General features: G+C 53.0%; 2 protein-coding genes across 11 annotated transcripts; both read right to left on the bottom strand.

Annotated features, from left to right (window-relative positions):
* Positions 1 to 20,894: 20,894 nt before the first annotated feature.
* Ahdc1 (AT-hook DNA binding motif containing 1) lies at positions 20,895 to 91,263 on the bottom strand. 5 transcript variants are annotated; one of them, XM_070037524.1, is made up of 7 exons: positions 91,225 to 91,263; positions 90,435 to 90,532; positions 45,813 to 45,988; positions 38,891 to 39,107; positions 38,710 to 38,747; positions 33,488 to 38,404; positions 20,895 to 21,107 (listed from the first exon to the last, which is right to left on the bottom strand). In XM_070037524.1, the coding sequence occupies exon 6, from the start codon at positions 38,328 to 38,330 to the stop codon at positions 33,531 to 33,533; it is 4,800 nt and encodes a 1,599-aa protein (XP_069893625.1). In that variant the 5' UTR covers positions 38,331 to 38,404; positions 38,710 to 38,747; positions 38,891 to 39,107; positions 45,813 to 45,988; positions 90,435 to 90,532; positions 91,225 to 91,263; the 3' UTR covers positions 20,895 to 21,107; positions 33,488 to 33,530. The 5 variants fall into 5 exon arrangements, with proteins under 5 accessions (XP_069893625.1, XP_069893621.1, XP_069893626.1 ...); XM_070037520.1 differs by having other exon boundaries at positions 38,891 to 39,002; XM_070037525.1 differs by having other exon boundaries at positions 90,435 to 90,529.
* Positions 91,264 to 98,688: 7,425 nt separating this feature from the next.
* On the bottom strand, positions 98,689 to 122,264 carry Fgr (FGR proto-oncogene, Src family tyrosine kinase). Of its 6 annotated transcripts, none has more exons than XM_070037515.1 (13): positions 122,165 to 122,264; positions 113,253 to 113,316; positions 111,595 to 111,827; positions 110,994 to 111,096; positions 109,987 to 110,085; positions 105,578 to 105,681; positions 105,204 to 105,353; positions 102,761 to 102,916; positions 102,504 to 102,683; positions 101,814 to 101,890; positions 101,412 to 101,565; positions 99,661 to 99,792; positions 98,689 to 99,571 (listed from the first exon to the last, which is right to left on the bottom strand). In XM_070037515.1, exons 3-13 carry the CDS (start codon positions 111,812 to 111,814, stop codon positions 99,363 to 99,365), a joined length of 1,584 nt encoding a protein of 527 aa, XP_069893616.1. In that variant the 5' UTR covers positions 111,815 to 111,827; positions 113,253 to 113,316; positions 122,165 to 122,264; the 3' UTR covers positions 98,689 to 99,362. The 6 variants fall into 6 exon arrangements, with proteins under 6 accessions (XP_069893616.1, XP_069893618.1, XP_069893617.1 ...); XM_070037517.1 differs by having other exon boundaries at positions 111,595 to 111,824; XM_070037516.1 differs by lacking the exon at positions 122,165 to 122,264 and adding an exon at positions 114,579 to 114,678.
* Between the last annotated feature and the right edge of the window lie 18,003 nt (positions 122,265 to 140,267).

Below are 140,267 nucleotides of genomic sequence, written 5' to 3'. Positions count from 1 at the left end.
TGGAGTGCTAGCCTTGGGCTGAAGAGCTCAGGTAGAGCGCCCAGGCCCAGAGTTCAAGTCCCATGACTGACAAAAAAAAAAAATACATAAATAAAAGTCTTCCAGATTTTCCTACCTGGGCTGACTTCACACCTTGATCCTCAGATATCAGCCTCCTGAGTAACTAGGATTACAGGCATAAGTCACTGGGGCCTGGCTCAGAGGTTTTTATTTCTTTACCCCTTTTGCTAGCTGGGTTCCTCCTCCTCCACAGTACCCAGAATGATCCCACAGATTCTCTACTCTTCCTCTATTTGTCCCCTGTTTGCCTTTTTCACAGCCTAGGGCTGATAGGGCTGGGTAGTGAGCAGCAGGAGGAGGCCATGAAGTAAAGACAACCCTTGACCTTTGGTGCACCTTCCTCTCCTTCCCATTCTCTAAGCCCCTGAGCAGTGGTCCACAGCTTCTCTGCCCTGTTCTCCTTTATACCTTTGTAGTCCATCGGTCTGTTCATCCATCCTCTGGCAACCACTCCCGAGTCCCTCCCTTCCGTGGGCCCTCAGCGGAGGCAGACAGCTTGCAGGTGAGGCAGGGCCAGCTTCCCAGCCTCCAGACACCTGAGGCACACCATGGCTGCTCAGGACCTGAGATCCAGCCAGCACCTCCCACTACATTTTCCCTTGGTCACTCCAAGCGGAAAGGGTCCTTGGAAATCATCTAGTCCAACTGCAGACAGACAGCCAGAGGACGATACCGAGGCCTGCGCAGCCCAAGATCCCACAGCAGCTCTGTTTTTGAGCTGACAATGTACGGATTGTGTGAGCTTGCTGGAGAGGCGGAGTTTGGCTCTCTGAACCCTGCTGACAGCTGTGCTTCTAGTGGCAGCTGGAATGCCAGTGGGAGGCCTGTCTGGCCTTTGCACCCTGACTTCCGGGGGCAGAATCAGGTGACTCTGGTATGGCCACTGAGGCAGTGACTCTGATTCTGAGGGGCCACTTGGGTCTTTGGATGATTGGAAGATGTGACAGAAGTGTTGATTTTATTTTACCCCTTTTTTCCCCTTGTGCTAGTACTCAGATTTGAACTCAGGGCCTGGGTGCTGTCCCTGAGCTCTTTTGCTCAAGGCTAACAGCTACAGTACCACTTCTGGTTTTCTGGTGGTTAATTAGAAATAAGAGGCTCTTGGATTTTCCTGCCCCAGATGGCTTTGAACTGTGGTCCTCAGATCTCAGCCTCCTAAGTAAGTAGGATTATAGGGGTGAGCCAGCGCCAGTGACAATGTTGATTTTTTTTTTTTGGTCGGTTGTGGGGCCTGAACTCGGCCTGGGTACTGTCCCTTAGCTCTTCAGCTCAAGGCTAGCACTCTACCACTTGAGCCACAGTGCCACTTCTGGCTTTTTCAGTTTCTGTGGTGCTCAGGAATCGAACCCAGGGCCTCATGCATGCAAGGCAAGGCAAGCACTCTACCACTGAGCCACCTTCCCAGCCCAACAATGTTGATTTTATTTTATTTTATTTTTTTTGGTCCAGTTGTGGGGCCTGAACTCTGGGCCTGGGCGCTATCCCTCAGCTCTTCAGCTCAAGGCTAGCGCTCTACCACTTGAGCCACAGCGCCACTTCCAGCTTTTTTCTTTTTGCTTATGTGGTGCTGAGGAATTGAACCCAGGACCTCATGCATGCAAGGCAAGCGCTCTACCACTGAGCCACCTTTCCAGCCCAACAATGTTGATTTTAGAGCGCATATCAGAAGTTCTATTGTCCTGTCCCATCTCTGTCATTCACTTGCTGGGTAGTTTGGGGTGCATCACTTGAAAACCAAGCCTCAGGGTTGGGAATGTGGCTTAGTGGTAGATTGCTTCCCTGGCCTGAAGCCCTGGATTCAATTCCTCAGTACCACATACACAGAAAAAGCCTGAAGTGGCACTGTGGCTCAAGTGACAGAGTGCTAGCTTTGAGCAAAAGAAGTTGAGGGACAGTGTCCAGGCTCTGAGTTCAAGCCCCAGGACTGGCAAAAATAAATATAGAAAAGAAAGAAACTGGAAGTTTTCTTGTCTATAAAATAGTCCAACCTCGGCTGGGAAGGTGGCTCATGGTAGAGTGCTTGCCTTGCATGCATGAGGCCCTGGGTTCGATTCCTCAGCACCACATAAGCAGAAAAAGCCGGAAGTGGGGCTGAGGCTCAAGTGGTAGAGCACTCACCTTGAGCTGAAGAGCTGAGGGACAGCGCCCAGGCACAGAGTTTAAGCCCCACGACTGACCCAAAAAAAAAAAAAAAAAACAGACTTTAAAAAAAAAACTATTTAAAAAATAACAAAATTAGCTAGGTGCTGGTGGCTGATGCCTGTAATCCTAGCTATTCAGGAGACTGAAAGGTAAGACTCACAGTTCAAAGCCCAGTCCAGGCAGGAAAGTCCATGAGACTCAACTCCAATTAGCCACCAGAAAACTGGAAGTGGAGCTGTGGCTTAAAGTGGTAGAATACTAGCCTTGAGCAAAACAGCTCAGAGCTAGGACTGGGGATGTGGCTTAGTGGTAGAGTGCTTACCTAACATGCATGAAGTTCTGGGTTCGATTCCTTAGTACCACATAAACAGAAAAAGCCAGAAGTGGTGCTGTGATTCAAGTGGTAAGTGCTAGCCTTCAGCAAAAGAAGCTCCAAGACAGTTTTCAGGCCCTGAGTTCAAGCCCCAGGACTGGCAAAAAAAAAAAAAAAGGTCAAAGACAGCACTCAGGCCTTGAGTTCAAGCCCTATAACTGACAAAAAAGCAGAGGAAAAGAGGCTGGAAACATGGCTCAGGTGGTAGAGCACCTGTCTAGTTAAGCATAAGGTTAATTTGAACACTAGTAGTACTGCCAAAAAAATAAAAATAATAAAATGGTAGCCATGTACTGGTGGCCAACTTCTATAATCCTACTCTTTTTTTTTTTCTTTTCTTTTTTTTTTGTAGGTATTAGGGCCTGAACTCTGGGCCTGGGTGCTGTCACTTCCAGCATTTTCTGCTTATGTGGTGCTGAGGAATGGAACCCAGGGCCTCATGCATGCAAGGCAAGCACTCTACCACTGAGCCACCTTCCCAGCCCCAAACCTAGTTACTCTTGAAGCTGTCAATTTGAAGCCAGCCAGGGTAGGAAAGTCTCTAGAATCTTTTTTCCAATTAACCCCCCAAAATTGACAATGGAGCTGTGGCTCAAGTGGTACAGCACCAGCTATGAGTGACAAAGGTAAGGGTTAGTGCTCAGGTCCTGAGTTCAAATTCCAGTGCCAGCAAACAAACAAACAAACCCTCAGAGTTGTTGCTGGGTGCTGGTGGCTCATGCCTGTAATCCTAGCTACTCAGGAGGCTGAGATCTGAGGATTGCAGTTCAAAGCCTGCCCAGACAGGAAATGTGGTTGTTAATCTCCAATTAACCACCAGAAAACTGGAAGTGGTGATGTGACTCATGTGGTAGAGCACTAGCCCAGGCCCTGAGTTCAAGCCTCATGACCACCACCAACAACAACAAAAAAGCAGAGTGGTACTACCTTTGTAGAAAGACAACATTTTGGCCACAATGGTGACAGTACAAAGGGGACCAAGTGGAGGCCACAGAGCGAGTCTATGTCTGTGTGCTGAGTGTCCTGAGCTGAAAGGAGAAGCAACCAGTCCAGACTGTTCCCTTGCCGACAGAGGAAACAGGATCAGAGATGGGGAACAAATTGCTCAAGGTCACCCTTGTGAGTCTGGGGCCAATGTGGGCCCATGGCCCAGGCTGGGCACGAGGTCCCCCTGCCCAGCTGCCCTTGATTCTGTCTCCCCTAGTGAGTGGGCGCACAATGGGCTCCGCTTCCTTCCTGCTGCCCTGCTCGCCGTCTGCCACGTTGGCAGCCGCCTGCAGCCTTTTCACCCCTGCTGCTGCTGCTGCTGCTGCTGCTGCTGCCGCATCAGCAAACACCGACCCTCAGAGAGGAGGGTTTTTGCCCAGAGTAGTCAAGGCTGCCCGTACCAGGCTGGGCTGGCTGACTCCATCAGACAGGAGGGAGCAAGCCAGCCCCCGGCCTTCCCAGACTTCCCTTCGCCCAGAGGAGCAGGGCAGGAGACTGGGTTGGGGGCCAGGGAGTCTGCGGAGTCTGGTAGTGAGGTTCCATCCCTTGCAGGCGTGTGTATACATATGTGTGCATGGAAGAACATATATGTTCTATGGATAGATGCTGCCGAGTGTGTCTGGACCAATACAGAGCCACTGCACTCTGTGTGTGTGTGTGTGTGTGTGTGTGTGTGTGTGTGTGTGTGTGTGTAAATACAAGGGAAAGCTCTGTGTGTATGTGTGTGTGTCCTGAGTTTGAACACCAGCTCTGGACAAAGAAATGCCGTATCTAGCAGTGTGTGTCCACAGAAGTGGATGTGTACCACGTGGGTGACAAGGACTCTGTGTATGTCCCCAGAGTGGGTACACGTGCCTCCTCTGCATTTGTTATGGCGTACAAGAGGAGAGTGACACACAGCACACGAGGACTAGCAATTGTGTATGCACAGGGACTGCTGGGTGGGCCTGTGAGTTTGTGCACATCTCCACAGCCCGGAAGACAATGCGTAGCCATGTGGGTCAGCCCGAAAGTCCAGGAATGCCAAAGCATCTGGATTCTAAGAGAGTGTCTCTTTTCTTTTGTTTGTTTATCTGTCCGAGACAGGATCTTGCTATCTAGCTAAAGCTGGCCTGGAACTCAGGATCCTCCTGCCTCAGCCTCCCAAGTGCTGAGATTACAGCAGTGGGCTACCTCCCTGGGCTCTGAGTGGGTTATCCGTGGCACAGGGGGAGACACAGTGTAGCTGCGGCTGCATTTCTGCAGGCTGGCATGGGTTGTGGGGGGGGTAGCGATGGCATTGTGTAGGGTGACACTGCGCACTAGGGCTGCCCTTGTTTCTCTGTGCGCCACAGCCGGTGTGTGACTGTGTGTGTGCATGTCTGTGCGAGCCGCGTGCTGTGGAGTGTGTGCTGAGCTGAGTGTAGAGGGGAGGGGCGGGGGGAGGGAGGAGGCTGGGTTTGTACTTGTCTGGGAGCCTGGGGTCAGATGCACTCTGTGGGTGCCCAGGTGGCCACCGTGTCCAACTGCGTCTTTGTGTGTCTCAGGTCGCTTGAATGTACGCGGGAGGGAGGCGTGGGGGGACGCGAGTGCGTGCCTGTGCAGGCCCCTTTAACGTGGCAAGTCTAAGAAATGTCGGCCTTCTTGGCAGCAAATCTGGGCTTGGCTCCACTGGGGGTGTCTGCAGAGAGGGGCTCTTAGAAGGGACGTGCTTGAGCGAGAGAGACAGGAAGGGAAGGGGGGGGCAGCCCCAGCTCGGGGTTTCCAGGAGGGAAAGGCAGACATTGGAACTTGTCAATGCCGCTACCTCCTTCCCTACCCCCACCTCTCTGCTGCCGCCTCTTCTCCTGGCGCCTGAAGGCTGTTGGCAGACGGACAGACAGACAGACAGTGCACACACAGACTGGCTCCGTGGCACAGAGCCCAAACCCAGGACCCTAAATACACAAGGGCCTGGACACAGAGGTCCAGGGAGAGCAGAGGAAATGGCCGCCTGTTGGAAGAGCACATGTGTTTATGTCTTTTAGGACCGGGAGGTGCTGCTGGTCTCTAGTGCTCTAAGCAGACTAGCAGGCCCTGGAGGGAGGAGGAGGCTGGGGGGGAGCCCCTGGGGAAGGGGCTTTTGTGGCTCTCACCAGGCTCTCAAAGCGCCCAGCTCCATTCCCTGTTTAGACAACTGCAGCAGTGTCTGACATTTCTGTTGCCTCCAGAATCACCCGCTGCAACTCCCTCTTTGGACCTAGGCAGAGGAGGCTCAGAGAGGGACAGCAACTGAGCCAAGGTCACGCTGTAGAACCAGGACTGAAACTCATGAGTCCTCCCCATCATCACTGCAGTCAGTGTGAGTCTATGGGCCAGATAATCCTTCCTGTTGTTCATGTTCATGTAGTTCTTTCTTCTTTGCAGGTCTGCAGGGGATGATGATAACCCCTCCCTCTCTCCCCACACCTCAAGTGATAGCCCTGTTTGATTGTTAGCCCACCTATTGGTCACAAGAAGAGGAAGAGAAGACATTAACCAAGAGGAACAAAGAGGGAGAAGAGGGGCAGATCAGAACAGCACAGACCATCAAGGTATACTCAGGAGTTCAGAGTAGCTGAGTGTTGGGGCTTACGCCTGTAATCCTAGCTACTCAGGAGGCTGAGATCTGAGGATCACGGTTCAAAGCCAGCTGAGGAACAGGAAAGTCCCTGAGACTCTTATCTCCAATAAACCACTCAGAAAACAGGAAGTGGCGCTGTGGCTCAAGTGGTAGCGCGCTGGCCTTGAGCTAAAGAGCTGAGGGACAGCTCCCAGGCCCAGAGTTCAAGTCCCACGAGCAACAAAAAAAAAAAAAAAAAAAAAAAAAAAAAAGTTCAGAGTCCTACCTGCCTTAGGAGCTGGAATTGGGACTTTTGGTTTCCTGGACTCAACCCTTAAACTCTAGGGCTAGAGGGTAACAAACTTAGTGTGGCACCTGCAAGTACACACTGGCCCAGAGTCCAGGATGACCACACTTAGCTCCTGAGAAAGGGGCTGGGACTGGGGACAGAGCCTACATGCCTGGGTTCACACCCACTAGGGCGTGCAAGTGTAAGTGTAAGCTTGCTCAGACGTCCACTTTCCACCCATGACTGTGAGGAAGCAGGATGGGAGGTCACGGGGAGGGAGGAGAAAGAGGAGGATTAGGGGAACATGTGTGTATGCATGTGTGTGCATGCATGTGCATGTGATAGGCAGGGAATGGTTGTGCACAGGATACTTGTATGAGTGATTATGTGTGTAGTTTTATTGTATCACTATGTATAGCAATGTGGGTGTGTGCCTGGATTTACCTGTCTTGTGTGCAGCTGTGTATGTGTGTGGTTGTGTGTATACATGATGTCTGTGTTTTGAGGTACACATGCATTGTATGTCTTGACCATAAGCAGTTGTATATATTTCAGGGCCAGTGACTATAAGAGTTCACACATGTATATTTTGGCGGATTGGATCCTATGTGTGGTTTTTTTGCATGTGGGTGTTGGTACTAGGGCTTGAGCTTAGGGCCTTGTGCTCTTACTTTTCACTTAAGGCTGGGGCTCTACCACTTGAACCAAACCTCCACTTCTGAGTTTTTGCTGGCTCTTGGAGGTAAGAGTTTCATAGACTTTGCCATCTGGACTGGCTCCAAATCATGATCCTTATATCTCAGCCTTATATCTCAGCTAGGATTACAGGTATTAGCATTTGGCACCACTTGGAAAGATTTTTGTTGTTTTTGCTAGTCCTGGGGCTTGAATTCAGGGCCTGGGTGCTGTCCCTTCACTTCTTTTGCTCAAGACTAGCACTCTACCATTTGAGCCTCAGCTCCATTTCTGGCTTTAAAAAAAATTAGTTTACTGGAGATAAAAGTGTCTGGGCTGGCTTTGAACCATCATCCTCTGATCCCAGCTGCCTGAGTAGCAATGATTACAGGCATGAGTTGCCAGTCAAGTTCTTATCTCTTTTGTTCACAGTCCTTAGTGGCTAGAAGAGTGCCCAGTATGTAGTAGGTGCTCACTAAATATTTTGTTGTTGTTGTTCTGGTAGTGGGGCCTGAATTCAGGGCCTTACATCTGACTCAACTTTTTCCATTCACTGCTGGACTGGGACTTGAACTCTGGATCTGACATTTTCCCTCAAAGACAAACACCTGAACCATGCTTCTAGCCCCCAGTCAGCTTTTTTTTGCTAGGTCACTAAAGACAGAGTCTTGAGGCCTTCCCCTCACCCCAGTCCTGGGGCTTGAACTCAGGGTACTGTCCCTGAGACCCTTTTGCGCAAGGCTAGAGTGCTACCACTTGAGCAACACTTCCACTTCAAGAATGTTGGTGATTCATTAGAGCCAAGAGTCTCACAGACCTTCCTGCCTGAGCTGGCTTCAAACCACAATCCTCAGATCTCAGCTTCCTGAGTAGTGAGGATTAGAGGCGTGCACCATCAGCACTTGGTCTACATACTTCTTGAATGAATGATGAGCAAGTGAACGTACGCAGGGCCACGTATAGGAACTGTGCTGTGTGTATGATTTGTGTGAATGTGTGTCTGAACAGACACATGTTTTGGTGTGTCCAGGTGTGTGTGAAGTTTCTGGCATATGTGGCATGCGAGCCAAGTGTGAGTGCACAGGTATGCACGTGTGGTTAGGTATGTGACCTTCTACCTGCGGCTGTGTGCGCACTGCGAGGGCTGGGGCTGGGGCTGCGTGTGCACACGCAGTTGTGTGTGCGTGTACACGGGGGTGGGAAGGCGCTGTCGGCTTCTCCCAGCCTTCAGCACTCACTCAGCTTCACCCCAGGTCGCCTGCTGCGAAATGTCAGTGGCAGAGAAGCTAAAAATATCCACTCTCCTCCTTCTGCTCACTGCTTGAGCTGATGGGACTGTGGGGCCCCAGCCGGCCCCTTGGGCCCTGGGGGAGGAGAAACTGCTGGATGAGGGGGGCGGGGGTGGGGGGGTGGAAGGAAAGGAGGCCCTTCTGGGTACATACCCTTGCTGCTGCTTCCTGGCTCCAAAGCCAGGCCCCAGGCTCGCTTCTTTCAGGAAGCCCTTTGAGAAGCCCCTGGAGCTGCCACAAGCACTGTTCCCGTGTCCCCTCCTGTGTCATCCATCTGCAGTCACAGCGCCCTTACTATGGCCTCCATCAGAGAGGGCTCCTGAGGCAGGATCGTGCCAGAGCTGTGTTTCCACTGGGATAGGGAATTCCCATAGAAATGGCTGGGGCTGGGGCTGGGAAGATGGCTCAGTGGTAGAGTGCTTGCCGCCCATGCATGAGGCCCTGAGTTCGATTTCCTCAGCACCACATACACAGAAAAAAAGCCAGAAGTAGCGCTGTGGCTCAAGTGGTAGAGTGCCCAGGCCCAGAGTTCAAGATTCACGACCAAGCCAGGCGCCAGTGGCTCACGTGTGTAATCCTAGCTACTCAGGAGGCTGAGATCTGAGAATCGCAGTTCAAAGCCAGCCCGGGCAGGAAAGACCGTGAGACTCCTATCTCCAATAAACCACTAGAAAACTGGAAGTGGCGCTGTAGCTCAAGTGGTAGAGAGCTCGCCTTGAGCTGAAGAGCTGAGGGACAGCGCCCAGGCCCAGAGTTCAAGCCCCATGACCGACAAAAAAAAAAAAAAAAAAAAAAGATTCACGACCAACAGAAAGAAGGAAAGAAAGAAAGAAAAGAAAGAAAGACAGACAGAAAGAAAGAAAGAAAGAAAGAAAGAAAAGAAAGAAAGAAAGAAAGAAAGAAAGAAAGAAAGTAAGTGCTGGTGCTGTCTCCTTTGGGCTGAGGCTTGGGAGGAGGGTGCAGGCCAAACTAGTTCTTGGGCTCATGTGGCCCTGCTCCTCTGACCCCAAGGCGGATCTGCTGCTACTCAGAACTTGTACACAAGAGGAATCTCAGCTCTTGCCCACACCACACCCTAGCTGGCACATGTGAGGAAGCGACATGTCAGGGCCCGTGGTCCTGCAGAGAAGGCCATACTTCTTCCCATGTTAGGCTCCTGGGTGTGACTGCCCTGTGCCAGTAGCGTCTGCCATAGCCTGCCCTGGGCACTGTGGATGATCGGCAAAAGTCAGTTGGGTCTAGCGTGCACATGGATGTAGGAGGGGGATGCTAAGGATTTCTGCTTCTTGTCATTCAGACCTGAAAACACTAGCAGAAATGAGGGGTGTGCATGTGAGAGGAGCTGAGATTAATGTAGGGAGCTCTTGTTGATGCCCGTGTGTTTATGCTGGTCAGTGCCCGTTTATTCTGTATATTGTATCTGTGGCTCTATTTGTGTGTTGGTGTTTTAATCATCTGATGACTCTTTCTGTGCATTTGTATGTCTGTCTGCTTGAATGTCATTCTGCCTATACCCGGGGTCTGTGATCCACGTTAGTATTCTCCGTGTGTGTTGGCATCCGGGTCCCGCTCTCTCTTTCTTAGTCTCTCACCATTCTGTTGCAGGCCTCGGGCACATGTGCGCATGTGCAGACATGTACACGTGCCTATCAACTTTCTAGGGCCCCAAAGCCTCCAGTCCTGAGATCTCTCCCACCCTCTTCCTCTCGGTTGGACTTGAGGTGGGGGCAGAATCAAAGAGGGCAGGCAAGCATGGAGCCCAAGACAAGCAGGGCCAGGACCAGGCCGCCATGAAGGCCCTGCCTCAGCTTTCCTCCAAGCAAGCACTAAGCCAGAGCCTCGGTTACATGTAAACACCAGCTGTGTCAAGACAGCGCAGCTTCTTCTAGGTCAACAGACAGCTGTGGGGTTGCTAGGCAACCGCCTGGCTCCCCCCTACTCAGCCCCCCTCCCACTGTTTCTACCTGCAAACCTTCTGCTGGCTGCCCCCACCCCACAGGGCCTCCCCCTCCATGCCAGTTAACACAGCAGGGGCTGAGGGGGCAAGGAGGGGGGTGGTTAGGGCAGCTCTGGGACTGGGGATCCAGGTAGGGGAGCATTAACCCTGCCTGTGCCACTACCTCCTCTCCCAGTTCTCAACGTCCTCGGTGTGCCCACCTCAGCCTGCCCAATTAGGACTGGACTGCAGGGCTGCCTAGCAGGTCCTGAGAGGAGGGGGACCCACCAAGGTGCGGGGGGGGGGTGTCTGCAGAGCAGCTGGGAGCAGGGGAGGTGTGCGATCACACCAGCACATGGTCAGGGTAAGGAGGGGGGTGTAGGTGGGGGTGCTGGGGGGTTCCTGTGGCCACGCAGGGCTAAGTCCCCTTTGATTTCCCCTGTCCCGCCCTCTCCCAGGATGGCCGTCCCACTTCCAAGAGAGCACCTGCGCTGCCAGCTGCCGGGCCCTCCCGGTGCCAGCGCCCAGGCCCGCAGCCCCCCCCCCCCCCCCAGCCCTGCAGATCAGATCCGGGAGGACTGAGGCTCCAGGCCCACTCGAGGGCTCAGGCTCTGCGTGGGCCGCGTGGGCCGGGCTGGGCACCGGCGGGAGCCGCAGGAAGGAGTGGGAGGAGAGCGGCCGACGGGGGGCAGCTGTGGGGGCAGCGCGAGGCCGCCCATTAGTATTCGGGCCCGCGCCGCGTGCCATGGCAACCGTCCCCCCCCTCCGCCGGCCGGGCCGCCCCGGGCGCAGTGCGCACCTCGCCTCCCACAGGTGGCGGCGCGCACCGGCGGCCACGCGCACGCGCACGCACGGGGCACGCGCGCCGCAGTCCGGGGGCGCGCGCCCGGGGCACCAGGTGCTCCGGAGTCCTCGGGCCCGCCCCCGCGTCCTGACACCGATGGGCGTGTCCCCAGGTGCTCCAGAGGCGCCCCGAGGGAGGGGGGCGCAGTGTGACCCTCGGGCCTCGGTCTCTGATCGCCCTTGAGGGCTTATGCCTGCCTGGCCTGAGCTCACTTGCCTCTATCCCCCAGAGCATGTGGTTCTGAGTGCCATTGCCCAGAGGTGCCAGTGTCCCTACCTGTCTGTGCCTTTGTGTGTCGGTGTTCCAGGCTGTGCTTGCATCTGCTCTTTGTTTCTTGTGTCTGGATGTGCCTGGCGTGTGTGTGTGTGTGTGTGTGTGTGTGTGTGTGTGTGTGTGCACACGCCTTCGGCCCTCAGTGTGTTTGGGGCTCTGAGTTTTCCTCTAGAGAAATAACCTGGGTGTGTCTGGATGAGTGTGCACGTGCCTCAGTACTGAGCATGCCTGCGAGTGTATGCTCTGTGGGTAGCTACTTGTGACACACACACACACACACACATACACAATCTGGCATCCTTAGGTACTTTTGGATGGGGCTGTGCGTGTAGTTTTGTGCTTGTGTGTTGGGTCTCTGTGTTTGTGTCATTGTGCCCTTAAGTGTGTCTGTGTCCAGGGACTGCTGGCTCTTTGCCCTCCTGGGCTTCACTCCCTGCTGCCTGAGTGAGCCCACACCTGCTCCCTGAGCATGGGCCCCTCCCCCCACCTGGCAAGGACAAGGAAGGACAGAGGCAGACAGACATGGAGGAAGAGACAGAGACATAGAGGGGGATACAGAGCCAAGGAGAATGAAGAGGTGGAGACCCAGAGTCATGTGATCAGCTTCATAGCCCAAGACCCAGAAGAGAAACAGATGCCAAGATCCGGACATTACAGAGAGGGACACCCAGAGCCACACAGAAACCCAGAGTCCGGAACTGCTGAAACAGAACAGAGATCAAGGATGTGGCTCCCCGGCTTCCCTCCCCCTCTCCCCTTCCCCCCTCCCCCTCTCCCCTTCCCCAGCTTTCCAGCCCCAGCTGGCCTCCCCCACAAACCCAAAGCAGAGCTGTTCTGGCTATGTGAGTGGACCCCAGCTTCCTCCTCACAGCTGCTCTGTGTGTGTGTGTGTGTGTGTGTGTGTGTGTGTGTGTGTGTGTGTGTGTGTGTGTTTTCTCGGCTGATGCCTACCTTGCACACCGCCTTCCACCTCTCCCTTGCTGTCCACATTTTCACAGGCCTGGGTCATGGCCATCCTTACACCCAGGCCAGTCGGGTCACACTTGTCTCACCCCAGACACACATCCTGAGCCTCTGTCTCTCAATCACACACTCACATGGCGCCAGAATACCCAGCACAGGGCTGCAACCCGGGTAAGCCACTTATGTCCTAAGCTCTGCCAGTCAGCCGCTCACCCCTCAGCAACTCTCCAAGGGCTCCAAACTCCGACCAGAGAGAAACATACTACCAACTGTGTCCGTTCTAGCAGACTGGATGCTGAAAGGCAGGGAGGGCCCTGTGTCTGTTCGCTATTTGACATAGTGCTTGGGCCAGTGTCTGGAAACTCGCAGGGGAACAGGCAGTATGGCTGGAATGGAGGTTTAATGGAGATTTACCCAGCATCTGCAGCAGCCATTCCAAGAAGCCATAATAACTTGCAGGCCCTGAGTGAAAGATACTCCTGGATACTCCAGTGTTCAGACACATTAAATATGGGTGTGTGCACACAGGTGGCTGCTTGTGTGTGAATACTCAGCACAATGGCTAGATTAGAGGCTCAACTTTGGCTGCCCATTTAGAACCATGTGAGAGCTTTGAAAATTCCCAATGCCCAGGCCCCACCCCAGACTGAGAAAAGCAGAAGTTCCTGGGGCAGGGCATGGGCACCAGCAATGGGAGTCTATTAACTACCGCTCTTGTTGAATAGACTGGAAAACTCTGACATGGGCTATTGGTTGGGGAGGTTGATAGAGTTTTCAGTTTCTCTTTCCTGGTAGGGATTGAACCCAGGGCCTTGTTCAAGACTGGCAGATTACTCTACCAGCGAGCTGTTACATCTCAGTCCTTAAATTTTCGTTTCAACAGTAAGCCCGGGGGCCTGGGGCTCATACCTGTCATCCTAGCAACTAAGGAGGCTGAGATCTGATAATCACAGTAGGAAACCAGCCAGAACAAGAAAGTCTGAGACTCGTACATTGGATACCACCAAAAAGCTGGAAGTAGAAGTGTGGCTCAAGTGGTAGAGTGCCAGTCTTGAATGAAAAAGCTCAGGAACAGTATCCAGGCCTTGGTTTCAAGCCCCAGTACCACACAAAAACAAAACAAAATAAAAAAGTGGTACAGTGAAACACAGATCCTGAACCTAACTGCTTGAAATCTGGTGTCAGCATAAGATGTCTTTGCAAAGTAACTTCTATGCATTTGAACTTCCTGTCTGCAAAAAAGGAATAATAATGGGTAACAATGAAGCTCTGGGCATTGTTGTAGACACAGAATCAGTGGTTTAGTATGTATGGAAATTGTTAAAAACACCTAATGTGAAAAAAATACAGTATAATTGTTTTACTATTACTATATTTACTATTATTGTATGTCTACCATTATAATGATAGTACTGAGGCTTGAACTCAGGGTTTGGGTAGTGTCCTTTAGTATTTTTGCTCAAGGCAGACACTCTTAAACCACTGATCCACTTGCAGCTTTTAGATAATTAGAGATGCATCTCACCAGCCAAGAGCTGGTGGCTTACCCCTGTAATTCCAGCTACTCAGGAGACTGAGATCTGAGGATTTCAGCTCAAAGCCAGTCCTAGCAGGAAAGTCCCTGAGACTCTATCTACAATTAACTACTAGAAAAACTGAAATGGTACTAAGCTTCAAAGTGGTAGTGTGCTAACCTTGAGCAAAAGACCTCAGGACTCGGGGCTGGGAAGGTGGCTCAGTGGTAGAGCACTTGCCTTACATGCTCAAGGCCCTGGGTTCGATTCCTCAGCACCACGTAAGAAAAAAGCCGGAAGTGGCGCTGTGGCTCAAGTGGTAGAGTGCTAGCCTTGAGCTGAAGAGCTGAGGGAAAGCACCCAGGCCCAGAGTTCAGGCCCTATGACCGGACCCCAAAAAAGAAAAAAAGAAAAAAAAGACCTCAGGACTGCACTCAGGCCCTGAGTTCAAGCCTCATGACTTGACAAAAAAAAAAAAAAAAAGTACTCTTTACCTGACTTATGTAACTGTAACCCTTCCCTTCTGTACATCACTTTTTTTTTTTTTTTGTGGGAGTGGGGGTGTTGGGGGAGGGGGAGTGTCAGTTGTGGGGTTTGAACTCTGGGCCTGGGCGCTGTCCCTCAGCTCTTCAGCTCAAGGCTAGTGCTCTACCACTTGAGCCACAGCGCCACTTCTGGCTTTTTTCTGCTTATGTGGTGCTGAGGAATCGAACAGGGCCTCATGCATGCAAGGCAAGCACTCTACCACTGAGCCACCTTCCCAGCCCGGTAATATTTTTTTGTTTTTTGTTTTTTGGTCTCACGGACTTTCTGGCCTTTCCAGGCTTGTTTCAACCTCAGATCTCAGCCTCCTGAGTAGCTAGGATTACAGGGATTACAACACTGAGTCATCTGTGCCCAGCAACATTCTTTTTTTTTTTTTGGTGGTACTGAGGATGGAACCCAGAGCCTCCAGCATGCTAGGCAAATGCTCTATTATGACTACTGATCTACATACCAACCCTGCATTTTTTTTTTTTTTGTCGGTCGTGGGGCTTGAACTCTGGGCCTGGGTGCTGTCCCTCAGCTCTTCAGCTCAAGGCGAGCGCTCTACCACTTGAGCTACAGCGCCACTTCCGGTTTTCTGGTGGTTTATTGGAGATAGGAGTCTCACGGTCTCTCCTGCCCGGGCTGGCTTTGAACCGCGATTCTCAGATCTCAGCCTCCTGAGTAGCTAGGATTACAGGCGTGAGCCACCAGCACCCGGCTCAACCCTGCATTTTTTATTAATAAGTTTTTTATTGTGAAAATTCTATACAGAGGGTTGTAGTTACATGAGCAAGCACATTTCCTATCCCCTGATTATTTTTACTACAGAATGTATTAACTTGTTTTTATTTTTTGACAGTATTTTTTTTTTTTTTTTTTTTTGCCAGTCCTGGGGCTTGAAATCGACCTATGCACTGTCCCTGGGCTGTTTTTTTTTTTTTTAAATTGTTGTTGTTTTTTGCTCAAGGGTAGCACTCTACCACTTGAGGCACAGCGCCACTTCCAGCTTTTTGTGTTTATGTGGTACTGAGGAATCGAACCCAGGGCTTCATGAATGCTAGGCAAACACTCTACCACTGAGCCACATTCTCAGCCTTTGTGACAGTATTGTAGCTTGAACTCAGGGCCTAATGCCCTCCCTTCCTCCCTTCCTTCCCCTCTTTCCTTCTTGTGCCAGTCCTGGGGCTTGAACTCAGGGCCTGAGCACTGTCCTTGAGCTTCTTCTTCTTTTTTTTTTTTTTTTGGGTCCGGTCGTGGGGCTTGAACTCTGGGCCTGGGAGCTGTCCCTCAGCTCTTCAGCTCAAGGCTAACGCTCTACCACTTGAGCCACAGTGCCACTTCCGGCTTTTTTCTTTTTTCTTATGTGGTGCTGAGGAATTGAATTCAGGGCCTCATGCATGCAAGGCAAGCACTCTACCACTGAGCCACCTTCCCAGCCCCCCCCCCCCTTTTTTTTTAATGTTAGGAAGAAGTGAAAGCTTGGAGTAAATCTTTGGGCCAATCTACTTCTGCCACTTTCCATGTGATACTAGACAAGTCTCTCTGAGATCACAATTATTCCAAGTCTATGATGCTGTTATGTAAGTAATTATTATGAATAAAACATCCCAAGAAGTATTTAATAGTAGAAAACCCTAGATAATCTAGAAGCCACCTAGCTTTGACACAATCTGAAAACAGGGGTTGCACCCTGGCTATAGTGGGACCCTGCCCTCTGAACTGAGCTAATTAGAGCAGCATAGTGACCCTTGTCCCTGTCCCACCCACCTGAGAGCTTTGCTACCTTTTCTCAAAGGTCTCAGAGCCTAAGGGCACAATGACCTTCTACCCCCAATCAGGAGGCCAGATGTGGTCTCTAAGACATCTGAACTATCCTTGCCGCATCCTCAGCGAAGACTCCTCCCCTCTTATGGAGGGGGTGTCACGTGACCTCCCATTCTCCTGTTGACCCTGCTCTTCTCTCAGGGAGCTCCGTTTCCCCCAAGACTCTTTCATTACCTTTCCACATCCTTCCTTTTTATTTATTTCTTGGTGCCGGTCCTGGGGCTTGAACTTGGGGTCTGGGTGCTGTCCCTGAGCTTTTTTAAATTTTTATTTAAGGCTAGTACTCTTACCACTTGAGTCACAGCTCTACTTCCAGCTTTTTGGTGTTCATTGGAGATGGGTCTCACAGACTTTTCCTGCCTAGGCTGGCTTTGAACCTGTAGCTAGGATTACAGGTATGAGCCATCAGTGTCCAGTCCATATTTTGATTTGTCAGTCATGGGGCTTGAACTAAGGGCCTGGGCACCACCCCTTTGCTTTTTTGCTCAAATCTAGTGTTCTACAACTTTGAGCCACAGCTTGTTTTGGTTTTCTGGGTTTTTGTTATTGTTGTTGGCTGAGAGCCTGAACTCTGGGCCTGGGTGCTGTCCCTCAGCTCTTCAGCTCAAGGCTAGCGCTCTACCACTTGAGCCACAGCACCACTTTGGGCTTTTTCTGCTTATGTGGTGCTGAGGAATCGAACCTAAGGCCTCATGCATGCAAGGCAAGCACTCTACCACTGAGCCACCTTCCCAGCCCCGGTTTTCAGGTACTTAATTGGAGATAAAAGTAAGTCTCATGGACTTTCTTACCCAGGCTGACTTCAAACCATGATCCTCAGATTTCAGCTTCCTGAGTAGCTAGAATCCTAGCTACAGGTGTTCAGCACATCCTTTTTTTAAAAATTTTTTTTTTTTGGTCTGGTCGTGGGGCCTGAACTCTGGGCCTGTGCGCTGTCCCTCAGCTCTTCAGCTCAAGGCTAGTGCTCTACCACTTGAGCCACAGCGCCACTTCCGGCTTTTTTCTTTTTGCTTATGTGGTGCTGAGGAATCGAACCCAGGGACTCAGGCATGCAAGGCAAGCGCTCTACCACTGAGCCACCTTCCCAGCCCTCAGCACATCCTTTTGTTTTGTTTTTTTTGGTCAGTCGTGGGGCTTGAACTCTGGGCTTGGGCGCTGTCCTTGCACTCTTCAGCTCAAGGTGAGCGCTATACTGCTTGAGCCACAGCACCACTTCCAGTTTTCTAGTGTTTTATTGGAGGTAAGAGTGTCACGGACTTTCTTGCCTGGGCTGGCTTTGAACCGCAATGCTCAGATCTCAGCCTCCTGAGTAGCTAGGATTACAAGTGTGAGCCATGGGTACCTGGCCATCCTTTGTTTTAAGGACCCTTCCTGCTGAGCTGCACTTACCTCCCTGAACTCCTACTTTCTTCCTGAGTCCTCTTCCATACAACTCCTGAGCTCTAGCACACAAGGCCCTCCCCCTTTATTCCCCTTCTTTTAGACCCATCTCAGATTGAGCCACAATCTTTTCCACCACCTCATCTCCTCAGCCCCCAGGAAGCCTCACCTTTAGACTGAACCCTCATTTCCTTGGAAGCCAGTTCAGCTCCGCACCCCACCCCCAGCCTACCCAGGTCCTTCTGCCTCCTCAGCAATTGCTGAACACATTCATTTTTCTCCCTGCAGGCAATTCTTGGGGCTGCAAACCAGCTTCTCTTGGGTTGGCCCATCCCAGCTTCCTCTGATGGGTTCTCTGAACCCCCTCCTCGCTCAACGGGCCTTGCCAAAAGCCCTTCCCCCTCCAGGAACACCAGCAGTGTTGATTTCAGACAGACCCAACTGTGGCTTCCACCTCCCGGCCACCCTCTCCCATCTCTGGGCCTTGGCATTTTTTTTCCCCTCCTTTTGTTTTTCTGCCTAGCGCCCTAGGCTTGGCTTTTTTTTTTTTTTTTTTTTTTTTTAGCTTTCTCTTCTGTGGAGCCCCTGGCTCTGGCCCTCAGGGGGGTTTTACTGCTTCCTACTCCCACTTCCGGCTGGGCATGGATTGTCAGTGCTGCAGGCTGTCTGTAGAGAGGAAGGATAGGCCAACGTCTTCATCCTGGGGACGTCTTCATCCTGGGGACGTCTTCATCCTGGGGACCTGTGGAAGGGCCTGAGCAGGTGGATGAGTCTTCCCATCGTCACAAAGGCTGCAGTATTAGGGGCTGTGATATACTATCCTCCAGCTTCTCCCAAGCAGAAAGGTCCAGAAGATAGGAGCCCCCTTAGATCAGGGTTCTTTTGTCTACCCCAAGGCCTGGGCCTAGCTGGGGATAGGGGGGTATCAGGGATGCTAGGCCACATGAAGCTGTCTTTTGGTGTCTTCATGGGCAACACTGAAGGATCGGGAGAAATCACATGAGCAGAGGTTTAACATACAATGGGTCATGGGAAAACGCTAAAGATCATGAGACCAAAGTGGCCATTGTTTGAGTAAGGGCAACCAAGAGCTCCCCTAAAGTCAGGGAGAGGAAAGCAGTTCAGTTTTTCTAGACCTAGCATTTGGGGTTCAGAATGGAAAGAGAAAGGTGAAGAGATAATGGGCTGACTGGCACGGTCATTCCCTGGGTTGTGTTGACACACGCGAGCTTTCTGTGTGTGTTAAGTTAGGGGCTTTGGGGGCAGAGGAGGCCCAGGATCTGAGGCAAATGTGAGACATGTAGCAGTCCCAGGGGAAAAGAGTATGAAAAATGTTCTTGACTCAGAATGGAGTGTTTTACAGGTAGGTATACCTGAGCAAGGAAAGGAATGTGGAGGGCCTGGTCCCGTACTGGAGTTCATATCTGTAAATCTAGCTGCTCCAGGAGGCTGAGCTCTAGAGGATCACAGTTCAAAGCCAGCCTGCTAGGAAAATCTACAAGACTCCATCTCCAGCCACAATAACTAGCAAAGCTGGTGCTCCCACCTCTAATCCTAAATCCTAACTACTCAGAAGGCTGAGATCTAAGGATCAAAGTTTGAGGGCTGGGAAGGAAGGTGGCTCAGTGGTAGAGTGCTTGCCTTGCATGCATGAGGCCCTGGGTTCCATTCCTCAGCACCACATAAGAAAAAAGAAAAAAGCCAGAAGTAGCGCTGTAGCTCAAGTGGTAGAGTGCTGGCCTTGAGCTGAAGAGCTGAGGGACAGCGCCCAGGCCCAGAGTTCAAGCCCCACGACCGGAACCCCCCCCCCCAAAAAAAAAAAAAAAAAAAAAAAGGATCAAAGTTTGAAGCTAACTTGGGCAGGAGTATCTGTGAGACTCTTATCTCCAATTAACCACCAAATAGAAAAAAAAAAAAAAAAAGCCAGAGTAGAGCTATGGCTCAAATGATAGAGCACTAGCCTTGAACAAAAAAAGCTCAGGGACAGGGTCTGGGACTTGAGTTCAAGCTCTAGGATCAGTCCAAACAAACAACAACAAAGAGCAAAAAAAGCTATTAGTGTGGCTCAAGTGGTAAAGTACCAGCTGAGCAAATACAGAGGTCTTGAGTTCAAGCTCCCCCACCCTGGGGGCGGGGGGAAGGAAACAAAGAGACATTGGGCTAAAAGGCCAGAGACACAGAACAAATGAAGGCAGAGTCCTGAGACCAGGGCTGGAATGAGGGGGGTCTAGAAGAAGAAACTCAAGACCAGGCACATGAAGGAGGCTCCTTAGGGAGAATCCAACCCCCACTCCTTAAGTCCTAGGGCAAAATAACGATCAAGAGGTAGAATTTTCTGGGGCTGGGAAGGTGGCTCAGTGGTAGAGTGCTTGCGTTGCATCCATGAAGCCCTGGGTTCGATTCCTCAGCACCACAGAAACAGAAAAAGCCAGATGTGGCACTGTGCCTCAAGTGGTAGAGCGCTAGCCTTGAGCTGAAGAGCTGAGGGACAGCGCCCAGGCCCAGAGTTCAGGCCCCACGACCAACAAAAAAGAGACAGAATTTTTTTCACATTTAGGGCAGAATACATGGACCAGGGGTCAGGGAAATCCTGGGGACCAAACCAGTCTGCAGGGGTGTGGGGGGGTGGTAATGAGGGGGAGGGTGTCAAAGGCAGGAAAAGTCTGTAGCTTACAGTGGAATGGGGGAGAAGGGGAACCCCAGATTTCAAGCAGATGTCAGATGTAGCAGGGAACACATGTAGGTATTTCAATTCCTCTGGGGAACCGGTGGCTGGTGACAAAACCCAGCTGTGTCCCTCCTACTCCACCCCCCTCCCCCCTTCACAAGACACAAGTGGTTTTTTTTTTTTTTTTTTTTGCTTTTTTTCATTTCTTTTTAATACAAACTTGGATCTTTGGGTGTGTCCTGCCAACAGAAAGCAACAACAACAACAGAAGAGAAAACCCAAGAGTGAAAAATAAGAAAGAAAAGGGGGAAAAAAAAAAAAAAAAAGCTCCCGTAAGAGGTTCTTTTCCCTTCCCCCCACCATGCGAATTTGCACACCACGGGACCACAGCAGGTTTACAGAATGCAATATACAATCCACGATTTATAATAAAACAGTATATACAATAAATAGGATATTGTTCATTTTTGTCAAACGACCTGTAGATAAATTTCTCAGTGCATACTTGCAGGGGCTCTGGACACTTTGAGGCCCCCTCGCAATCTCTTGCACACGCACTCTCTCTCGCTCTCTCTCTTTTTTTTTTGTCTTTTTCTAAAACTGTGTTTTTGTCTTTAAGTTTTGTACATTTTTAAAAAGTATTTACAATTGCTGGTTTTGTGCAGAAAGGGCTCACCTTCGGCTTCTGCGTGGAGGAGATGGGCAGGGAGGGTTAGGGTTGGGGTGGGGAGCAAAGGGCAGGCTTTCCTGCCAGAGGACAATGTGGACACGAGGAGGGGTCTTGGCGTTGGTTTTCTGAAAGCTGTAAAGAAACACAAGAGAAGAGGCAGAAGTCAGCAGCAGGCAGACACTGAACATTGAGACCAGGAAGACTAAGAGTCCCCCTCCCTCCCGTGTGCTCCATTCCCACCAAGATGCTGGGAGAAGCTAATCACATTGTTTCTTCCCCCAGATCTAGCTCCCACATGACTTTGGGACTACATGTGGCCTTCTCTGAGCTCAATTTCTCTCTGTAAAACAAGCATGCGAATCAAGCGCCAGTGGGTCACATCTGTTACCCTAGCTACTCAGGAGGCTGAGATCTGAGGATCACTGTTCAAAGCCAGCATGGGGAGGAAAGTCCCTGAGACTCTTATCTCCAATACACCATCAAAAAACCGGAAGTAGCAATGTGGCTCAAGTGGTAGAGCGCGCACCTTGAGCTGAAGAGCTCAGGGACAGTGCCCAGGCCTAGAAATCAAGCCCCATCACCAACAAAACAAAAACAAACAACCAAGCATGCATAAGCCTGCACTAAGAAGTGATGGCTGGGCTGAGTGAGGTGTCAGGGTCCCAAGCAGCAGGCTTGTAAAGAGCTCTGGCTCTTGGAGTTAGGCATGACTGAGTTCGAATGCAAACACCACCATTTAAGGAAGCTCTGGGACAGCAGGGTGGCTTAGGCTTCTGTGAGCCTCAGTTTACTGATCAGTAAACTGATTCAGGAGAGTGAGGCAGAAGAACTTTCAGTGTTAGGCCAGCCTGGACTACACAGCAAGACCTTGTCTCAACACAACAAGTCCAAACAAAAACAAAACACTAGGGGGTGGGGGGATGGGCATTACAACTACCCCCAGAGGTTTGTTGGCAGGATTCAGTGTCTTAAGGCAGACAAGGCTGAACACAAATGCACAATAAATGTATTACCACTTGCTATTATTTTTCCTGGAGCCAGTCGGGTTCTCCCAACCTCAGATTCCTAATGTCACAATGAGTTCATTTACTAATTCTTTTCCCCACCTAGGCTGTTGTGAGGAACACAGCAAGGAGGAGGACAGAGTCGGCACAGCACAGCTGTGAGCCACTGCTTCAATTTTCTCTAAATCCAACCTTTTCCTAGCCTACCCATGCCGTTCTGTTCCTTAGAGAGTGAGGTGATGAGGAAGTCTGTCTGAATGAAGAAAGAACTGCCCAGCAGGCTGCCACCTGTGTTTGGAGGAACGCTGCCTTCCCGAAGCTCCCAAGTCCCCCACGAGCAGTAGACTGGGGTATCGTCCCCTTCCTAGGCAGCCCCAATCACCTTTGGGAGACCTGATTTCCCTATCCAGAACCCCCGTCACACTAGACCCTCTGGATTCACAGCTTTACGCCGTGAGGACTGAGCTGCCCAGAACAGGGTCGGCTTGGTTAATGCCCTGGTCTGCCTGCCACTTCCTCAAGATTAGGGGCAGGGGTGGGGGTGCGGGGTGCTAAAAGTGCCTCCTGAGCCTCCTCTGCCAGCCAGCCAGCCACCGAGCCATCCATCCTCCCGCCGGCCACAGGAGCCAGGAGGCGACAGGAGGCGACGGAAAGCTCTCCTCGCTTGTACTTTCTTGGCTTCCCTTCCAACAGGCCACATTGACATTCTGCTCAGCCTCAGCTGCTGTCTGCTGGGCAGTCAGCCTGGGGACGACTTTTGTCCCAGGGCTGGACTTGCCAGGACACCCCCAAGAGCTAGGGGATGGGGTGGGCTCTTGAAGGGCAAGGGCAGCAGCCAATCCTGCTGACGGGAGCAGGCAGTGGCAGGCACTGCGACACTGGCAGGGTCCATGGTGAGCGAGGGGAAGGGTATCTATGAGGTGGCCCTTGGGGTGGGAAGCAAAAACGTAGCTCTTGGTCTCTGCAATGAGGGTGAGAAGCAGGACCAGCTGCAGAGATTAGGGGGCAGGAGGACGCTCTCTGGGGTGCCAGGCTGGGGGTGGGGCTGAGGGCCTCTATTCAGAAGCTGGCCTCATTGCAGGTGAAGGACAGTGGCCAAGCTGGGTAACTAGCGAGGGGAGATTTACGGTGGGCCGTTCCAAACACTCTGCACATCAACAGTGATGAGCCTCAGCTTTTCCCCCAAGGGCCTGGGGCAGGAAGAGAGGCTCTGCACAAATCCCTGCCTCTCCCACCCCCACCAGCCCTCAGCCACTGCCAGTGACCCTCTCCAAGCCAGGTCTCCATGGTGATCTCAGCCCAGCAGGCAGCTTCTGCCAGAACCTTCCTGTGGTGCCCGCGGCCAGGCAGCAGGAGGCTTTCTCACCCTCTGCTAAGCCGCCCAGTGCCCGGTGCGTCTCACCTTCCTCCTCCCTGCGCCCTCCCAGATTTCAGGACTTGGCCAGCCACAGACTCTGGCAGAATCTGGGAGAGGATAGGAGGTGGGGAGGGGGAAAAGGGAGAATGCTATGGCTGTGTAGAACTCACATCTCACTAGACTCAACTGTCTGTGTAAGAGACCCAAACGCTAAGGTGCCAAGCCTGGTGTCGGGCACTGGAAACAGGGCAGAGCAGAAGACTGCTCTGGTCCTGCCTTTGAGAGGCTCATGCAAAGCAGACCTACGACCAGGCACTTTATGCAGGGAGATGAAGAAGAACCAGGAGCAGGGGTACCTAACAATCTTGGCAGAAGGTATTGTGGCTCTTGGTTCACTGTTGAGCACAGTGCCTAGCACACGGTGCTCTCAAATGTGTGGACTGAATGACAGAGCGATGACTGATCAGAGGCAGGTCAGCATGTCAAGGTCCAGCTCAGCTCCTGCACACCTCCAGGACGCCTCCTTAGAGCATCCTGTTACCATAGCTACCGGTGTACTTGTCATTCTCTCCAGGGCACAGGCCTGCAGGTGGTACCTCTGTATTCTCAATCCCAGCATGCACCTGGCCCCAGAACACCAACCACTGTTCCTAAGACTTAACCTTTTAATGGCTCTACAAGGAACCTCAGAGCCACATTCCACCAAGCTGTCATGTCTAGAAGTTTTCAAATCTGAGGTACCACAACCTTCAGTGCCTCTTGCCTGGCAGTGGGAGTTAGGCTTGGTGGGCTCTAAAGAGTAGCTGGCAGTGGGAGTTAGGCTTGGTGGGCACTAAAGAGTAGCTGAGTTGAAATGCAAAGGACTGTAGAGGATAGACATCAGGTGTCCCAGAGAGCTGGTCTCTCCCCAAAAGAAGGCTACACTTGTGCATTTACTTAAGCAACAGGCAAATATGCATTCATGTTCACTCTCAGGGCACATGCTAACGTTTAACTTACACTAGTCTCTGCCTTAAGAAGAGGGGAGTTCAGTGACAAATGAAGAGTAGAAAGCAAAGTGTATGAGAATGAGATGAACTCACTGTGTTACCAAGATCAAGGCCCTTCCTGCATCTGGGCCTCAGCCAGGCGCCAGTGTCTTACACCCGTAATCTTAGCTACTCAAGAGGCTGAGATCTGAGGATTGCAGTTTGAAGCCAGCCCAGGCAGGAAACTGAGATTTTTAATCTCCAATAAAGTACTTGAGAAAGCTGGAAGTGGCACTGTAGCTCAAGTGGTAGAGTGCTAGCCTTTAGCAAAAGAAGCTTAGGGACAGTGCCCAGGCTGAGTTCAAGTCCCAGGACCAGCAAAAAAAAAAAAAAAAAAAAAAAAGGGGGGGCTGGGAAGATGGCTTAGTGGTGGAGTGCTTGCCTTGCATGCATGAGGCCCTGGGTTCAATTCCTCAGCACCACATAAGACGAAAAACTGGAAGTGGCGCTGTGGCTCAAGTGGTAGAGTGCTAGCCTTGAGCTGAAGAGCTCAGGGACAGCGCCCAGGCCCAGAGTTCAGGCTCCACAACCGAAAAAAAAAAAAAAAAAGGGGGGGGGGGAAGCTCAAACAGGTAATGAGGGGGATTTTTTTTTTTTTTTGGATCTGGTCATGGGGCCTAAACTCTGGGCCTGGGCGCTGTCCCTCAGCTCTTCAGCTCAAGGCTAGTGCTCTACCACTTGAGCCACAGCCCACGTCTGGCTTTTTTCTTTTTGCTTATGTGGTGCTGAGGAATCGAACCCAGGGCCTCATGCATGCAAGGTAAGCGCTCTACCACTGAGCTACCTTCCCAGCTCCATGAGGGGGATCTTGAGGAGCCAAGATGGTCTTCCAAGGACCACAGCTACCTGAGTGACCGGCCTTCCAGTATTTCCAGGCTGTCAGGCCTGAGCCACCTAAACACAGAGATGATACCACTTCAGGGTTCAGACTACACTTGACTGGCAGAAATACCATCGGGGCCTGGGAATGTGGTTTAGGGGTAGAGTGCTTGCCTCACATGCATGAAGCCCTGAGTTCGATTCCTCAGTACCACATACATAGAAAAAGCCTGAAATGGCACTGTGGCTCAAGTGATAGAGTGCTAGCCTTAAAAGCTCAGGGACAGTGCCCCAACCCAGAGTCCAAGTCCCAGAATTGGCAAAAAGACAAAACAAAACAACCATCAGGTAGTCCATGAGGTCTCACAAGGAGGTTCCCAACTGGGGAGGGGCAGGATGCGGGGTTCTCAAGTTTTTTTCTTTTTTGGTTGCTTGTGAGGCTTGAATTCTGGGCCTGGGCGCTGTCCCTCAGCTCCTCAGCTCAAGGCGAGCGTTCTACCACTTGAGCCACAGCGCCACTTCTGGCTTTTTTTTTTTTTTTTTTTTGTCGATCGTGGGGCTTGAACTCTGGGCCTGGGCACTGTCCTTCAGCTCGTCAGCTCAAGGGAGTGCTCTACCACTTGAGCTACAGCGCCACTTCCGGTTTTCTGGTGGTTTATTGGAGATAGGAGTCTCACAGTCTTTCCTGCCCAGGCTGGCTTTGAACCGTGATCCTCAGATCTCAGCCTCCTGAGTAGCTAGGATTACAGGCGTGAGCCACCAGCGCCTGGCCACTTCTGGCTTTTTCTGTTTATGTAGTACTGAGGAATCGAACCCAGGGCCTCATGCATACCAGGCAAGCACTCTACCATTGAGCCACCTTCCCAGCCCTGTTCTTTTTCGTTTTGCTGGTCCTGGGAATTGAATTCAGGACCTGGACAGTCCTTGAGCCTCTCTTGAGCCACAGAGCCACTTCTGGCTTTTTTTGTTTATGTAGTATTAAGGACTCGAACCCTGGGCTTCATGCACGCTAGGCAAGCACTCTACCACTAAGCTACATGCCCAGCCCCTCTCCCTCAGTTTTTTTTTTTTTTTTAAACAGGGTCTACTACTGGCCAGAGGCAGTCTTTAATCTCTGGCTCTGCCAGTCACTTCCCATTCTTCATCCGCTGCTGGGCACAGAGATTTAAAATGCTAGTGGGACCCCACAGAGTTCACATCCATGGACATTTGTGTCTGTCACACCCCAGAGCATCATATTCCCTTTATACCTGCCCCCCCCCCCACAGAGCTTTCCCTCTCTCCCAGCTAGGGATATCTTATATGTAAAGTCGGGGTCATCAATTGTATGTGTTGGACAGGTAGATGAAATGGGGTGATCCTTGGCTCTACTGTTACCTGCTTTGATGACCAGGTGGCTGAGTCCCTAGATCAGTCTAGACCAGTCCCCTGTAAACTAGCCCTAACTGTACCTATCAGTTTACTTATATGACCCTTGCCCACTCGCCACTCCTCTTGTATGATTCTCCCATTCTCCATTCTCATCTTTGACTCGTTAGAATACAGACACATTCCCTGACCTGTCCCATCCCAGGAACAATGAGACACTGGGGTAGGGAGATAGTAGCAGAGATGAGTAAGTGGCCAAAAGGGTTTGATGGCTAGTGAGGACATTCCCAAGAAGGGCTGTCACCATGCATACAGGGCCAGAGACTAAGCGTGTCTGGGGGGAGGTGAAGTCAGGGAAAAGACAGGAACTGGCAGGTGGGAAGACCACGGTGGATAGGAGGGGACAGCGCAGGCCAGGGAAGTAGGAAAGCAACAGGGCACCTTCAGGAAAGACCCCTCCCATAATAGCGTCCTCACTCCAGATTTTCTCGTTGGGCAAGGAAGGGCGAGTGTGAGAGAGGTGGGGCTCAAGGGAGGCGATGCCAGGACACAAGCCCTGAGTATCTTCAGCACCAGGCGGGGAAGACTGGCCTGTATTTTGCAGGCAAGGAGGCTGGAGAGGAAGGATTGCAATCCAAAGGTGTGAAGCATGGAGTTGCAGGAGCAGATGTGCTTTAATCAATTCATCCAATAAATATTTTAGGGGCTCCAGACACCAGGCATCTAAAAATACTGAACAATAAGCACTTTGGCGGCTTGGTGGGGAGAATGGACTCCAGTGGGGGAGGGGTGGGTGGGCTGGAAACCCTCACTGTGGAGTAGGGCTCCAGGCTCTGAAGTCAGGACCCATTTCTGGCCTCCAGGGAAGGCCTTGCTGCCTGCCCCACTCTGATGGCTCAGGAGAGTGGCAGAGTCCCTTCCCTGGAGAGTGGTGACCACGTGAGAGTTTTTAATGAATCCCTGCTTCCAGGCTGGAAGTCCCCCGCGAGGGCAGGGCCTTGCCCATCTGCTCAGCAGTGCCCTTAGCACAGGACACTGCCTAGCCCCGAGCAGGGTTCAGTTCCTGGGTGCTGAACACTGATTCCCGCACTCCCCCACCCTCTAGGCCTAGACTCAGGGCAGCACTTGCTGCAAGGTTTATAATGAGAAAGCAGTGGGCAGAGTGCCCCGGGGGGAAGATCGGGACATATTACAAATTTACAAAGAGTTTTCGGAGGACTGGTGAGGCTGACCCAGGTCAGTTTTGAGGCTAGGTCTTATATCCCCAGGCTTCGGCTTCTCTGGGGTAGGGCTTATCTTACCCTAGGTCCTCCTTCTTCCCAAGAGTGTCTGAGGCAAAGAACTTAGGGATATTTCAACATCTCCCTTCAAAGACCCCATGCCCATGAAATATAAGGTCCTTTTTAGAGGGCAGCAGGCCACAGAAGCTGGAGGACTAGATCTAGCCTGAGCGAAGGCCCATTAAGCTCAGGAGGTGTGCGAGGCACACACAGGCTGTGGGGAGGTCTCCATCCACCCTCCGCCACCCACTGACTGCGTGCTTGCCGTGAGCCAGGACCCTGCTACGTGCTTCCTTCACATGTAATCTCCTCTAATTCTCATCCGAGATGCAGAGCTGCGTGACTCAGTACTGGGTCACCTAGGTGGTATGGAACCACGTTGTGCACACAGGCCTGTCTGTGACTACAGGTAGGCCTTTAGCTATTTCCCTTCAGGTTTGCTCTGGGTTGTGGGGTGCTGGGAGAGAAGCAGGAACGGGTGTGTTTGTGCAGATGGTATTTCCAAGAAACAGGGTGCTTAGAACACGGCCTGGAATATACACAGCTGTGAGAGGGGCAAGAGAGGAAATGGAGGGAGGATGGCCTCAGAGCAGGGAAGGACTGGTTGAGCCATGACGTGAGGCTTCTCACTCAGAGCCAGAGGCAAGATCAAGTGACCTCTCAAGGATTCGAGACAGAGAGACAGGACTCTGAGCAGCCAGGCCTGGCCCATGGTTGAGCACACCTGCTGACCCCGGCTGGATGTTGGCCTTGGAAACCGTCTCCTACTCTGGTTAGGGCCCAGCTGGTGTAACCTTGGAGGACCTGTGACATTTCTCTTGGCCTCAGTTCCAGTCCTGAGAGGGAGTAGGGAGGGGAGAGAGGCACCAGAGATTCTCAAACACCTAACAGGTCCTCCCTACCCCTCACCCCTGCCCCGAGGGTCTGTTACAGCTGGCTGGTCTTTAGCCTATAGGGTCCCAGTATAGTCAGTCTGCCTTGATTTTCTTTTGTCAGTTGTGGGGCTTGAACTCTGGGCTTGGGTGCTGTCCCTGTGCTCTTTAGCTCAAGGCGAGTGCTCTACTGCTTGAGCCACAGCACCACTTCCGGTTTTCTGGTAGTTAACTGGAGATAAGAGTCTCATGGACGTTCCTGGCCAGGCTGGCTTTGAACTGCGATCCTCAGAGCTCAGCCTCCTGAGTAGCTAGGATTACAGACATGAGCCACCAGCGCCTGGCCTTGCTTTGCTTTAACAATTTCTGTGTGGGCCCAAGGCTTGTCTCCGATGATGAGTCTCCTGTCGCTTTCCTGTCAGCCACAGTTCTCAAGCCCAGCCATTCCCAACATTCCCTAGTCTCCTGACCTTTCATCCTACACTGGCATTGCCAGGTGACCTGCCTGAAGTGCTCTTCCCTGTTGCCAAAGCGTGCCTGTTCTTCAAGGTCAAGTTCAAGTGAAGTTTCTTCCACAGACTCACAAAATCCAACCTGTCAGTTTGAAGACAGGGAACCGGGAAGTGGATCAGAGAGGAAAGGAGCAGCCCAGAGAGACAGGAGTGCGTTCGTTCATTCCAAATCTGGCTCCACCATTTACTAACTAAGATACCCCAGGCAGGGTTCTGTCTCCTCCTTTCCTAACCTCTCTGAGGGGTTGCTGTGGGCAGTGGCACACAACGGGGCAAAGGGCCCAGCACAAATCTATGTCCCTTTTTTCACTAAGGAGGCAGAGGGATGACTCCTGACCACTCACTGCCTGCTGCAGTCCTTGACCCTCTCAGCAAACACTTCCTTCCAGGTGTTTCTAGTACTGGAGCATGAACTCAGAGCCTGTGCTCAACACCAGTGCTCTGAGCCACAGCTCCACTTCTGCCTTTTTGGTGGCTAACTGGAGATGAGTCTCATGGACTTTCCTGCCCAGGCTGGCTTTGAACTGAAATACTCAGATCTCAGGCTCCTGAGTAGCTAGGCTTACAGGTGTGAGCCACTGGGACCTGGTAGGGCTTTTGTGTGTTGTGTGTGTGCACACGTGCGCGTGTGTGTGTCAGTCAAGGGGCCTGGGCACTGTCCCTGAGCTCTTTTGCTCAAAGCTAGTGCTCTACTTGAGCCACAGTGCCACTTCCAGTTTTTGAGTGGTTAATTGGAGATTAGAGTCTCACAGGGACTTTTCTGCCTGGGTTGGCTTTGAACCATGATCCTCAGATCTCAGCCTCCTGAGTAGCTTTCAGGCATGAGCCACCGGCACCTGGCTTGGCATGGCTTTCTGCTTCCAGGTTCTTTGTGTACTTGTTTTAAGCTTCCTTGGGTAGACACGGAACTGGAGGCCAGAGACCGTATCTGCTTTGTTTCCCCAGCACCTGGCATTGAATGAGCTGGGTGAGGCTCAAGATTCATGGGTAAGCTGAATTATTGCTTCCCTAGTGCCCAGTGTCAAAGCTGCTCACTGTTGGCGAGGGAGCGTGGCATTGTCTTCTCTGCTTACGCCTTCTGTTGACGATGTGACTCCCTCTATTAATTCTTCCTCACTACTCCCCTCCCCATCTCTCCCCACCCTTTCTCACTGCCACCCCTAGCAATGGACAGGGGAGTTTGGGAGCCATCTTAGCCGGAGCAGGGAGTCTACCATGCTGGTCCAGGTTCGCTCTCTGCCTGTCTGAACTACTGCAATTGGCCTCCCTATTTCAACATCTGCCCAACTCCACTGTGCCCCACACTCCAGCCGAGAACCTTCTCTTCAGTGGTTCCCTGCGTGCCTTGATTTGAATAATTCAAACTCCTTGCAACGCCCTGTCTGCCTTGCTTTCATTTAGCTTTAGTGTCTTCCTCTCATTTCTTCAGAGCTGAGCCTCTGCCTGCCTGCCTCAAGGCTGCACCCACTGCTGTTCCCTCTGCCACAACTCGTGTAGCAGCTTCGTCCCCTCGTCCTTCGGGCAGTAGCCGCAAGGTCTGGGCAGTCGGCTGCAGGTTCTCATAATCCCCTGGCTTCCTTTTTCTCATACTGCCCTTCCCACGGCTGTAGCTACCAAATGTTCCGTGCCATCCTGCTTAGTGTTTTCCTCTAACCCAAAGCTGCCTGAGGACCAAGTGCCTCACCTGTGGTGTTCACTCTGGTGCCCCAATGGTTGGCAGGAAGGGGGTGCTACGCAGATGTCTTTGGAACAACTGCATGCATTGGCTTGAGGACAGTGCTGTTAACTCGCAGCCCTGGGTGGGGAGCAGGGCCAGAATGTGGGGCTGGATGGCATCCCAGTTCCTCCTGTGTTCAGGCCTCACTGGGTGGTTCCATTATGCACTGCACTGAGCTGTGACCTGCCCAAACACCAAGCCCCCACACCCGTTCATTTTTCCCAACCAGAGCCTGGGAGGAACAGTTTTTGGATTATTCACATTTCTGGATTATCCATGAGACATCTTCCCTCCAGTGAGAAGGATCAAGAGTTTGACATTTTAAACCCTAAGCAGCTTCTCCCAGACCTGCTTCAGATCTGCGGCTCTGCTGCTTGCAGTGAGAGGCATGGGGAATGGAAGGCCATTTTAATCTTGGCCTGGCTGCATTAGGAAGGAAAATCTGCTGCCAAAAGAGGGGAAAAAAAGGAAGAAGAAAAAAAAGAAGTTGGATCCATTGTCTCTGCCATGCAGAGTGGTAAAAGCCTAAGAGACGATTGAGGTCAATTTCCTTGAGCAGATGGGGAAACAGAGGCAAGAGAGGGGCAAGAGCTTGATTAAGAGCATGTAGCAAGCTGGTGGCCCATTGGAGCCTGGTCCTCCCCCAGGTCTCTCGCGCCCCAGTACTGTTCTGTGTCACTCAGGCACCAGGGCAGCTGGAGTCTAGCAGAGAGTGGGTAATAAGTTCCCATTGACTTAACTTCAGGACCCTGAGTCACTCTGGCCTTGAATGGCCTCCTCAGAGCAGAAATGGGGCTTTCCGGGAGGCCAGCCCATCCATCCCCAGGAAGGGAAACTCTCTGGAGGCTTTGGAGTAACAAAGACAAAAAGTGAGGGTCTCAGACCTGTCCTCAACTCACCTCACCTCACTGCCAGTTACTACATCTGGGCCTTTTTTTTTTTTTTTGTCATGGAGCCTGAACTCAGGGCCTGGGCATTGTCCTTCAGCTCTTCAGCTCAAGGTGAGCACTCTACCACTTGAGCCACAGTGCCACTTCCGGTTTTCTGGTGGTTAACTGGAGATGAGTCTCATGGACTTTCTTGCCCAGGCTGGCTTTTGATCCATGATCCTCAGATCTCAGCCTCCTGAGTAGCTAGGATTACAGGCATGAGCCACTAGCACCTGGCTTCTGGGCCAGTTTTGTGACAGGTTATCTGTTGTCTAAAAATGGAGCTAGTTGTGGCTGAATTCTGAAATAGGTTGTGCGTATAGAATACCATTTCTTCAATCTATTCCTTTTGGTAATTTGGGAATATTTTCTCTGATATTCCTTTTCTAAAATGCAAAATTTTTTCTGTGTGTGTGTGTGTGTGTGCGCGCGCGCACACACACACACACACACACACATTTGAACTCAGAACCTTTGTACCCTGCCTTAGCTTTTTTGCTCAAGGGTGGTGGTTAAGCCACACTTCCACCTTCAGATTTTGGTTGGTTAATTGGAGACAAGAGTCGGAAGAGTTTTCAGTCTGGGTTGGCTTCAAACTGTGATCTTTCAGGTCTTAGCCTCCTGAGTAGCTGGGATCATAGGAGTGAGCCACTAGCACCTGAAACTACCTTACAATATTTAACTGGTCACTTAGAGATGCGTTTGCTATGAGGAAAAGATCTGACTTTAGGGTCAAAACATCCTCTCTGGGACAGTTATTGGTGGCAGGTTTCCAGGGACAGTCGGTCCCCGTGTGAATCCCTGATCACAGAGCCTACCTCAGGCCAAAGATGTTGAATATTAGCCATCAAAGGTACCGGGGAAGACAAATGGGGAGCCTCTGGGTCATTCTACACAAGCACTTGCAGAGTGTGTGATGAGAACATACGGGGTGCGCCAAGAGTGTCCGATGGACCTACAACTCTGGATTAGCCCTGAGTGGACGACCGACCTGCTTCTCCCTTCCTGGGCTCACAGGACGATGTAAATACTTTCCCTTGTAAAAGGTCAAGTGGTGAGAATTTCTTGCCCAAGGCCTAGGCATGCACTAGGGAAACATCTGTTTGATAAACCAAGCTAGAAGGTCCTATCTAGTCCGTATTTTCCCTATCATGCCAATGATCGGTATCTCCCAATGTCCTGCTGGGTTTCTACCCAAGCTCCATTTCAGCCCCAAGGCTGTACAACCCCTAATCCTTTTTTTTTTTTGGGGTCCGGTCGTGGGGCCTGAACTCTGGGCCTGGGTGCTGTCCCTCAGCTCTTCAGCTCAAGGCTAGCGCTCTACCATTTGAGCTACAGCGCCACTTCCGGCTTTTTTTCTTTTTGCTTATGTGGTGCTGAGGAATGGAACCCAGGGCCTCATGCATGCAAGGCAAGAGCTCTACCACTGAGCCACCTTCCCAGCCCTACAACCCTTAATCCTGAGCCTCTCTTCCCTGCTGCCAGGTCTCCCAGTTTGTCCTTGAATCCTGCAGATGAGTCCTGCTCATCTCTCTGTACCTCTTCTTCCCGTCTAACCATTAACATCCTCAATTTTTAGCCCACTGCCCAGACCTCTGCCCACTCCACCCCAAACCCCAGACTCACCCAGGAACAAAACCTCACGGTCCAGTTGGCACTTCAGTTGGCACTACAGGGAGGTGACGGTGAATGTGTCCTCAGGGTGAGGTTCCGCCATGGGCCCCAGGAAGCTGCTCTTGGGGCCCCCACCCAGGCCAGGATGTGCCTGTGGCATAAAGCCTGGATACCTGTAGGCAGTGTCCTGCAGGGGCAGCAGCGAGTCCCTTGGCACAGGGGACAGGGTCAAGTCACTAAGGAGTGGGCAGCCATAGCCAGCAGCGGCTGCAGCAGGGCCACGGGGTGGACCGGGTGGCCGGGCCATCTCCAGTGGCTCCTTGTCGGCCTTGGGCGTGGCTGGTGGGCTAGCCAGGTGAGGGGCACTGAGGCACGCGGCCTCCGTCCTGCCCAGGAAGTCAGCTAGCAGCCCCGATCCCACCTTGCCTTCATAGGGTGGGCTACGGGCGGCGGAGCCCGGTGGGTACCAATAGGCCGTGCCCTTGCAGCTGGGGGAATCATAGTGCGGCTGGCCCAGCGGCAGGTCCCGGCAGCTCAGGTGGGCCTGGGCTGCAGCTGTGTGGCCCAGGCTGGCCCCCTGGAGCCCATGCTTGAGGGGCTCGCAGGCAGTCAGCTTTGTGGGTGGTGGCCGGAGCTCTTCCTTGAAGCCTAGTGTGGGCGAGCAGGTGGGCGAGTAAGCCTTCTGCAGGCCAGCATCAAACACCGTGGGCGGGTGGGCCAGTGGTGGGAAATGCTTGCCATCCAGCTCAGGAGCACCCAGGCTGGGTGAGTCGCAGTGGAAGCCTTGGCCGAAAGTGCCGTCGGAAGGTGTGGATGGGTTCATGGAGTAGGGTCCCATGAAGTCACAGGGATCCCGTTCTCCCACACTGAAGGCCCTGGACTGTGAGGGCAGTGGAGACATGCTGCTGTCCCCACTGTAGTAATCGAGGCCAAGGTCTGGGCTGTCCTGGAACAGCGGATTGACCGGCTGTGGCTTGGGGATGAACTTGGCTTTGGCTGCTGCACCACCTCTCTCCTTCTTGGCTGAGCAAGCCCCACCCCCCCGACCACCCCGTGGTTGCCGGGGCCCAGTGCTTCGTTTGGATGGGTAGCCCGAGGCAGTGGCCGAGGCAGATGTGGAGAAGCCCAGATGCGAGGCCTCGAACAGGTCCACCTTCTTCCGCCGTCCACGGCCGGGCTTGGAGCTGCTCTGGAAGAGGACGCTCTGGTTCCAGTTGTAGCCGGGGGCGGAGGATGCCTCGTTCCAGTCCATCATCAGTTTCTCCAGGCTGGACAGGCTCGACTGGCCCTCGCTGCTGGAGGCCTCACTGTTGGCACGCCGAAAACCGCCCCCTCCGACGGGCTGATTGAACTGGGTGCTGTCGGAGGAGGACTCGGAGAAGGTCTCCGACACGGTGGTCTGCTGCTTCACCTTCTGCGGCGTGTAGTTGGAGATGTCCAGGATCACGTTGGGCTCGCTGACGTGGCAGTCGAAACTGGGATTGTAGAGCTGACTGAAGGCCTCAGAGGCCCAGTCCAGGCCTCCGTAGCCCTGCCGGAAAGGCCACTGAGAAGCCCCCGAAAACTGCCGACAGTTCTCAGGCGAGGGCTGAAAGGAGGAGGAGGAGGAGGAGGCGGCAGAGGCTGCGGAGGTGGCAGACGCTGTGGTGCCCTTGGGCACCATGTAGCCACCGGGGGAGACGGTGCTAGCACGACTATCACAGCGCAGGGGAGTGGGGGCTGAGCCGGAGAAGGGGGTACCTTCAGAGCTGTTGAAGAAAGAGGCCTTGCCGGGGGGCAGGCAGGGGCCCCCAGCGGGAGGGGGCGCGTAGCCAGCGCTGTGGGCACTGCTGGGAGAGGCAGGCAGGCTGTTGCCACTGCCGTAGGCAAAGCTGCAGTCCTTGCTGTTAGCACAGTCCTGACCCGAGAAGGGCTTGGCCGGGGCGAACACACTTTGTCCAGCCCCATAGCCACCGTACTGGGGAGGGTAGGTGTTGGCAGGGGGGTGGGTGGTGGGAGAGCGCGCCACAGCTGAGGGCGGGGGTGCCAGCTTTGGGAAGGCCTCAGCCGCCCGACAGTCTGAAGTGGCTGGGGTTATCCCATAGCTCGTTGCCCGTCCTGGTGGGAAGGTCTGGCGACTGGAAAGAACAGGCTGGAAGGAGGGGTCTGCCCCGCCCCCACTGCTGCCCACCGCCACTGGGCTGGCCTTGGCTCCCCGGCTGGGGAAGGTGGCCAGGCCCCGCTGGGCAGGCAGGGCACTGGAGGGAGGCCCTGCATAGGTGCCTGATGCCTTCCGGGACTCTGGGCGAGAGGCTGAGAGGGCAAAGTCCAAGAGGTCGGAGGAGTCATCGGAATCGAGCAGCGAGCGGAAATAGCCAGTGAAGAGATTCTGGCGTTCCTGGCTGAGCTCCGTCTGGCCCGAGGGTGCGCCCGTGCCATAGTAGCTGCCGCGGCCTGAGGCCCCGCTCTCCAGCCCCGTGGAGGCGAAGGCCCGGGCCTCGGCCCCCTGGAACCCACAGTTTCGGCCAGCTTGCCCGCCTGGGTGCCCATGGTGAGGGGCCCAGCCACCACCCTTGTCTCCCCCCCACTCAGCGCCGGCCTCTCCGAAGCCCGGGCCGCTGGGCACCTGGTCTGGAAACAGAGTCCCGTTCTTCCGAGACCTCCTCTTGCGCTTGGGCTTGCCAGTCATGGCATCCACCTCCCCTCGGCCCCGTTTCCGGGGGTGTCCCAACTCAGTGAGGCCGGGACCCCCAACCCCAGGGGCCGCCACGGCCACCACCTTCTTTTTCTTGCCGATGCCCTCGAAGAAGTCACTGAAGGAGCACCGGGCGGCCTTGGCTGCGTGACCCCCGCCCCGGCCCCCAAAACCACCAGTTTTGCCCCCACGCCGTCGGAAACCCTGAACGCGATGCAGGAAGTGCGAGATGCTCTGCGTGTCCGGGGCCTGGTGTACGGACTCGGGCTCGCTGGGCGTCCAGCAGCGGGGCGGGGAGCACCGCCCGGCGCACTGGCTCTGGCGGTTCAGGAAGGCCAGCTTGGCGAGCACGTCCGAGTACTCGGCCTTACTGTCATTGGCATCAGCTGCATAGGACGGCTGGGGCGAGGCCAGCTTTTGCTTCCGCCGCCGTCGTTTCTTCACTTCTGGGATGGCCAGAGTGGCCGCCGCCACGGTGGCCGCCTCGGCCGCCACCACGGTTGGCTCCTTGGGCTTGCCGGGACCCAGCAGCAGGTTCTTCGGAGGGCGACCGCGCTTCCGCTTGAGAATGATGGGCATCTCTCCCGGGGGGAAGACCACGACCACGTTCCGCCCGTTGTTCTTCATCTTCAGCAGGGGTGTGGGCTCTGCGGACACGCGCAGGCCCAGCTCCTTGCCCTCCACGCTCAGGCTGCTGCTCAAGGACGACACCTTGTAGGTGGTCTTGTTCCGCCGCCCCAGCGACACAGGGATTTTCGCCATTTTCACCACCATGCGCCGGACGCCCCGGCATTTGCTTTTGCGGGTGGGGACGCCTGGGGTCTGGGAGGACTCTGGCTCCAGCTCTGGGACTGGGCCTGGCAGGGCGGGGGGCGGGGGAGGCGGTGGCGGTGGGGGCTCGGCGAGGGCAGCTGCCAGCCCCGTAGGCATAGGCAGGGGCAGCAGGCGGCCCTCAGGTCCAGCGTCTGCCTTCCGACCCCTGCCGGCTTTTCGCCGGCGACACAGAATCTTTGGCCTATCAGTGCGCCGCAAGGCGTACTTGGGGTGGCCCTCAGGCCCAGGAGGGCCATGGGGTGAGCACAAGTCCAGGCGCAAGGGCTCAGCCAATGGACAATGTCCCAGTGGCTGCTGGGGCTCCAGACGGCGCCCAGGGACATCCAGCAACTTAGGCAAGGGGTCAAGCGCCTGGGGATCGAGTAGCTGGGATTCTAGCGAGTCAGGAAGTGTATCCAGGGCCTGCAGGGCCAGGCTCGGCAGTCCCAGAGGATCCGCAAGGGGCTGCAGGGGTGGCAGCTCCAAAGCTTCCCCAAGTGGCTCTAGCGCCTGCGGGTCCAGGAAGCGGGGCTGGGGGTCCAGAAGCTGAGGCTCTGGCTCTGGCGATGGCGGCTCAAGGGCCTGGGCCTCTAGCAGTTGGGCCTCGGGGCAAGTAAGGGAGGCCAGCTCACTGAGGATGTCAGCGTCAGCGAGTTCCGAGTAATCAGGGCCATCTGGCTCGGGCTCGGGGGGCAGACCCGTGGCTGCAGCTGCAGCTCCAGGACTATGGCCTTGACCAGGCTGAGGACTGTCTCTAGGTTCGGGCTCGGGCTCATAGAGGGGGTGGCCAGGCCGCTCTGACTTGGCATGAGGGGTGGTGCGCTCCTCAGGACTGCGGATGCTGTTGGCCAGACTGGGTGAGGAGAAGAAGCTGTACTGCAGGTCCCCGGGGGGAGGGGCCGGGGGCCGGCTCAGCCGCAGCCCACCACAGTCCAGATGCACGCCGCTGTGCTGCAGGTCCTGCGAGAGCCGGGTCAGGTCCTTCATGATGTCGATCAGCTGCACCACCGGACGCAGGTTCACACGGCCGTTGTCCCAGTGGCAGCGGGAGCTGTTACCGTCTGCGGCTGGTGTGGGGCAGCGGGCCTGGGAGATGGGCCGGGCTGCCCGAGGGGGTAGTGGGTCGTCTCCCTTGGCAAGGACTGGTGGGCGCCGGGTGCTGGGGTCCCGGCGTGGGGGTGGGCGTGGATTCTCAGAGAAAGTGTGGGTGGAGAAGGCCTTGTCGGGTGGGCTGGCGGGAGGCCTGGTAGGAAGTAAGGGCCGGGGGGTGGGGGGACCGCTGGGGTAGTACTTGGGCTCCCGGAGGTAGTCAGGAGAGCTGCACACGGCACTGGAAGTCACCACCAGGCCCTGGGGCTTCACACGCATCCTGACCTTGTCCTCCGAGGGCCGCCGGGCGGGGCCGGGGCTGACATGAGGGTGCGAGAAGCCGGGACCAGGACCTGCAGGAGAAGGATAGCGGGAGGTCCCACACTGCGCCTCCTCAGCAGCTCCCATACAGAAGCAGCCCCCGATCCTCCCCCCACCATCTCGTCCTCCTGCTCCAGCCCTGCCCCGAGCCGCCTGTGGCTCCCATAGACAACCGACCCCCCTGCTACATCCTGTGTCAGAGAGGCCCGTTAGCTGGATGAGGTGACCACTTCAGATCAAGCTTAAGGGGAGGGCCAGAAGGTCCTGTTGTGGGCAAAGACTCCCTCCTTTCTGCTCCCATCCCGGAGGAGATTACAACAGAATACCAGCCACTCACCCTCGGCTCTGCCGCCTGGGCTGTCACACTGGAAATCTCTGCGGACAACAAGACACGCAACAGATCTGAATTCTCCACATGATGATTTCATGGCCACACTCAATCCCTGCCCACCTGCCCGCTGGCCCAGCCTCCTCCAAGTGCCACCCCCAGCCCCCTCCGGCGTGCCCACCCAGCTGACCTGGGAGAGAAAGGGCCCCCGTGCCTGGGGGCTCTGCCAGTCGCTGGCTGTCAGCTGGGGATGTTGCAGAGCAACTTCGGCCTGAGCCCAGGCCTTGGAGTGTGGACAGCGCCTGGAAAGGACCATCGCAGCTCAGGTTTAGTGAGCACCTACTGCGCGCCAGGCACTGGGTGGGAAGCTGTCCAGGCATCGCTTCATTTATTTCTTCATACCAATCCTGTGAGGTAGGGGCTATTAATAACCCCATTTTGCAGATGAAGAAATGGAGGCTCAGAGATGAAGTAACACCATTCATTGACATACTCATTTATGGGGTGCCTACTCTGTACAAGGACTGGATAAGCAGACATTGGTCAGATAATCACAAATGATTTAATTATTAGTGGGATAAGAACTGCAAAGAAAAAGTTAAAGAGTGCCTGAGGTGAGAGGTCTAGCAATCACTAGAGTCAACAATAAAAACCTATATTTTGGGGATACTTTCTCTACTGCCAACAGTGGGCCAAGCACTTAATATAGATTATCTCACTTAATCCCCCTTCGAATCTGAGATCAATACAATTATCCTCACCCATTTTTACAGAAATCATCTACTGAAGGCCCTAAGTACCATGGGGGCAAGGGTGTCTGTCATTTTCACGGAATCTATCTCCCAACACCCACAACAGCATGTGGGAGGCTGCAAGCATAGTTCAAGAATTAGGGGCCAGGGGCTGGGAAGGTGGCTCAGTGGTAGAGCGCTTGCCTTACATGCATGAGGCCCTGGGTTCGATTCCTCAGCACCACATAAGCAGAAAAAGCCAGAAGTGGCGCTGTAGCTCAAGTGGTAGAATGCTAGCCTTGAACTGAAGAGCTGAGGGACAGCGCCCAGGCTCAGAGTTCAGGCCCCACAACTGGCAAAAACAAACAAAGAGTAGGGGGCCCGCCTCCAAGTTGAGTTCAAGACCCAGTACCTCCAACACTCATAAAGGCCCAGAATACCAGAACAGCATGTGGCTCACAGAAGTATTCAACAAGACATGGGTTGGCTGGGCTCTGGTGGCTCCTCCTTGTAATCCTATTCAGGAGGTTGAGATCTGAGGATCACTGTTCTAAGCCAGTCTTGGCAGGAAAGTCTGTGAGACTCTTTATCTCTAATTAAAAACCAAAAAGCCAGGGGCTGGGAAGGTGGCTCAGTGGTAGAGCGCTTGCCTTGCATGCTCAAGGCCCTGGGTTCGATTCCTCAGCACCACATAAGCAAAAAGAAAAAAGCCGGAAGTGGCGCTGTGGCTCAAGTGGTAGAGCGCTAGCCTTGAGCTGAAGAGCTGAGGGACAGTGCCCAAGCCCAGAGTTCAGGCCCCACGACCGGACCCAAAAAAAAAAAAAAAAAACAAAAAAAAAAACAAAAAGCCAGAAGTAGAGCTGTGGCTGAAGTGATAAAGTGCTAGCCTTGAGCAAAAAAGCTAAGAGACAAAGCACAGGCCCTGGGTGCAAGCCCTAGTACTGGCATGCGAGCGCATGCGTGTGTGCATATGCACACACACACACACACACACACACACACACACACACTGGTTGAATAAATGAATATGGCAGATGGAGCTATCAACCTTGCCTTTTCTCATGAAGCTATTTCTCTCTCTCTTTGTTGGTTGTGGGGCTTGAACTCTGGGCCTGGGTACTATCCCTGATCTCTTTAGCTCAAGGTGAGCACTCTACCACTTTTGAGCCACAGCACCACTTCCCGGTTTCTGGTGGTTAATTGGTGATAAGAGTCTCCAGAATTTCCTGCCTGGGCTGGCTTTGAACCTCAATCCTCAGATCTCAGCCTCCTGAGTAGGTAGTATTACAGGTATAAGCTACCAATGCCTGGCTATTTCTCTCTCTTTTTTTATTTGTTGGTCGTGGGGCTTAAACTCTGAGCCTGGGTATTGTCCCTGCATCCTTCAACTCAAGGCAAGCGCTCTACCACTTGAGCCACAGTGCCACTTCCAGTTTTTGGGTCATTAATTGGTGATCAGTCTCACGGACTTTCCTGCCCAGGCTGGTTTTGAACCATGATCCTGGGATATCAGCCTCCGGAGTAGGCTAGGCTTATAGGCATGAGCCACTGGCACCCAGTTTATTTCTCTTTTTTTTTTTTTTTTTTTTTGTCGGTCGTGGGGCTTGAATTCTGGGCCTGGGCACTGTCCCTCAGCTCTTCAGCTCAAGGCTAGTGCTCTACCACTTGAGCTACAGCGCCACTTCCGGTTTTCTGATGGTTTATTGGAGATAGGAGTCTCACAGTCTCTCCTGCCCGGGCTGGCTTTGAACCGCGATCCTCAGATCTCAGCCTCCTGAGTAGCTAGGATTACAGGCGTGAGCCACCAGCGCCCGGCAAGTTTATTTCTCTTTTTAAAGACAGGGTCTTAACACATAGCCCAGCTGGCTGGAACTCACAATCCCCTTACTTTGCTTCCATAGTGCTGGGTTTACAGACATACACCACCATCCATACCTGGCTCTCATGAAGTTCCTTCTTATTCTTCTCTAGCTCCAAAAGAGCCAAGGAAGACTCTGAGAGAGAGCCAGACAAGGACATGGAAAGGGCGAATCTTTGAACTCTCTCCGAAGCCCCATCCTACCTCTGGCTTGGGTCAAGGCCTTTGCTACTTACTCTCAGGGCCCTATCTATTTCACCTTTATAGTATTTATCACAACTGTAATCAATTACTGGTGTGACTAGCTGTTTCGTGTGTCTGCCCTGAGAATGTTGGCTCCTCAGGGGCAGGGATCACATCTGTCTTGTTTACTGCTGTCTCCTCTGACCCCAAAGCCTGGGCTATGGATGCTACATAAATATTTACTGAGTGACTCCCTGGGCTGGTCAGGGCAGAGCTGGGATTTAGATCCAGGCATGTTTGACTCCCAAGAGAGTCTGAAAACTCTCAAGAGTTGGGCTGATACCCAGGAGCTAGGATCTTGGAGGTCGGGGGACTGGATGGGAGCTGATCACTGTGAAGGTCTTAAGAGACACAATGGCTGGGGTGCTGGTGGCTCACGCCTGATGCCCTAGCTACTTAGGAGGCTAAGATCTGAGGATCACAGTTCAAAGCCAGCCAGCCTGGGCAGGAAAGTCCATGAGACTCTTATCTCCACTAAACCACCAGAAGACCAGAAGTGGCTCTGTGACTCAAGTGGTAGAGTGCTGGCCTTGTGTTGAAGAGCTCAGGGACAGTGCCCAAGCCCAGAATTCAAGCCCCACAACCAACAAAATCAACAAAAAAACCAACAACCCCCTCCCCCCTCACAATGGCCAGTGCCCAGTGTTTGATCCTGACTTAGCAGTGGGTCCCCAGGGCCCACCTCCCACTACAGACAGGTAGAGACTCTTAACTGGCTGCCGTACTGCCCAGAGTTGTCATTCCATAGGAAGACTTCAAAGCTGGCTCAGGCCAGGCTGGTGTGACAAAGGATATTCCTTTGTGCCCCATATGATCCACGGAGTCTCACAGCAGCCCAGGAGGCACGGATGGTTTATTATCCCCTAGGTACAAGGAAAACAGGTCTAGAGCCCTGGTGAAACTTGCCTGAAGTCACACAGCTGCTCAGAGGCTGCTTCCTAATTCTGCCCTAAGGCCAAAGCCTCTTTCTACTCCCAGCCCCTCACAACTCTCTTTTAGCCACTTCTGGAAATGCTCCTTCCAAGCTGTGGTCTAATTTAAGGCTGGGAGGGACCTTAAAATTATCTAAGCCATTGGCTTCCAAACCCTGGGCCTGGGGGAGCTGTGTAACATTCCAGATACCCAGGCCCTAGTCCAGGGGAGTCTGACTCACACATCTGAGGGACATCTGGGGATCTGTATTTTTAATCCGTTACCCCAGTGGGTACACTGTTCTAGTGCCATCTCATGCCCTTCCATTTCAGATGAGGAGACTGAGATGGGAAGAGGGAAGAGACAGACTTTGCCTGAGGCCACACAGAGCACATGAAGGGCCCTTTTGTTGCTTTTCTCTAGGTGGACCACTGCTCTGCCTATAGTTCCTTCCCTCTCAGCAGGGCCCAGGCCTCAGTGGCGGCTCCTCATTGTCCCACCTATTGGCTCACTCAAGGCTTGGCTCTCTCCTGTGTCCGTCTGGCTGTGGACCTGTCCCCTCCCAGGTTAGGGCTACTGCTTTAGAGGGAGAGCCTTGGAGAGATTCTGCAGTCTCCGATAGCATGGTGGCCCTCTGGCTGCTGCTGCCCTCTTTGGAGACACCCACCAGAAGCCACCAGCCCCTACTTTCCACAGGTAAAAGGCTCACCAACCCTACAGGCAATGGAGACCTCCCACTTGGGGCCTAAGGGTGTGATCTTGGCAGAGGAGATAAACCTCCTCCCCAGTGGTGGCTTCTGTTCCACCCACCCGTGAAGACCTTTGGCAACGTCCTCCCGACTCTGTCCACTGCTTCTCTTTTGCAGCCTCCAGGATCTGAGGGAAGGAGCTGGATCCCCTCCCCCGCCCCCGCCCCAGCAGGCAGCCATTCTCTTGGCCCCTCCCAAGGATACCACCTAGCCCAGCTCTGAGAACAAAGTGGAAAGAGTCCTTCTGTCTGCTGGCTGCTTCTGGGTCAGTGTGTCTGAGCTTGCCCACGGGGACACCAGCGAGCTGGGAGGGGCCCCAACCTGCACGGCTCAGTGCCGGGAAGCTCCAGCCCACATCCTTGAGTCCCCAGCCCCACCCTCCCCACTGTGGCTGTGACCACCCCACCCCTTCCCCAGCCCCCTCCCCCACCCACAGTCTCCCCAGGGGAGCCAGGCTGCCAGCCCCAGCTCTCACTTCCGGCCTCATGACCCTCTCTCCCCAGCCTGCATGTACTCCCTTCTCCCGTTCCCCTCCCAGTCTGGCCTGAAGGCCCAGGGATGTCCCCTTCCTCTGGGCAGTAGGAAACAAGGCCGCCCTGACACTCTCCCCATACTTCCCTTCCCCTTTAGGGCCTCACCAAACAGGCTCAGCTCTTTCCCTCCTTCCAGGAACTAGGCATCATCACACTCTCAGTTTTCTTCCCTTCAGCCCCCTACCTGCTCACCCCATCTGCAGATCTTCCCTGATCCTAGCTCCAAATAACAACAAAAGTAGCACTGATGGAAAGAGTGATGATATCGGTCACTTATTGGCATTTAAAGGTTTATTGGCATTCAGTCTCTGCTGGAGTCTGAATTTAGTTTGGTTGGGCTCCTCTAAAACCAAGTTTGGTTCTCCAGAGATTCAGCCTCCTCTCAGCCTGTTTCCTCCAACTGTCCTAGTCCCAACTATCATTTCTATCATTTTTGACTTCTGTCTTCCTCCCAGCTGCTAGTCACCACCTCCCACCAATCATCCAGATGTACTACCTTCCCTTGCCACTAGGTGTCCCCTTGGAGCCGCTGATGCCCCCAAGGGGAGCTGGTCCTGCCCCGCCTCCAAGGCCATCACCCCCCCCACCCCCAGCACAGCACTACACAGCACGGCACACCCCACCCTACCCCCAACCACACAGAGCTCCTTTGTGCAGCCCTCGCCCACCCTCTTCCTGTCCAGAGCAGGGCACCTGGCAAGCAGGTCTGTCCCTGAACCGCCCCCTGCCAGCCCCCTGCCCCGGGTGCCAGGTGTGTGGGCGGCACTGCCAGCTCTCGCTGGACTCGAGGGTCACCCTGTTGGTGGCCCTCCCTTCCTCCCTCTGAGGTCACCCAGGGACTGAGCTTCCCGCTCTGCTCCACCCCCATCCCCTCCTGCCCTCGGCCCTTCCAGGCTCCTGTCCTTGTCTTTCCTTCCGTCTCCCTAAGGACTCTCTCCTCCAGCCCCACCAGGCCATCCTCCCACCTCTCACCTCCCCCCACTCTCCCCAGAGAGTGAGCTGGGCTCCTGCCCCGCCCCTGCCTCCCGCCCAGGTCTGAAGAACTCCTCCCCCTGGAAAGTCACTGCTGGAAAGGAAGTGACTTCAGCGATTTGGCCACCAGGCTGGGCACTGCTGAGCCCAGCTCTGCTCCAGGCTTGCCCGGCCCACCTCCAAAGCACAAATGGAGCCATGTGCACATGCCACCCCACCGTGCACCCAGAACCTTGGGCACACATCCTGCCACTGTAGAGGGCTCAGGTCTCCTCCCCAGTATCCACAGAGCCCCTGTGTCCCACATACCCCCTGTGCCCACAGCTTCCCAGAAGCTAGCCCGCATCCCACACACTCACCACTCCAGAGCACCACACAGAAAGTCCTTGACCCACCCACCCCCAGCCTAGTCCACTTACATAATTCCTGTGTACACAACCCTGGGCACCTGGGGACAGAGCCCGACACACACACCTGCTTGCACCCAAGCCTGCCCGCCAGGGCATTTACAGACAGGTAGCATACTCAACTTGATCCTCCCACAGCCCTACCTCCCTACCCTACCCATCCCAAGAGGCCCCACCCCCAGACCTCAGGCCCCAGGAATGCTCCTTTGGAAGCTGGGTGGGGTCCCTAGCAGGCTGGGTTCTAGGGAGCTTCCCGGAGCCCCAGGCTTCATGTGTCAGTTCAGGGAGTTGCCTCGGCAGGGCAGGGCAGCCCTACCTGGCCCCCGCCGCAGGGAACCACAGTGGGCTAACCTGGGCAGGTCCTGCCACTGTCCAACCCCCTCGAGGTCCACCGGGCTTCCTAGCACACCTGGACAACCTAAGTTCTCCCAGCACCTCGTCTCAGCCTCCCAGCTCTCTGCTTCCTTCCACAGACTCTGTCTAAAGGGGTTCTATAGGGCTGGCCACCGGGCACTATCAAGTGGCACTCACTGGATATCCGTGAGTCCTAGTTTCCCTTTCTGGACAGTGGGGAAGTTGAATAATCTGGGCCAATATCTGTTGATTCTTGACTTAAGAGCCTCTTCTCAGTCTATATTGGGAGGGGATCCCTGAAGGACTAGCACAGGCACAAGGCCCAGGCCCAGGCCCGACTTCCGCTTAGTTACCTGAGCAGGCTGTGCAGAGGCCTGGCTCAGCAGGAACGGCTCGTCTTCACCAGCGTCTCCAGGGTGGTCTCCGTGGAGGCCTGAGTATAGCCCCTCACCTGGGGCCCTCTGCACACACTCAGCTGGGCGGGCTCTGGGGTCCAGGCCGATGGGCAGACAATCAGGCAAGCTCCCATCTGTGGAAGCAAACATAGCACAGTAGGTATGAGCACGGATGCAGGGAGCCACCCACGGCAGAGCACAGAGGGACAATGAACTAGGAGGAGGCTATTCTACATGGGTCTAATCCAGCTCCAACCACATCCTGTGGCAGAGTTGTAAGTCTGTTTCTCTCTCTCTCTCTCTCTCTCTCTCTCTCTCTCTTCAATCCTGCGGCTTGAACTCAGGGCCTGGGCACTGTCCCTGAGCTTCTTTTGCTCAAGGCTAGCACTCTACCACTTGAGAGCTGCCACTTCCAGCCTTTTCTGTGTATGTGGTACTGAGGAATCGAACCCAGGGCTTCGTGCATGCTACGCAAGCACTTTACCACGAAGCCACATTCCCAGCCCAAAGGGAAGCAGCATGTTTGTATGTCTACATACACACAATGGTTGAAGGAACCTGGCTTTGAAGAGGCAGATAGGCCTTGGCTCATCAGTGTAAGCCAGGAGGACCCTCTCTGGTTTCTCCTGTTCTCATCCCTCAAATGGGAGCACTCTACGGAAGCTGTGTGTACTAAGAGCCCGTTCTCTGCACGGGTGGGAGAGTGGCTGTTCGCAGTGGTGTGGACACAGATTTCCACGAGGATGCATATGCAGCTGGTGCTTGCCCGTCTCCAGCAGCAACTGGTTCTGTCTCTTGTTTTCTTTAATAACCATGGCCTTCCTCAAGAGCACCCCCCCTTCCAGCCCATTTGTATGCCGCCCTGAGGTCTGTACTGAAGCCCAGAGGGGGTCTGGGAACCAGGCCTCATGGACTGCTTCTAGGTTCTGGTTGCCTGGGAATATGTATGTGTGTGATAGAGATTTCGGCTGTGTAAACACACGGCTGTGAGTGTTCAGTTGTCTGGGTAAATACACCTGTAACGGTGAGTTTCTGGGTCTACTTAGCTTGTCTGCATTTCTGTACACCTGTGTGAGTACATGCATGCTTAAGCATGTCCATGTATGGAAGATGGAGATGGGGCTCAGTGGCAGGGTGCTTGCCTAGCATTAGCGTACCCTACAGAGGTCCTGGGTTCGATCTCTGGCACCACATACAGAACAAAGTATAAACGTGTAGGACCATGTGTTTGTTCCTTCATAGCTTGTGCGTCCATTGTGTGTCAGAGTGTGTACATGCCAGGAGACTGATGAGTGGACTCTATGTGTGGTTACCTAGACGTGTGGCTATGGGCACCAGTTGTTTCTATTCTATTGAGTGTGCATCTAGTTGTGCCTAAGAGGACAGAGATGTAAGTGCCTGTGTGTGACAGGTGTGCCCAGCTGTAGTCAGGCTGTGCGTATGCGTACGTGTGTACACACTGTGCCTGGCTCTGTATCTCACTCACCGTGTCAGGAGCCAAAACTGGCTCCTGCCTGTCTCAGCTCTCTGGGTGTGTTGGGCGGTGGGGGCTGATCCTCCACTGTCCCTGCAGGTTTGTAATCTCCAGGCCTGTGACTGCAGGCACTGTGTCACTGCACATCAGCACTGTTTCCCTCCTACCTCTTTCTTTCTGTAGGTTATCAGGGTCATGGTGTCCCTGTCGGTCTGCTTTGCCACAGGTCAGCATGTGCTTATGGGTACGTCTGTGAGTATGTGGATTTGTATGACCTTAATAGTGTCTGCACCCCAGGCATCTGTGTGTGTGTGTGTGTGTATGTGTGTGTGTGTGTGTGTGTGTGTGTGTGTGTGTGTTGGCGGGTCCTTGGAAGAGCAGTACCATGCCACTGTGTGTCTGTGCTCGTGTAGCTGTGTCAGTGTCCCCATGTGTGAGATGGTCTGTGCCACAGCACCGTGGGCCTCGGTGTTTGTGTGCTGCCTTTGTGTTAGTGGTGTGCACGCACACACAGGAAAGACCCTTTGTGAGACAGTGTGCCTGTGTCACTGTGTTTGTATGTGCCTGCTTCCCCCTCCCTCCTCTCTCTCTCTCTCTCTCTCTCTCTCTCTCTCTCTCTCTCTCTCTCTCTCTCTGTAGGAGCCAGACAACTCCCCAAGCCTGGATTAGGGACAATTTATCCACAGGCAGAGAAGGAGAATTCCAACCTGCCAGAGCCTCCCTCCTCTCAGCTGCCCCCGGCCCTGTGGTTGGGTGGGCACAGAAATGCCGCCCAGCAGCCCCCAAGCTCAGGGAGCCCCCACCTCTTCAGCTTCCCAGAGGCCCAGGAGGGTGGAAAAGATGGAAATTTGGGTGGCTCTAGAGCCCTTTTTTTGGGGGGGGGTAGACTGGCTGTCCCCCATCCAGGCCTCCATGGCTCAGCCCCTCTTGGCCTTGTTCTCCTACATATAGCAGCGGGGGGAGGGGGGGAATCTGCTTGGGGTCCACCGACCCAGAGGATGAGGGAGCAGCTGCCCCAGCCCCTCCATAGCCCGATGGTCCCCAACTGATAAATGTCAGCCCCCTTCCATGTAAATGGCTAAGGAACTTGCCCACTCAAGCTGGGGAGGCGGAGGGGGGGGGAGGGGGGAGGGGAATGCGGCAAGGGGGAGCTGGGCTGGGACTAAGGCTCCCTTCACGGTGCTCCAGGCGCAAGGCAGAATCACATGTTTCCCATTAGCTGCTCTGGCCTCCTTGTTCAGGGGGTGTTGGCTGGGGGAGATTTGTTCTGGTTACAGACACCAGCCGAGACCACACAAGAGAGAGAGAGAGAGAGAGAGAGAGAGAGAGAGAGAGAGAGAAGACAGGCAACCAGAGATACACAGAGAGACAGAGACGTGAGAGACCGTGAGAGGCAGGCACACAAATGAAAAACCAGAGACAGTGAGTGGCGGTGAAAGGTAGAACAGAGACAGTGGGGGATCTAGGCAGACAAGGTTCAGGAAGGGGGGGGGGGCGGCGGCAGGCTGAGACCCATCGGTCAGAGAGGCTGAGAGGCAGGTGTGGGTCAGGCAGAGCGTGAGTGCAGGCCACAAAGGACTCAGAGGGAGAAAGACAGCAAGGAGAGGGGCCTGGGGGAAGAGGCAACAGAGATGGCAGTGGGGAGGGGCAAGCGGGGATCAGGCAACAGTTGAAGCCCGGAAAGGACGTTGAGGTAGATAGGGTGGGCCAGGCTGCGCGGGCAGGGGTGTGGATGCCCGGGGCGGGCGGGGGCGGCCAGCGCCTGGGCCTCCCGCCTGCTGACCCTCTAGCCTGGGAGATAACAGGCCCGAATAGTGCTGACTTGCGGTTCAGAAATCCAATATCCTCCGCGGCGCACTAATCGACTACCTGAGCTCCCGGCCTGCGCCGCGCTGCCCCGATTAATCCTGCGGCTCCACAGCCTTAATTAGTTTAACAGTTTCGGGGGCAGAAGAGGTAGGGAACAGGGTCCCCAGCCTGTGGGGACCACGCCTCCCAGGCAAACCCTTGCCTGGGCCCAAAGGCCCCTTCCCACACAACCTGAAAAACGCCCACTTTCCTTCCTCCTAGGGCGCAGTCCCAAGGGCCGGGTCAGAAGGTAGGTAGGTAGGTCATGTGGCACTGTGACACTCCCCCCACACACACTTGTCCTGTGCTCAGGGCAGAAGTGTTTCCTCTAGCCGGCCCTTTGGGGCCCTGTGGTCTGCGTGGGGAAGACCCCGCCAACTGCCAGCCCACACCATGGGACACGGCTCTGGGTGAGACCTGAGCTCCCGAGTGACTGACAACTTCCTAGCAACAAGAGACCATCACACAGGTCACTCTGCACAACAAGCAGACAGGCTGAGACAACCCTTGTGACAGGAGGCGCCACGGCGAGTGTGAGATGGTCCCACGCGACACCCTTTGACAGCATGAGACAGGTCTCCGGTTGTCAGCCCTCACGACACTGTAACTACCTAAGCAGGCACCCCAACACCCACTGACAGGATGTGGGATGCACAGAACCTGTCACACACAGCCTACTAGAACAGCCACTCCCCGCGGGACAAACCTCTTCCCAGCCCTCCAGAGCCGCAGCGTGCGGCGGGCTCACGACCTCACCCCTTCTCTGAGTCCCTCCCTGCTTTAGACAGGTGGCAGTCCACCCATGTCCCTTCCCTGTCACTGTCACGGTGCTGTCCTCTGCCCGCCGAGGTGTCACAGCTCACAGGGCATGAATGCCACCACTGCCAGAGCCGGGCGAAGCTACACGTTGCCCCAGTGACAAACACCTCTGGCCCCAGGAGGAGGTGGAGGCACACGGGGCTCTGGGTGTGCCCTTGCTCCCTGGACACGGGGGGAGGGGAGGTGCTGTGGCCTTCTGCCGGGGTCACCAAGCCCCAAGCCGCCAGGCCTGGTGCCTGAGAGGAGCACTGGGCAGGAGGCTGCCTGGGCACACGCACAACCTGGAAACGCCACCTCTCCAAGCCCTGGCCCCGCCCCATCTCTAGTTTGGTGTCACACATGGTGTGGCTGTGCTTCTAGGGAGGGGGCAGAATGCGCCTTGGAGAAAGGACTGTGGCTAAGGTCAGCGGCCGCTGGCGCCACGCACTCCTGAAGGAGGGAGGAGGGGCAAGGGCCTGATACCCTCTGTACCATCAACGGTGGCCCTCTTCCTTCCAAAGGCCCCCTCTCTAAACTTCAGGCCACAGGACTGGGGACAAGAAGGACAAAGTCCAGGGGTATGACTCACCCAGGGAACAGGCCTGGCCTGCTGGCCAGAATGGTAAGGGAGGCCAGGAGCCAAGAGGCCCGGGTTCAAGTCTGAGCTCCTCCCAGGTCAGGCTGGGTGACCTTGGAGCAGCCACTCAGCCTCTTTGGCTTCAGAGAGAAGGAAGGGGAGGCCAAGGAAGTGGCAGGGTCAGAAAAAAGCTGGGGGTGGGGGGAGGGGAGGCCAGTGAGCCGGCTCCCTGCTCTGCTGCTTTCTCACAAGGAACCTCGTCTTCCGGCATCTCAGGCTCCACACCTGTGAAGTAGCCCCAGGAGAACAAGAGGCAGCAGTAGTATGGGAGGCTGCTTTATTGGAAAGAGGAAGGAATGGACTAAGAGTGGCCAGGGGACTTGCCCGAGCTGCAGAGCAGACTGGTGTTGGCTCTACTGTCTGGCTTCCCACCTGGACTTTGTTTAAGATTACGTGGAGGAGCTGGATGCTGGTGGCTCACGCCTGTAATCCTAGCCACTCAGGAGGCTGAGATCTGAGGATCATGGTTCAAAACTAGCCTGGGCAGGAAAGTCCATGAGACTCTTACGTCCAATAAAACCACCAGAAAACTGGAAGTGGCACTGTGGCTCAAGTGGTAGAGCGCTAGCCTTGAGCTGAAGAGCTGAGGGACAGCGCCCAGGCCCAGAGTTCAGGCCCCATGACCGGACCCAAAAAAAAAGGATGAGTTGGAGGTGGAGAGTGGGGGTGAGGTGGGAGGTGTTGGTGGATTCGAGCAGCATTCCCTAAGGTCAAGGAATCAAGACAGGAGTCTTGTCTTCCCCCTCACTTTTACCCTAGGCCCCACTTGGCCTACCTTCCAAACCCTTGCACTGGAGTAGTAAGTAGCTCACAAAAGGGGAAGCGAGGGCGTTGCCCACACCCCTGCCCCCATGACCCACAGCACACCTGCTGCTTGGAAGGACTAGGGAATCTAGGATGGTAGTGTTCAGAGTCTCCCTGTTGTAAGGAGCCCAGAGAGGGACAGGCATAGCCCGAGGTCACACAGCAGAGCCCAGAGCTCAGGTCAGGACAGCCTCTGAGCAGAGTCCTTCTAGCCCTAGCCCCTGGGGGTGGCTGGAGCCAGAAGGGCCCCAGGGACTTAGCAAAACGTGGCGACAGATGGCCTGCCGAGGCAGCGGCGATCTGGGCGGCTGGCAGGCATGCTCGCTCCCGCGCAGGGAAGCAGCTAATTTTAGCTGAGGCCTCGATGCCAGCTTTGTTCCCCCCACCCACCCGCCGAGGGGGCCCAGCATGCCTTGCGTGCAACCCGCCTCCCCCAGGCACCCCTACTCCCCCGCCTTGGTGAGTAGTGCCTGGACCCCAGGGTCCTAGAACTGTCTGACCAGGCTGCACCACACCCACAAGCAAGGGCTAGGCCCTGGAGGCCTGGCTCCCCAACCCTGGGCCTATGTGCCCAGGACTCCAAGCTCACTCCTTGAAGAAGATGGCAGGAGGAAGGCTAGAGGCCACTGCCCAGGCTGGAAGGGCTGGACAGCAGGAGCTGCCGGTCCCGAGGGAAGTGAGCGCTGCCTTCCACCTAGCACTTAAGGAGACAGGACCAATACTACTTCTGGGCCAGAATCATCTTGGTGGGGGTGGGGAGGCGAGTTACTCAAGCCTTTCCTTATTTCTGGTAACTCTGACTTTGCTCAAGGACCCCAAAGTTCCTTAAAGAAGTTAGTGCTAGAGCAAGGTTAGTACCCTTGTGCTACTGGGGGAAACTGAGGCCTCATCTGACACAGCCATCATTGTAATGGGGAAGATGAATCCAAGGAATCAGTGAGACCTAGACATGCGTATCGCTAAGGGTCTTCTGGGTTGGTTTAGCTGCTGGGACTACACTCTGCCCCTATCTGGGCTGGCAGGAGGTAGACCAGGTGGATGAAGCCATCCCCTGCAAACCTCTAGAGGTGGCCTAGCACCCTTGCTTTCTTCCTGGTACCCCGGCTTCTGTAGACTCTTTTAACTTTAGATTTTCCTCATTTCAGGTTCAATTACACATGCCCGATGGGGCTTTCGGGATTTAAAGCTCCTACTAGAAAGGGGCTCCTTTGGGGTGACTCTGGAGGGCTTCCTTGGCTCCCCAACTAGATGCTATGAGTGAAATGTCTGAAAGAGACCTGGAGAACTCTATGAATTTAGAAGGAGGGGGAAAAAACACTAAGGCAGAGAATCAAGAGAGAAAGCAGAACATCATGGGGGGGGGGGCGGTAAGAAAAAGCAGGCTTAGGAAGAGGTGACGGGAGAGGGAAGATGGAGCTGGGGAGCATGACAGGAAGGAAGACAAGAAAGAGATTCAGGAAGAAAGAGAAGAAAAAAACAAAGAGAAAGAGAGAGAGGCAGGATGATGCAGAGACAAAGACACACACAGGGAAGGAGGAAGGGAGAGACAGACACACACAGGGAAGGAGATGGAAAAGGAGTCTGCTCCAGACAGGCCCATGTACAGCAACCCAGGGAACTGGAGACAGACAGAAAGACTGACACACCCAGAGACCAACAGAGACAGAGGGAAGGGGGAGACACATTCACAGGATGGGGCGGGAACAAGGGGGAGACACTAAGTGATAGATAGAGTGTAGGGGGAACAGCAGGAGTAGGCAGAGGCGCCGAGGGAGGGGGCGTGAGGAGAAGGAGGAGGAGGGGAGATGTCGTCGCCAGAACTAGGGGGGACAGAGGACAGAAATGGAATGTGGGTCTGGGCATGAGGCTCACAGATGCATCGGCTCCGGTTTCAGCTGGGGCAGTTGGCTGCTAGGGTAGGGGAGGAAGGAGCTGAGCTGGTAAGAGAGGGGCCTGTTGCCATGGCGGCGGGCACGGCAGGGGCACAGTCTGCTGGCACTTGGAGCTCTGGGCATGGTAGGGGGCTGACTGAGGGGGGGAAAGGAGGGGCATGAAGAAGCTTTGCCCCTGTCCTTAGGGCTCTATGGAGAAAAGAAAGTTTCCAGAGAGTAGCAGGAATGGAGCAGGGCTCTGGTCCCTGCCTGACTCCAGGGGGCACCCTTTCCAGGTCACCTGTGCCAGCCCAGGTTCCCACCTGTGCCTCAGACTGGCCCGGGGGACCCTCCTCTGCCCCCTCCAGTCTAGCTGAAGATCCTGCATGCTGCTGCTGCTACTGCTGCAGCTTGCCAGCGAGCAGCAAGATTGTGAATTCAGGATCTGTAATCCTAACGCAGAGCCCAGGCCTACCGGGCTCCAGTTGCCAAGGCGACGGTGGGTCAGAGGGCAGCGCAGGGCGCCCGCTCCTCCAAGTCAGAATCCCAATTGTTAAAGCCCAAGAATAAACAGCTGAAACGGCTGTGGGGGGGCTTTTGGGGAGGGGGGGGCTGAGGTCTGCATCGGCTCAGTGTGGTGTTGTCAAGCGAGATGTCACTAATTGTCTGAAGGAACGGGCTGAGGCAGCTCTTAACTGCTTCCGTGCCACCGGAGACACCTTGGCTGGCTGGCCTCATCCCTGGGGCCTCCCAGCATTCCACTGGAGCAGCCTGCTCGTGGAGGGAGTGCTGGCCCAGCACAATCCTTGCCTCCTTTGCACTGAACCCCCACATACTTTGGCTCCCAACACTCTTCTTCTTTGCTCAACTTGGAACCTCCTACTTGCAAGTTAAATCTTTATGTCCCCAGAACCAGTACCCACCCCAGTCACAGGGCTCACAAGAATCCATGTAGCCCAGAACTGTCCCCCCTCCCCTCACAGATGCCCTCTTAGCTCCCCCCCCCAACAGCTCCTCCCAGAACTCAGAGGTTCTGGTACAACGTGTGTACTATGTGTGTACTGCAAAGGGTTCTTCTGAAGAGCAGGGGTCAGGCAGAGACCCTTCCATGTGGAAAGGCCTCTAGCAACTCTCTGTGCAACACCCAACTCTTAGTCACACACTACAGGCAAAAGCCAGAGGGGGGCCCGGAACTCCGGTTTCTGGTTGTGATTGTTTTACCTACTTGTTGTGTGACTCTGACATTACTGCTTTCCTCACGGTACTGTGGACACAGGCCTATCTCCTCATTCATCCCTCCAACCTAAACATTTCAGTAGTGCCTATTCTGAGCCAGACCGTGTCTGTAATCCTGTCCAGGGAGCTGCCAATCCAGCGGGTGAGAAGGTCTCGGGAACACAAGCCAGCAGCGATGTTTCAGGTAAGACCTTCCATAAAAACCACGAGGCGCTGTCTGGTACACACGGGCAAGAGGCAGCTGGTGTTAGTACGGTTACTAAGTAGTCAGGGATAAGAAGACTTGGGGGGACGAGGGGGATCAGACCAGGGGAGCCCTCCAGGACCGGGGCTTTACTTGGCTCGTCAGGGGCTGCGGAGCGCGTGCGGGTCCGCCCCTCGCCAGCCCCGCCCCGTCCAGCCCCTCCCACAGACTCCACCCGCGGCGACTCCGGCACCCTGGGGAGCGGCGAGGGGGCGGGGCGACATCCAGCCGGGCTCCAGGGGATTGGTAACACCTGAACTGACGTCACGACGGGCGGGGCCGAGCCTCGGACACACCCTCCTCACAAGCCCCACCCCCCTCCCCAGGCCCTCAGCACAGGTCTCCAGGAGGGGGTGCTCAGCCTGCCTGCGCCCCTCAGGTGGGGGCTGCTGGTAGGGTAGGCTGGGGCACTGTCAGTGGGCAGGCAGCCGGGCTCGGAAACAGGGGATCCCCCAGAGAGAGCCCAACCCAGCCGGGGGCTGGAAGCGTACAAAAGGCGACTTGTTCTTTCACAAGATGCCTGCGCCTTCTCAAGCATACCTACAGCCACACTCTGGGGACAGCTACACCCACACAGCCGCACAAAGCCCGCCAGGGCGGGCTGTAGGAACAACGCTGTCCTGAACCATCCTTTGCCATATACTCAACACCATTCACCTCACCCCCCATCCCATTCCAAGTCACTGGTAGTACCCCCAACAACAGCGTCAGTGCAGCCCTGGGACACTGACCCAACCCCATTCCCAAACTATCCTCTTCCTCCCACTGTCTCCCTCCTCCTCTGGAGTCCCTCTGCTAACTGCGCTGCAGCCCCCCACACCAGGACCTTCGCACCCCATCATGCTTATTACCATTTCTTGCTGTGTGTGCGTGTGTGTGTGCAAGCACGTGTGCACTAATGCTGGGAGGCTTGAACTTAGGACCGGGGTGTTTGTCCCTTAGGTTTTTTGGTCAAGGCTGGCATTCTACCACTTGAGCCACAGCTTCACTTCTGGCTTTGTGTTGGTTAACTGAAGGAAGGAATCTCATGGACTTTCCTGCTGGGGCTGGCTTTGAACCTCAATCCCAGGGGGACTCAACCTCCTGGCTTCGTGTGTGTGTGTGTGTGTGTGTGTGTGTGTGTGTGTGTGTTGAGAGATGGAACTCAAGAGCTCTGAGCATGCTAGGCATGTACCACTGAGCTACACCCCTAACCTGGCTACCATTACGTTTTATTGAGTACCTATTCTGAGCAATCTTCATAATTATCTTACAGGATGGGGGCACTGTCTATCCTATTTGGGGTTGGGGGTAACTGATGCTTAGGTTAAAATTTGCCTGACAGAGGCAAGGATTTGGACATAGACCAAGTTTGATTTCAGAAACCAGGTTGTTGTTTTTTTTCCTCCATGTGCTGTCATCTCTGCCTCCCACCATACCATCTTACACCCTAGCACCCCACTACATACACAGCCAAATAGCAAAGCCATCTGAATGAAGGTCTAATTCTCCACTGTGAACACATCTCAATGTCACAGTGTAGCATCAGGCCGGCCACTCTCACTAATCTGAAAGTATGTTTACTGGGGGGGAATGTCTCTTACTTCTTCACTTCCTGCATCCCATGCTGGCCACAAGAGTCATCATAAATAGGGTACAGAGTCAGAGTGAAGCCAGAACAGGCTACCTCTAACCTTTCCAGTAGGATCACCTCTACCTCCACTAACCCCAGCATGACCAGGTCCTGCCATACTGACTGGGGTACCTAGTTTGCAACTCTCCCTGACCTCCTGTCTGGACTTTTCCCTAGCCCACAATCCCTGCTGAGAACAAGAAGAAATAAACTTCTTCCTGGGGATGTTAAAGCACCTTTCCTGGGGGAGGCGGTGCTGGGATCCCCAGAGTTGGGCTATGGAAAAGGATCTGGTTACTCTTTCCCCAGCTGTGTGCTGGACTCCTTGGTGCTGACCTTTCACCTCATCCAGGCCAAGACCCAAAGGAGGTGGGAGTCCAGCCCCCTCCTCCTGTTAACCCTCTGCATTCCTCATCTTTTTCATTTCCAGGCTCTTGCCAACCTTTCCCAGAGAGCTTTACAGAATGTTCCTTGCTGTCCCCCTGCCCAAGATGCCCTGCTGGGATCAGATACCTCCGCCCAAGCAGCTGAAAATGACCTGGGCTATTTTCGCTGCAGGATCGCATTGCAACTCCCCCTTGAGCTGGCAGCCTCCCACACCTCTCCAGACCATGGCCCCCCACCCCTCATCTCATACCCAGAGCCACTAACAGGACAGGAGGGCCTTAGAGACCATTGGCCTAAGCCCCTCAGATGAGAAGACTGAGGCCAGGAGGAGCCAGGCACAGGGCTGGGCAGAGAACCAGGCTCCCTGGGTCCCTGCCCAGGTCTGACTCTACTGTCTAGCACAGCCTGCTCTGTACCCTAGATCCCAGGGCCTCTGACCTAGCCAACCTCCCCTAAGCACCAGAAAGTCACACTAGAGGCTACCCACAAGTCCCTGGACTGCCTTGCATGTCAGAAACTGCCCCTGCTACTCTCTTTTCTTTGTTTAGCACTGGTACCAGCTCTGTTCCTATGTCACAGACAAGGAGGACCCACCCAGGTGGGGGGGGGTGCAAACTGCAAAGAAAGACAGAGACTGAGGCCTAGAGAAATGAGAGGTGAACTGGGGCTTTATTCCGAGCAGCCCTTGCCCCAGCTTCTTGGTCATGTCCACTCCCACTCCCACCCTGGGGCCTTCTATTCCTATCATCTTAGCCCCCTCTAGGCCTCTGCCCCTGCCCCTGCCCCTACCCCCTGCCTCAAGCCCCAGCCCTCCTGGGTAGGAATGTGACTGGTCAGGTCTGAGCTGACCACATGAGTGGCTATAAGGTGACAGACCCCCATCCCCCCATCTCCCCAGCCTGGGGGGAGCTCACATACCAAGTTGGGGGGGGCAGCAACTGCTTTAACCCTTTACAGCCTGGTTTTGGGGGGGAGAAAAGGCCCATTTTTCAAGGGAGGGCTGCTGGGTGGGGAGAAGGCAGGCAAGGGGAGTGGCACAAGGGCACCTGCCTGGCGGATTCTCATTAAGAAATGATCCTGTGTCACCCTAAATGTTTAATCTCATCTCCCATGACACTGGAGAAACAGTCAGGGCAAAGAAAGAGGACAGGCATCACTGAACCCCAACCTCAGGAGCCCCTAGTCTGATGGGAGAAACAGAAGCCTGCCCTGGGGAGTCTGACAGGGGAGAGAGACCAGGCGCAGCCCAGAGCTGCGACAAAGAGCCGTGAGCAGGGAAGAGCACCGAGCTGCTGCACAAGTGGGAGGAAGCCAGGGCAGAACAAGCCAGGTGGGGTCAGGCTGGGCAGGCTTCCCAGAGGCCCCTCGGCCCACACCCCTCCCCCCAGGTCTGGAATCTGGGGGGTCAGGGCTGAGGGACAGCTCCACCCCCTGCTCCCCTCAGGCTCAGGAATTCCACCAGCAAGGGGGGGGGGGGAAGCTTCGGACTCAGTCCAAGTTGGCTCCCACTGGACCAGGAACCAAAGCTCCTCCTCACCCCCCACCCCCACCCAAGTCCCTGGGCTGGCCCTCAGCCCCCTTCCCTCCCCCTGCCTGGCTGGCACTGTGTGTGCCAGGCGCTGGCAGAAAACAAACCCGCCGGGGTGGGTTTGCAGGGAGCGGGGTAACCTTGACACAGTTGCGGCAGTCGCTAATGGCAGACACACACTCCGCCTGTTCTGGGGGGACTGTTGCCGTTGCTAGGAAACCAGCAGCCGCGTGAATGGAAATGGGTCAGTAAACCTGGGGAGAGATAGTGTGACACTCGAACCACTGCAGCTGCTCCAGCCCACACCGAAATCCCTCCTCTTCAATATTTATCACTCCCGCCTGGGCCCTCAGCTCCTGCCAGACCCCGCACCAGCTTGGCCCTCAGGCCCCCCCCAAGGCCTGATTCAGGTGGAGGGAGAAAAGCATTGGAGGGAGTTGCTTATCCTTATCCACGGTTTGGGGGCCCCCAGGCGGGATGGAACTGGTTCTGGAGGAGATTGAACAGGAAACAGAGTCTAATCCCGTGGTGGGGAAGGGGTTAAAAGGTCAATTCACGCCTGTTCCTGACTTAGGCACCGTGGTAAAATTACTGTGAGTGAGCAGGCTTGCAGCTGCCTGCCTACCTGTGGAGGGACTGAGGAAGGCAGGAAGCCTCCCTCCTTCCATGGGTCCTGGGGCCTCTCCTCTGTGAAGGGGGTGAGAGAAAGAAGCACCCCAAAACATAGCCAGGACACACTGGCAGCCTAAAAATACCTGTGAACTACCCCAGTACCATCTGATAGCACCTCAAATGGCCAGGGCCCACTACAACCATCCCTCCCAGGTAGTCACTGTTCAGTTAACTTTGACAACACCCTACACAGATAGCCCCACAATAGAACTTGACAACTACAATTCAGTACCATGTGGTTCAGTTAACTCCCAACTCCAGTCTCCAAGCTGACAACCCTAAGCACAGGCAAAACTTCCACCACTCCCCACCAAGTCTGGAGTCTGCCCAGCAGCCTGCCCTGACCCAAAGCCCAGTCCTCTGGCTCAGGTAGAGTTTTTCCTCCCTCCCACTGCCAGGTTCCTTGTCTTGCACACACCCTGATACACTGCCCTGTGATGGCCCTTCTGGACTCACCATCCCATAAGTTAGCTGCCTCGTGCCCAGCACCCCATCCCCGGAGGCTGACTGTTCCCTGACACATACATTCTCTTCCCTGGGAAGCATGCAATCTCACCGCCCCGACTGACACAGCTCTGAATCCTGAGCACAAGCTTCCCTCCAGACAACAGGGACCTTGGGAATAAGCCACTCACTAGGTGATCCGTGCCCTTTACCCACTAGCCAGGGTGTGTCTCAGCAAGGGACACATTCTTGCCTTTTTTGGGGGGGGGAATGTTGGGGGTAGAAGGAGGCGGGTTACCTTGACAGGGATCTCCCAGCTGACTTGGTTCTCCGTGTGCTCCTATCTCCTAGGATACATCAGTCAACACAGCCTGGGAGCCTGTCAGAGCTAGAAGGCGCCAGAGGGAGTCACTAATTCAACCTCCCCCACTAGGCAAGAGGAAACAGACCAGAGAAAGGAAGTAGCCTGCCCAAAGTAACACAGCCCAACTGCTGGGTCCAGCTTTTCTTTCACAGTCCCTTCACTGTGAACCCTCTGTGGGTTAGAGAAACTGGACAGATACCGGCACACACTTTCCAATGGGACTTGCTCTACAATCCCAGGCAACTCCTCCCCATGCTGGGAATTGAACTCAGGGCAAGTTTGCTAGGCAAGGGTTCTATCACTTGAGTCCACACCCTCAGTCTAGCCCGCAACATTTTTTGGCTCAGCAAAACAGGCTGCTCCTGTGTAGTAGTCCAGAGTGGGCAGGACTTCTGGTCTACCTCATTCTAGCCATGGGGCAAGTTTCTAACTACTCTTCCTAGGGCGCTAGAGTACCGCCTCCCAGAACTGAAGGAAGGTTATTTTATTCCCAATCCTGGCCTTCAAAGCAAATTCCCTCTAGTTCCAGGGTATCCCTGTTATGCATTATTTAAATAGATCTCTGCCAAGATGGGATAATGAGTGAAGGGTTCTTCTAGGTAATTTTATTGTGTGTGTGTGTATGTGTGTGCATGTGTGTGTGTGTCTAGGTCTAGTGTTGTGGATGGAATCCAGGACATTGTGCATGCTACATCTCCAGTCCTTCCTGTGTAGTGTTAGCTTGACTTCATATTCCAGAAAAGCTCAGAGGTGGGGTAATTTGGTCAGGTTTAAACAGAAAACAAATAGAACCCTGAGCTCCTTCCAGTATACTAGTCTTTTCCAGTGGATAAGGAAGGCCAAACAAACTGGAACCAGGGAGAACTGCGGGAGGGTGGGAACAACACAGGCCTGGGCAGACCCCTGGAGCTGAGGTGGAGATTAGAAGCATCTGAATCTGGCAGTAGTGGTGGAGTAGAAGGTCAGCAAGGACCATGGGGGTGGGGGTGGGGAGCCAGGCCAGCACACTTTGCCAGCCCCCACCCCAGTGTAACAATAGTGGAAGCATTGTGAGGGGACCAGTTCCTCCTTGAGCCTCCGTTTACCTTTAGAGCTGGCCTGGCAGGAAGGACTTCTAAGGGCCCTTCCAACTCTAATACACAGTGGGAAGCATGGTGGCTGGGGCAGGAGGATGAATAGTTCAAGATCAGCCTGGACCACATAGAGAGACCCTACTAAAAAAACAAACAACAAAAACTAGACAGGAGGCATGGCTCAAGTGTTAGAGCACCCTCTAGCAAGCACATGGCCCTGAGTTCAAATCTCAATACTACCCCAAATAAATACTTGGACTAGTCCCAGTTCTGGAATCTCAGCACAGCTTCAGCAGTCTCTCCCCATGTAGACAGCTAGCTGAGAGTAACAATAGAAAATATATGCATCCGAATACATGAGCACTCAGTGAAGCCTACCTAAGAGGTGTTCCGGTTACAGGAAAGACACATTTCCCAGGGCTGGTGGAGGGTAAGGAGTTACACAGGTGCCCTAACTGCAGGCAGGCACTATGCTAATTACTTTAAATGTTCAAGTTAAGCCCCACACCAAGGCCACAGCCTGCCTTTCTGCTGTCCTTTGCTTTCAGGACAGCAAAACTCCTAAGTGGAGAGACTTGCCCAAGGACACACAGCCAGTGGGTGTCAGAGAAGGCATTGCAACTGGACTGACTCCCACAGTTCGTGTTTAAAGGGGGGGCGGGGGGAGGTGACCTGGACGGGAGCTGGGGAGAAGCTTGCTGAGTAGCCAAACGGCTCATCGGTCTGCAGAGCACCAAATGGTGCTGCTGGAATTCAACAATGGGGTGGGAAAGCATCCCTTACCCTCCCCCACAAAGGGCAGGCGGGGCTTCCTTTCCTCCCGCACACCACAGGGCCCAGAACGAGCCCGGAGAGGTCACTAACCGACTCCCCAGGAGCACTGGGCTTCGGGAAAAGGAGGCCCCTCCCTCCCGGGGCCCTTTTCTGTACTCTAAAAAGGTGCAGAGTCGCCTCCAAAGAAAGTGGCCGCCGCCGTCGGGGAAATTACCCAGGACACTTCCAGCAGCCCGCCCCCCCCTACCAGCTCCGGGGGGCCGAGAGAGCCCGGCCTCGACGCCTGCAGGTCCCGCGGCTCCGAGGCCCCCCCTCCCCCGCTACCTGGCCCCGCAGCCCCGGCTCGCGGCCACCCCGCCCCTCCCGGAGGAGCCGCGAGGCTCTGACTCCGGAGAGGTGAGGCCGGGAGGGGAGGCGCGCGGCCGGGGGAGGGGCGCCGCCTGCACCTGGCCCTCTCCCCGCCCCGGCCGGGAGAGGCGGGCCTGGAGCCCCGCCAGACCCGGGAAGGGCGGCGGGGAGGGGCGCACGGCCTCCCGCCGCACCCGCCGTCCCGGGCGCGGCGGGGAGCTCGCCCCCCAGGGCCGGCCGCGCGCCCGGCCCGCTCCCCGGCCGGCCGCGCGCTCCAGCCGCAGGAAATTCCAGAAGCTCTCCATCATCCGGGCGCAGCGCAGCCGGGCTGCCAGGCTCCCCGGAGGAGAGCCACATGCCGGCCGCTCGCGGGCCCGCCCGCGCCCCCACCCGGGCAGCCACGTCGAGCCGGGCGGGGGCCCGGGCCGGCCGCCCCTTCCCGCGCCCCGGGGCCGACGGAATGCGTGGCAGCCCCGGCCGGGGGCTATTTTGAGCAGGAGGGGAGCGGCCGGCCGGGTGTTTTTGTTTTTTTTTTTTCCTGGCCCCCGGCCCGCCGGCGGGGCCCTCGGCTGCCCGCGGGGGGGGGGGGGCCTTGATCCCGGCCCCGCTCGCAGGGCCCGGCCGCCGTCCGGACCTGCGCCCGGCCCCGCCGAGCGCGCCGCGGCGCCCGCTACCTGCGCGCCCTCCGCCGAGCGCGCCGCGGCCCGGGCACTCCCTCCCCGGCGGCGGACTCAGGCCTCACTGGATAGCGCCACCGTGCACCAGTGGCCAATCACCGGCCTCGATGTCCTTACCTGTAAGTTGGGGTGAGCTACCTGGCTTTATATGGTGGGCACCATATAAAGCCTCTGCTTGCTGTGTGCCTCTCCTTGAGCAACACGTTTTCACGTCTGGGGACCCTCTGTTGATCAGTTTATGGAGGGTCTCAGAAGGCCTTTTTCAGGGGGAAAGACTCTTCCATCTGAACCAGGAGTTTCCACTTAAAAAAAAACCCATGTGAGCCTAACCTAACTCCTGGGTCTTTGAGCTACATTATCAGAACGCATGAGCTCACATGGTTATAAGGTATATATAAAGGTAATTCCCTTTTTGCTCACCTGGAAACTGAGGCTCGGGAAAGTTAATTGACCTGCCAAAGACCACAGTAGCATAGCCCAGAGTTAGACAAACTGGGTCCAGAGTCTGAGTAGACCCCTCGTGCAGTGACATCAACAGGGCAAGCACCAATGTGCCTCCCCGCCCCCCCCTTTTTTTTTAAAGAGGAACAACTGAGTCTCCTAAGTGTGATTTGCCCAAAGTTGCTTTTGGACAGTTAGGGTAGAGATTGTATTTGTATACAAATCTGCCAACTCCCAGTCTAATGCCCCAGTCTAGACCTCTGGATCTGCTCAGCTCATCCTGGGACAAGCTAGAGTTGTTCCCAGATAGGTTCCTAGTACCAAGCTAGTACCTAGGGGCCTCAAGTGTCTCAGACTACTGGTCCCTAGTATTTACTAATTCATCACACTCTAGATTTAGTTCAGTCTCAGATCAGGGATGTGGGGGCAAATGACATATAAGGGGAGCAGCCTGGGAGGGCCTGGAGCTGCTGCCTGCTCCCCCACAACCCCAGCAAGGAGGCACAGAAGCTGGCAGGCCCCCCACTCCGCCCCGGAAACCTGGCAGTTTATTTCTGTCTCTGGGCCCCCTGTTTCCACAGAGTCAGTCCAGGAAGGCTGGCAGCAGCTGGCTCAGAGGGGTGGAGCTCCTGCTCCCTCACGGGTCCAGCTGCCATGGTGCCCTCCCCCACCTGCCAGGCCAGACCCGGCTTCAGTCAGAGGTGACATTGTGATGAAAGGGAGGAGCTGGGGCCAGTGCTGAGAGGTGATGCTGAACTCTAGAAGTCTAGGGCCCCAAAAGAGAATCCATCAGAATCCCAAGGGAAGTAACCCCAGCTCCTCAACTCGGAGCCCAGGTGCTCTCCTCAGCTGAGTGCAGTCAGCACCCAGCTCAGGTCTATTAAAGGTGTAAAACTTCAGCCTGACCAGCCTTATTTATGCTAGATCATTTTTCCTGGGGACTGGACCCTGGTCCCAAAGAAGAACCTGCATCTAAACCTGCTGTCCATATGGCAGCCACTTTATGTGCAACTACCGAGCAATGAGACTGTGGGTAGTCCAAATCTAGATGTGCTGTGAGTATTCTGAAGGTTTATTGTTAATTTTTTTCAAAAAGGTGAAATATTCCAATGATTCTTACAATATGTTGAGATGATTATCTTTGATATTCTGGTTGGATTAGATGCACTATTAAACTTAATTTTACTTACTTTGTTTAATGTGGGTATCAGAATTTTTTAAGTTACCCATGTGGTTTCTATTGTCCTCCCTCCTTCCTAACCTCCCTCCTCTCCCTTCTTTCTTTCTCTTTCTCTCTCTTTCATGGCAGTATTGGGGGTTAAACTCAGCCTTGGCCTTGTACTTGCTAGACTGGTGCTATACCACTTGAGTCACACTTCCAGCCCCTTCCATTGTATTTCTATTGGACAGAGCAATTCTAGATCATATGGTATTCTGGCCTAGAACCAAAGCTTTGCCTGCTCTAGATTGGTATCTGTGTGGCTTAGCGCACCTACTTCCCCATATCCAGACCACAGCCTTAGGTGTGGGTCTAAATCTTACTGCCCAACCCCACCCGACTCCAGCTTTCTGTGAATTCAGGCTCAGCCAAAGATTTTGACTAATGTCTGTTTTAAACCACTACTTAGTACATTGCTTTTTCACCAATTCCTAGTAGTTTGCTTTCAGCAACAGGTCAACTTCCATGTTAACCTGACACAGATCAAGAACTTGGCCTGACACCTCAATGTGCCCAGTGAGGTTTAAAATCCATACACCCCCAGGAGGAATGAGGTTCCCATCTGGATCTTTATAGAAAGTTCCTGTTCCTGATGACCAGCAAGCCCAACCCCAGTGAATCTAGATTCCAGTCTGAGAACATGGTCCAGCCAAATGTAGATCATCTTCTGCTGTGCTTCTAGACAGTCCTGCCAACCGGGATCTAAACCAGAGCCCTACGTGGCTCCCACGCAGCCTGGGACTGCTGAGCTCAGCAGATGAGCTCTAGAGCTCCTCTCTGGAATGGAAAGAGTGTCTCTACTTCTGAACTCCTCTAGAGAGATCAAGGCCTGCTGGCCTTTCTCAGTGGCCTTGGGGTGGAGAGGGAGGCTAGATTCCAGAGACAGCACTGAAGGCCAAGTCAAAGGGTCAGGGATAATAAGCCTTCCCTGCCAAGGGGCTGAGCACAATCCGGCTTCAAAGCTAGAGTAGCCCACACTCCTCTCTTCCCAGCAGACTCCCAAGCATGTTCCTTAGCTGAGGGACACGGGGCCAACACCAAGCCTTCTGGAAGTTAGGACGGGGGCTCGAGATGAAATATCAGCAGCCCTCCCCTCATTGTGTGATGCCTTTGTTGTAACACAAGGCTGAGCTGGCACCACTGCCACCTTTCCCTTACCTCTAGCTCTTCCTTCTCCTGGGCTTTCTTGGAAAATTCTCCCCACAGGTGCCATTTCTCCCTCCTTCATTCTAGAATACTGGGCTAACCTTAGTGGCTGTGCAGTTGACAAACCCAGCCTTAAATTCCTGCTGTGACTGAGCAAGTCACTTCACCTCTAGTGCTCCTCTGTTTCCTCATCTATAAAACAGAATAAAAACAGCGGTACCTATTTCCTAAGGTTGTTGACCAGCTTTAATAAGATCATGAGGTAGAGAGCAGTTTGCTCAGCACCTGGCCCCCAAAAAAGCATTTAGTGCTAGCTGTTGTTTTTAACATTGATCATCTAGCTTGGTTGTATGGATAGACTTTGACAGGTATGTAAACCTCACAAAATGTAAAGCTTGTAAAACCTTGTTTTTGTGTCTTTCTGGAGTGAAAGCTCTAGTAGTCTTTACCATATTTTCAAAATGACTGTAGCCCAAAAGAAAAGAAAAAAAAAAAAGCCAGTGGCTCACATCTGTAATCCTAGCTACTCAGGAAACTCAGATTTGAGGATCACAGTTCAAAGCTAGCCTAGTTAAGAAAGTCCTTAAGACTCTTATCTCCAATTAAGCACCAAGAAAAAAACAAAAGTAAGCTGGGCGCTGGTGGCTCACGCCTGTAATCCTAGCTACTCAGGAGGCTGAGATCTGAGGATTGCGGTTCAAAGCCAGCCTGGGCAGGAGAGACCGTGAGACTCCTATCTCCAATAAACCACAAGAAAACCGGAAGTGGTGCTGTGGCTCAAGTGGTAGAGCTCTCGCCTTGAGCTGAAGAGCTGAGGGACAGCGCCCAGGCCCAGAGTTCAAGCCCCACAGCCGACCAAAAAGAAAAAAAACAAAAGAAAAAAACAAAAGTAGAGCTATGGGTTCAAGGGGTAGAACATCTACCTTGAGCAAAAAAGCTCAGGAGCAGCACCGGTGCCTTGGGTTCAAGCAGAAGCTCAAAGGGAGGAGATAAGGACCAGCTGAGTGTTCCTCAGAAAACCTAGGCAGACCAAAGGCTGGCGCCCAGGACTAACGTCCCAGACCTGACTCCTTCCACCAGTCCAAACTGTCTGTGGGGATGTGACCTTGTCATCGCTCACCTGCTCAGCTGTGCAGGCCTCCCAGTGGGATTCCCACCTCCAGTAGCTCCCATGGAATCTCCTCCACCCAGTGCCAGATACATGTTCCTCAAATCCCTTTCTTGTGACACCGGGTCTCTGCCTGGAAACCTTTAACAGCTCCCCACTGCTGACGACAACACGAAGGCCAAGGTCTCAGGCCTGACACTCAAGGGCCTTCACAGCCAGGGCTGGCCCTGCTGACCTCTTCCATGTTCCCTCTCAACTGGTCAGTGCGCTGGCTTCTTCTCTGCTCTTTTCCCTCCTCTCAGTGGCCATGCCACCCACACACTCATGCAGTTCTGGACAGACTCTGCCCCTCGCTCAATCACACAGTGTCTCGGGCCTAGCCTGCTGCCCCCGGCTCTGCCCTCAGGGTTGCTTCCAGGCCCAGCCACTGTCTCCACTCACCCAGAGCTGACCTGGCCAAGGGAAGCTGACCCCAGCTCAGCTCTGTGCCTGGACACTGGCCTACCTTGGCATTGCCCGTCCTCTCCCATGGACTCTTCCTATGCCCTCACCACAGGGAGCCAGCTGGCAGAGTTCTGCCCTCAAAGGCATGACTTCTGTGTCAGTCTCCTGAGTCTCAGTGTCCTCCCTCACCTACAAGATGGAAACAGTAATATCTATACATCACCTGAGTCTCACAGTAATAGCCATACATCACCTGAGTCTCATGAAAGACAAATGACACCGAAACTGGAAGGTGGGTTTTGTTTGTTTGTTTGTTTTGGAGCTATCCTAGGACTTGAACTCAAGGTCTGGGCACTGTCCCTGAGCTTTAGTGTTCAAGGTTAGCACTATACCACTTGAGCCACTTCCGGCTGTTTGGTGATTAATTGTCTCATTGAGAGCTCATGGACTTTACTGCCCAGGTTGGTTTTGATCTCAGCCTTTTGAGTAGCTAGGATTATAGACAGGAGCCACCAGTTCCTGGTAGGAGTCTCACAGACCTTCTGGATCCGCTTGGCATAAAAACACGATCTTCAGATCTCAGCCTCCTGAGTAGCTAGGATTATAGCCACGAGCCACAGGTACCTAGCATTGGAAGGTTTGTTTTTTTTTTTTTTCCCTAAAATCTGCAAGCAATATAATAACCACCTCCAATTTTAACTTAAATTAGAATTCCAGGTGGTAGAGCGCCAGGCTCAGTTGTGTGCACCTGTAGTTCTAGCTATGCAGGAGACCAAGGTAGGGGAAGATATCACTTAGAACAACATAGAATCTATCTTAAAAATATAAATAAAGGGGCTGGGAAGGTGGCTTAGTGGTAGAATGCTTGCCTCACATGTATGAGGCCCTGGGCTTGATTCCTCAATACCACATAAGCAGAAAAAGCCGGAAGTGGTGCTGTGGCTCAAATTGGTAGAGCACTAACCTTGAGCTGAAAAGCTGAAGGAGAGTGCCCAGGCCCAGAGTTTAGGTCCCATAACTGACAAAAAGAAAAATTAAAGATTAAAAATAATTCTTCAACCTTGACACTCTAAACTCCTGACTGTTTTATTTTCCTCCTTGGCACTTACCACTATGTGTATGAATGTATTTTTAATTAGTTAATATAGATATAGGGTCTGGCCACATAGTCTAGGCTTACCTTGAGTTCACAATCTTCCTGACTCAGTCTCCTGAGCACTGAGGTTATAGGAGTACACTACCATGCCCATCTAGCTAACTGGGCATGTGTGAACTGTCTGTTCACTCTCTCAGTGTAAGCTTGTTGAGGGCAGGGATGTTTTTTCCCCCTTAAGAAGTTGTACAAAAGGGTTTTAATTCCATAAGTCAGACTATGAATATTATTTATTTATTTTTGTCAGTCATGGGGCTTGAACTCTAGGCCTGGGTGCTGTCCCTCAGCTCTTCAGCTCAAGGCTAGCCCTCTACCACTTGAGCCACAGTGCCACGTCTAGCCTTTTCTGCTTATGTGTTGTTGAGGAATCAAACCCAGGGCCTCATGCATGCGAGTCAAGCACTCTACCACTGAGCCACCTTCCTAGCCCCTGAATTTGATTTTTAAAGTCAATTTTCTATTGTATTGTGTGTACTAGAAAAGTGCCTAATACCAACATGCGCTTGAGTGAATTTATGAGCCGCATACTGGCTGTGTCAAGTCCTCCATTACCCCCCATTTTCAAAATGGTAACTGTGATACAGCTTGGCTCTTGGGATTCCAGAGTCTGCCCTGTGGACCACCATGCTCTATTTCCTTTCCTGGTGTCAACCTCCCTATCGCCCTGGGGCCGTCTCCCCACCATGGCTGTGAGGCCACTGGCTCTCTCAACTCACGCACTGGGCTATTTCCACCCACTTCTCAGCCCTAAGCTAAGTTTCTTAGTCAACCTCAGGGCCTTTGCCCGTGCCCTACCTGGAATGCTATGCCCCCACCCCTAATTTCTTTCAACTTGCCCATTTCTCTGGCCTCACTAGTTCTGGGAAGCCTTCCAGCCAGCTTCATGTTCTTCCTGCCCTGAGCTCACTAACCCTCCTGGGCAGGTTAGTGAACTGAATCAAAGCCCCACCCCCATTCCAGCTCCTAAACCTGTTTAAGAACACAAAGCAGCCAGGTTCCAGTGGCTCAGATGGGTTCCTCCTAGTCATTCAGGAGGCTGAGATCTGAGGATCCTGGTTTGAAGCCAGCCTGGGCAGAAAAGTAAGACTCTTAACTCCAATAAACTACTCAGAAAAAGCCAGAGGTGGCACTGTGGTTCACATAGTAGAGCTCTAGCTTTGAACACAAAGAGGTTCAGGGACATTGCTCAGGCCCTGAGTTAAGCCCCAGGACCAACAAAAATAAAATAAAACAATAAATAAAAAATAAATAGGGGCTGGGAAGGTAGCTCAGTGGTAGAGCGCTTGCCTTGCATGCATGAGGCCCTGGGTTCGATTCCTTAGCACCTCATAAGAAAAAAGTAAAATGCTGGAAGTGGCGCTGTGGCTCAAGTGGTAGAGCGCTAGCCTTGAGCTGAAGAGCTGAGGGACAGCGCCCAGGCCCAGAGTTCAGGCCCCACGACCGGATCCAAATAAATAAATAAATAGAACACAAAGCTTTCCACTCTCAAACTACAACTCTGCCCCTTCCAGCTGCGCTTCTTTGGGAATGTAGCTATCTCTCTCTGAGACTATCATCCTTTATGGGCAAAATGGGGAGCCAGGTCACTATTATCTTCATGACATTTTATTGTGCTGCTCCCTCTGCTCTAAAAGCCTGGCTACTCAATTCCTTTTTCCTGAATGGTCCTTCTTTGTCCAGATGACCACACTAGTAAGACTGCTAAAATGTACTGGCCTCTTACTCTCTGTGCTGACTGGAAACAGGTCTGGCATTTAGCAAGTAGTGAGTAGTAGCTGATGAATAAAATAATAAATGCCCACTACCTTAAGGAGAATTACTATCATACCATTTTATAGACAAGGAAATCAAGACTGGGAACGGTTGGAAAAGCTACTTCCCACAGACAGGATTCAGACACCAGAGGTCTGACTCCAAAGCCAGGTCCACCACTGCTCAGCCCCATTCCCAGTGGCTGGGCACTTTTTCTTTAGGTGTCGGATCTTAACATCCAGATGGATGTTCACTGAACATCAGCTGCAGGGTTCTAGCCTTTCATATTTTATCTCATTTGATCTCTCAAAACCCCATGGCAAGCTCAGGCACAGTGATTTACACCTGTAATCACAGCTACTCAAGAGGAGGAGATTGGGACAATCATGGTTTCAGGTCAGCTGGGCAAAAAGTTACTGATAAATGATAATAAACTGGGTGGGTGTGGTGACACATGCCTGTAATTCCAGCTATGTAGACGATGTAAGTAGAAGGATCTTGGTCCAGACTGGCACCAGCAAAAACATGAGATCCTATCTGAAAAATAAAGCAAAAAAGGAACTAGGGCCATGGTTCCAAGGGATTGGGTGCTGGCCTAGCAAGTTCAAACCCCAGTTAACACCAAAACCATATAGCAGCAGGGTGCCAGTGGCTCAAACCTATAATCGTAGCTACACAGGAGGCTGGGATCCCAAGATCACAATTTGAAGCCAGCCACAGCAGAAAAACCTGACTCTAGCTAACTACCAAAAAGCTGGAAGTGAAGCTGTGGCTCAGTGGTAGAATGCCAGCTCTGAGTGAAAAACCTATGGGACAGTACTTAGGCCTTGAGTTAGACCCATTACTGGCACCAAAACAAATTAAATAAACACCTCATGGTAGTAGTGCACCATGATGATTTTACCTTGACGGCTGAGAAAAACAGTCTTAGAGAAGAATCAATAACTAAAGACACATGGGTTCCAAAACCAAACTCTTAGCTGCATTGTTTTTGGTTTTCCCCATGGTCTTATCCATCCACCCTTGAACTGTTCACACGCATGTACTATGTTTCTCCTGCCAGATGAGTTCTGAGGCCAACCCCTCTCCGTCCCCCAACCAGTGGCCAGCACTGCAGCAGCTGGGCCCCACAGGGCTCTCGCTGCTGCTCTGCACGCCTGATGCTCTGTCAGTTTCCCCAGAACAGGTCTTGATGTATAGGCCATGTCTGTCCTTCCAAATACAGGACTAGTGAGGGCTGGACCAGAAGCTCCCCAAGATACCTTATGTCCTCCAAGTTCAAAGCTCCACCCTACCTCCTACTTAGGGCAGTGCCCAAGGGAGCCTGATAACATAGTGGTTCAAAATGAGGAGAGTGTGTGTGTGTGTGTGTGTGTGTGCACGCGTGCGTATGTTGATAGTGGGGCTTGAATTTAGGACTTTACCACTTGAGCCATATCTTCAGTCTGACCATTTTGCTGGTTAATTGAAGATAAAGTCTCACAGATTTTTCTTCCTGGACTGGTTTTGAACCTCTACCTCAGATCTCGGATCTCAGATCTCAGATTCCTGAGTAGCTAGGATTCCAAATGAAGAATATGGATCTCAGTATTCCAAGTTCAAAATTTCTGTGGAACCCAGCATGTTCCTTAGCCTTGCTATGCCTCAGTTCCCTAACACAGTACTGCTCCCTTTTATCTGCAGGAAAAGACATCAAGACTGTGCATGAGACTGGCTAAGAGCAAACCCTATAAATACTAAGTTTTTTTCCTATTAAACACACCTACGTATAATAAAGTTTTATTTACAAATTAGGCACAGACAGTAATAATAATTAATAACCAAATAGAACAATTACAATATATGGTAATAAAAGTTACTTAAAACTAATGAGTTGGGGTGTGCGTGTGTGTGTGTGTGTGTGTGTGTGTGCGCGCGCGTGTGTGTGTGTGTTGGTACTGGGGATTGAACTGAAGGCCTGAGCACTGTCCCTGGCCTTTTTTACTCAAAGCTGGCACATTACACTTGAATCACAGCTTTACTTCCAGCTTTTTGATAGTTAATTGGATGGAGATAAAAGTTTCACACTTTTCCTGCCTGGGCTGGCTTCGAACCTCCATCCTCAGATTTCAGCTTTCTAAGTAAACTAGAATTACTGGCATGACCCACTGGTGTCTGGGAAATTGTTCATTTCTTTGATCTTTCCATTAATATTTCTAGACTGTAGTGGGCTGCAGCTGACTGAAAGTGAAAAATGAAACAGAAGACATAGGGATGACTATATGTAGAGTAAGGACCACAATATGGAAGGTGAGGTGATTAGACGAATATCAATTTATGGGAGTAACCAGGAGGAACAGGGTAGATGTCTGTTAAATAAATAAAAGTTGAGGCTGGTGCCAGGTACCGGTGGCTCACACCTATAATCCCAACTACGCAGGAGGCTGAGATCTAAGGATCTCAGTTGGAACTCAGCCTAGGCAGAAAAGTCCCTGTGCTGTGATTCATTAATTAGTCACCAAAAAGCCAGAAGTAGAGCTGTGGTTCAAGTGGTAGAGCACTAGGCTTGAGCCAAAAAGCTCAGGGATAGCACCTAAGACCTGGGTTCAAGCTCCAGAAAACTGACTCTCTCTCTTTCTCTCTCTCTCTCTCTCTCTCTCTCTCTCTCTCTCTCACACACACACACACACACACACACACACACACACACACACACACACACGAAGTGGCTCAAGTGGTAGAGCACACAAATGTAGTAAGTGTGAAATCCTGAATTCAAATCCTAATACTGCTATAGATAGACAAACAGAAAGGTGTGTGATGCTACCCAGTCATAGAAAGGTCCCTGTGGCAGGTTACCCCAGTTCAAAACAGACAAATGAAGCCAGGTGCCAGTGGCTCACGCCTGTAATCCTAGCTACTCAGGAGGCTGAGATCTGAGGATCTTGGTTCAAAGCCAGCCCAGGCAGGAAAGTCTGTGAGACTCTTTTTTTTTTGGGGGGGGGGGGGGCGGTGGTCTGGTCGTGGGGTCTGAACTCTGGGCCTGGGCGCTGTCCCTCAGCTTTTCAGCTCAAGGCGAGTGCTCTACCACTTGAGCCACAGCGCCACTTCCGGCCTTTTTTTTTTCTGCTTATGTGGTGCTGAGGAATCGAACCAGGGCCTCATGCATGCATGGCAAGCGCTCTACCACTGAGTCACCTTCCTGGCCCCTCTGTGAGACTCTTATCCCCAATTAACCACCAGAAAACTGGAAGTGGCGCTGTGGCTCAAGTGGCAGAGCACTAACCTTGAGCTGAAGAGTTGAGGGACAGCACCCAGGCCCAGAGTTCAAGACCCACAATTGGCCAAAAACAAAACAAAACAAATCAGACAAATGAAAACATACCAGAGAGTAGAAAGAGGTGGCAGAGATCTTACCCTCTTGCGACACCCCTTGTGACAGGGACCCACTCTCCAGCCCGACATCCTCCAGAGCCAGAGGACCCCATTTCCTGATCTGATCAGTTCTCACCCAATCCTCTCCCCAAGCCACTACCTCCGCCCTCCCTCCAAGTGTTAGCCCCTTCATACAGCCTGACAACTGGAGTCAAGACTCTGCTTCTCTTAGTTGCTCTATGACCTCCAGCCAGTCACGTGGCTTTTCTGAGTCTCCCTCTCCTCACCTTGGCAAGGGACTAATCCTGCTCCTCACTGGGTCTTGCCCTGGGGATTAATAACTGAAACCGTGACCATAGATGTTTCCACAGGAGCTTGGGCATGCTGGTGTTCCACAGGCTGAGCAATGGGGTAGGGAGGGGGGCTGCCAATGAACACACACATTCCACATTCACACACACACACACACACACACACACACACACACACACACACACACACACAGATTCCCCAACAGCTCAGAGCACCACCCAACACGGGTGGCCTGTCATGACCATAGCTATGATGCAGAAATATTAGAATAAGCACAAGCCTGATGTCAAACTTCTCAAGGCCACAGTTGCTACAGCTAAGGCCCTGAAGCAGATCTGGGAAAGGAAAGGGGGCGGGGGCCGCCAGCTGGGGAGTTGTCAGTGGGAAGACCCTACAATGGGAGAGGAGAGAGGGTGTAGCTCTAAGACTCTCCCTCTGCCCCCCCTCCACCTCCACTTCACCCAGTGTCATTTAGCCTGGGCCTTCCACCCCTCCAAAAAGGAAGAGGAGCCTGAGGCAGCAAGTCAAGTCAGAAGAGGCGATTACCTCTGTTAATTAATTAAAATAAACAGCAAATTAAATACAGCAAAATTAAAATAGCACCGGAAATTAGTTCTCCACCAGCCCCACCTCACAGGTGAGAGGCTTACAGGCCCCCTGCAGGCGGAACCTGGGCAGCACTAGCACCTGCCTGACACCCTGATTCCTGGCAACCCTAAAACCAGAAGTGGCGCTGTGGCTCAAGTGGTAGAGTGCTTGCCTTGAGCTGAAGAGCGCAGGGACAGTGCCCAAGCCCAGAGTTCAAGCCCTACAATGGACCCAAAAAAAAGAAAAAAGAAAGAAAGAAAAGAAAGAAAGATCCCATCCCCACCTGTCTTTTTTTTTTTAGGTCTGAGACTGGGACTTGAACTTAATACCTGCTGCTTTTGCTCACTGGTTAGCACTCTACCAACTGAGCCACACCTTTAGCCCCAGAAAGACCCCATTCTCTGGGCTGTGCTCTTGCCCTGCTTCAGGGTGCCCCAAATCTGTGTCTGGAGACCCCTCACTTGGAAGTTTTCTTAGGATGTTCAGGAAGAAAGCACTGCAGAGGCCTAAAATCCCAAGCCAGAAGATGCCTGCCCTCATTGGTTAGAGCAGCTTACACTCTGCCTGAATTCCCCTTATACTGATAATTCATCACACAGATGGGGAAACTGAGGCAGGTGACCACATGCAGAGGCTGAAGCTAAGCCTCAGTGAGCACATTCCAAAACAGACTTCAAGAGCAGCTTGGTTCCATCATGACGTCCCCCGCCACCCCTCAGCCTGGCCCAAGGCCTTGCCAACACTAACCCCAACTCTCCCTCCCATGCCCTAGCCCAGAGGGATGGAGGCTTAGCCAACCTTTCAGTCCCTCCCATCAGGCTACTGTTCACAGACTGCGGTGAGCTGCACCTGAAGATCCTCCCCCAACCTCTGCACGTCTGGCAGCCCAAATTCTCCCACTGATCAGCTGCTCAACACTAGCTCCTTGTGAGCCCCGAAAGCAGGGCTGGGCTGCCTCACCCTCTTTAAACAAGCAGGGCGCCTCACCTCCACCCCCACCCAGGCCTCGCTGCTGGATACCTGGTTACCAGGTAGGCTGCTCAGCCCCAGCACCTGGCACAGTACCCTGCCCCTTACCCTGTCCAGCTGACAGCTGACCACAGACCAGCATCCACACCGCCTGCCCGCCCCCCCCCCACCTGATGGGCTTTGCTCCTGGCAGTGTATGTTTCCCCTGTCATAGTGATGTGGTCTACACGAGTCTCCTCAGTCCTGCATGCCCATTCTAGGTTAGACCACCATCACTCCCACCTTGCCCGAGTTCTGGTCTGTCCTTATCCTAGTCCTGTCACTGCTGACTTCCCGTAACCTCTGAGCCTGGCATCCAACCCTCAACAGATCTGCTCTGGCATCCCATGTTCTCCCAGCACAGCATGCTCTGATTCACTGCCAGGCTTTGTATATACTGTTCCCTCTGCCTGCAACACCCTTCCCACACTTTTCCTGTTGTGAATTCCTACATATCCCTCAACAGCCAAATCAAGGGTTACCTTCCAACCTAGTTAGAAGAGAGAGGCAACAAACCACCAGGCTGCTGCCCCAACTGTGAGCTCTGGGAGGGAAGGGCCCAGCTCTGTCCTAGTCATCCCAGTCTCCCCAGAGATGAACCCCAAACAATGTTCAATCAATACTTGCTACATGAAGGAATGTTCCACATCACCTGTTGACTAAACAGAGAAAAGACAAAAGAATATAAGGTCACAATCCACAGGGCCAGAGGTGGAGGAGAGACTATTGAGGCCAGGCTGGCCCAGAACAGGGAAGAGCAGTGAGGAATGCTAACGCAGCCAGGGGCTAATCTCTGCAGCAGAGCCACACTCTTGGCAGAGGGAGTGTTTGTGAGAGACAGAGGAAGGAAAGTGATGGGAGGCTCTGAACGTATGTGTGCTTGTGTGTGTGTGTGTATGTGTGTTGCATTTGTCAATTAGCCCATGTGAGAAGGCAGGGATGTGTCAGGGAGTGGATGGGGGTCGGCACATGGAAGCCATGAAGGCTGTGGGCATGTATTAGCAAGCAAGGCTGTGTGTGCATGGGTGGATGTGCTCTGTGTGTGTGTGTGTGTGTGTGTGTGTGTGCGTGCGCGCGCGCACGCTGGAGGTTGTGTAAGTCTGCTGGGGGGAGGAAAGTGAATGAGAAATATGGGGGGGAGGCAGCGGGCTGGGGGAGTGTGTGAGACTTAGGTAGGGGGCTGTGGAAAGCATGCACAGGAAGATAGAGGGCCTGTGAGGGTGGCCAAGAAGGAAGAAGTGTCCCAGCTCTTCTGAGGGTGTGGCTGCTGTGGCCCTAGTCACAGGCTTGGGGCCAGAGGTGGGGGCTGGCCCTGGGTCTGGGGTGGGGAGCTATCAGAGAGCACAAGATTCCTCAGAGCTTCTCTGGAGCCATAGGCGCCAGCTTACCATGTCCCCAGGCGGGAGGTTGAGAAGGCCCAGATGTGCGTGTGCCTCCACATCTGTCCACAGCAAAACCTCTGGGCATTTATTTGTCTTTGTCTGTGTCCGGGTGTGCACGTCTGTGCTTGTGTGAGCCCTGCTGGCTGTGTGTCTGTGCCTGTCTTTGTCTCTGTATGCATTTGGGCCTTTGTCTCAGAGTGTGACTGTTGGTCTATGCCTGTCTGCGTGGCAGGGTCTGGTTTTGTGTGTGTCTGCGTGTGTCTGTGTCGATGGGATGTCATGTGTCCATGACTCTGCCTGTCTAAGTAGTGGGTGCATGCGACCCCTTGGGCTGCCTGTTTGCACCCGTGGGGCTCCAGCCTCAGTGTGAAGACACACTGTGCTTTTGAAGCTGTGGCGGGTCTAGATCTTGGGATAGCTAAATGTGCATGTGAGTTAGCGTCTCTGTGGGAGCCCATGCTATGTTGTGGTATAGAAATGCTTATCTGTATGATGTGTGTTTGTGCCTGTTTGTGTGTGTGTGTGTGTGTGAGTGTTGGGTGTGAGGGGTTTGTCACAGACTGGTGAGCAAGTTAATCTTAGACTCCGTGACACGTGGAATAAAATCACGCTCCCATAATGGGATCATTCGTCTTCCTGTCCAAGGAGAGAACCAACTCTTCACCCTCCACCCTGGGGGAGTCTGCGGGGCCAGGGCCAGGCACCAGCCCCCACCCAGGTCCCTTTTGAGCTTCAGTACTACACCCCCCACTCCTCTGCTGCACTAGACTCATGCTGCCTCCAGAGTGCCCTGGTGCCCACTGTGGGCTGGGCAGGGCTCCAGAACATGTGACTGGGCCTTAGAGGCCTGTCCTGGGCCCCCCAGCCCCACCCACTGCTGAGGAGGGCCCTGCCCCAGATGGGGGGGGGGGTGCAGGAAGGAATCTTTGGGCCCCTCCTCCTCCCAGAGGGGAGGGATGAGCTGCAGGCCCGGCCGGGATTTTCCATCTCTCAGCAACAAGATTCCTGGTGAGCAGGCTGCGGGGTTTGGCAGGGCGCCTGCTGGAGACCCGCCCTCACCCGCCAGGACTCCTGGGTCCCCAGGGCCAAGCAGCAACGGGTTCCCTGGGGAGCCGGGAGGGCCCCAGAACTACAGCTTACTGTTGCCTGGGCCTGTGGGAAAGCCAAACCCTTCTCGCCCTCTCCCCCGCTTCTAACCAAAGATGGCTTCCCAGCCCCCCAGGCCAACCACCACCCTTCCTCTGGCCTCCCCCAAGCCTTGGCCTTGGCTTGAGAAAGCCTTCCCAGGCCAGCCACCCAGCTCCACCCCGCCTGACCTCAGCACACACCCAGCTGGAGTTCTAGACTTCACCTCAGTCCACAGGCTCAACAAGGCAGGGCTGTGCCTTCACCTCATGGACTGGTGGGGGTGCTGAGGGCAAGGCTGTGTCCTGCATCTGCTAAACCCTCTTGGTATCCAGAAGCTGTCCTCCCAGACTGACCAGGAAAGAATGTCAAACCCAAAACTGGGGAGACAGGCAGTAAAGCCCTCTGCCCTACCTACCACAGTGAAGCAAGAGGCAGATCCAGTAGTCTGGACACTCTTAGACCGGCTCCAGGACTGTGGCTACACTTTTCTCTTTCCCATGGGTGCAATTTCAAAGGGTGCATCTCAGTAGGAAGGAGAAAAGAGTGGGCAGGTGGGCTGCTTCAGCCCCAGAGCCTTGGATGAGCTGCTGGAGAGCAGGTTTGGTAAGAGATTAAATTCGAGGAGAAAGGAGCTGCTCCAAGATTTATGAGCCTCATTCTTCTCCCTTAAATTCCCCTCTAAGCCCCTCAGCCCCCAGCCTGGTCCCTCCAGGGCTATGCTGTGGCCCCAGGCCAATGTCAAGGCCCTAACCCATCCATCAGCTATTGCCAGGGAGTTTCCACCCCAGCAGGTTCCAAAGGGAGGGGCCCCACTGACACCAGAGCCCAGATAGATGGGAGGGGGCATGGCCTTAAAGAGTCAGCCAACAACCCTATCCCCTTCCTAGGAGCTGGGGGGCTAGCAGCTCCAGGGAAGAAAGTAGGCTGATGGGTGGGGCCTGGGGGAGGTGGCCTCCCGGCTCAGGCACCACACCCAACCCAGTCCTTTCAACAGGCCAGGAGACCTGGGATCCCAGGAAGCCTGACAGCTCACTGGGTGTATGACCTTGGGTGGCTGCTTCTCCCCTCTACCGCGTACAGCAGGAAGTGGCTCAGATAAGCCAGGGTGGCCCTCATTCAGCTCAACCCCCTCAGTGCAAAGCCTTGCCCTCTCTTCAGTGCAGGGTGTCATCAGAATCTGAGCCAGATAGGGTGAGGCTGTAGCAGCTAGCTGGAAGAGTCCCTGAAGTCACCTAAGTCACAACTGAAAACATAGGGTGATCAGCACCCCCCACCCTCACCCCCTTCCCATCCATTTTCCTGAAGAGGGAAACTGAGGCCCTGAGAGAGGCTAAGTCCTCTTGGGAACTTTATCTTCCTGGTGGGGTGATGAAGAGAACAAGCTCTGGGGATGGAGGAACCTGAACTGAAATCCCACCTACACCAATAATTTGCTACATGAAGGGCCTTGTTTCCTGTAGGCCTCAATTCCTCATCTGTATAATGGGGTGATTCAAGTGTCTTCCTCCTAGGCCTGCTGAACTGAGCTGAGGAAATACGTGTAAAGGGCTTGGCAGGTCCTGACACACCCCGAGCACTTGCACAGTGGCTGCTATCATGGCTGTGGTTAGCACTTCATTAACATAAACCCCAGTGGACAGAAGCCAAGGGTAAGACCTGGCTGGAGGATGAGACCATCTTATCCTAGAGTCAGGTTGGGACCCCCAGGGTCTCAGTCCGGGAGGGCCATCCAAATTCCTAGAAGCCCCCTAGCTGTCTCCCCTGTTCGTTAAAGGCCTCTCATTAGTGAGCCTGGGCACCTGCCCCTCCATGCGTAATAAGCCTCATTAGTATCTTAGCCCCAAGCTCTGAGCCCAGAGTCTACGTGTGTGCACACACATGAGGGTAGGGGGGCTGCAACAGGCCACCAGCCAGGAGACAGCATCCTCGCCAACCATACCCCTTGCCTGTCATCCACAGAACCCGTCACCACCCAACTTGTCACCTGCCTGCCTCATACCCGCACCACCTGTCACCCACCCAGGCTCGTCACCCACCCAGCCCATCACCTGCACCACCTGTCACCCACCCAGCCTGTCACGGGAGCTGCCTGACAGGCATCTGGGTGGGGGACAGAAGATGGGGAGAGGAGGAGACCACAGGGGTGTGGAGCTGGGGGCCCCAGAGACCCTGTGGGACCCCCACTTCAGCTCCGCATCCTGCAGTATCGCCATGGCAACCTCTCAGCCGCAACCACTTTCCCAAACATCCCCCGCCCCGCCCCCCCGCCCCCCCCCCCCCCAGGCCCTGCTCTTAGCTGAGCTGAGACTGAGAAGAGGCTGAGTGACAGCAGAATGGGGCAGGAAGGAGGGGGCTCATCAGCTGGCTGGCCTTGACCATCCTTCTTCTACCCTTGGACTCGGTTACTCCATCTGCAAAATGGAGGGACCAAAATGGATGAGGCTTTTATAGAACAGTCCATTCATTTCTAGCCTGGATTGGTTGAACTGACTGCTGGTTACCTGGGAGGGCTGGAAGGCGGGACTAAAGGAAAGGACTTTCTGGGCTCTTCCATGCTCCTTTGCTCTAGGCCTCGCCCAGAGACACTGGGCCTCTGACCCAAGCTCATACAGCAGGAGGAGTAGCTGGAAGTGAGAGGGGGCTCTGCCACAGGACTGCCGCTGTAGGTGCCACGCTGGGTGATCCCAAGGCGACTAGGCGCTGGCTTGGTCCCTACCTCTGAGCCACATTATTTATAAAACCAGAGCTTGGTGCTGAGCAACAGCGGTGGCACGAGCACTCTAGGGGCACATGCCACCGTGGGATGGCAAAGACAAGGTGCCTCCTCAGAGGAGATCCCAGGCTCCCCCTAGAGCCACCCGGGTAGGGACGGAGGTGGCTGAGGGGCAGCAGTCTGTCCCCCCTCCCTTCTCTTCTCCAGGCAGACCTCGATAGGATTACTTCTGCATGACTGCCCGCTCCATAGGGTTCCAGAGACCCTCCTGCCTGCAGCAACCTTTAAAATTCCTCCAGCCCAACCTCTTCCTTTCTCCCTGCAGTGAGTGCTCCAGAGTCTACTGCAATGTGCCCACTGCTGCCATGCTGACGTGAGGACACCTGCACCACCACCAAACAGGCAGGGCCCAGCCCCTGGACCCATGGGCAACGATGGGTCCATCCTCAGGGGTCAGCCCTGAATCCCTCAGCCCTCTTGCGCTAGGTGCTGGCCAGTGTCACAGACCACAACTTCCAACTGGGGACACGTACCAGCTGTGACAAGGCAGGTGGGCACTATGTGCAAACACAACTGGTGGTGCCTGGCAGACCTGCCCATGTCCCCTGCTGCCAGAATTTGGCTGCTTCACCCCTGCTCTGACCCCCTCCCTCTCTCACCAATCCCTACTACCCCCCAGGGTGGGCAGACAGCGGGCCAAGCCAGTGCCTGTGACTCCCCAGGGCACCAAAGGCAGGCAAGAGATCAATCCACTGAATTTTTTAAGGCCCTAATGGAGCCTGCATCCCAGGACTTGATGGCCGGGGACACAAACAATGTCGCGGGGACCCCTCCCACAGCATTGCGGTTGCTCCTCTTTGGGGTCTGAGGAACCAGGGCAACCCTTCTATAAGCTTTCCCTATCAGGAAAAGAGGCATCAGGGACCCCCAGGAAAGCGATGGGACAGGGTCTGTCTGTGAGTAACACCAGACCCCCCCCCCCCATCTCCCCAGCCCTAATGCAGGCAGAAGCAGCTCAGCCTCTAAATCACTCCCCTCACGCTGCCCTCTGAGGCGGATTCTGTGCATGTGTAATTAGGGGGTGGAACAGATGGTGGAGATTCCGTTTAAAATCATGCATCTAGTAAAGTAACCTTCACTGTCGGAACTGACTCCCAGGGATACCAAAACCCACAGCCTGGGTCTGGGGAGGGGGGTCCTGCAAGCCAGCAACTCCCTCCCCCCTCCCCTGAAGCCCCAGGCCGGGTCCCTCTCAGGTGAGCAAAGAGGAGGATCTGGCATGCACCTGAAGAGTGTAGGCTGGGGGTAACTTCCCCTGCCCCCACATACATGCCACAACCCAGGCACGGCTGGGTACTCAGAGTTCTTGGCTGGGAGACCAGAGTGACCAGGTGCCAAGGGACTCTGCCCACCCCCAAAGGGGCCGCAAGCCCCCAAGTCCAGGCCAGAGTGTTCACAGCCCAGGGTCGGGGGGGGGGGGGGAGGCTTTGAACCAGATGTCCAGTCTCTCTCTCTGTCCAAGAGAAAGGCCTGGGGCAGCGAGGGGGTGGAGGGGGCTCCCTGGGCAAAGGGGGCTTTGGGAAGTGGAGGCGTCTGGGGCAGCAGAACGAAAGGGAGAAAGGAGGGAGGGAAGGTGGGGGAGAGGGGGAGAGAGGAAGAGAGGGGGAGAGAGAGAGAGAGAGACAGAGAGAAGGAGAGGGAGAGAGAGAGACAGAGAGGGAGAGAGAGAGGCATGTGAAAGGCTAGGCTGTCTAGGCGAGTGCTGGGTAGGGGGAGGGTGTGCTGGAATGTGTGGCTGGTAGGAAGGAGCAGGGTGGCAGAAGAATTGAGGCGGGGTATGTGACAAGGTGTCAAGGGGTGCAGGGGGGAGCAGAAGAGCTGTTTGTGAGCTTGAAGGAATGAGTGGATCAGGGCTGTGACTAGCCAGGCTGGGGAGCTTGTAGATAAGCAGGGGTGTTTGGGGCAGTGTGGAGCAGGCCCTGGCCCTTCAGGGCTGAGCAGTGGAATGGAGTGTAGAGCTGGGCTACATCCAGGGAGTCACTGGGACTCAGGCAGGGTGGCCTGTGGAGGCGTGGGGACCTGTGGGGAGGACATGAGAGTGCACACACAAACTGGGGAAGGTACTGGACACTGAGGATGCTGTCTGTTTGGAGATAGACTAGAACTAAACTAGGTTTGTTGAGTATAAGGTAAACATTGTGGCTGGGGTGGGGTGGGGGGTATTCTTGTCTGGGTGTTGCTGTGTGTGTGTGTGTGTGTGTGTGTGTGTGTGTGTGTGTGTGTGATGCTTAGGGCTATGCGCATGTGTTTGGGAAGGAGTGGTTGTTGGGGAAGGAGTTGGGGCAATGGCTCTAGAAAGGGTCCTACGACTTTCACTAGGTACCTGGTAGACCCGGTGCCAAAGAGTATGGCAGAAGCAGCTATATATACCAGGGTGAGGCACGGGAGGTGGGGAGAGCCTCTGTAGAACCCTGTATTGGGGATGGTAAGAAGGGGGACCTCTCCCCAGAGATGGTAGAGTGTGCTATGTGTGTATATGAAGCAGTTGGATATCAAGAGGGTGTTCGTATGGAGTGGTTGTATGTGTAGAAGTGTTGGGGCTATGTGTTTGGAGGTATCAGTGCTGTGTGTATGTGGGGTGGCTGTGTATTTATGAGGTGTTGGGGTGGGCTGCAGTTGGGTCCTGTGATCAGAGAGGTGAAGCCCTCACAGATATTTACAGGAAAGTCCCTGGCTTTTGCTCTTCCAGAAGCCCAACGGGGGGCTACCCCCTAGAGCCCCTCTGCTGGTTCGGGACCGCCAAGACAGGAGGTCCATCTGTCTCTGCCTATGCCCAGGCCCCAGGAACAAGGCTGCCTCCTCACTCCCTGGGGGGTGGCAACGGCTCCCAGCCCACCCATCTGCCTTCAGATGGTCCAGGCAGGAGCCTCCACAAAGCTGCCTGGAGGGCGTCACTATGTTTGAAAAGGCCTGGGCTGGGGGTGGGGGGGAACTACACAGTCTTCATGGAGGCTCCTTTGAAAACCACTGACGCCAGGCAAGAGGAGGCAGGAGGACAGGGGCGGGCATGTCTGTCCTTGGGCGTCTGTGGGTCAGTGCCCAGCTGTGAGCCCCACAGCCCCTTCCCGTGTGCTTGTGCTGACGGTCCCTTTTGAGGTAGCACCTGGGACCTTGCAAAACACCCCTGCAGACCAGGCAACAGGCTCCCAGCTTCACACCTGCAGCTCTGCCATCCCACAGGCACACTCCCTACACCCGTACGTACACACACACACACACACACACACACACACACACACACACACACGTAAGCTGCCTACCTCTGCCCTCACACACAGCTCACCGCTGTATCTTCAGACACAGGCACACCTCATCACAGCAACCCCATTCTGTAAAAACTCACATCTCATCGTCTTACCTCCCCCACCCCGCCACCCCTGCACATGAACAGGCACCAGCATCCACACCCAAAGCCCATCTACACATGCTTGCTCAGACCATGACAGACATGTACACACATACCCCTCACCATAGCTCAGCTCTAACCCACCAAGCCAGCTCCATGACCAGGCTACTCTGTACCATCCTAGAAAGTACACTGATTGATGGGGACCCCCTGCCTCCCCCCGACTCTGCCAGCAGGGTCAGAGAGGGTTGGTGGGGGGCTATCTACTCTATCTATTCCAGGTGTCGTCCTGTAATATGTCCTGAAACCTCATGGCAGGACCTGTATGTGACCGCCTGGACAGAGGCAAAGGTACATGTTCCCCAGTTGTACTGTGAGAGGCAAGAGGAGTGTAGGTGTGGACACCTACAATGTCACAAAATGTGTGTGCTGGCACAGGTGTGAATATAGGGGGTGCATTTCCAGACAAGCCCCAGGCCAAGGGGGCCCTTCAGCACTACCCCCAACAGAGGAGCAGGGACGAGGGGGCTCAGCCAGGCTTTACTTTCTCCCTCTCTTCCTCTCTGACCTCTTTAGCAGCTGGAAGCTGAGCTGGGGGTGGAAGGAATGGAGACTTGGCTGGCCTGGGGGTTTGGGAAGGGAAGAGGCAGAAAACACCTTCCAGATTCTCATCAAATCCCTGTTTATGGTTTGTAGCCTCCTCTCTCTCTTTGCTCTCTCTCCTCCCAACCTTCCCCCCCTCCCCAGGTTTTTCCTTTCTTTATCTCTTCCTGTCTCTCATTATTCCCTTCCCTATCTCTTTCTTATTCATCCCGTCTACTCTCTCTCCCTCTCCTTCCATTTTCTGACTTCTCTTACTGACAGCACCTCTGTCTGTCCGTCTCTCCCTGTCCCAGTCCATCTGTCCGTCTCTCTCAGTCTGTTTGTGTGTGGGTGTCAGTGTCCATCTGTTCTATCACCCATCTGTCTGGCTGTCTGTGTTAGTCCTTGTAAGGGTGCCCACTCGCTCCCCTAGGAACCTTCCTTTAGGTCAGCAAAGGTCTTTCCTGGCCCAGGAGGTAAGGAAGGGGTGTAGCTTCTGGAAGCTTCAGTAGCAGCTGGACTGAACTGGGAGTTGGGGCCAGCCAGCTGCAGATGCAGCCCCTCCCCTGAGCTCCCAGGCCAAAGACCCCAAAGCAGAAGAGGAAAGTACTTTGGGCCTCATGCAGCTGAGTTTGTTCACAGGGGGTTCACTTCACCATTCCTCCCAAAAGCCAGGCCTTGGAAGAGAGGGCTCTCCTCTGCCCACCTTCTTTATTCCCTAGCCAATGGGAGAGAAGCTGGGATCCAGGAGGGAGGAGGAGTAGTCCTTGGGGAAGGAGGGACTGGGAGCCAGGGCTTCCTGTCAGCTAGGGAGAATGGGGGGGAGAGGGGGGGGTGCGCTCCTTTTCTCCTCTCTTCCAGGCAGTCTCTGGGGATGTCTGCTGCTCTGGTCCCAGCTCTAGGCATGAGGGGCTGGATAACAGTTTCTGCCAGGTTCACCATAAGACTCTCTGCCCAGCTACCCACAGGGATATGATAGGAATCACATGATTGCTTCCTCAGCAACAGTGGTGGTTGGTTCTGGTCATGTACAGACTTTGGCCTAGTCAAGGCATTGGCCATTCTGAGATGTCTTGCAGCCCACTTAACCATTGCCAGGCCAGTCAGTCAGTCAGTCAGATGGACAAACAGACCACACACACACACACACACACACACACACACACACACACACACACACACACACACACACACACACACACACACACACACACACACTGCATACTGACTCCCACTGCTTGCCCAACAGCCAGCCCCCACTATAATGACACGAATTCAAGAGTTTCCCCAAAAACCTGCCCTCTACCTTGCACTAAGGCAGGGCCCAACCATGCCCTCAGCACACAGCCATCAGCTTGATACCACATCTCTTCCCCACTTCCCAAGCTAATTTGCTACCTGATTCCCTTGCCAGTAGCTTACAATCCAAACCCCACAGTGGATGGGGAAACTGAGGCCCCCCCAAAAAACAGTATAGGAGGGCACTGTCTTCCTTCTGAGGCCCTGACATTGAAGCACAGGGTCAGAAATGAGGAATGAGGAAAGAAGATTGTCCAGACCCAGAATCCAGAATCAGGTTCCTTCCTGACCCACCGCAGCTAAAGTCCATATTGGCTGCAACTCTGCTCCCTGGGCCAAGGCCAGGGGCTGGCTGCCTCCCCCAGCTCTCCTTGCCCCTGGCTGCGCCCCTCCTTCTCCCACTGTTGGAGCAGCCTTCCCTGCCCTCTCCCTCCCAGCTCTGGCTCTCTCATCCTTTAGCTCTTGGAAGCCTGACTCACTGTTTCCCCTCCTCTCTCCCCTCCCTCCCTTTCCCTCCCGGCAATGGCTCCTCCCCCTCCCCTGGGGAGGGGGGCTCTGGCCACAAGGGTGCCTGCCTGCTCCTCTCCCCAGGCTCCAGCTCCCCTCCGCACCCAGGAGGCCCCCTGCAGCTGTTCCAATTCTCTAACTACAGTGAGGTGAAGAGCAAGAGCCAGGGCCCCAGCCTGGCCTTGCACAGTATTTGTGACCTGACTCCTGGGATCCCTCTTGTCAAACTGTGGGGGAGGGTGTTCCAAAGGGATGACCGCCCCACCTGCTCCCCCCAAGGCGGGGGGGGGGGGGGGGGGAGGCTAATGTCACCTTTTATAACATGGGCTCCTCCTGGTAGCAGGCACCTACCAACCTGTGGGGTGCTCTGCCTACCTCAGGCCCTGCCCCCAGGTCCTAAGAAGCACTTAGCTGTATTCCTAGACACTAGGGAAAGAAGAAAAAAATGCTACTCCTGACCTGGGACCATTAGTCAAGACCCCTTAAATCTCTATTCCTCCTACTCTTCTCTCATCCTGTGGGATTCTTCTCTCCTCTCCCCCCCCCTCTCTCTCTCTCTCTCTCTCTCCACCTGTCCTCCTCCCTCTTCCCAGGATATCTCCGGTAACAATCCCGACACACCAGCCTGGGTAAGAAGCCCTTAGTGCCTCTTGTTTGTGGCTTCAGTGTAAGACTGGCTGAGTCCCCTGGCCTGCTGACCAGGGCCTGTGATTCCCTACCTCTTGCCTGTTTCCTTTTTCCCTCTCATCAATGGCTTCAGTCTCCATCTTCCCCCCTCTGCACCAGCATGTGGCTGTCTGGGTCTCCCTCCCTCCATTCTCTCTCCCTGGGGGGCCCATCTGCTGACACTAGCAACAGTGTTACCCTTGCTCCCTCTTGCTCCTCCAGCTCCATCCCATCCTGGCTTTGCCCCTCCCCCTCCTCTGTCCCAGGAGACTCAGGGAACCCAGAGACAGAGCTTGGCACCATCCCATAATAGTGAGTCTGCTTGACCTCACCCAGCCAGACCAGAAGGGCCTGGGCATCTGCTACCCAGGCATGGCATCCCTGGTCTGGTCTTGGGTAGCTAGCTGGCTGGCATGAGACACAGAGCTCTCTCTTTCTCTCTCTCTCTCTCTCTCTCTCTCTCTCTCTCTCTCTCTCTCTCTCTCTCTCTCTCTCTCTCAGACACACACACACACACACACACACACACACACACTCACATGGTGACCTGGGGGTGGCACAGAGGGGGTAGAAAGGGAAGTGCAGGAGGAGCTCATCAGCTTTGCCTCCAGGAAAGCCTTGCCCGATGGGGAACACAGGCAGGAGGGAGTGGTTCAAAGCCAGTGCCTCAGGGCTGATTCAAGAATAAGCCATGTCCCTTTGGGGGCACTACCAGAATAACGCCCCCCCAAAAAAAACATCTTTTGCTAGGGACAATCAGTCCCCCAAACCTCCAGCACAACCACAACAACTGGGTGGAGACCCCATCCCTTAGTCACCTTTGAAACTCCAGCCAACCTCCCCACGTACACCTCCACTTAACATAGCAGGGGGTTCCAGGAGTCTCCCTGCCAAGATCTAAGCATGGGGGGGGAGCAAAGCTCCCCAGTTCCCAAGCCCCTCCACCAAAGACTCCATCAAAGGCTAGGGAGCAATGCAAATTAATCCTGGAACCTTCATACACTAAAACTGAGAAGACAAGTGATGTTTCCATAGCACTTGGGGGCGTTGGGGGCTCTCTGCCCCCACGACCTTGTTCCAGACCCCCCAGCCCAGAAACCGCAATAAACAGCAAGCTCTTTTTCTTTATGACACCAAATTTCTCCAAGCCCAACAGCTCCTTCCATCACTACCTCAGCCATAGATCACATTAAAAACTCACAGAGGGCAACTTAAACACATCACATTTGTTTCTCTCTATATTATTTCAAAAGTAACGGCATTAAAAATGGATTTTACTACAGAAAATAAATATCAGCACGTGGGCCAGAGCCCAGGCGGGGGAGAAAGCCCACCAGGAGAATGTCCCTGAGGGCTTCGGCACAACTTAGGCACTGACCAGGAAAGGTGGCTGGATAGCCAAACTACGCTGTGGGGTAGGAGGGGGGATGCCCAGGGAGGGGGCAATTCCTGCTCACCTGGGCACTTGCCCCAATGCCAGGGCAGGAAGGGGACGTGTCGGTGGTTTGGGCTGGGGTCTGTTGCCCCCCTCACCCCCCCAAAAAAAACCAACTCCTGCCCTCACTGGTCTTTGCGCTTTCTAAAGGGTGGGAGCTCTGGGGCCAGAAGTTCACCAGCCTCTGGGGGTTACTCCAAGTATTGACACAGCAGGGGAAAAAAATGAATTCAACTTACTATCCAGTTTGATTTTCCATTACTATAAAAATAAATACACATCTGCTCAAAGGAGGGAGATGGCAAGCAGCATGCATATGCCACCTGGGGGGTCCCTCAGCTTACCACTACAGCCCAGCCTGCCTGCCTGCTCCCCACCACTCCCCCCACCCCCAGTGGAGAGCAGACTGGTAACCTTTCACTTGCAACCCCAGCTCAGACAGCCACACACACTCGGCCACAAGGAACAGGAACAAGCCAACAATAGAAACACCCCAAATGCCCCTGGCAGGACTCTGCCCAGGCCTGGGCACATGCCCCTGCCCTGCCAGCGGCAACAGCAGCAATGGACAAAATGTGGCCACCCTGACCCGGAGGCAAAGCTTGTCCTCACACCCTGAGCTCAGCCCAGGGAGCTGGGGCCAAGTCCCGCCTGATACCAACTGGTCCAGCGGGAAACGCCTGCCCAGCCAGCCAGGCACAGGCCCCCCCAAGGGTCCCTCCTTGTGCTCAGGGACCAGGCTGGTGCAGCCCAGCCCTGCCTCCCAGGGTGACGCCTGGGCCCAAATTCAGCTGGCCCTGCCAGTCAGGCACTGGTGCAGAACTGAGGGCACCAGGCTCAGCCCCTCCCAGCCTAGCCCCAGGGCCCCCAAGCTTGGAGGGAGGGGAGACTCCCCACCCCTCCACATCTGGCCCTGGCCCCTAGGGTCTGCGGTAGAGAATTCCCGCCCCCGCTTCTCTCTCTCTCTCTCTCTCTCTCTCTCTCTCTCTCTCTCTCTCTCTCTCTCTCTCTCTCTCTCTCTCTCTCTCTCTCTCTCTCCCTCCTCCCGCCCTGTGCTCTGTGCCCGCTGCCTGCCTCAGGGACAGCCCCAGCTCCCGCCTCCGGCCAGCAAGGCCCACATCCTTCCTCTCTCGGCCTGGCTCCTTTGCCTGGCAGGAGGCTGGGGGGGGGTCAAGCTGCTGGGGGGCCCTCCCCACAGCTCCCACCGGTCTGCATCCCCAGCCCCCCAACTCTGGGTTGCTGTAGAACAGGAAACAAGGTTATTTCCTAGACTCCGAGCCAGCCCCCTGCCCCTCTGGCTCTGCCCGCGGACCCAGATCCAGCAGAAAGCAGAGATTCAGCAGTTTACCCCTAGCTCCCGACCGAGGGGTCTGACAGCTGTCACTCAGCACCCCACCCCCCGGGGAAGAGGGGGCCGATTCAATCAAAGCCCTAGAGGAAACGCATTGATAGGCCGTTATTTATTTATTTATGCAAAAGTGAGCCGACTTTGTTCGCCAGGTAACCGGGCACGCGGCCCAACCCCTCCGGCCCGGGCCGCCCCCAAATCCCTCCTCCACCCCACACCCCCTCCGGGTCATTAGGTCTCCGCCCCTCAACTCCCGGGGCGCCAGCGGAACCTTGGGATTTGGGGGCTGGAGGGGAGGGGCTCTTCCCTCCGCAGTCTCCCCGTTTCCCAGCGCCGATCCTAAAATCCAGCCTTGTTCTCCGCTCCCACGGTCCCCCTTCATGCCCCCCCACCCCACATTCTCAGCAAGCTGGAGAGCAAATTGCAGTTTTAAATCCAAAGGCGGAGGGAGGGGGAAGGAGGAGGGGGTGCGCGGCAGCGCTGGGCGCGCACCTCGCCCCCGAGCCGGGGAGCCGCGGGGCGGCCAGGAAACCCGAGAACCCCCCCCTTCCAGCCCCCCCTCCCCGTCCACCTCCCCCTCCCCCTTCCCGGCGCTGCCTGCCAGGCTTCGAGCCGAGCCCAGCCGAGCCGCGGGCCCCGGTGGAAACAAAGACCGATCGCAGTGCTGGCACCGCAGCCACAGGGTCCGGCGGACCGGACCGGGGGGTGCGGGCCCCCCCACCCCGTGCGCTGCACAAAAGAGCCCGGACGGCCGGTCCCCAGCGGGGGTCTAGGGCCAGGGAGCAGGGCGCCACTCACCGGAGTGCTGGGCTGCCGGCTCCGTGGGTCCGAGCCAGGCGAGGGGCTTCGGGGGGCGTCTGTCTTCCGGCGGTGGCAGCGACGCGGGCGCCCGGCTGCTGGGGAGAGGAGTCGCGGAGGAGCCCTGAGCAGCCTGCCGTCGCTGACAGCATGGCTCGCGCCTCGGCTCACGTTCTCCGCCGCTAACTCCGCCGGACACGGCCCCCGGGTTCCCGCGGCGGCCCCCCACCCCGGCCGCCCCCCGCCGCGCACTCTCACAACCCCGGACACCCCCGCCCCCGGCCCTCCCCAATCGCAAACCTGGGAGGGAACGCGCCCCGCGCCGTCCTCCGGCTCCTCCTCCGCCGCCCCCTCCCGCCCGCTCCCCGCTCCGTCCGTCCGTCCGTCCGTCTGTCTGTCTGCCTGTCTGCAGGTCTCTAGCTCTCTCTCGCGCTGCCTTTCTCTGCTCTCCGGGCTGGGTGGGAAAAGGAAATGAGGACAGAAAGCAGACGCTGGCTCGGGGTGGTGGAAGCTGGATTCCCTCTCTCCCTCCGCCCTCCTCTCCGCCCTCCTCCTGCCTTCTGCTCTCCGCTGCGAGCGGGGCTGAGCGCAGCCTGGCGGGTGGCTCGCTCTGCCCGCTCGCTCCGCCCGCCCGCCCGCCCGCCTGTCTGTCTGTCTGGTCTGCCTCGCTCGCTCCCTCCCTCCGTCTCTCGCCCGCGCCCTGCCCGCCTGCCTGCCTGCCTGCCTGCCCGCCCGCCTGCCTCTCTCCGTCGCCGCCGCCGCCGCCGCTGCCTCTGCGAGCTCGCCTTACCTTCGCCGCTCACCATCCGGAACCCCGGAGGGGGGGCGCGCGCGGCACGCCGGGACTTGTAGTCCCCGCCCCGGCCGGGCGGCGCTCGGGGAGGGCGGGGCGGCGCCGGCTGCTCCGACGGCGCGGCTCGGAGTGCACAGGGACCCCGGCGCCCTGGACGCTCCGGCCGGGGCGCGGCCCGGCTCACCACAGGATGCCGATGCTCGGCGAGGGCTGGGCACGTCCCCGAGGTGGTCGCACGGTCTCTCCGAGGGGCGCCGGCTCGGGGCGGGGCGCGCGCGGAGGGTGGGCGGGGCCTGAGAATGGGCCGCGAGTGCGGGAGGGAATCCGACGACTAGCCGAAGGAAGGGTCCGCGACTTTCTGGGGCGTCCCAGTCACGTGAAGAAGGGAAGGAGGGCCGCAGAGGGGAGAGGACCAGCTCTCCCAATTTGGGGGGGCGTCTTCTCGTCCGATGCCCCAGCCGAGGGACCGAGGGCAGACGCGACTGTTGCTAGCGGGGCGGGGGGGGGGGGGGGACGGCGGGGCGCAGCACTTTCACCCGCGTCCTCCCCTCGGGTCACATCTGCTCCGCAGTCCCCGGCTCCCGACCCCCTGCCCGGCCCATCCACACATGGAAACGTGCGCGCTCCAGGAAGGTGGCTGGAAAGCTCTGGAAGGAAAGCCTGCCCTGGCGGCTGATTCCTGGGCACTGCAGGACCCTTGAACCCAGCCACAAATGCCAGAAAGTTGTGTTACTATTTCCATTTTAGATGTGGGAGTAACTGAGGCCTGGGTCCCCCGATTGGGAAGTGGAGAAAAAAAAAAAAAACCAAAAAAGTCTGATTTAAACCAGAGTCTAATTCCAAAGCTCCGGTAGGTAACCTCTGTACAGGGCTAGGGCAGGGTAAATTGTGATTTCCCCTCTTCCCCTCCCTGTCTGTGTGGCTGTCCTCTCCCCTGTGTCTGGTGTGTGCTTTCTGGCGTCTTCAGTTCCACAAATGTTAGCTGAGGTTTGCAGGGGACACGGAAGTGAATAATGCATAGTCGCTGTCTCCTGTCCTCCATATCTACCAACACCAGCTCTGACTGGTCCTGGGCTGGTCTCCACTTCCCCAGTGTGTCCGACATTTCTTTGTCCCCGTGCCTAAAGGGCCAGTCCACCTTGCTTCATACCTCAAGTTCTTCCCACAATGCCTTTGTCCTTAGCCTGCTTGTTTCTAACTCTTCCTTTGACCCTGAAGGGTGATGGGCAGCATGTGTGAAAGGCAAGTGGTGAGTCTGCCAACTGCAGCTCCCTCTTGCAGACTTCTCTCCACTTCTGCCACACCCCAAACTTTCCTGTGGGACAGTTGGACCCTCCCCCGCACCCCCCCCCCCAAGACTGAACAGGGACCCTGGGGTGGAATGCAGCAGGAATACCAGAGGTGAAGGGCTCTATTGATTGGGCATCATGACCCAATCAAGGCCTCCATCTGGGGACAGATAGGCCCTGGGTTCAAATCCTTATTCACTGAATGTGAAGTTTTCCATGAGGTCAGATATTAACAACAACAACAAAAATGTCACTGGAGGCCCTTTGTAGTGTCAAATGCGCTTGGGAAGTTAGTACAAATATTTTGCCTTAGGTGCCACCCCACAGGACTTGGTACTGGAGAGGGTGAGAGAAGATCATATACCTCCTTCTTTCACCCCCTATACCTTAGGCTCCACTGAAGGTTTATGAAGACCCTACTAGTCTGAATCAAGTTTGGGGGGAGAGTTGGATAGGGTCATTCAGGACAGCTTCTAGGAGATAAGGACCTTGGGTTAGGGGTAAGTGGGGACAAAGAGGAGCTTCGGAAAGGCATGGAAAGAGAGAAGTTAAGTGATAGGTGAGTGGTAGGGGAGGGGGCAGTGGGGTCCAACTCCCTGTGTATGAAGGGAATACAAGTGGGGTCATTTTTTCCCCCCAAGCTTGCCCCTCATACCCCAGGCTGCCTCATCTGTCCTTTCTCCAGTGGGAGTGGGTACACTTAATGTCCCTGGAAACCAAGCCTTGCATAGTATCCCTGCCATTTGGGGGCTGGCTTTTCTTATAGAGCCTCTCCAAGTTATTGTCGGGGGTCCCCCAGAGCGCAAGCTGAGTCTTCCCGTGGGCTGCTACTGCCACCTAGTGTCCATTCTCCATGTCACTTTGAAACGTTTCAGCTAAACATTTGAGGGAGGGGAGTCTCAGGTTCTCCAAGAGCCTGCGACCCCCTCTCTCTGGGTTCAATTTTGTCCAGCCACTTTTGTTCCAGTGTAAGCAGAAGGGTACAGCCAGACCCTAGAAATATTGTTGCAAGTTCAAAGATCACATTCAGAGATAAGGGCTGGGAACCAGACCCACCTGATTTGATCCTTCTTTTACTTGTGCTGTGTCCTTAACTTGTCTGAGTCTCAGTTTTCCTGTGGGTGGAAGCGGGACTGTTGAGAAGAGTAACTGAAAATACCCATGTGAAAATGCTCTGGAAACTGACAAAGGGGAGGGGGAGAGATTTTTCAAGTCATGAATACTAATGACAATTAGCAACAGGTCACACAGCTGAACCTTGGGTAGGACCTGGGGCCACTCTCCCTGAATACAGAAGTTGGGGGGGGGGGTCTCCACTCTTGGAGTTGCTTCAGGAAGGTGCTGGTTTCTAGAGCCCGTGGGAAGGGAGACTGAGCCTGAGAGATTTCAGGCTTGTTCTAAACCATCGAGCTGCAGATCCAAGAACAAGACAGGAACCATTACAGGCCTGTTTGCCCTCTTTTGGATGGAAAAAAAAGCCCTCAGAGCCGAGGCCCAAGAGACCAGGAAAGCAGGAAGCCCCCCTCACTGTGGTACAGAGGAGACTAAGGCCCTCAGGCCCCCATTAGCCCTCCTCCTGGGCCCGCTGCTCCCTCCCCTGCACAATTCCTCCCACATTCCTCCAGGCAACAGGAAACCCCAGCTGCAGTCCAGACTTCAAACAGCTCCTCCCTCTGGGGCAGGGGGTGTGGGAGGAGAGGCCAGAGGCCACAGGGCAAAGGTCAGCTTTGTTCCTGCCAGAGGTGGTGAGGGACCTGGGGAAGATGGGGGGGGGGGGCGGTGAGCAGGGTTGGGCCCTTGACAGCTACACTCTGTGTGTGTGTGTGTGTGTGTGTGTGTGTGTGTGTGTGTGTGTGAATTCCCCTGTGGCTCTCTGCCTGTCTCTAGGGGTAGCTGTGTCTTTGTGGACTGAAGTTATAAATCTGATCGTATGGTAAGTACATGGTTGTGTGTGTGCTCAGCCGGGACCCCTCAGACACGTCTTTCAGTGTCATCAAGCGTCTTGATGTGCTGGGTTTAAAGGCGAGGAGCGTGACTGGTGTGTTTCTTTGTGTTCAAAGGGGTGTCCCGCTCCTGCCACTTCTCTCATCTTTCTTCCACCTTGGTTACCCAGAAGGTTCCTTCTGAGAAGTGAATGTGACCTTGTTACTCTCTGCTCAAAGCCCTGCAGAGGCTTCCTATTGCCCAGGGCTTAGAATCTCAGCCAAGTACACACTGCACCAGAGCTCCGCCTGCCTCATCATCCTCATTTTACCCATTAACCACCCTCACATTTAATACTCCAGTCATCAGCATGGGGAGCGCCCTGTAGTTCCATTTCCTGCCTTCTGAACTCGCTTAATTCAATCCAGTCTGGAATGTCTGTCTCTTGATTTTTAAATATTTATTTATTTTGGTGACGACGGGATTTGAACTCAGGGCCTTACACTTGCTCAGCTTGCTTATTTGGCTAGCACTCTACCACTTGAGCCATGCATACTTCTAGCACTGCTTTTGGCTGGTTAATTAAAGATGGAACTAGCAGCTTTTTCTGCCCTGGTTGGCTTCAAACGGTGACCCTCCAGATCTCAGCCTGCTGAATAGTTAGGATTGGGATTACAAGTATGAAATATTGGTTCTTCGCTTTTCTTTTTTCTTTTTGGAGATGGGGGGTCTCACTATGTAGCCTAATTTCACCTTAAACTTGAAATCCTCCTATCTCAGCCTCCTGAATGATGGCATATGCAATTTCCACCATGCCTAGAACTTGTCTAGACTTTTATTACCAAGTAAATTATTTCTCTTTTTTTTTTCTTTTGGTCGGTCATGGGGTCTGAACTCTGTGCCTGGGCTCTGTCCCTGAACTCTTCAGCTCAAAGTAAGCACTCTACCACTTGAGCCAGAGCGCCACTTCCGGTTTTCTGGTTAATTGGAGACAAGAGTCTCACTGACTTTTCTGCCCGGGCTGGCTTTGAACAGCAATCCTCAGATCTCAGCCTCCTGAGTAGCTAGGATTACAGGCATGAGCCACCAGCACCTGGCTCTCTTCTTCTTCTTTTTTTTTTTTTCTTTTCTTTTTCTTTTTTCTTTTTTTTTTTCCGGTCATGGGGCCTGAACTTTGGGCTTGGGCACTGTCCCTCAGCTCTTCAGCTCAAGGCTAGCACTCTACCACTTGAGCCACAGCGCCACTTCTGGCTTTTTCTGCTTATGTGGTGCTGAGGAATTGAACCCAGGGCCTCATGCATGCAAGGCAAGCACTCTACCACTGAGCCACCTTCCCAGCACCCCCCTTTTTTTTTTAATTGTCCCTAGCAAAGCAACACCTCCTCTGAGGAGCCTTCCCAACTGAACCCTGTCCAGCTGAGTTAATATTCCTCTTCCTCTTTGGCCACACAACTTGAATTATCATTTCTGTTGTGTCTATGTCTATCCATTAATTCTCTCATCACCAGTAACTTGTGTCTGTGAGAGTAGGAATTGTGCCTCATCCTTTATTCTGGGATGAGAAGGTTCTGAAGGGCCACTTCCTACCCCCCACCCTATCCCTGAAAGTTTCTTGCACTTTTGACTGTAGTGCCCAGAGCTTCCACTAGAGGGAGTATGAACATCACTGCTGGACCATTTTGAACACTTGTAACTCTTCAACCTTCTTCTCTGCCTCATTTACACCCTTGGCCTTCCTGTACATAATTATTTGTACTTGTCTGAATGGGTATTGTTCTGCCATATCTCCTGGGCCTTTGCATATGCTATTCAGAGATGACTTTACTCTGGTTATTTCATCAGGTTTTCACATACTAAAAAAAAATAATAATAATAATAAATCTTCCTGAGCTTACAGACTGACCTTGATTTCAAGTGTTCTAATTGTTTTCTGTTCTGCACTTGCTCTATGAACCGGACCAGCCCATAGAAGACAGCAGCAACTGTACAAAATGATTATTGTAGCCTTCTGAGGTAGCTAGGATTACAGGAGTGATCCACCAGCAACCAGCTCATCATGCAGTATTCTACTTCCACTGCTCGGTCAGAGGACTGACAGAGTGAGCTGCATAGGATTCTGAGTTCAGCCAGGCACCTGTGGCTCATGCCTGAAATCCTAGCTGCATAGGAAGCTGGGATCTGAGGATTGCGATTCAAAGCCAGCCTGGGCAGGAAAGGCCATGAGACTCTTATCTCCAATTAACCACCAGAAACCTGGAAGTGGAGCTGTGGCTTAAAGTGATAAAGCACTAACTAGCCTTGAGCAATAAATAAATAGTTCAGGGATAGTACCCAGGCCCTGAATTCAAGCCCTACTACCACCACCACCAACAACAACAAAAAGACTGAATTCAAATCCTGGCTCTATCATCTAGTTGAATGACCTTGAGTGTGTCTCAAAGTCCCTTAGAGTCTTCATTTCCTATTTTGTAAAATGGTGACAATCTCACTTCTGCCCTGCCGAGAGGATCAAATTAGACGATGCATGCGAAACACCCTGCACTGGTCAATTAGGTGTCCTCCTCCCCCAGCATGAACCTGGAGATAACATTGCCGTCTGAGTCTCAAGCCAGTGAAACCCGTGCACGGCGGAGGAGAGGAGCCAGGTGGGGGAGTGAATGAGGCGAGAGATGGTTTTGTACACGACTGAAGAGTTTCGTGAGCGGTGCTAACCGCAATCAAGGTGACCCGCCTGTAATCTCAGGGAGGCAGGGCGAGGATGTGATTGAAATTGAGAAAGCAGAAGCCTAATCAATTGTATTGTGCTCTATCTGGAGGGAACAGAAGGCTGTACCGAAATGGGGGTACAGGGGAGGTTCATTCTTTCTCTCCCAAGGGAGAGATGGGGAGCCGGGAGGCATGGGGAGGCTCTGTTCTGTGGAGAGCAGTGAGAGGTCTGGTGAACTCCAGATGGTTTGCTGCCCTGCCGGGGCCTCCAGTGAAAGCACATGAGCCTCCAGGCCCAGGCAGAAGCCCAGAAGCAGGCCAGAGTGATCTGCTTCCAGGAAAAGGCTATACAGAGTAAGAGCACTGATTGGGGAGCCAGAAGACTAAGTGTAAGTCCTTGCTCTGCCACTTAGGCCCTGGACACGAAGGAAAAGCTGATAAAGTCAGAGGTCAGTAATCTTAGCACTCAGGAGGCTGAGGCAGGAGATTGAGAGTTCAAGGTCATTCTGGGTGACATAAGGAGACCTGTCTCAAAAAACAAAACAGAAGAAAAAAGAAGGCAAGAGGCTGAGATGTTTGGGCCACAGTCAAAGCCTGTCTAGGAAGAAAAATCTATCGGACCCTTATCTCCAGCTAATCAGCAAAACCCACAAGTAGAGGTATGGCTCAAGTGGTAGAGCACCAGCCTTGAGAAAAATAGCGATGGTATAGTGCCCAGACCCTGAGTTCCAGCCCAGTACTGACACAGAGAAAAATTTACAAAAAGGAAGGGGAGGGAGGAAGGAAAGAAAGGAAGAGAGATGTGGCTCAAGTGGTAGAGTACCTACCTAGCAAACTAAAGGCACTGAGTTCAAACCCCAGAACTGCCAAAAAAAAAAGGAGAAAGAAAAGAATCTGGGTGCCAGAGGCTCATACCTATAATCCTAGCTCCCCAGATGACTGAGATTCAGAGTTTGAAGCCAGCCCAGGCAGGAAAGTCAGTGCAATTCCATCTCCAAACTATCTAGCAAAAGTCAGGATTGGAGGCATAGCTCAAGCAGCAGAGCATCAGGTAAGCAAGCATGAGACCCTGAGTTCAAACCCCAGTACCACCACAAAAAATAACTAAATAAACAAGAAGACAAACCAAGCAATTCACTTCAGTGTAGACAGGAGCCTTCCCTTTCTTAGGAACTGGTAGGATAGAACAGCAGCATGCACCTGACAGGACCCCTAGCAAGCCAACAATGGAAGTAGGAGGGACAAAGACAGCTAGCTTTCTCAAGTGGTGGAGTGCCAGACTTGAGCACAAAAATGAAGAACAACTAACTCCCTGACCCTGAGTTCAAGCCCCAGTACACACACACACACACACACACACACACACACACACACACACACACACACACACACACACACACACACACACACACACACACACAGCGCCAGAAGTGGACATGCAGTTCAAGTGGTAGAATGCCAGTGTTATGCAAAAAAGAAAAGCAAGAGCATAAGGCCTGAGTTCAAACCCTGTTACTGGCACAAAAATAAATAAACACATGAATAAAGGTTCAGATAGTTTTTCATAGTTTACGGATTCATGTTGTCATTTTTATTATTTAGATAATCTATAAATGCTTAGACTATTCAGAGAGGTGGTGGCTTTCAGTAACATTCATTCATATTCTCTCTCTCTCTCTCTCTCTCTCTCTCTCTCTCTCTCTCTCTGTCTTCTGGACCAGAGCAGCCAACCATCAAGGCATGAGTCCAAAGGGCATGAATTCTTAGGGCTTAGACCAGAATGGGATGATGGGAAGGTGTCTAATAATAAGAGGAAAGTGAGGGAAGGGAAATAGTGGTTTATAAATAACTAGACAAGGTATGAACATTTGTGGGGACAGAAGGGGACAGACACGAGACATGGAGGGGCTTTAAGACATGAAGGGGTCAGGGTGAGTGAGATGAGCTCTGAGTCCATTCCTCCATCCGTGAAATGAGTGGGGCCTAGATTTAGGAGTGGGGCCTGGGTGGGAAGGGGAGAAACGGTACTTGGGGTCAGAGTAAGTGAGCAATGAGATCCTAGCCCCCATTTGCCCCTTCTCTAAAAGAGGGTTGCCCTAGCTGGCATCAGAGCTTCAGCCCCCCTGATAGGCCAATACTCTACAGGGTTTTAAGCCTGGGTTTTGGGACCAGAGCCCTGGGGACTGCAAAGGCCGGTGGGCACCCACAGAGACGGGGCTATGTTTGGTCTCCAGGTTGATACTGTGGCTCTGTGGAGGTAAAATAGTCTTCCAGAAAAGACTGCAGGTACTCGAAGGTGGGCCTCTCCTCTGGGTCCAGACGCCAGGTCTGTTCCATGACTTCGTATAAGGACACGGGGCAGCCTGGGGGGCAGGGCATGTGGTAGCCATGCTCCACCTGCTCCAACACTTCCCGGTTGCTCATGCCTGCGGGGGTAAGATTGTGTTAATCTGGAGGCCTGGCCCCACCCCCAAAGAACAGTTTCAAGGAAGTCCTTCCCCTGCCAGCAACACACCTGGGTAGGGGACTCGACCCTTGCTGATGAGCTCCGTGAGCAGGATCCCATAGGACCACACATCTGACTTGATGGTGAATTTCCCATAGAGGGCGGCCTCTGGGGCTGTCCACTTGATGGGGAACTTGGTCCCTGGAAACATGGGAGATGGGAGAGGCAATTGGTGAGGGGGTCTGTTAGAACAGCTGGATTCATAGACTGGGACTTTAGGAATGAGCAAGTGACTCTGAGCAGAGAGATCTCTGGACACTGCAGAGAGGACAGGGTATCCTGCTAGCCCGCAGTGTATACTGTAGTGCAGTGCATTTTCTAAATATTATAAGATTCCTCCAACAATAACACTTAAGATGTATCTAGTGTTTACTATATCCCCCCCTTCTTCTAATGCTGGGACCAAACTCAGTACCTCCTATGCCCTAGGCAAGTGAGTTTCCATTAAGCCATAACCCCAAACCCAGGACTGCCTTATTTATTTACTTATTTTAATTAATCAGCTAATTAGTTAATTTGTTTCTCTGCCAGTACTGGGGCTCAAACTCTTGCTTGACTTGTTTTGCTCAAGGCTGATGCCCTACCACTTCAGCCACAGTTTCACTTCTGGGCTTTTTGCTGGACATAAGAATCTTACATGGGGGGGCTGGGAAGGTGGCTCAGGGGTAAAGTGCTTGCCTTACATGCCAGAGGCCCTGGGTTCAATTCCTCAGCACCACATAAGCAAAAAGCAAAAAAAAAAAAAAAAAAGAATCTTACAGGGCTGGGAAGGTGGCTCAGTGGTAGAATGCTTGCCTTGCATGTTTGAGGCCCTGGGTTCGATTCCTCAGCACCACATAAGTAGAAAAAAAGCCGGAAGTGGCGCTGTGGCTCAAGTGGTAGAGTGCTATCCTTGAGTTGAAGAGCTGAGGGACAGCGCCCAGGCCCAGAGTTCAGGCCCTACAACTGGACCCCCCCCCCCAAAAAAAAAAAGAATCTTGTGGACTTTTCTTCCTGGGATACCAGTTTCCTGAGTAGCTAGGATTACAGGCATGAACCTCAAGTGCCAGGTACTGTTTTAGGTCATATAGATGCATCAACTCATTAAACCCTCTCCAAAAGCTTTTGGAGTAAATACTGTGTTTGACCTCATTTTGTTTTGCTTTGTTTTTGCCAGTCTGGGGCTTGAACTCAGGGCCTGGGCACTGACACTGAGCCCAAGCTTCTTTTGCTCAAGGCTGGCACTCTACCACTTGAGCCACAGTGCCACTTCTGGCTTTTTCTGTTTATGTGATACTGAGGAATTGAACCCAGGGCTTCATGCATGCTAGGCAAGCACTCTACCACTAAGCCACATTCCCAGCCCGACTGACCTCATCTTATAGGGTTCAGGGGAGGCATTGAGTAAGCACTTTGCCCTGCCTACACAGCCAGGTAGCTGGGATTCATTCTGGGCCTTCCACACTGTTACACCCTGGTACCTCACACTGGAGAATTAGAGCAGTGCTCAGTACCTAGTAGGTATGTGGTAAGTATCTATGGACGTACTGTGTAAATATTTTCATTTTACAGACCAGAAATTGTAACTCACAGAAGTTGGGTAAGTCACTCACAACACATGACTGGTAAGTGGCTAAGCTAGGATTTGAACCCACCACTGGTTCTGACACATCTCAGGATAGTGATAACTGGGCTAAGAGTGGGGAAGAGCTTCTGAAGATGTGACCCACAGCAGTCCCTTGGAGCTTTGTAATCTGTAAAGTTAGGGTGAGGAAGGTCACCTTGTTGGGGGTTGTACTCTTCATCCTCAATGAGGCGAGCTAGCCCAAAGTCAGCGATCTTGCACACCAGCCATTCTCCAACCAGGATGTTAGCTGCCCTCAAGTCTCGGTGAATGTAGTTCATACGCTCCATGTAGGCCATGCCTTCAGCTACCTGGAGGCAGGAGAGGTTTAAGAGACATGGAGTTCCAACAGTAGTATAGCCTGTGTGAGGGGTGAGGGACCCCTTGAAAAGTCCACACTCCCGGTTGGGGATGCCAAAGCTCCCTCAGAGAGTGACTATGCCACTGGCCTCATAACTGATGTGGGCCGGCCACACTTCTAGGTGGTTGAGGGCACCGGGAATTGTGGGAGGACAAAAGGAGAGAGGTCTAGGAGATGAAGGCTGCTGGCTCAGTTTACCTGGGCTGCCATGTCCACCAATTGGGGCAGTTTCAACACCTGGCCCTCTGCATTCTTGAGGAATTCCAGCATGCTACCTGGGGAAGAAGAAGAAGCTTGTAAATCAGCAGCGAGACTGCCTAGATTCCTAAGAGAACAGCCCTGTCTCCCCAGATTAACCTTGATCCTGTACCTGTAAGTTACCTTGGCCCAGTCTTGCCTTCCCACCTAGATCTGGCCCCCTCTCAGGATCCTGCCGGGATGTCCAACTCCTTTCTAATCTCACCCAGGCTCTGAGCACATCTTTAGTTTTTGCCTGTGCCCCCTGGATATACCAGGGGGTATTTGCCAAAGGGAATTTGCCAGAGATCCTCCCTCACCCCAGACCCTGCTTGAGTTTATGTAAGCTAATCAACCCAGCGTGCAGGCTCTGCCCCGCCCCAGGCCCCGCCCCTCCCTGCCCCAGCTGTCCTGGCACCACCCTCCCTGTCCTGGCCCCGCCCCCTGCCCCAGCTGTCTTGGCTCCTCCTCTCTGTCCTGGCCCCGCCCTTCCCCTCTGTCTTGGCCCCGCCCCTCCCTATCCCTCCTAGTGTTGACACACTCCAGCCCCTCCCCTGGGCTCGGCCTATGGCTCATAAACCCGCCCCGGTGGCAGCCTTAATTCCCTCCCAATTGCACCTGCCCAGACCCCCCCCCCCCCCCCGCCCTCACCGTGACACATGAACTCCGTGACGATGTAGATGGGCTCTTCCGACACCACAGCGTACAGCTGCACCAGTTTGTCATGTCGCAGCAGCTTCATGATCTGCGCCTCCTCCAGGAAGGCCTTCGGGGACATGGTGCCTGGCTTCAGCGTCTTCACCGCCACCTTGGTGCTACCGTTCCACGTGCCTGCCCGGCAGCCAGGGGCTCATCAAGCCCAGCCCCGCCTCCTCCCTCCCTTGCCCTGGCTCCCGGGACCCCCGTACCCAGCCACACGTCCCCGAAGCAGCCGGTGCCCAGCCGGCGCTGGAGTATGATGGAGCTGCGGCTGATCTCCCAGGCGTCCTTGGCTAGGCCCAGCGTCTGAGGCTTCATGGTGGTGCAGGCTGCGGTGAGCAGGTAACACAGCCCGTCGTTCACCTCTGGGGGGTGATGGAGGGAGGGAGGTCATAGGTGGACTTTTGGCCCATTCCTTTTAACCTAGCACTAGACCCTCGAGATCTAACTGGACCTTAGATGAGGTCACAGGGCAAGACCGAAGGTAATCAGCCTTCTTCGTGCGTGAACGCGTTGGTGCTCAAGGCAAGGAGTAGTACCCAGAGGGAGAGGGGAGCCCTTTATGGTGTGTTTGTTTGCTGGTACTGGGGTCTGAACTCAGGGCCTCATGCTTGCTCCAAGGCCGCTCTACCGCTTGAGTCCACTTGAGTCACGCCTCCAGCCTAACTTTTCTTTTCTATTTTTTTTTTTTTTTTTGGTCAGGGGCTTGAACTCAAGGCCTGGGCACTGTCTTTAAGCTTCTTTTGCTCAAGGCTAGAACTCCACCACTTGAGCCATAGAGTCACTTCCGACTTCTTCTGTTTATGTGGTGCTGAGGAATTGAACCCAGGGCTTCATGCATCCTAAGTAAGCACTCTACCACTAAGCCACGTTCCCAGCCCTAGCTTTTCTTTTTCTTTCTTTCTTTCTTTTTCTTTTTCCTTTTTTTTTTTTTGGTTGGTCCTGGGGTTTGAACTCTGGGTGCTGTCCCTGGGCCCTTTTTGCTGAAGTCTAGCACTCTACCACTTGAGACTTGAGCCATAGCACCATTTCTGGCTTTTTCTGTGATTAACTGGAGTTAAGAGTCTCACGGATCTTCCTGCCCAGGCTGGCTTCAAACCTCAATCTTCAGGTCTCAGCCTCCTGAGTAGCTAAGATTATAAAAGTGAGACACTGATGCGGCTCCAGGCTAGCTTTTCTCTGTTTATTTTGAGATGAAGTCTGCCCAGGATGGCTTTGAACCTTGATATTCAGCCACCTGAGTAGCTAGGAATCTCAGAGGATAAAGTAAGGTTCTGACAGGTGGAACAAGGATTGGGGGGTTAGAAGCAAAGCTGTAAACACAAGACCCCCTCTCCTCCCTCTCCCTCTCTCTTTCTCCTGCTCTTTCCCTCTCTCCCTCTCCCTCTCCCTGTCCCCCTTTCCTCTTTCTCTCTCTCCTCCCTCTCCCTCTCCCTCTCCCTCTCCCTCTCTCTCTCTCTCTCTCTCTCTCTCTCTCTCTCTCTCTCTCTCTCTCTCTCTCTCCCCCTTTCCCTCTCTCTCTCTCTCCCCCCTCTTTTGTCAGTCCTGGGGCTTGAACTCAGGGCCTGGGCATTGTCCCTGAGCTTGTTTTGCTCAAAGCTAGCATTTAACCACTTGAGCCACAGTACCAATTCCAGCTTTTTATGTTTATGTAGTACTGAGGAGCCAAACCCAGGGCTTCTCACATGCTAGGCAAACATTATACCACTAAGCCACGTTCCCAGGCCAAGACCCTCCCTTCCCTCCTTCCCTCCCAACCTCTCTTCTTCCCTCCCTCCCCCCTCTTTCTTTCTCTTCTTTTTTTTCTTTTTTTCTTTCCTTTCTTCCTTCCTTCCTTTCTTTCTTTCTTTCTTTCTTTCTTTCTTTCTTTCTTTCTTTCTTTCTTTCTTTCTTTCTTTCTTTCTTTCTTTTTCTCTTTTTAGTCAGTCATGAGGCTTGAACTCTGGGCCTGAGTGCTGTCCCTGAGCTCTTCAGCTTAAGGCTAGCACACTACCACTTGAGCCACAGTGCCACTTCTGGTTTTCTGGTGGTTTATTGGAAGTAAGAGTTTCACGGACTTTCCTGCCCGGGCTGGCTTTGAACCGTGATCCTCAGATCTCAGCCTCCTGAGTGGCTAGGATTATAGGTGTAAGCCACCGGTGCCCAGCTAGGCCCTCTCCTTTCTATGGATCTCATCCTTGACCTAACTATTCAAGGTGGAACTAATCAACCCCACAGCCAGACTATCCAGGGAGGCCCATACCTTCCTGCCCTGCTTCAGAATCATCTGCTCCTGTGTACACACTGCCTCCGTTTTGATCTGGTGATGACCACCTCGCTCCCAGATCATGGCCACTGCTTCTTAATAGATCCTCATTCTGCCTGGCCACCTGGTATCCAAGGTCCACCCAACACTACAGTTTCTCACTAAAGTGCAGCCCAGCCCCTTCTACAGGCTCAGGCCTCCGAGCAAGAATTAAGCCCATTCCCCACCCAGACATTAGGAGGCGCTACGTGGCCATGAGTGGTTTCACACCCATGAAGGATCTCAGCATGGAAACCTCCTCCATCATTGGGTTGTAGTATTGGCCTGGCCACTCCTACTTCTGGGCTTTTGTCTATCCATGGCCATGCATCATTGCCTTGGCTCCCGCTTCCAAAGCACCAGCTCACCCATGTAGTGCCGCACCAGCTCCTGCACGGAATCGAACTGTGCCCTCGTGGTGATGTAGTAGCCGCCCGTGTCCAGTTTGCGAATCTTGTAATGCTTTATGTGATCTCCTCTGGTCTGGTCCCAGTCACGGATGGACAGGGAGTAGGCACCTGAGAGGAAGGGTCACTTAGGAACTGCTCAACACCTCTCTACCCTGTTAGGGAACAGAAAGAGGCCCCAAAGGCTGGAGACTCTTAAGTTTGAGGTCCACATCTGTAGAACCCAGAGCCGCCCTAGCTCAGCCGGCCTAGCCCTGCCCCTCCACCTGATCCCAGTCTCTACTGACCAGAAGGTCTGGGCTTCCGGGGTCAGTAACACTTAGTGCTGTGCCCACCTTTAGTGGTCTCACTCTCCCGAATGAGAAAGGCGCCTTGCGGGTTGCCTGGTGAGAGCAGCTGCCTCTCTGCATCCTTCCTCCCGATCTTTCCAAAGTACCACCTGTTGGCAAGGAGAGGCAAGAGTCCAGTATGCTCCCTAAAACCCCAACTCCACCTCCTGAGCAGTCACGCCACAAGCCAAGACTCAATGTCCTCATCTATAAAATGGAGCTCCTAGCCAGGCACTGGTGGCTCACGCCTGTAATCCTAGCTACTCAGGAGGCTGAGATCTGAGGACCGAGATTCAAAGCCAGCCCGGCAGGAAAGCCCGTGAGACTCTTATCTCCAATAAACCACCAAAAAACCGGAAGTGGTGCTGTGACTCAAGTGGTAGAGCGCTGGCCATGAGTTGAAGAGCTGAGGGACAGCACCCAAGTCCGGAGTTCAAGCCCCATGACCAAAGGGGAAAAATGGGGTTCATATACCTAGACCTGAGGATCCCAGAAAATGGGAGCAGAAAATGTCTGACACAGTGGGTTGCCTAATAATGGTTAGGGGTCTCAAATTAAAATTGCTAAAAACCCAGGCATAGTGGTGCATATCTGTAATTCCAGCACTCAGGAGTCTGAGGCAGGAAGACTGAGAGTTCAAGGCCAGCCGGGCCACATAACTGAGACCTGTGTCAAAAAATAACAACCAGAAAGATAGCTGTTGGACACCAGAGGCTCACCTCTGTAATCCTACTCAGGAAGTTGAGATCTGAGAGTTACAGTACAAAGCTAGCCTGTGCAGGAAAATCCATGAGACTCTTCTCGCCAATTAGCCAGAAAAAAAAAAAAAAAAGCTGGAAATGGAGCTGTGGCTCAAGTGCTAGAGGGCTTGGCCTTGAGCGAAAAAGCTAAAGGAGACCACCAGGCCCTGAGTTCAACCCTCAGCCCTGGCATAAAAACAAATGCTCTAAGCCCGGCACTAGTGGCTTACACCTGTAATGTAATCCTAACTATTCAGGAGACTGAACTCTGAGGATCACAGTTCATAGCCAGCCTGTGCAGGAAAGTCTGTGTGAGACTCTTATCTCCAATTAACCACCAGAAAAAAATGGAAGTGGAGCTGTGGCTCAAAGTGGTAGAGCGCTAGCCTTGAGCAAAAGAGCTCAGGGACAGCATCCAGGCCCTGAGTTCAAGCCCCGTGACCAACAAACAAAAAAAACCACATTCTTGAACCCAGTCACTAGTGAGCTCATCGTGGTGTCATGAGTCTCAGTCCGTCTCTCAGCAGCTCTCTTCACATACTCATTACAGATAAGGAGCTTACAGCTGGGAAGGGGAAGTGACTTGCCCGTGAGTCTGGCTGACTGTTTCACCCGACCTTGTCAGCCACTCATCCTAGGCTTTTCCCCACCACCCAGATCCCTCTCCCACCCTTAGCCCCAGATTCCTTCCTGTGGCTTCCAGAGCCAGCTGTCTTGCTTCTCTTCCTCTCATTCTGACTGTTCCAGCCCCGCAGTGTCTGCCACTTTCCACCCACTCCCTCTCTCTCTCTCCCACGTGGGTGTTGTCCTGAGTCTCAATTTTAACCTCAGCCCCTACCCACTCCTTTTTTTTCCCCCCTCTTGGCAATTCTTTCTGGGGTTGAATTGTAACCCTTTACCAACTGGGAAAGTCCATTGGTGGAGTTAAAGTGACTGCAGGTGCTATGGAAGGTTTGGGGGTCAGCTGATCACTAAATAGGACTGGGACCATTTGAGCTGAATTAAAAAGGAGCTTGGTTTTCCCATCAAGGGAGGTTAAAGTTTCAGTGGATTCTGACACAATCTGTCTTCACCTGGGTACGTGGCATAGTTTGGGGAAGAAGGGAAGACATTGAGAAGAATGTGAAGGGCCAGTGCTCTGCCCACACCTATACCAGGACAAGTCAGGATCAGCTGATCATTTCTCTGCACATGTATTCATTGAGTTCTCATAACCAGGTTGGGAGGTAGGAACTGTTCTCATGCTACTAAGCAGAAGAGGAATTTGAGCTTCTGAATAGTTAAGCATCTTCTGAGGCCATTGTGATACCCGAGTAGGACCCCAAGCTGTCTGTGCTGAGACCCAGCATTGTCCATCACGCCTCCTTTCCCTCAGCCACCTACCCATGAGCCTCCTGAGACTATGGCCTCACACTCTGTGTTCTGGACCCTGCCTGTTTCCCTCTGCTCCGGGGATCCCCACCCCACAAGCAGCTCCTCCCTTCCCCAGAGGACAGGTCCTACTGTCATCTTGCCCTTGGCATCTACCCATCCATCTGTCCATCTGGCTGTCTTCTCACCTGGACTTCACTGAGAAATGCACTTCACACTCGGGTTCTACTTCCTCCCTCTCTCCCACTCTCTCTCAGGCTCTTTCAACAAGGTCACCCCATTGCCAAGTCCAATGACAGCCTCTGACCCTCACACCCCTGTTGCCTGAAATTTCCTTTCACCTCTCTTCTCCTTGGCTCTTCTGTACTGGCTTGGCCTGGTTTTCCTGCCTTCTCCAATGTCTCTTCCTTTTGGGGAACCCAAGTCCCAATATTTCCCTGACAGTGCTACCTGACAGGGCCACAGTGAAGAAATTAAAGAGCTTTAGTGTCAGGAGCAAGTATGCCTTCCTCTGGGTTAAAGCAGCGGTGCCATGGGCACTATTTGGTCTAAAGGCTGGCAGCCTCCTCTACCTAGGTATTCATCTCCACAAACCTCCATCCAGCAGGCCCACAAAACCCACATGTCTCTACCTGCTGCTGTGTCCCCCCACTATAGCATTTAGCACTGCTACCTACACCCCCAAACCCAACAGCAAATCAGTCACCAAATCCTGGGGAGTCCCTTCCTGCAAAGTCTCTTCCATGTTTGGTATGTGTGTGTGCCAGTCTTGGGGCTTGAGCTCAGGGCCTGAGCACTGTCCCTGAGCCTTTTTGCTCAAGGCTGGTACTCTAACATTTGATTTTTTTTGTGGGGGGGGTCCGGTTGTAGGGCCTGAACTCTGGGCCTGGGCGCTGTCCCTCAGCTCTTCAGCTCAAGGCTAGCATTCTACCACTTGAGCCACAGCACCACTTCCGGCTTTTTTCTTTTTGTTTATGTGGTGCTGAGGAATCGAACCCAGGGCTTCATGCATGCAAGGCAAGCGCTCTACCACTGAGCCACCTCCCCAGCCCCACTCTAACATTTGAGTTGGCTCAACTTCCAGCTTTTTGGTGGTCAGTTGTAGATAAGAGTCTCATGTATGGGCTGGGACTGTGGCATAGTGGTTAAGTGCTTGCCTAGCATGCATGAAACCCTGGGTTCGATTCCTCAGTACCACATAAAGAAAAAGTCAGAAGTAGCACTGTGGCTCAAGTGGTAGAGCACTAGCTTTGAGCAAAAAGAGGCTTGGAGACAGTGCCCAGACCCTGAGTTCAAGAGGCAAAAAAGAAGGAAGGAAGGAAGGAAGGAAGGAAGGAAGGAAGGAAGGAAGGAAGGAAGGAAGGAAGGAAGGAAGGAAGGAAGGAAGGAAGGAAACAGAAGGAAGGAAGGAAAAGGAGGGAAGGAAGGAAAGAAAATCTGTAAACCCATGTGTCTATAATCCTAACTACTCAGATTTGAGAATTGCCGTTTGAAGTGAGGCCCAGTCAAAAAAGTCTGTGTAACTCTTATTTCTAATTAACCAGCAAAAATCCTGAAGTCAGTCTGGCACTGGGGCTCATGCTGTAATCCTAGCTACACAGGAGGCTGAGGCTGAGATCTGAGGATTGCAGTTCAAAGTCAGCCCAAACAGAAGATTCTTAGTTTGTTTGTTTTTTAGGTCCAGGAGCTTGAACTCAGGGCCTGGGTGCTGTCTCTGAGGTTTTTATTTTTCTCAAGGCTAGCACTTTACACTTTGAGCCACAGCACCACTTCTGGTGTTTTAGTGGTCAATGGGAGATAAGAGTCTCATGGACTTTCCTGCCTGGGTTGGCTTCAAACCACAATCCTCAGGTCTCAGCTTCCCTGAGCCGAAGACTCTTATCTACAATTAACCACCTGAAAACCAGAAGCAGATCTTTGGCTCAAAGTGGTAGAGTGCTAACCCTGAGCAAAAAAAAAAAAAAAGCTCAGGGATAGCGCTCAGGCTCTTAGTTCAAAGCCTAGGACAGACAAAAAAAAGTGGTTAATCGGAGGTAAGAGTCTCACGTACTTTTCTGCCTGAGCTGGCTATGAACAGTGATCCTCAGATCTCAGCCTCCTGGGTAGCTAGGATGCCACTGGCATCCAGCTGTTATTGACTCTTTTACTCCCTCCATAACTTTACACATTGAAGGACAAGGAAGGATGCAAGCTCAGCGTAAAGCAGTGACTTAGAAGTGGTCTTGGCATTTAGAACCCAGGGTCCTGTGGATAGGGCAGGCCTCCCCCCCCCCGCACCCTCCCCCCCCAACCATCCCCACTTACTCTTCTGCCTGGATGGAGTCCACGGGAGCCACATAGTTGCTGGGAATGTAGCCACTGTTTCCAGAGCTGAGGGACCGAGCCTCCCACCAGTCTCCTTCACTGCAGGCACATAATGGGGGATGGGGGTGTGAGTTAGTCAGGGGCAGCTCAAGCCATGGGCACTCTGAGGCTAGCAGGCCACACCAACAATGGCTAAGACTGACCCTGCTAACCCTGACCTTGGACATCTAGCCTGGGGTGGGGGTGGGGGAGCTTTTGTCTGTTCGGTTCTTAAAGAAGGAATAGGGTTGAGAATGCCTGGGCTTCCTGGCTGCTTCCTCTTGCTCTTTGCTCCTCTGCTAGGCTGAGGTTTGGGGAGAAGCAGCAAATAGCTGATGAGGACATTTCTCCCCCACTGAAAACCCCAGAGGGCTATGCCTTTCTTCCTGGATGAAATCTAAATTCCTCAGTGCAGCTGAAAAACCTTCCAGACTCTACCCACTCACCTCCATGGCTTCTACTCCATTCTGTATCTCATTTATTTCCTGCAGTGGGACCCAGGGCCTTGCTGTAACACTGAGCCACACTTCTATCCCTGACTGAGCCACACTCCCAGCCCAGCCTCCATCCCTCATGGTCCATCCTCACAGACCATTTGTCAATATTCTCATCCTCTCTTTCTCTTTGGTCACTTCTTCCTTGGCGATCTAGTCATTTTTCTTATCTCAGCTAAACATCTCCTCGAGGAAGCCTGCCTGTCACCTCCTTCCTGGAGATGAGGCTTAGTGTTCCTTCTGTGCTCACAATTTCCCATCTCATGTAGCAATCAATCAAGTCGATTGTTGGTGTGTTGGTGCTATGAAGCCAGGCAAATGCTTTACCAATGAACCGTGGTCCTCACCCAAGGTTTATGTTGTCATGCAGAGTTGTCCCCAACTTGGCTGGAACTTTCTGAGGACAGGGACCAGGTGGGATGGGACTCTTTTCTGGGCCCTGCTCCCAGATCAGGCCACGCCTAGGTCACTTACTTGTTGTTCAGGATGTGGAACTTCTCGCCTTTGCTGAAGGTCAGGTCATCCTCTGTCCGGGCCTCATAGTCATATAAAGCCACAAACAGGGTCACACCGGCCCCTGCAGAGGCAGGGGTTACTCAGCAAGAGTGAGACACAGCATGGGGCACCAAGAGGGCTGCACCCCTAGATTCCAGTTCCCCAGCCAGACACCATACCTTCCTGAGGCTTCCTGCTTTGGGTTTCCCAGCTTGGCTCCCATGGATTTGAAGCATGGGGTTTCATGCCCTTCTCATGCCGGGGAGCCCCTAAGTTGCCTACCCCTCTTTCTCCTGCCCCTTTAAGAAGACTTTCCACTCGATACTTAAGAGGCCAGATGCTTCTTTTACCACCTGCATTGGCCAATGGGAGCCCCTCTCAGGTGAGAACAGAGCTCCAGTCCCCTTAGACTGGGGTTCCAGGGTACAAGGGTACACAGTCCCTCAGCCTGTGCAAGTAGAGAGCAGGACTGTGGCACCCACATCACTCTGGAAGTTTCTAAGGACAAATCCACTCTCTCTGTGCCCCACACTCTCTCCCAGGGCCCAAGCAACCCCTGCCTCCAGCCCTGTGAACCCACCTGAGATGCCCCTAATGGTGCTTCCGATGAGGGTGGCAGGGCTGGTGAGCTGGGGGGAGAAGTTGTTGTAGTTGGGGATGTGGGTGAAGGAGGACGCAGGCCGGGCCTGAGTGGGGTCAGGGCCATAGCGATCTGCAGCCCCGTAGCTCCTGAAGTCCCCCTCCAGGCCGACATCCTCCTTGGGTGCTGACTCTACCTTCTTGCAGAACACGCAGCCCATGCCAGGTACCCTGCTGCAGAATGAGAACATGCCTGACTCGAGGGCCTGTACCAGGGGCGCCATCCTGAGCACACATGCATTCACTCCAGGGCCTGACTGGAGTATCCCTCTAGTGAGGGATAAGGTGGGCAGGGCCACCCTTGAGCCTGCCTCCCAGCTGCCTTCCTAGGCTTACAGAGAGTATGTGTCCCCTCAGAGCTGGCCCCTGTGCCCGCTCAGGCTGGTGCTAACATCCTGATATTGCAGTGTTATTTGTTTGTTTGATTGATTGATTGGTGCTGATTCTGGGGCTTGAACTCAGGGCCTGGGCACTGTTCTTTAGCTTTTTTGCTCAAGGCTAGTGTTCTACCACTTGGACCACAGATACGCTTCAGGCTTTTTGGTGATTAATTTGATAAGAGTCTCATAAGCCAGGCACTGTAGCTCATGCCTGTAGTCCTAGCTACTCAAGAGGCTGAGGTCTGAGGATTGCAGTTTGAAGCCAGCCTGGGCAGGAAAGTCTGTGACTCTTATCTCCAATTAACCACCAGACATAACATCATAGTCCCCACTTCCTAAGGATGTGAACTTCTTTCTGACACTAGTCTGGTTCATGTCACCAGCAATAAACTCGTTTTTGTTTTGTTTTTTTTTTGTCGTTCATGGGGCTTGAATTCTGGGTTTGGACGCTGTCCCTCAGCTTTTCAGCTCAAGGCTAGTGCTTTACCACTTGAGCCACAGCGCCACTTCCAGTTTTTTCTGCTCATGTGGTGCTGAGGAATCGAACCCAGGACCTCATGCATGCCAGACAAGCACTCTTCCACTGAGCCACCTTCCCAGCCCCTCCTTTATCCTCTTTAAAAAGTGGTCTTAATCTTTGCTGGTCTGTGTTGCTGTAACAATACCAGCACACACACATACACACACACGCACACACTCAAAGAAGAAATTAATGTGTTTGCTTATATGTGTATATGTATACAGCTTTTGGGTGTGCACACACTGTCTGTATACAGAAGTATGTGCAGATATGTTTGGTTACATGCACACATCTGCAGAATTGTGTGTGTGTGTGCGTGCAGTCTGTGTGGGTAGGTGTGTCGGTCTGTCTATGACTGTATGTGGTTCTGTGTGGAAGCACGTGTGCTCTGTGCATGTCTGTGTGTCTCTGTGTGCATGTTAGTCCGTGTATCCGCGTGGGTCTGTGTATGAGTGTGCGAGCCAGCGCCGTAAGCCTGCACCTGGAGATTCCCTACAGAGGGAGATCAAGGCCATTTCCTGTCGTGGGTCCAGCCTCCGGCCTCTCAAGCTGCCTCATTCTGGCTCCCCCATCCGTTACCTAGCAACAAGGCCCTTGTAGGAGGAGGGGGCTGTGAGGCAGGCATTGTGGGGCGCAGAAAGGCCACCCCACCCCATTTCCTGGCCCTGAAAGCCTCAGTCCTCCCTCACTTCCACTCACCCTGCGGGGCTCTTACTCCTGGGTCAGTGGGATTGCTGCATGGTCCTCAGGAGGGGCAGAAGACCTGAGGCAAGACAGGAGAACAGGGAAGATGAAGGCCTGCCAATGTTCCTGGCAGCCAACTGCCCAGCTCCTGCCCTCTTCAGAACGCCAGAGGCCTGGGCTCCACCAGCACGACTTCTGCCTTCGTTTCCCTTCCTACCACCCTGGCACACTCACACACCTACTCTTGTCCAGGACACACCACCCACACCAGCTGTCTCTCATTCTACCTGACACCAACCCATGAACACAAACACACCAGCACACAGCCACACCACACACAACATAAGCTTGCTAGCACACCACACACCCGCACAGCTGGAGAAAGATCCAAGCTCCGCTCTGCAATAGAGCACACACGTACACCTACACCTACTCGTACACTTCCACACTCAGAGTTTTCTGTTTAAGTCCAGGGCCTCAGCTTCTACTACTGGAATCATATTCCCATCCTTTATTGGCTTTGGGGTTTATATTTTTGCCTGAGGCAAATCTCAAACCAAGCAGCTCCTACTTATGCCTCCCAAGTAGCTGAAGCCGCAGATATGAACTCAGAGGCTTGTTAGTTGAGATAAGGTCTCATTAGCTTTTTACCTAAGCTAGCCTTAAATCACAATGCACCCAAATCCACTTCCTTAGTGGCTGGCATTATCGACGGGGCCCACCATGCCCAGCCAGCTTTAGATCCATCTTTTGCACAAGATTCCTGTAAGCTCACCCGCAAGCCCCCAGCTACTGTCTCCTAAAACCAAACCCTTTCCTAGCACCCTGCCTCTGAGTCCAGTCTGGATTGAGCAAAGCCCACAAGACACAGGGTCACCTCTGGTGGCAGAATGCAAGTAAACACCTACCTCCAAAGCTTTGCTCCTATCCCCCACGGCAGAGAAAGGCCCAAGTCAGAAGTTGGGGGCCATCATAGCCTCCTGTGATGCTCGCCAGACCAACTAAGCCTTCCCTGACAGCTGAGTTCTCTGAGCAACCCAACAGTCAGCTCATTGAGCAAGGGGTTCCCACCTCTCCCCCCCCATCAGAAATGCCACCATTGCAACACCCAGAGAGGAACTGGCTGGGGAGAAGGCTGGATTTCCTAAGATGTGAGAGCAATGAAGAATTGTAAGGTGGGGCCAACTTGACAAACCCCAATTTCCCCCAGAGAGGCCCTTGAAGATCCTGGGGATAGGATTTGGAGGCCCTCCACCTTGCCTCTCTCCGTCCTAGGCCAGTTCCCCTGTGGAGATCCTCCTCTCTCCAGATCCTGTCCTTCTTACTAGCACACTCACTCACCTCTTCCAGGAAGCCTTCCTGGATTGAAAAGGTCTGGTAGCCCTTGGCTGCTTCTGTCATATCAGAGCCAGGACTGGCATCTTAGCCTCACCAGTCAGTCCCTCCTTAGCCGTCACTAGAACTGTCCCCCCATGAGTGTTAGAGCGGGAAGGGGTGACACCCATGTGGCAAACTGTGAAGCGGTCTGTGGTGAGAGGACTCACCTAAAATAGCCCCTGTTTACTAGGCCTTGCAGACATCTTCACCCCAGAATTCTGGGGGGGGGGGGCGGGAACCAGTGTGTAAAGATCCCAAAATGCCAGGATGGTTTGGAACCAGGGGAGAAAAAGGTGGTGGGGACGCAGACCCCAGGAATGAGCTGCGAAGCTTCAGGGAAGGTAAAGGGGAGAGGAGCTTACATGAAAGCAAGGGTTACAAGGCGAGAGGAAAACTCTAGACCATCGCAGGAAGACCAGCACACCCCAAACTAGTTCTGAGCTAACCCCCAGATCTGCGCTTGCCACCTCACATGCTCTAGCGTATATGAATGGTCTGAGAGACACGTAGCAAGCCACGCAGACAGACGCAAACTGAACCTCTGCAAAGGGACCCACAGCCACCTCTGGCCCTGTGCGCACGCAGCCTCTCCCTGTAGCCCCTCTATGTGCTATTGCTGCACTCAGCCCTTTGTCTGGTCCACCTTGTTTTATACAAAAGCCGTATTTTAAAAGCATTGTAAAAGCTGGCCACCAGTGGCCCACTCCAATAATCCTGGCTACTCAAGAGGCCGAGATCTGAGGATCAAAATTTGAAGCCAGGGGCTGGGAAGGTGGCTCAGTGGTAGAGCGCTTGCCTTGCATGCCTGAGGCCCTGGGTTTTATTCTTCAGCACCACATAAGCAGAAAGAAAAAAAAAGCCGGAAGTGGCGCTGTGGCTCAACTGGTACAGTGCTAGCCTTGAGCTGAAGAGCTGAGGGACAGCGCCCAGGCCCAGAGTTCAGGCCCCACAACCGGACCCTCCCCCCCCAAAAAAAAAAATCCATCCAAATTGAAGCCAGCTAGGCAGACAAATCCATGAGACTCTTATCTCCACAAGCTGGAAGTGGATGTGTGATCCAAGTGGTAAAGTGCCAGCCTTGAGCAAAGAAGACAAGCAAGAGCCAAGGACCTGGGATCAAGCCCTAGTACCAATGTGCACACACACACACACACATCCACACAAGCATATTAATGAGGCAGCTAAGGCCCAGAGAGGCTTAGAAACTTGCCCCAACTCCCACAGAGGTGATGTATGTAGCCTGGCACTGAGCCCAGAATCTGAGATGTCTGCACGGTCTGTTATAGACATGGACAGTTGCTCTGGCGAATGCACAGCCCCTAGTGGGTCACAGGTACACAAGGCGCTCCCTTGAGATGGAGCTGCACCCCCCCCACACACACACACCTCCACGAGAGCTCTCCTGTACAGAACGCAGACTTCCAGAACTCTGGGGTCCCCACATAGCCACAATGCTGCCACTTCCAATAACAGCCAAGTGCTCATCGCCACAACAGAGCTCTATCAGCCTCAGGGGAGCTCCAGAGTCTGCAGGCCTAGTGTGGGGGTTGGGTGGGAGATGCTGAGCTATGGGCTGGCAGTGTGACCAGCAGGCAGATCTCAGGGCTTGATCAACCTGCAGGCTTGAGAAGACAAAGGCCCCAGAGGGCCCTGACAGTATTCAGAGACGCTCAGGGAGAGGGTGCGACATAGGGTGACCCTCCCCCACCATGGTGTCTGCATGGCCCTAGACAAGGAAGGGCCACATTACATGCCACCGACCATGATCATCAGAGGACAAACAAGAAAGCTAGAACAAGGCAGACACTGAAAGATGCAGACGCTGAGAAAGAGACTGGCAAAGGCAGAGAAATAGAGAAGCAGCATGGTGTGTCAAGAGACTGGTGCTCAGAAAATTAAAGCAGAACCAAAAACACCAAAGCCCTCATTTGCAGCTTTTGCTGATTTCCGTGATATAAATATTCCCATCATGGCTGATTTAATACCCACCTGAATTCCCGAACCAATATCCCTGAGCCAGTGCCAGCTGGAGAAAGCAAGACAGGCAGAGACTGAAGTGCAAGGGAAAGAAGAGCAACAAAAACTGGGTGTGGTGGTGAATGGCTGTAATTCCAGCACTCAGGAGGCAGAGGCAGGAGGACCATGGTTCAAGGCCAGCCTGAACTACATAGTAAGACCCTGCGTCAAAACAAAACCAAGTACTGAGATTTAGCTCATTTAGCTTGTCCAACTATGCAAGGCCCTGGATTTGAGGGTTCAATCCTCAGCAGAACAAAATAAAAATAAAAACCAGGGCAGGAAAAAGGCAGAGATAAAGAGTCAGAGTCAGCTGGGCACTTGTGGCTCATGCCAGTAATCCTAGCTGCTCAGGGGGCTGAGATTTGAGGAATGAGGTTCAAAGCCAGACTAGACAAGAAAGTCCATGAGACTCTTACCTTGAATTAACCACCAGAAAATGGGAAGTAGCTCTGTGGCTGGAAGTGGTAGAGCACTAGCTTTGAGCAAAAAAAGCTCAAAGAGGGCCCAGGCCCTCAGTTCAAGCCCCATGACTAAGGGGAAAAAAAAAAAAAGGAGTCTGAGTCAGAGACAGAGAACTAAAAAGACCAAGAGAAAACAAGAGAGAGAGAAAGAGAAGGAGGGAGGGAGGGAGAGACAGAGAGAATATACAGGCTGGAAATCCAGCTTAAGCATTTCATGAAACTAACCCCCAAGACTCTGTCCTTCCTTTGCTCAGATCTTAAAGTGTTGGACCAATTGTCTCAGAAACCACTGGATTTCCTAGAAGTCTGGGTAGCCATCACAATTACCAAAAATGTCCTGATTTATTCAACATTTGTACATTGGCTAGATTCATGCCAGTGAATTTCTCTGTGTGATCTCACTAAGTAGCTTTCTGGGGTAGATTTTATTATTTGTAGATTTTATTTTTAACCCTTATTTGATGGATGAGGAAAAAAATGAGGCCCAGAGTTCAGACCAAATATTAACCAGAGTCTGTATTCTGGTCAGGCACTGGTGGCTCACACCTGTAAACCTAGCTACTCAAGAGGCTGAGATCTGATGATTGAGGTTCAAAGCTAGCCTGGGAAGGAAAGTCTGTGAGACTTTTATTTCTAATTAACCACCAAGAATCCAGAAGTGCAGACCCCAAGTTTAAGCCCCAGGACTGGCACACGTGCACACACACACACATACACACACACACACACACACACACACACACACACACACACACACCACTATTGTTTGGAGTAAGGGAATCAAAAACACAATGTCAATCTGGCTCCAAGGCCCACTCTCAGCACTGTTCTATTTTGCAGCACTAGTAGGAGCAATAATATGTGTCTCTTTATGAGGGCCCACTGTGTGCTAGACACAGTGCTACATGCTCTAAATCCTAAATTATAGCCCAGAAACAGCAATCTGTCCTGTCTGTCTTTTCTCAGAGGCAGTGAACTTGGCTGCCTGATAAACACTGGAAAGAAAGGCTATCCACCAGCATTGTAAACACTGCAGGGACTTATGTCTGTTTATCAGTGTCTTTTTTGTGTGTGTGTGTATGTGCTGGTGATTGAACCCAGGATCTTGTACATGCTAAGCACGTACTCTACCACTAAGCTACACACTCAGTCCTAAATAAATCTCTCGAACATCTGGTTGATAGGAATAAGCTCCAAGAGACCCACCAGGGTTCAAATCAGGTTACAGGTATGTGAGCTGTGTGAGATCTAACCCTGGACCACAATACTTTCGGATTTAACATCTACCTAGTGTGGCCCTCCTTAGCTCTGTTCTTTCATTTTCATTTTGTCTTTCAGACAGGGTTTTTGCTATATAGTCCAGGGTGGCTGGAAGCCTGGGATCCTCCTGTTTCAGCCTCCCAAGTGCTGGAATTCCAAGCATGCACCAGCACATCTGGCTTCCCAGCTCTGTCCTTCAACATCTCTGGTCTTGGGTGAGTGACAAGCCGATGCTTTATCTCTGAGCCTTAGTGTTCTCTTCTGTACCTTCTGTGCAGAACAGCTGTGACAGCTTCATGAGATCCAACTCCTGCTCAGTGTGCTTTGGCCATGTAAGGCAGAGAGCCACAAGAAGCAGAGTCGCACGGCCCCAAGGGACATTACTCAGGCCACTTACCTGCCTCCTGGGTAGCAGGGGAGTGACCACCTGAGGCCACACACACCTTGAGGCAGGAGATTCCAAGCCAGGATTCTTTATTCAGGTCCAGAATTCTGTTCCTGGCATTGGGCTGTGTTCTCCAAAGCCCAGGCAGCATTTGGACATTCACCCCAACTGGTGAGAATCATTCTTTCTACCCAGCCCCTGGCCATCTGCACCTGTCTTATGACAGCTGGGTACCCAGCAAGGAACAGACTTTCACTCATAATTCCCTGCTCCTATCTCCCCACACCGCCTGGACCTAGGAGCCCCAGACCCAGCTATTGCTTCCCCTGGACTCCACGTGCCAAGGTTATGTTCAAGCTTAGATTCAGACACAGAATGTCTTGTCCACCCCAGCTCCTAGCAAGCATCTAGAGGATCTAAAGACAGATTTGGGTTCAAATTCTTCCCTTGCCTGATGAGTAGCTTGACCTTGCACAAGTCAGTTCATCCCTCTGAGGTTCCAGTTCTTTGCCTGTGAACGACAGGAATGCAAATCTTCCCTGCAGACTGCTCCTGAGCATCAACTGAGAAGGGCCCAGAAAGCAACAGGCACACAGTAGGTGCTCAGAGAACTTTCACTTCCCTCTGTTCTGAGCGAAGAAGGGAGGGAGGGCAGGGAAGGGGCGGGGCTTGTGAAGAAAGAGAAGTTCTCAGACTAGGCGAGAGGGCCTAGGCTGTCTGGGGATTTCACCAAAAGGGAACTGGGACTTTGGGCAGTGGCAGGAAACCACCGGCCTGCAAGACTTCCGGCTTCTCCCCAGTGCTCCGGGCTGGACAGGAGGGGTGGGGGTGGGGGGCTGGGCTGGAGGGGCAGGAAATAAAGTGAAGGTCTGCAGGCATACACTGCCCCCACCCCCTTTTCTTATCCTAAGCCTGGACTGCGAGCGCCAGTCCCTGCCCATGGCCTTTGAGTCACTCTTTAGGACTGTAGGGCCACACTGAGCTAAGAGCTATAATCTCTTGCCGGAGGCCTCTTCAATCCCACACTAGCTTTTCTTGAGGCTTTGAAATCCAATCTACCTGACCACCCAGGGGCTAAGAAGACATAACTCCACACATAGACCACCTCCTGGTGAGATCACCTCTGACTCTGTCTCTCTTTCATACACACATATACACACACATACTCATGTACTCAAGAATGCCATATTAACTATGTATTCCACATAATTTTGAGGGTATTAGCTGAGACTTTTTTTTCCCCACTTTATGTAAGTAAAGTGGCTTTCTATCTGTCCCTGAAAACCTACCCACTAGTCTCTAAAATGAAGGTCTTAGGCCAAGTGCTGGTGGCTCATGTCTGTAATCTTAGCTATTCAGAAGGCTGAGATCTGAGGATCACAGTTCAAAGCCAACCCAGGCAGGAATCTATGAGACTCCAGCTAACCACCAAAATGTGGTAGAGCACTAGCCTTGAGTGAAAAAGCTCAGGGACAGAGCCCAGTGCCTGAGTTCAAGCCCCAGGGGAGGGGAAAAAAAAAAAAGAGTAGTATCTTTATGTCCACCTGATCTGAGGCCCTAGATCTTCAGGCGAGGGAAGCGATTCCATGGCATGGTCAGACACAGATTCCCCTCCGAGGTCCTTGGGGATAGGATGAAGGGATTTTTGTCATCCACTTTGGGCCAGGCCAGTTTCCTGTGTATGGAAAGGGCTCTGATTCCTTCCTTTTCCAGCCTGGGATCCCCTACCCAACCTGCCATGGTCTGCCACATGGTCTGGCCATTTCCTTTGCCAGCTCAGCTTCAAGGGGTTGCAAAACACAATCCCCTCCCCCCCAATCAATCCCAAATTCATTCAGTCCAAGCCCAAACTATACTCACAACTTCACCCCACTGGGAGAAAGAAGACATGGCAATAAACTTCTGAGCCTTTCCCAAGCTCTTTTTGCTCTTCCCCAATCCCATCTTCAGAGCGCCACATGACTTTGGCCAGCGCCACATGACTTTGGCCAGGAAGGAGGTGGAGTCTGGGGCCTTGGCTCTGAGTACCTCTGTGGCAATCAAGGTGGGCATCCAGCCCCATACTAACTCTCAAACCTCCACGGTCCCATCTGTGAAGATGGAAGGAAGCCAAGAAGATCCCTGACAGATTACATGCCTGAGCAATGGCCAACTGGGTGTGGCATCCACCACAGGGTAAGGGACAGAACTGAATCCTGCTCATCTCCCAGAATGGACTCTCAATACATATATTTTATGTATTTATTTATTTTGGTCAGTCGTGGGAATTGAACTGTCCTTGAGTTCTTCAGCTCCAGGCTAGCACTCTACCACTTGAGCCCCAGCGCCACTTCCAGTTTTCTAGTAGTTAAATGGAGATAAGAGTCTCACAGACTTTCCTGCCTGGGCTGGCTTTGAACCGTGATCCTCAGATCTCAGCCTCCTGAGTAGAAGCTAGGATTACAGATGTGAGCCACGTGGGGGGTGGGGAAAGGACGGGTTCGGGGAAGGGGGGTTCCCCTTCTTGTTTTGATCCGTCTGGGTCAAGGTAATTCAGAACTCCAGCAATGCCGGTTTCCATGAATTGCATGGGTGAGGGATTAATTCTCCCATCCTTCAAGCGGGGGGGGGGGGGGGGGGGGGGGGGGAGAAAACCCAGAGAAGCCCGGAAACTTGAAGGCAGCCACACAGCAGTGAACCGGGACGCACTGGCCCAGGACCCCCCGGCTCCCGCACCGGGACGGGGCGGGGCGCCCAGGTGCTCGCGCGCCGAGCCGCGTTGCCATGGCCACGGCCCCGCGGGCGTTCCTCGGCACCGGCAGGATTTCCTTCGGGGCGGACTGCAATTCCCGGATCCCGCGGGGAGCTGGGCACGGCCCGGGCCGCGGGGCGGGCGGGCGGCGCACCCCCAGCCTTCCCCAGGAAGCGGGACCCGCGCCTGGAAGGCCTCCCCGCGCGGGTGTGAGCTTCACCCCACTCCTGCCGACTCGGGCTGGGGGGGGTCATCCCGGACCCCCGCGGCCGCGCCCCACCGGGCAGCGCCCAGGGATCGTCCGTATGACCTTATGACCCCCGCCCCGTTAGGCCAACTCCCCACTGCTCCAGCACCCCTCCCCGGTCCCCCCACAGCCTGTCCGCAGGCTCCTCACTTCGGGGGTCCCGTATTCCTCTCCCTCCACCCCGTTCCCTTCCCAGGTTCTAACAACCTCTTCACAGCCTGCCTTGTTTTCCCCATCGCACTCGGGGGACCCCTTTGTTCTATGTCTCCCCTGTTCCTCAGCCTGCTCCCCAAGTGTTAGTTCCACTCTCGAGGTTCCCCTCTAGTTTTCCTCCTAAAGCCCTTTTCAGTGTGGGGGTCCCCTGGCCGCCCTCCCCCGCGCCCGCCCCGCAGGGGTGGGGGGGCGGGCCCCACCTGCCTCCCCGCCCCGCCCCCTGCGCCCACCTACCTGGTCCGGGGGGAGCAGGCTCCGGGCGGCCACCTGAGCCGCTGCGGGGCAGAGTTGGGGTGCCGCCCCCTCGCCGCCCGCCCCCCTGGGGCTGGGAGGAGGAAGCCCGGCCCGGGCCACAGTGAGAACTGCCAGTCCCGCCCCAGCCCAAGCCGGCCGCGGGGAGGGGCCCCCAGATCCCAGGCCGCCAGTTCCACCTCCCCTGGAGGGGGGGGCGGAATTCGGCTTTGGAGGCCTCTCTGCACCCCAGCTTCTCCCGCTCACATCATCCCCCCACCCCAGTGTCCCCCAAAGGGCAGCTTTCTCACCCCCAGAAGGCCCTGCAAGTTTAGAATCAGCAGAACAGAGCTCAAGAGGGTCTTTCTGAGTCGGAGACCCCCAACACCTCTGGCTGGTTCCTTTTCCAGCTGGGAAAGCTGGGGGCCAGATCTCCATTCGCCCTACCGAGTTCTCAGAGCTAGTTGGCCTCAGCCTGCTGTCACCAGAGCCACCGTGGACGCTGTCACCGTGCCTTGCCTTCCCTCTCCCAGAGGCTGAGACCCCCCGCGCCCCTCCCCAACTTAGCTCTCAGCTCCGGCTCGGTTGGGGTCCTGGAACCCCCTGGGTGTGTGGCTTGTGCGGCAGGAGGTGTGGCAGGTGGTGGTGGAGGAGTAGTACATGGTGGAGTACAAACATGGCAGAGCACAGCTTGGGTGTGGAAACACAGGTCTCTGTCTGGGGCCTGTTGAGGACTCTGGCTTTGGAATCAATAACTTACACACACAGGCAGGTGTGGTTCTAAGTACCAGGAGGGTGTGTGGGGCTTTGTGTGTGGGCAAGCACCTGTTCAGGAGTGTCACCGTGTCACTGTGGGTGACTAGGAGTAGTGGGTGTGAATAAGAATACTGTTAGGAAAATGGGTGGGGGGAGAGGGAGGGGGGGAGAGGCCCGGGAAGCACAGCAGAGGAAGTACAGGACTCAGGAGGGTGGCTTCACCCTGGCTGGACAGCATTACCACCCCATGAGCACCCATTGATGTTCTTCAATGAACAATCATTACCTGTCAGGAGCCAGCCTTAGGAACAGAGATGAAAGAGACTAAACCCACCTTGGAGCCAGCCCAGCCACTACAGAGGTTGCTTGAGTCCAGTGGCTAGAGGTAGCCTGAGTAGTATAGCAGGTCTCCATCTCAAACAATCATCAAAACCAAAACAACAAAAACAACAACAACAAAGCTAGGTATGGTGACACACACGTGTAATCTCAGCAGCGGACTGTAGCAGGAGGATTGAGTATTTTTTTTTGGGGGGGGGGTCCGGTTGTGGGGCCTGAACTCTGGGCCTGGGCGCTGTCCCTCAGCTCTTCAGCTCAAGGCTAGCGCTCTACCACTTGAGCCACAGCGCCACTTCTGGCTTTTTTCTTTTTGCTTATGTGGTGCTGAGGAATCGAACCCAGGGCCTCATGCATGCAAGGCAAGCGCTCTACCACTGAGCCATCTTCCCAGCCCCGAGGATTGAGTATTTTAAGCCAGCCTGGACTACATAGTGAGACATTATCTCAAAAAAAAAAAAAAGGGATGAAGGAGGGTCTGGAGGGAGGAAGGGAAGGGAAGAGCAAAGAAAGGAGGGAAAAGGAGAAAGAGCTAGAAAGATGGAAGGAAGGAATGAACAAAGGAAGGAAAAAAAGAGGGAAAGGAGGGAGGGGGAGAGAGGAGAACTGAGAAAGTCAGGAATCCCCCACTCAAGCTTGCTCTGTCAGCCAGCAAGGTTTGGTTTAGAACGTTTCCCAGGAAGTCCCTCCCCTTCAAATGTCCACCCCCATCCTAAGCCCATAGCAGCTCCTGCCTTGTGTGCTACTGGCTCGGCGGGGCTGGGTGTGAGGGATGTTTTTCTCAAAGGCAGAGACTGGGTCTTGGCTCCTGTTGATACCTCCACTGCACCCCATGCAGGGCCTGGCACAGAATTAGCAGATTCTCTGGGCATAAAAATGCATGGATCAGCCAAGGAACAAAAGCATTAACAAGTAAACAAAAGCCCAGTAAGAAAAAAAAAATCCTTGAAGATAAGAATGAAGAATTCAAGCAACAAAGACTGAGTACCCAGATGAATGAAAGAACAAAATTCCTTCTGCTCTGTGCGTGTGTGTGTGTGTGTGTGTGTGTGTGTGTGTGTGTGTGTGCCAGTCTTGGGCTTGAACTCGGGGCCTAGGTGCTGTCTATGAGCTTTTAAGCTTTTATGCTCAAGGCTAGCACACTTTAACTTGAGCCACAGCTCCACTTCTAGCTTTTTGCTGGTTAATTGGAGATAAGAATCATATAGACTTTCCTTCCTGGGCTGGCTTTGAACTGTTATCCTCAGATCTCAGCCTCCTAAGTAGCTAGGATTACAGCTACCTGCCAGGTGTGAGCCACTGGTGCCCAGATCCTAGCTTGCTTGCTTGCTTTTTTCATTCCTTTTCCTTCCTTCTTTCCTTCCTTCCTTCCTTCCTTCCTTCCTTCCTTCCTTCCTTCCTTCCTTCCTTCCTTCCTTCCTTCTTCTCTCTCCCTCTCTCTCTTTCTTTCTTTTTATTTTTTGCCAGTCCTGGGGCTTGAACTCAGGGCCTGGGCACTGTCCCTGAGCTTTTTTTGCTCAAAGCTAGCACTCTACCACTTGCGCCACAGCACCACTTCTGGCTTTTTCTGTTTATGTAGTACTGAGGAATGGAACCCAAGGCTTCATGCATACTTGCATACTAGGCAAGCACTCTACCACTAAGCCACCTTCCCAGCCCCCTCCTCCCTATTTTTGTGGTGGTGTTACTGCTATACCATTTGAACAACAGTTCCACATCTGGCCTTTTTGTGTAGTTTAGTGGAGATAAGAGTCTCACAAAGCCAGGCACGCACATCTGTATTTTTAGGATTGCAGTTTGAAGCCAGCCCAAGCACCTAAAAATGAGAAGTAGAGCTGATGTGAAAAATGGCACAGTGCCAGCCTTGAGCAAAAGAGTTTAGGGACAACACCCAAGCCAAGTTCAAGCCCCACAGGGGGAAAAAAAAAGTCTCACAGTCTTTCCTGCCCAGGCTGGCTTTGATCCCTGATACTCAGATCTCAGCCGCCTGATCTAGGATTACAAGCATGAGACACCAGGACATGACTCCTTCTGCTTTTTTAAAACACGAAGTGGGAGCTGGGTACTGGTGACTCACACCTATAATCCTAGCTACTCCAGAGGATCAAAGTTCAAGGTCAGGGACTGGGAAGGTGGCTCAGCGGTGCTGTGGCTCAAGTGGTAGAGCGCTAGCCTTGAGCTGAAGAGCTGAGGGACAACGCCCAGGCCCAGAGTTCAGGCACCACGACCAGACTCAAAAAAAAAAAAAAAAAGTTCAAGGTCAGACTGGGCAGACATATTCAAGAGACACTTAGCTCTAACGAGCAAAAGGGCAAGAATGGAGGTGTGACTCAAAAAGCCAACTGAACCGGGCCTGGTGGCTCATGCCTGTAATCCTAGCTACTCAGGAGGCTGAGATCTGAGGGCTATAGTTCAAAGCTAGCCCCTGGCAGAACAGTCAGTAAGACTCATTTCCAATTAACCACCAGAAAACCTGAAGTGGCTCTGTGGCTCAAGTGGTAGAGCACTTGCCTTGAGCTGAAGAGCTGAGGGACAGCGCCCAGGCCCAGAGTTCAAGCCCCATGACTGGCCTATCCCCTTCTCCCCCCAAAAAATGCCAAGTGAGAGCACAAGGTCCTGAGTTCAAACCCCATTACTGGCACAATAAATAAGTAAATAAGGCCAGGTACTGGTGGCTCACACCTGTAATTGTAGCTACTCAAGAATCTTAAGATCTGAGAATCAAGCCGGGTGCTGGTGGCTCACGCCTGTAATCCTAGCTACTCAGGAGGCTGAGATCTGAGGATCGCAGTTCAAAGCCAGCCCGGGCAGGAGAGACCGTGAGACTCCTATCTCCAATAAACCACCAGAAAACCGGAAGTGGCGCTGTAGCTCCAGTGGTAGAGCGCTTGCCTTGAGCTGAAGAGCTGAGGGACCGCGCCCAGGCCCAGAGTTCAAGCCCCACGACCGACAAAAAAAAAAAAAAAAAAAGATCTGAGAATCACACTTCAAAGCCAACCTGGGCAGGAATGTCCATGAGACTCTTATCTCCAATTAAGCACACACACACATACACACACAAAAAGCTGGAAATAGAGCTGTGGCTCAAGTGCCAGACCCAGAGTTGAAGCCCTAGGATTGGCAAAAAAATAAAATAAAATGAATAAATACAAGATAGGGATGGGAGTATAGCTTAGTGATAGAGCACTTGCCCAGCAATCCTAAGACCCTTAGCTCAGGCTGGAAGTGTGGTTCAGTGTAAAGCTCCTGTTCTAGGAAGCCTGAGGCCCTGAGTTCAAGCCCTAGTATGGGATTCAAAAAATTTTTAATGTAAACAAATGAAAGAAAAATAAATAAAAACTGACCCTGAGGTCATGCCCCAGTACTACAAAATAAAAGCAAATAAAGAATAAAATACACATTTACCCATAATATTCCTTTGTTTATAAATTCCCAGTGCCTTACCCCTCATTTTGCTTGAACTAATTAAAAAATAATACAATAGTAATGAAGAAGAATAAAGTCTAATGGCCTCCCCTAGACCTCCCAGGGCCCCTGCCACCTCTCCAGTCCCGTCATGGGCCATTCTCTTTAGTCACACTAGAATTCTTTGCATTTTGGCCTCAGGACCTTCTTGAATACTGTTTCCTCTTCCCTTTGCTCTTCTCAGTACTGGCTTCTTTCTATCCTATCCGTCATAGGAGTACCGCCTCCTCTGAGAAGCCTTTCCTGACCACCTCATCCATCTAAAGAGGTCCTTTTGTTCTTGATCTTAGCACCCAGTTTTCCTCCTTCCTGGCCAACACAATCTGGAATTCTGCATTCCTCCGTTTACTGTTTATTGTCTTAACCAGGCTAGAGTTCTGACCTCAGGAGACACCTGCCCTACTTAGTCAGAGATGGATTCTCAGCACTCACCCACCCATCAGAATAACTTGGGTTAGGAACAGAAGTCGGTCCAGGCTGCCAGGCGTGTGGAGCAACTCTGCCCCTTCCTAGCTCCATGGTCATGGGCACATTATCATCCCTTCTGGGCCTCAGTTTCCCCATCTGTACAAGGGGGATTGTAGTAGCCTTTCCTTCTGTTATAGGAGTCTTGAGAGAATTCAATGAGTGGTTGGACTAGTGCATGTCACATAGAAAATGCCACATAAATGTTATCATTCATTCACTCATTCAATCAAACCTCAAAACCTTGGGTCACTGCTGTGTGCCAGACTGGGTGCCTGAGGCTCAAGTAGGCATCGTGTTGAAAGCATGCTTTCTCTGACCAAATCTCTCCTCTTATAGACCAGGCTCATATTCCTTTAAAATACTTTCAGCTGGGCTGGGAAGGTGGCTCAGTGGTAGAGTGCTTGGTCTGCATGCATGAGGCCCTGGGTTCCATTCCTCAGCACCACATAAATAGAAAAAGCTGGAAGTGGCGCTGTGGCTCAAGTGGTAGAGCGTTAGCTTTGAGCTGAAGAGCTGAGGGACAGCGCCCAGGCCTAGAGTTCAAGCCTCACGACCGACAAAAAAAAAAAACAACTTTCAGCTGGATGATGGTGGCTCACATCTATAATCCTAGCTACTCAGGAGGCTGAGATCTGAGGCTTCCCATTCAAAGCCAGCCTACATAGAAAAGTCTCAAAGAGTATATATATGTATATGTGTGTATACATATACATATATGTATATATGTATGTATACATTTACACATATACATATATCCATGCTATAATATAATAAATTAGCTATACAAGGGCGATTTCACGGTGACAGTTCCACACATGTATATAATGTATTCCAATCAATCTCCCTTTCCATTTCAATCTCACTTTCCCTTAATTCCCATTTCACAAGATTTCATCATTCTATTTTCATACTTTCCAACGATCTATTTGGACAATGTCTGTCCTCTTCTATCCTCTCTAGAGTCCGTTTCTCTCCCTGCCATAAAGCTTTTTTTTTTTTTTTTTTTTTTGTCTGTCATGGGGCCTGAACTCTGGGCCTGAGCGCTGTCCCTGAGCCTTTCAGCTCAAGGCAAGCTCTCTACCACTTGAGCCACAGCACCACTTCCAATTTTCTGGTGGTTCATTGGAGATAAGAGTCTCACAGACTTTCCTTGCCTGGACTGGCTTTGAACCAGGATCCTCAGATCTCAGCCTCCTGAGTAGCTAGGATTACAGGTGTGAGCCACTGGTGCCCAGCCTAAGAAAACATAAAAAAATTTTTTTAATTCCTTCCCTCCCTCCCACCAACCCCTTGAGTTGCTCAGTTGACTTTCACCATTGTCCAGTGCAGCTCATGGGCTCCTCTGTTGTATTTTTACATCTGCTTTTCAGTGATTCTGTGCTCTCCTCCCAGCTTCCCTAAGATGTGCACCTGTATACACCATATGAGAGGTAAAGAATATAGAGTCGGGCTGGGAAGGTGGCTCAGTGGTAGAGCACTTGCCTTGCATGCCTGAGGCCCTGGGTTCGATTCCTCAGCACCACATAAGCAAAAAGGAAAAAAAGCCAGAAGTGGCGCTGTGGCTCAAGTGGTAGAACGCTAGCCTTGAGCTGAAGAGCTGAGGGACAGCGCCCAGGCCCAGAGTTCAGGCCCCACGACTGGACCAAAAAAAATTTTTTTTAAAAAAAATGATATGACAAATTAAGAAGAGGTCCTTTGTTTCCTTGCCTTTGGGGTTCTTTTCAGTCTGCATATTATTTTATGCATATATGAAAAGGTGTTTAAATTATTACAATTTAGTGTTATTCTTCCAAGACTGACCTCTCTTGGGTTCACTGTGTATAGATATCTTGAGTCCTGTTTACTTCGTCATATCTCATTGCATTTTGAATCTAATATCCACATATCAGGGAGACCATGTGCTGTTTGTCTCTCTGATCTTGGCTTATCTCGCTCAACATGATTTGTTCTAGTTCCATCCATTTCCCTGTGAATGCCATTATTTTATCCTTTTTTTTTTTTCTTTGATTGGTCATGGGGCTTGAACTCTAGGCCTGGGCGCTGTCCAGCAGTTCTTCAGGTCCAGGCTAGTGCTCTACCACTTGAGCCACAGTGCCACTTTTTAGTTTTCTGGTGGTTTATTGGTGATTCAAGTTTCATGGACTTTCCTTGCCTGTGCTAACTTTGAACCACAATCCTCAGATCTCAGCCTCCTGGGTAGCTAGGATTACAGGTGTGAACCACCGGCGCCTGTCTATTTTATCTTTTGTCATGGCTGTGTAAAATTCCACTGTGTATAGGTACCACAATTTTTGTATCCAGTCATCTGTAGTGAGACATCTGGATTGTTTCCATATCTTGGTTATTGTGAACAGTGCAGCAATGAACATGGAAGTGCAGGTGTCCTTGTACCTGCTTCCTGTCGGCAAGAATATTCTGTGTTGTATGTGCGCACACGCACGCATGTGCGTGTGCATTATTAATACTAGGGCTTGAGCTCAAGGCCACATTCTTTTGCTTGTCTTTTTCACTCAAGACTGACACTCTGCCATTTGAACCATACCTCCACCAGTTAATTGGTAGGAATCTCACAGACTTTTCTGCTTGGGTGATTCCGAACCATAATCCTCAGGTCTCAGCTTACTGAGTAGCTAAGATTTCAGGCATCTGTCATTAGTGTCTGATTTTGGCTTAGAATTTATTTTGTTGTTGTTGGTGGTGGTGGTCGTGGGGCTTGCACTCTAGGCCTGGGTGCTGCCCTTGAGGTCTTCAGCTCAAGGCTAGTACTCTACCACTTGAGCCACAGCACCACTTCCAGCTTTTTCTGTTTATGTGGTTCTGAGGAATTGACCCCAGGACCTCATGCATGCAAGGCAAGCACTCTACCACTGAGCCACCTTCCCAGCCCTTCTTCCTTCCTTCTTCCTTCCTTCCTTTTTCCTTCCTTCCTTCCTTCCTTCCTTCCTTCCTTCCTTCCTTCCTTCCTTCCTCCCTCCCTCCCTTCCTTCCTTCCTCCCTCCCTTCCTTCGTTCCTTCCTTCCTTTCTTTCTTTCTTGCTTGCTTGCTTGCTTTCTTGCTTTCTTGCTTTCTCTCTCTGTCTCTTCCTTCCTTCCTTTCTCTTTCTTTTTTTTCTTTTCTTTTTTTTAAGGCACAGGGTCTTGCGAGTCTGCTCAGGCTGGCCTCAAACTCTGAGATTCAAGAAACCTTCTACCATGGCTCAAGTGGTAGAGCGCTAGCCTTGAGCTGAAGAGCCCAGGCCCAGAGTTCTGGCCCCATGACTGGTGAAAGAAAAAGAAAAAGAAATCTTCTACCTTCACCTCCTCACTAGCTGGAAACACAGCACCTTCACCATTCCTGGCTCATGTGTGCTTTTCTTTTTCTTTTTTTCCCCCCCATTTTATGTAATGATTCAAAAAAATTTTAAGAAAAAAAGTAATATTTCATGACAGAAGAAAATTATATTAAATCTAAATTTCTATGTCCATAAACAAAGTAGGCTGGAATGCAGCCAGGCTCCATTTCTGTGCAGCGCGTGTCTGCTTTTGTGTTTCCATGACAGAGCTGGGTAGATGCAGCCAAGGCCGTATGGCCAGAAAAACCAAAAATATTTACTTTCTAGTCTTTGACTGAAAAAAGTTTACTGAGCTCTGTTCGAGACCTAACTTCCAGTGACGAGAGAGAGCAGTGTTTAGACAAATATGATAAATAACACTGTGAGGGAAACATCAGACCCATCTATAGCATGGAACATTCTAGAAGGCAATTGTTCTACTTACTTTAAAAAGATATCACTGGGGCTGGGAAGGTGGCTCAGTGGTAGAGCGCTTGCCTTGTATGCATGAAGCCCTGGGTTCGATTCCTCAGCACCATATAAGAAAAAAGAAAAAAGCTGGAAGTGGCGCTGTGGCTCAAGTGGTAGAGCGCTAGCCTTGAGCTGAAGAACTGAGGGACAGCACCCAGGCCCAGAGTTCAGTTCCCACAACCCCCCCCCAAAAAAAAAGATATCATCATAAAAAAAGAATAAAAGGCAGGTGTCTGTTTATATTATAACTGATTTGAAAGTGGCATTACCACCAAATATAATTCATAATCTGCAAACTTTATGTAAAGGTTATTTCTTTATTTAGGGCCAATCCTAGGGCTTGAACTCAGTGCTTGGGTGCTGTCCCTGAATTTGTTTTGCTGTTGTTGTCGTCATTTTGTGCTGGTCCTAGGGCTTGAACTCAAGACCTGGGCACTGTCCCTGAGCTTTTTTGCTCAAAGCTAACACTCTACCACTTGAGCCACAGCTCCACTTTGAACTTTTTGTGGTAGTTAATTGGAACAGAAGAGTCTCAAAGACTTTCCTGCCGGGGCTGGCTTTGAACCATGATCCTCAGATTTCAGACTCCTTGGTAGCTAGGATTATTATAGGAGTGAGTCACTGGACAAGGGGCCGGTCTTTAACAGGGAGGACTGGAAAATGGAGGTGCCCAAGAATGCCAGTATTCTCAGTATGGCCTCAGAGGTTGCCCAGAGAATCTCCCTCAGCCTCCAGTCTACAGTTCATAGATTTCAGGGGTTCCATCAAGTCCAGCCTTCCAACCTCCATGTTGGCCATCATAGCCCTTCAGCACAGGCTATAGGCAGTGCCAGTGACCATGGCTGCCAGAGCCACCATGTGCACCAAGTGGCAGCCAGTCCTAGCACCCCACTCCCACAAGTGGGGATCTCTCCTGCCATGCATCTGGCCAATGTGAATCTCCCTGAGGGCCTGAACTGTAAGCTCTCTAATCTCCATTCCCACCCCCCAACCAACACCAGACTGCAGCAAGAGACCCACCAAGCTGCTCAGAGAGGCCCTCAGAAATAAAGAGAAAGCACATTCTCTATTGCAGCAAGACAGGCTCTAGTTAGAAGGCAGAGGCGACTGAATAACAGAAAGTAGGGGGGCACTGACCCTAGGAGAGAATTCCCTATCCCAGAGTCAGGAATGCCCTATAGCCAGCACCGTAAGCTGAGCTCTGGGAAAAAGGAGCCAGCCAAGAGAGGGTGGTGGAAGCTGGGTTCCCATAGCTCCTCCACAGGGAGCCATTGTCTGGAGGAAGAGAAGTGTCACACCCTAAGGTCAACAGCCATATGGAAAGGTCGCTGGGGAAAGAGAGCAGAGCTGGGAGGGGACTGGAGGGTGCCTGGGGAGGAACCCCTGGGGTCACATGGGAGGTTTTTCTGGAGAAATGGGGGTGAGAGAGTGTGACAGTAGCCAGGAAATCGCCCCCACGGAGCCTCATCTTTGTGTCATGCACCAAGCTAGCAATTTGCATATGGTGGCTCAGCTCATCCACTCCATTGCACAAGTACTTCCTGACCTGACAGCTCAGTTGCTAGGGTTGGAGCACGTCCTTTCCCCTCTTAGAACTTGGCAATAGGAAGAGACAGTCAAAAGAGACATCCTGTTGCCCTGAAGAAAAAAAGCAGAGAAAAGCCATCGAGCTTTTTTGAAAAAAAAAAAAATTATTATTATTATTATTTAATCAATTTTGTGCCAGTACTGAGGCTTCAACTCAAAGCCTCACAATCTCGCTTGGCTTTTTGCTTTGTACATTCCTGAGGCTTGAACTCAGAGCCTAGGCTCTGTCTATGAGCCTCTCTGTGCTCAAGGCTAGCACTCTACCACTTGAGCTACAGCTGGCTTTTTTGAGTAGTTTATTGGAGATAAGCATCTCTGGGAGAGCCAGGTACCAGTGGCTCATGCCTATAATCCTAGCTACTCAGGAGGCTAAGGTTTGATGATTGTGGTTCAAAGCCAGCCCAGTCAGGAAAGTCCAATTATCTCCAATTAACCACCAGAAAAACAGAAATGGCTCTGTGGCTCAAGTGGTAGAGTGCTAGCCTTGAACTGGAGAGCTTAGGAACAGCACTCAGGCCCAGAGTTCAAGCTCCATGACTGACCAAAACAAAAACAAAAACAAAAAAGAATCTCATGGAGTTTCCTGCCCAGGCTGGAAACTGTGATCCTCAGATCTCAGCATCCTTAGTAGCTGGGATTACAGGAGTGAGTCACCAGCACCCAGCCCAGTTTCTTGATTGGCTTTTTTGCTTATGACTGACACTCTACTACCTGAGCCATGCCTCCAACTCAGTTTTCTTGCTGTTTAATTGGAGATGGAGTCTTCTAGAGTTATCTACCCCAGCTGACTTCAAACCAGGATCCTCAGATCTCAGGCTCTGGAGTAGCTGGGATTCCAGGTGTGAGCCACTAGTGCCTGACTGAGCCTGTGTCCTTCTTTATTAGACTGTGATCCCACCCTGAGAAAGCAGAAGTAGACACATAGCCCACAGAACATAAGTTTATGGAGAGATACAGTTCACCTTTCCCTATAAAGAGTGCAGTTGTATGAGTTGTATACACTGCTCTGGGCCTTGCTCTTTTTTTCCCTTTTTCTTTTTGGTGGTTGTGGGGTCTGGGTACTGTCCCTGAGCCACTTGTGCTCAAGGCTAGCACTCTACCACTTGAGCCACAGCACCGCTTCCAGTTTCTGAGTAGTTAATTAGAGATAAGAGTCTCACAAAGGGGCTGGGAAGGTGGCTCAGTGGTAGAACACTTGCCTTGCTGCCTTGCATGCCTGAGGCCCTGGGTTCGATTCCTCAGCACCACATAAGCAAAGAGAAAAAACCCAGAAGTGGCGCTGTGGCTCAAGTGGTAGAGGGCTAGCCTTGAGCTGAAGAGCTGAGGGACAGCACCAGGCCCAGAGTTCAGGCTCCCCAGACCCCTCAAAAAAAGAGTCTCACAGGGCCTTTTCTGCCTAGGCTGGGTTTGAACCATGATCCTCAGATATCAGCCTCCTGAGTAGCATGAGCCATCAGTACCAGGCAGGTCTTGTTTCTTTCCTTTTTTCTTTTTTTTTTTTTTTTTGGGGGGGGGTGGGGGTGGGGGTTGTGGGGCTTGAACTCTGGGCCTGGGCGCTGTCCCTCAGCTCTTCAGCTCTAGGCTAGTGCTCTACCACTTAAGCCACAGCCCCACTTCCAATTTTCTGGAGCTTTATTGGAGGTAAGAGTCTCATGGACTTATCTGCCTGTGCTGGCTTTGAACTGGGATCCTCAGATCTCAGCCTCCTGAGTAGCTAGGATTACAGGCATGAGCCACCAGCGCTTGGCAGGCCTTGCTTTTTAAACTTAATATCCTTTAATAAACTTTTCCAATTGGAACACTCAAGGTTTCCTCTTTTTTGTTGTTATATTCTTGTTTTATAGTTTTGTGGTTTTTTTTTTTTCTTTCTGTCAGTTGTGGGGCTTAAACTCAGGGCTTTGGTGCTGTCCCTGAGGTCTTTTGCTCAAGCTTAGTACTCTAGCGCTTTGAGCTACAACTCTACTTCTGGTTTTCTGGTAGTTAATTGGAGATAAGTGTCTCATAGACTTTTCTGCCTGGGCTGGCTTCAAACCGCAATTTTTAGATCTCAGCCTCCTGAGCAGTTAGGATTACAGACATAAGCCACCAGCAGCCAGCTTTTTTTTGGTCGGTTTGAACTCAGGGCTTGGGCTCTGTCCCTGAACCTTTCTGTGCTCAGGGCTAGCATGCTACACTTAAGCCACAGCACCACTTCCAGCTTTTTCTGTGTATGTGGTACTGAGGAATTGAACCCAGGGCTTCATGCATGCTAGGCAAGCACTCTACCACTAAGCCATTTTTTTTTTTCAAGTACTAGAATTTGAACTCAAGGCCTTGGGCTTACTTGGCAGATACTTGTGATGCTTCTACTTCTGACCTAGAAGGGCTGGAATCTGGGATTACAGGCTTGTATCACCATACTCTGACTCTTTTTTTTTTTTTTTTTTGAGACAGGATCCTATGGTATGGACTCAAACTCTACCCTCCTACCTCAGACTCTCAAATTCTGGGATTATAAGGCTCCAACACTATGCCCAGGTCCCTTACTGTTTTTGAACACTACATAGTACTCCACTGTATGGTATGCTATATATAATATTATGGTGGGCAACGGGTTGCTCCCAGCATTTTCTATTACACACAGTGCAGCAGAGAATAACTGTACATACATCATCCATCGTTCACTTGTGCAGCAATATCTGAAGAAGAAATTCCCAGAAGTAAAATATTTGGATGCATCTTTAATTTTGATGGATTTTGCCAAAATGCCCTTTTGGGAACTTTTACCAATTTGTGTTCACATGTGTTACAGCGCTCTGTGAGAACACACATAACAGTACTGCTTTCTTACAGAATATGCTCCGAAACTTCTAGACTTTTTGCCAGACTAGTAGGAAATGGTACCCCAGTGTAGCTGTCTGGGTTTGCATTTCTTCTGCATGGATTTGAGCTTCTTTTTTCCTATGTTTAGAGCCATTTGTATTGCTTTTCTGGGAACCATCCATTCATTGCTATGTGTTCTCTTAGATTATTGGTCGTTCTAATCAATTTCCAGGAAATCATTATAAATTAGAGAAATAGCTCTTCATCTAAGTTATAGTGATCTAAGTTATAAATGTCCGCCCACCCCCCATCTACATCATTTGTCTCATGACTTGATTTACAGTGCTTTCCCATGCAGAAGTTTTGGATTTTTATGTAGGTGACTTTATCAATCTTTTTTATGGCTTTTTGATTTTTGAGTCATGAGTTAGATTTTTCCTACTATTAGATGATAAATTCTCCCCTGTTTTTCTCCACTGCTTTTATGGTTTTATTTTGGGGTTTTCTAGCTCTTAATCTTTGATCTCTTTGGAGCTCATCCTATTGCTCTACGTGAGTGACAATCTATCCAGTCCCCCACTCCCGTTGGCCACCTAACCATCCCTATGCCTGTATTAGAGAATCTGTTCTCAGCCAGGTGCCAGTGGCTCATGCCTTAATCCTAGCTATTCAGGAGGCTGAGATCTGAGGATCATGGTTCAAAGCCAGCCCAGGCAGGAAAGTCCATAAAACTCTTATCTCCAATAAACCATTCAGAAAACGAAAAGTGACGCTGTGGCTCAAGTGGTAGAGCACTACCCTTGAGCTGAAGAGCTGAGGGCCGGTGTCCACGCCCAGAGTTCAAGCCCCATGACTGATCCTCCTCCCACAAAAAACCGTTCTGATGCCAGGACCCCCTTCCATCATGGGCTAAGTTCCCATGTACAGTCTACCCTATTTCTCGACTTCCTATTCCAGTCCAATTCGTCTGTCTCTTTCTCAATCCAAATAAAGTTGTTTAAATTTTGGAGGCCTGAGACTGGAGTTGCGACTCAAGTGTAGAATGCCAGCTTTGAGCAAAAAAGCTAAGGGAGAGCTCTGAGTTCAAGTCCAAGTCCCAGTACACACATGCATGAGTACAAACACACACACATACACACACACACACACACACAAATACATACACACACATAAATAAACAACTAATTGAAGCTTTGTTTTCAGAACTGGGAATCAAAACCAGGGCCTCATGAATGCTGATCAAATATACTGCCACTAAATTACACTCACCATTTAAGGGTTTAAGTACTACGAATAGTAGGAAGATTGGCCCTTCCTTCTTTCCTTCCCTCCTTCCCTCCCATCCTTCTTTCCTTCCTTCCTTTCTATAAGAATTTTTCATTCTCTCTCTTTCTGTCAGATGGAGGAACCTCAGGCAATCTCATGGGAAGTATACCACAGTAAAGAAACAGAAAATAAACAAGAATTAAATGCACTTGGTCATGTCAATGAAAAGCAATGATAAAGCAGATAAACTGTCAGGAGCTGAGCAGCAGGGGAAGGGTGGGGGGAAGGGAGGCCTCACAGATCCTCACCGAACTGTCCTAACTGTCCTAAACAGGGACTGACACCAGGGCCCTAGGCTAGAGCCTGCCTGCCAAATGGAGACTGGCGTGCAGACCCGAGCAGAGAGCATGGAGCCTCCGAGAGGAGGGCAGGAGGCAATAAGGGAGCGAGCACGTGGTCTTAGAGGTCATAGCAAGGACACTAGCTTTTCCTTCTGACACTAGCAGCTTAGAAGAGGCTGGCAGAAGAGTGACCTGACCCCACATTGGTTTTCACACAGTGGTTCTGCTGTGTGACAGGGTGATGGACCAGCGAGGAGGGCCTGATAGGGAGGGTGACAGGATAGAAGGTGTGAACAGCTGTTCCTTGGGTATGTTGGGTCTATCTCCCCCACCATAATGTGGGCTTTGCATGGCAGGTGCCACGTGTATTGGGTTCTATAAGCCTAGTGCACGGCCCCGGGTAAGCCTGGGTTCACCCTGGGAGAGAAGAGGAGAAAGATCAGAGAACACAGAGGAGGAGGGAGGACCCTTGGGGAACCACTTCCTGAAGGACATGGAAAGTAAAGGGGACAGACATGGTTGAGATAGAAAGAAAGAAAAAAGAAAGAAAGAAAGAGAGAGAGAGAGAGAGAGAGAAAGAGAGAGAAAGAGAGAGAGGAAAGAGAAAGAAAGAAAGAAAGAAAGAAAGAAAGAAAGAAAGAAAGAAAGAAAGAAAGAAAGAAAGAAAGAAAGAAAGAAAGAAAGCGAGCCAGTTCTGCAGCAGGGCCCAAGGCCAGAAGGGCTAAAGCTGGGGACAGGATTTCCCCAACTCAGTGTCTAGGACCTATGACCCCCTCAATTAAGGTAATTACAGTAATAAGAGGATCCAGTCTATGGAGTTGGGCCTAGTGGTACAAACTTGTGTTTCCAGTACACAGGAGGCTGAGACCAGAAGACTGTGAGGTTGAAGTCAGCCTGAGTTACATAGATCGTGTCTCAAAAAAATCAAAACTGTAGGAAAAGTAAAAGGTGGTGCTATTGGCTCATGCCGGTAATTCTGGCTCCTCAAGAGGCTGAGCTCTGAGACTCTAACTTTGAAGTTACCCCCAGGCAGAAAAGTCCATGAGACCCTTAACTCTAACCAGCAAAAAGCCAGAAGTGAAGGTAAGGCTCAAGTGGTAGAATGACAGCCTTGAGCAAAAACAAACAAACAAACAAACAAACAAAAAAACAAGCACGTAACCCTGGCTATTCAGAAGGTTGAGATCTGAGGATCTTGGTTCAAAGCCAGCCTGGGCAGATAACTCTGTGAGGCTCTTATCTCCAAATAACTACCAAAAGCCAGAAGTGAAAGTGTGGCTCAAGTGGTAGAATGCTAGTCTTGAGAAAAAAAGCTCAGGAACAGTGAGTTCAAGCCTGAGTTCAAGCCCCAGGACCAACACATACACTCTCTCTCTCTCTCTCTCTCTCTCTCTCTCTCTCTCTCTCTCTCTCTCCAAGTAGGGTGCCAATGGCTCACATCTGTAATCCTAGCTACCCAGGAGACTGAGATCTGAGGGTCACAGTTCAAAGCCAGCAAAGACTCTGAGACTGTTATCTCCAATTAACCCAGAAAAACAGAAGTGGTGGTGTGGCTCAAAGTGGAAGAGCACTAGCCTTGAGTGAAAAAGCTCAGAGACAACACCCAGGCCATGAATTCAAACCTCACCACCTACTAAAAAAAAGAAAAAAAAAAAAGTTCATGGTGGCATTTGCTACCATAGGGCCCAGAGGAGAGGTGGGATTCTTTTTTTCTGCCCATCCGTGGGGCCTGAACTATGGGCCTGGGCACTGCCCCTCAGCTCTTCAGCTCAAGGCTAGTGCTCTATCACTTGAGCCACAGCTCCATTTCTGGCTTTTTCTGCTTATGTGGTGCTGAGGAATTGAACACAGGGCCTCATGCATGCGAGGCAAGCACTCTACCACTGAGCCACATTCCCAGCCAGAGCTGGGCTTCTACCACTTGAGCATCAGCCCCACTTCCGGCTTTTCCTGCTTATGTGGTGCTGAGGAATCGAACCCAGGACCTCATGCATGCTAGGCAAGCACTCTACCACTGAGCCACCTTCCCAGCCCGAGCTGGGCTTTTAAGGTGAGGGTTCAAGTGAAGGAAGTCTGGAGAGAGCAGGCAAAGTTCTTAAGTTCTAACACCTAGAGACCCTGTAAAAGGATAACTGGCTCCCTTTCAGATGCTACATTGATGCTCCAAGAAGGGAAGAAATCCATTCAGGATCAGACAGCAAAAGGGGGGAGAGGGGGGCTGACACAGTTTCAGGGCCTGGTCTCTGCCAGGCCTTTCCTTGGGTTCTGCCTAATTTGGTCTGGCTCCCTCTGTAGTCACAGGGAGTGGCCAAGCGCAGAGAGAAGGGACAGCTCCTGCAGTTCAGCCAGTCCTGGGGCAGAGGGGAGGGAGCAGCTGCCAAGGCACAGCTGTTGAGGGGGTGGGGCCCAGCTGTGTAGACTGGAAACCCACAGCACTCACAGGCTTCAGGCAGAATGGCAGGGAACAGGGCAGGTGAAAGGAGCCACTCAGCCGAGGGACAGAGGAAACGGGTCATGCCCTGAAGTGAGGCCTGGCTTTGCCACTGCCGCACTGTGGGCCCTTGGGAAAGTTAGCGTCCATCCATCCGGGAACATCACAGCAGCCTGTGTGGCTGGAAAATGGCAAGAATGTCTCCTGCCTTCCAGGCAGCCATGGGATCAGATGAGGTCACAGGAGTCCAGGACTGTCTGCAAGTGCTTCTTCCATCTTGGCCTGCCTGTCCCCACGCATGCTCACTAAGGGAACGGTCTGTGTTAGGCCAAGTGTGGCACGGCTGGGCTGGGCCAGGGAGGGGCAGCAGGCCAGTGCTGATATCCAGGTGAGCAGACTCTGACTCCGCAGCACGTAAGCTGAGAGTGGCCGAACGCTGGAGAAAGAGTCGTCCCCCTCTGTGGTCATGACTGTCACACTAGGGGGACACAATGACAAAGCAATATTCCCCTCCTGTAACTTACATTCTAATGGGAGAAAAACCATCTAATAAGCCCCACCCCCACTCCCAGTCATGTGCTGGATAAGAGGATATGACTTCTAAATGAAGGTTGCAAGGGCAAACAAGGTAAGTAGAGAAAGAGTTGAGTGTTTAGGGCTGAGGAACAGCAGAGGGAAAAGCCCAGAGACAAGAAACTGCATTTTCAAAGCTGCAAGTTCAGCATGTCCAGAGGCTAGAAGGGGAAAGGCCAGGCGTGGTGAGGTCAGCTGGGTGAGTCCTCAGCTGGACAAGGGCTCATCTGAGGGTTAGCTCTCTCCAGATGATCAAGAATGAGAAGCAAGCAAGGTTCCAGAGGGGAAGAGGTCTGGCAG

This window comes from Dipodomys merriami, unplaced genomic scaffold (assembly GCF_024711535.1).
Source record: "Dipodomys merriami isolate MVZ:Mamm:240054 unplaced genomic scaffold, mDipMer1.0.p SCAF_28, whole genome shotgun sequence".
NCBI classification, from domain to species: Eukaryota; Metazoa; Chordata; class Mammalia; order Rodentia; family Heteromyidae; genus Dipodomys; species Dipodomys merriami.
The sequence above is the reverse complement of the archived record's forward strand: the minus strand, read 5'-3'. Positions and strand labels throughout refer to the sequence as shown.

Bases quoted from the DNA above. Each gene is read 5' to 3' on its own strand.
- Ahdc1 (XM_070037524.1), bottom strand. From the start codon at position 38,330: ATGCGTGTGAAGCCCCAGGGCCTGGTGGTGACTTCCAGTGCCGTGTGC.
- Fgr (XM_070037515.1), bottom strand. From the start codon at position 111,814: ATGGGCTGCGTGTTCTGCAAGAAGGTAGAGTCAGCACCCAAGGAGGAT. The intron at 101,566-101,813 runs GTAAACTGAGCC...TCCTGCCTCCAG, and splicing joins TGGTGGACATGGCAGCCCAG to GTAGCTGAAGGCATGGCCTA. The intron at 99,572-99,660 runs GTGTGTTGCTGG...TTACCCCCGCAG, and splicing joins GGGTCGAGTCCCCTACCCAG to GCATGAGCAACCGGGAAGTG.